Genomic DNA, 127,093 nt, shown 5'->3' on the forward strand with positions numbered 1-127,093 from the left:
TCAAGTGTTTTGAATCTGCATTTCATCTTCAATGAAAATGCTGCAATTTTTAACTCCCATGTTGATATGGGATATGTTCAGCCTTATTTTCAGATATTCCATTTTTTAAGAACCAAAGTTCTTTATGTCAAAGTGCATCTAGTTGATTATATATTAGTCGATGTATCAAGAATTCTATCAGATAAACCACTTTTAATCTTTGTTTTGCTGCTCATGATATGGAGGTCTGCCCAAATTGACATAGGGAAAATCAGTTCTAAGGTTACTTTTAGTTCCACTTTTACATAACAACACAGTAGGGTAAGGTGTGTGGATTGAAAGTGAGGTCAAAAAAGCTTATTATAGGTAGGTTCCTCAGAATGAAGAAGGCGAGTAAATTCATGCATAAATGTAGAAACATATATGAATTTAAATAGGGAGAAAATGTTTTAATAAATTAAGAAGTTAATTTTGGAACCACGTTGGTAATTCTAGTCGCCAGTGCTGGGTACTAAATATTGTAAAGCATTCAGACTTGATTTGTTAGGTGTTTTTCATGCTTCTTGAGCCCCCTGGCCAGCAAGAAGCAATGGAAATATTGGAGTAAAGGATTAGAAAAATACAGAATCATGAGTGGATTTCTTCAGTCATCAGAAATATCCACTTCAACATGCATATGAGAAATTGTCAACAGTAGCAATTTTTGATGAATCAAAATGATTACAGTTTTAATTTTTTTTTTTTGCAAATGAACATGCTAAGTTTTTAAATATGGTGTCAAAATTTTATTCTGCCAAATTTGATTGCTATAGCAAGCAATCTAGTTACAGTTATTTCTCAAAGGTAAGATCAGTGCATGGCCTAAGAGTGAATACTTTGTGAAGCAGTATTAATGAGATTATATTTTTCCACTGTCAGTGGACATACTACATTTGAATTATTGAGATATGCAGAAACTACATTTCTCTATTTTTTGATCAACTAAAACAGCTTAAGTTTCACAGTAAGCATTTTATTAAGGTAATAAGTCCATTGATCTTCTGTATTAGGCACTAGTGAAGTTTTCATTTGTATACAGTCTTTAGAAAATCTTCCAAAACTAAGGAATGGTTGTGGAAACCAGAACTGCCAGGGATGCAGTACAGTAACAATGAAATATTTCTAGGAATTATTTCAAAGTATAATATGGATCAGGAATATAACCATCACTTTTGAGTGCCTTTTTGCTTTTATAATAAGGACTTCTTAAATAGAGCTTTAAAACAGATCATCCTACAGTACTAGTCAAAGTTATATATACATACTTTGTAATTCACAGGAATATATTGACCCATCAGTTTTCAGTTTTAAAATTATGTCAGCTGGTTAACTTTCAAATAGGTGCTAAAAAAAAAAAGAAGAAAAAAGCGTCATGTTTTATTGAACTTTGGACCCCATGAGTAATGTGAATATTTATATCCACGTGTCACTCTTAGTGAGTTTTCCTTTTATCCATTCTTTATTTGCATTAAGCTTCAGAAGTGTCATTATATTTTCATGCTTTTCATTATGAAGCAATGATTATTTTGTAGATCTCCTACATTAGAGATGAGTTTCAGAAGATTTTATTTCTTGATGTAAAGAATTTTGTAACAGTGCTGTGTACAGTGTAAATTCAAAAAAAATTTTTTTTGCACATAGTTTCAGTTGCCCTAGATTGATTTATTTTTACCAAATGTTTTTGTTGTTGTTTACTACAGTCCAGAGCACACAAGGCTCCCGTTGAAATCCCTTCTTTATTTGTAAATCATTTTTATTTTACAACACTAAATTCATTTTGAACATCTGTTGTGTTTAAACTGACATTGATGGAAAAGATTTTTGCTTCTTCATCAAAGTGGGTGTTTCTTCTATCCTTCATGCTTATATTAGCAGCTATCTCTGCCTCAAACTTTAAACTGCATCATAAAGCAATCAGATATCATTTAAAATATTTTAAATACTATATTAGGATAATGACTCTACCAAGTGCTGAGAGTTTTGTTTTGTCTCTAGGTGTAATTAGTTTAATTGGTGTAATATTATCTTCTCCAAACTTACTTTTAAAAGGTTTATCATTTCCATTGTATTTATTAAAGAGTGTTTTAGCATTGATATTCTTTGTATTTTCACCTAGCTGTTACATGAGCTTTATCAATAACATCTGTATAAATGGTTTAAATTTTTTTTAAACTCTGTATGTGCCCATGCAGTAATAAATTGTATGCTGTTTGCACCATCACAGCATTAGTGGTTAAAAAGGAACATTGTGGGTTTTCAGTGCATTGAAGCTTTTAAAGAAGCTCTGTCCTAATTTCATAATATAACTTCCATGTACAAATCCAAACATATGACCCATAAAGTAAAGGTCAGAAAGAGAATGCAAATGCTTTTTTTTATTTTTAAGTATTTCTCAGAATTTTTACATATTTTATGAAGTCTTGTTAACTTGTATGCCAATAATAATGAATAGTATTTTCCATAGATTAAATGAAGTTCCAGTTGATCTTTGAACCATACTTGGTACAACCATTCTATAGGGTCACATTCCCTGGAAATCTATTTTAGGGAACTTTGGAATTATCTTATTTTTGAATTATTTTATGAAAGATAACATCCACTTCAGCTGCCTGAACTAACATAAAACTCTTGACAATTTTAATGGGACAATTAAAGTAAAACACATTGAACTTGATTCAGTGTTCAAAGCACTTGTTTATCTGGATTCATTCACAAGATTATATAGATTTTATTTTTGTACTGAAGTATTTGAAATATGTGGCCCATTGATTTTAGGATTTTCCCTCTTTTTAATTAAGAAAATGTAGTTGTAATGGTATTTTCATAATAATATTAGAGCTGAAGCTCATGCAAATAGAAAATGATGAAAACAATGGTAGCCAAGATTTTAAAGTTGTAATGTTTTTTCTAGGTAAAAAGGAAACTGCTTAGATAAGAGATTCATATTGTTTTGTGTTCTTTTTTTTTTTTAAGCCCATTTAATTAATTAATTAATTTAGAGTTTTTCCATGTTTACATGAATCATGTTCTTTCCTTCCTCTCCTTCTACCCCACTCCTGTAGCCAACGAGCAATTCCACTGGGTTTTACATGTGTCATTGATCAAAACCTATTTCCATACTATTACTATTTACACTAGTGTGATCATTTAGAGTTTATATTCCCAATCATATCCCTGTCAAACCATGTGATCAAGCAGTTGTTTTTTTTCTGTGTTTCTACCCCCACAGTTCTTTCTCTGGATGTGGATAGTGTTCTTTCTCATAAGTCTCTCAGAATTGTCCTGAATCATTGCGTTGCTGCTAATAGAGAAATCTATTATATTTGATGTTTGCGTTCTTTTCAGAAGTGTATATCCTCTCATTTATGTTCTCCCCAAGGTTTGTCACATAGGATCTTCGCAGTGATACTGAATTTGTAATTTTGTGTAACAAGAAAGATCATGGTATCGTTGGCAGGAATAGGGAAATTTGGGAAGTTTGGGAAGCTTTAAGGAAAGATGAGTTCTGTTTTAAATTTACTGAATTTGAGTTGCTTATGGGGCATGCAGTTTGAGATTGTTGTACCCAAGTTTTGATACCCAGATTCGATCGTGGCAGGAAGAATCACACTGACACTGCAATGTGCAAGAAGAGGCCCATATATTTTGCTAGCAGAGAAGTGGCAGAGAGGAAGGCTGGCCAGTCTGACCCCGAGGCATCTCCAGCCAAGGGTTTATATAGAAAGGTTTGGGGAAGGGGGCTGGTGCATATATAATTATCAAGGTAGTGTCAGGGATAGGTGGTCAGGAAGCATATGGGGAGGGGGTTTCAGGGTCAGGGGTCAGGAAGCATTTGGGGGGTGGGTTTCAGGATTAGGGGACAGGAAGCACTTGATCAAACATTCATAAAAAGGGGTAAATATGCATCAGGTAAATAAAACATTCCCATGGAGGTAGATCAGGGTAATAAACATTCCTAGGAAGGGTAGTAAACATTTCTCAAGGAGGTGTTAAGATAGCTTTAGCTGGGAAACGTTTTTTTAGGTTTGTCATGGGGGGAGGTGAGGGAACAGAAAATATTTGGGGCTGGAGTTTTGATTTTTAGGCTTATCATTATGTCTGAAAGATCTAGTGATCTTAGGAGATGTTGGTTGGAACATTATAGATCCATCTGCAAAAATGAATATGGAATTGAATAAAAGAATGGAATTTGATGAAATCACTAATTAGAGAGCAGAAAAAGTGTTTAAAATAGACTGTTGGAAGGACGCCTATGGTTAATGTAGGTAATATGTATTGAAGCACCAGCAAAGGAGACCAAGAAACAGTAATTTAGATATGTCCCGAGAGTATCACAGAACCCCAAAAAGGAGCGTACCCAGAAAAGGGTGATCAACGGTATCAGAGAAGTCAATAAGGATGAAAACTGAGAAAAGATCATTAGATTTTGCAGTTGAGATGGTTGATAACTTTGGAGAGAACAGTTCTAGTTGAATGCTGAATCAATCCAAATTGCAGAATGTTTAGAAGAGAGAGAAGAGGAAGTCAAGTCACTAGTGAAGTCTATTTTCTCAAGGAGTTAAGCAGAAAAGAGAATGATAGGACCAAATGAGGGACTTTTAAAAATGGAGGAGACGTGATTATGTTTGAAGGCAACATTGAAAATGAGAGAGGGAGAACATTGTACACAGAGACTGATATACTGTGGTAAAATCAAATGTAATGGGCTCCTGTACAAGCAGCAATGCAATGACACAAGACAGCTCTGAGGGATTTATGGTAAAGATGCTACCCACATTCAGAGGAAGGACTGCAGGAGAGGAAACATAAGATAAACAATTGCTTGAATGCATGGACTGAGGCAGACATGAATGGGAAATAGACCCTGAACAAGGACACTTGTTACAACCAGTGGAAATGTGCGTTGGCCATGGGAGGGGGGAAGAGGGGGGGGTTAAGGGGAAAGTAGGGGCATAAAGTATGTAAACAGATTTAAAACGAATATTAATAAATGTCTAAAACAAAAAGAAAAAAAAGAAAAAAAAAGAAAAAGAAAATGAGAGAGGGAATGATAGTGAAAATCCGCTAGAGAAGATTGGACGGGATTAGTGGTGAATAAATGTAGAAGGATTGGTCTTGCCATGGAAAAAGGCCACTTCATCATCAAGAGACTGGCATGAAGAAGGCAAATGCAGAAGATGTCTCATTGATATGATCTGACAAGAGCAGGGAGTAAGGGGAGCCTTTGGTGAAGTATGATGGGAGATCTTCAGCTAAGAATGTGAGATTTAAGGAGAGATTATTTGGAACCTACTCCATTCAGGGTTAGTGAGAAGGATTTCCTTACTGTGGTAAAAATCCCGTTTCAGATTAGATTATTCAGTGATGGGAAAACTTTTTAAAGAGAGGTCCAAAGGAAAGGAAATGCTCATTTGTCAGTCTTTTTCTAAGGCAATTTTTTCCAAAGTTTCATAGTATTGTATCCTACTCACTGTATTGGTCAGATTAGGAATAATGCCGAAGGGCCAGATAGAACATTTCAGGGGGCTGCATCTGGCACTTGGCCCATCACTGAATTATATGCATTTATAGTGGACCAAGTCAGATTGACTTTATGATTTCACTTTTTTTTTTAAAACCCTTCCCTTACAGTTTAGAATCAATACTGGCAGAAGAGCAGTAAGGGCTAGGTAAAGGGGGTTAAGTTAAGTAACTTGCACAGGGGTCATATAGCTAGGAAGTGTCTGGGGTCAGATTTGAACCTAGGACATCCTGTCTCTCAATCCACTGAGCTACCCAGCTGCCCCCTGGCTTCATGATTTCTTTCTGCTGAATAATACTTTTCCGATATGTTTCTTTATCCTCAACTTTTTTTCCACATTTGTGGTGAAATTACCACATATCTGTGTATGTTGATTTTATTTGGACAGTTATCATTTGAGAATTTCTGTGTTACTTTGTCCCCAAGTAACTGATATGGTTGTGTAAGATGTAGTTCTTTTCATGATAGTCTTTTACCAAATATTTAATCATTGGGATTTCAGTGTGTCAATGTGGAATCCAGAAAACCCCAAATTTGTAGCCTAGTGAGATCTGATGACCGGCCCCTTCCCCCAGTTTAGTGAAGACCTCAAGTTTGACCTTGGCACTGGAGTTTCCCCCTGAGGGAAAAACCCAACTTCTTGAGTCTATGATTAACAATAGACCTTCTTAAAGGAATTTTAAGTAGTGAGGGCATCAGATGTTAAGTATCTCTTTTTGTCCCACTAGTTTCTCCCCTTAGGCCTAAATCCTTTACTAAGGTAGCCTTGCCCTTGGCTGGATTTTACTCTTTTTCCCCATAAAAGGTAAATAAGTTCCCCAAATTCTTTTGTTCCTCTTAGTTATCTCATTTTTTGGCCCTCCCAAGAGTTCCCTGTCCTTGGAGCTGTTGGAGTCTGGAGACTGGGTTAATAGCACACAGCTCTGCAAGGAAGCCTAATTTAGCACTGAACTCTTCTCCATAATTAAAGAGTGGTTTTTCTGACTATTTAATAGTTCTGTGTTGTTTTTTCAGTTTAACAAATGTATGATGATTAAATGCTTTGTGAAATAATGGGGGGAGGTATTTTTTGAGCATTAGGGGAAAAAAGTCACACTTCCAACTCCTTTCTTTGCAGCTTCAAAGGCATACCTGTGAGCTCTCCTTCCATTTAACTTCAACTTCCTTTCATTTAAAGCAAGAATATTAAGGTTGCTGATTCAGCTTTACTAAAATAAGTCCATCCAGAAAAGAGCCACCCAGAACTTAAAAAAAAGGAATTTGTTTCGGTTTTCCATGGCCAGAAAATGTTTCACCCCATAGCCAGCCTGTTCCTTTGTGATTAGTTAGGATGGTTCTAGGAAAAGCAGTTTTGGTCCATGCCTGATAAAAGTGCCAAATTTTTGTGTTACAGTAGTGTACACTTTTTAAACCACAATGAGGCATCAGAGTAGGAATTTTATGGATGTGTGTGGTTATATCAAAGTGATCATCTTAAAATGCCTGAGACAAAAATTCTTAACTGCCCTAAAAAATATACTAGAAAAGATCCAAATTTAGCATCTCATAGATTTTTCTATGGTTATAGGTTTATTAATAATTATGGCTAACTTGCCCCAGAGCAGACCATACTTTATTTATATCCATCCCATCCAGCTACTCTGCTGGCCATCTACACTGTTCTTGGCTAGTTTCTCCCCACCAGCAACAGCCCTTAACTAAACTGCTTGAAAAATGCCTTCTTAACCTTGGGCTAAGCTATTTTGATTGGTGAATGACAGAGTTCTAATTTAACTAGCCCCCTTTAGCCCTGATCTGGGTTAGGTTACCAGCCTTTCACAGATTCTCCTATCCAGGCCTCCCTCCCCAATCTTTAGGGATTAGCTTTTCCTAAAAGGCAATCAAATGGGATTTGATGGCCCCAACTTCCTAGTAACTTAAAAAGCATAAAAAAATCCCAGCCAATCATGAGTAGTCTGGTCCTTTCAGACTTGGATTTCTGAAAACCACCTGAGTCCTGGACAAAAGTAAGGGAGGAGGTGTCTAGAGCAAGGGCCACTCCTTGTATCCTAGTTACTTATCCTTCTTGTCTTGTGTTGGGGCAAAGTTCGAATTGTTAGGGTTCAAAATGGGTGGCCTCCAGAGGAACACACTAGACAATGCAATCAAAGCAGGAGAAAGCTTTATTGCCAGTACACACTGGGGAAACTCAGCAAAGAGAGTCCCGAGGGGGCATTCAGAATAAGGAATATATATATATATATATGTTTCTGGGATATAGGTGCCTTTGTCTTAGGGTTAGCTAATAGCTAGACAGAGGGAGTAGGGATGCTTCCAGGTGCCACAGGATATGATTCTTAATCTTCAAGGCTGTTCTGTCTAGGAATCTTCAAGGCTGTTTCATCTAGGGGCCCTGGGGCTTCCAGCCAGGAGTTGTCCCTGGGACTGTGAGTCAGAGAGATAACTGCCCTGCTTGAGTCCGGCATGACTTATCCAAAAAATCCCCTGCTTAATTGCTAAGTTTAGCTTTTTGGCTATAATATTCTTATAAGCTATAATATTTCTATAAGCTTTTTTGGCTATAACAGTATTTGGGAGTGACATTAGGGCCACCTCCAACCATTTGGTGTAGTGACCCAAGTTAGGATGAAAGGATCATTTGGGGTTGAGGGAAGAGGCCCTAAAATTAGGGAGGAAAGGAAGGGAATGATCCTGGATGAGTGTGAATGGACAATCCTGCCTATGGTGACATGGGCATTGTGCAGAGATGGCAGGGACCCTGTACCCCTTAACTCAGGTGGGCTGTGAACAGGGAAATTCCCTTACCCCTTCCTGCCCCTGTGACTCCCTGAGGCAAAGACCATTATCCTTGGGTGTCCTTTAAGTTGAGATAGACAAAAGAGATACACCTCCGGGCCACACCTTGATTGCCTAAGCCCGGAGGATCTCAGACAGACCCCTACCCACCCACCGGATTCCTGAGTGCAAGAAGTCACATTCACACTTTTTAAAAAGGATACAAAAACCCCTCAACTGGGGCATCCAGGGAGCAACTTCCTATAGTTGCTCTGTTGGACCCAGATTCTGGAGTCCTTCCCAGGTTCGGTCGGGGCAGGAAGCACACTGACAATGCAATAAGCAAAAAGAGGCCCGTTTATTTGCTAGCCACAGCTAGGTTCAGTAAGCAGAAAGCCTTCCACAGTTACTGTCCCCGTGGTTTCTTCAGGCAAGGGTTTATATAGGAATATTGGGGAGGGGGTTTGGAACAGACGTCATCAAGGAAAGGTATTAGGAAACACCTGGAAATCAAAAAGGGGTTCAGGGATAGGGAATCAGGAAGTATCTGGTTGCCATCCATCAAGGGGGGACAGGGTCAGGGGGTCAGGAGCCATTCATCAAGGGGGTACAGGGTCAGGGGTCAGGAAGCATCTGGCAACCATCCATTCAAGGGGAGTCAGGGTCAGGGGTCAGGAAACATCTGGCAACCATCCATCAAGGGGAGATAAGACAGTTATGTTTTGGGAACTATTTGGCCTGGAGGTTAATTTTAGGCCTGTCGGGGGAAGGTAAGAAAGACAATGTGCTGGGAAACATTTGAGGCTGGGGGTTTCAGGAGACTGAACAAGGTGGGGGGCCAGGAAGCAGCTTACCGAACAGGCTAGAAATAGTTCAGTAGGTTGATTTTTAAATCCAACAGCTCCACTTGTGCTGCCATGCTATATCGTGGAGGGCAACTCCCCAGGGTTGTTCCACTCATGCTGTTTTGCTGGCCATTAATTCTATGTTACTAATAATATTTCTTTTTACTTTTAAGCTAAGGTTGGAGTCCTCTCATTCTTGAGAAAGGTTTCCTTCCTGAACCCAGGGGTTCACCATTTTGTACCCCTATAACAATGGGACTGGGAAGAATACTCTCGGTGAATGCCCGGAATAGCCTACCCAGGAGAAAAACCACCACACAGAGCAGGTGTTGCACTGCAGGCATAAGTGTTAGGCCTGGGAAGCCAACTGAATAGAAGAGCTGATAAAAACAGCAACACCTAATGAATGGTAGGAAAACCCCCAACTGGTTACATCCATTAAATGTCAGGAAGACCCCTGACCAGTAACATCTGTTGAATGGATGATAGGAGCATGTGTTAACATCCAGCCCCCAAGTTCCTGCTCAAACTATATAAGCTAACTGAGCCTCTCATTCAAACATTCCATTTGTCTTGGAAGCTGTGGGACCCAAGCTTGAGCTTGCAATAAAGCAGTACCTCTTGCTTTTACATTATCTGGTGTGCCTCCTAATTTGGGAAATCGGAACCAGGTCAAACATAAGGAACCTGAGAGGAAACTGCCAGCATTATTCAGCTTGGAACAAGAGCCAGAACTTTGAAGAGCTGTGCAGTGAAATTTCAGTTTTCACTTGTGTCTGACTCTGACCCCATTTGGGGTTTTCTTAGCAGAGATACTGAGGTAGTTTGCCATTTCTTTACCTCATTTTACAGATGAGGAACAGAGGAAGAGTGAAGCAACTTTATCAGGGTCACATAGCTTAAGTGAGGTCTTGAGGTTCACTTCAGACTTCAGGCCTGGTTCTCTAAACACCAAACCACCTGGCTGCCTTCTTTTGAAAGACACAGGGCAGCTAAACCACAAAAGAACCAATTGGCTTCTAGAGAAAAGGGAACTGAGGGGGCTTCTGGCCAGCAGCCTTCCCAGTAGTCTCACCCAGAAATTCCATTTCCTAAATTCAGAGCCCAGAGAGTGGAGGACTGGTTAGGCTAAACAAGGCAAAATCAGGAAATTCCCATAAGTCATTAAAAAGAGCCTTGGCCTTCTCCCCGCTCCCAGGAGAGTGACCTCTGGCTGGGCCCTTCAAGGGAGGGGTGGCCTAGAATGCAGGTGTCACTGTGCAGTTATATCCTGAGGCAAAGTAGTGCTGGAGCCAATGCAAAAATGATTGGCACAGGCTGAGGGAGCTTTCTGGGAAGGTACTTTTTCCTCAGTCAACTAAATTAGGAGATCCTGGTCCTCCTAAAGATGAAATCACCTGGCCTCTACTTCCTTGATGGATCTGCAACAGACGCATTGGATTGGATCCCTCTGAGACCCCACCCATGCCCTAACCCAGGATGCTGCTCTGGTAGGATAGGACCAGGATAGAATTCCAACAGTACTATCACTTCCTTATTCCCAAATGCCAAGCATGAGAGAAAATTTGTAAACTGGCTAGACTCTACCTGGGGTGACTCTCCTAAGATAATTAGATATTTAAGGTGCCAAAGTACTATCATATTGTTTCTTAATTTGGAAAATGCCTTTTTCTCCCATCCAAACTGCACTCATTTTACAAGACTCTCCCATTAGGCTATCTTTTTCAGATATTAATGACCTCTTAATTCATTATAAAGGAAGGAGTGCTGAATCCTAGCTCTGCCTCTTACTAGGGATGTGACCATTAAAACAAGGGTCTTAACTTTTTCTGCATCACAGACTGCATTGGCAGTCTACTGAAACAAACAAACCTTCTCAGAAGTAAATAATTGAAGAAAATGTTAGGTTTAGGATCAGTGAAAACAAAGATGTAATTTTTTTCCTCATCCGAGGTTACAAACCCCCTAAATGGTGAATACATGGAAAAACTCCTGTTCTAGCTCTTTAAACTCTTGCAAAATTTGCTGTTTTTTACTCTTTATTTTCAATGAGAATTTCAAGTTTCTCAAGAGCAGGGGTCACATTTTAAAATGATAGGAATAGGATTTATCGTCAATGGTATAGGATACTTCCTCTGTGTAAGATTAAAATTAATATCCAATAACTCCAAGTATTATATTTTATAAGATTTATTAATAATCACTTGAAGTAGGAAAAATACAAGAACAAAAGTAAAAGCCTGAATAAAGACATCTGAGAAAAATTCTCCTGCCTGGAACTTACCCCGCTTCCATAAACCGTGATCAGGGGAAAAGAGAACGCCAGGGTGGATCTACACAAAACTTATACTTCCTCTCTACATTAGCATATAACATGAGAAGGAACATGGGAAGCTGGGATTTAGTCCTGGGGAGCAGATTCTAATTATACATTTGTCAATGGAGAGAGCTTGGTGCTTTCTATGTCATTTGTAGTTTTAGGGAGCTGCCTTGTATGCTGGTATTTTAAGTGACTTGCCCAGAGTCACTCTGTGTGGCCCTGGAAGGATTGATCCCAGGTCTTCTAGGCTCCCAAAGTGGCTCTCTATTTTTAACTTCTGTCAGTCTGCTTCTTGAGTGTTTATCTCTCAGACCTAATAATATAGGTGTCAAGTAAAACTGATGGGATCACAGCAATCTGTATTGAAGCAAAGCACAGTCAGCTCTTTTTCATATAAACTTATTGCTGCAGGTAGGAGGAAAGAAGTAGAATAAAAAGAGCATTAAAATTTTTTTTATTAGAAGTTCTTAAATCATAGTTACATTCAATGTTTTAATTGAGGTTGTTTAAAAGTAGATAATTCCCTAAGAAATTGTTATCTTTATTTCAATCATCTTGTCATTTATCATGCTCAGGCTTAACACACACACACGTAAAATAAAAACCTGCTTTATAGTTGGCTCTTAAATTTCAAAAAACATGGCTCTTGCTGTACTGAAATGAAGCCATTTGAAGCCGAGCTTTAAGGCGTTCAGCTTCCACTTCTCGAAAGAAGAGGTCATCATCATGTTTAATTATCATGTTTTGCAACTGCTGAATTTCTTGCTCCATCTTGAATCTCAATTCCCTTTTCATTTTATGTAATGTCTGAAAGAGAATTCAAATCATCAAGTTTATTCAGTCTTTTGGGAATGTCTGCTCTTAACTAAACCTTCTGGGTCGGTCATTAGATACATAGGCCAAGTAAGGAAAAGAATGTGAAGATGCCCAATGATTTGCTGATCTTTGCTAAGAGTAAGAATAGGGGTAGAGTTAAAATGACTTAAAATGAGTGAATGGGATATGTGAATTTGGAGTATTTCCTCCATTCCCCTATATCATCAATAATGGCATTTTCACTCCTTTTACAGGAAACTGTATAAATTATTGCACTAATCACCTTTGTTTGGGCTTCCTCTCTCATTTTGATTTCTTGCCGTTCCTGTGATACAACTTCTGCTAGCATTGCAAACTGTTTAGAAGGAAGAAACAGACTTTAATCATTTTTTATTTGAGATTTATTAGTTATTGTTTTAGAAAGAACTAGGGCATGGAATTAGGCATTATGAGTTTCAAGTTGTAGTTGAGGATTGGAATCAATAGTGTAGTTTGTGGCCTACTTTTAGCTCAAGCCAATTTCTGGTTTGCAGAAAGGTTAGTAAGTTATACTATTTGCAATGTACTTAACAGAGATCATACCTGATCTTTATAATAGTTCTCCAATGACTGCAGTTCATTCTCATGCAGTTTCTTTTGTTCTTCCCGCTTATCTTTAGCATAGTTTCTCAGTTCTTGCAATCTTAGCTTTTGAATTTCTAAACCTTCTTTGAAGAGGTTCTTAAATATCTGCCAAAGATAATTTTATTAAGAAAAGGACTTTAATTTGGAAATAACTACTAAGAGCTAACATTAATATAGCCCATTACATATCCTATCCTCATTTGATCCATACAACAAATCTGTGAGTAGGTGCTATTACTATCCCCTTTTACAGGTAATGAAAGGTTAAATGACATCAAGGTATCCTAATTATTAAGTTTCTAAGTCAGAATGTGAACTTGAATCTTCCTAACTCACCAAGCTATCTCACTCTCCTGCCTTGCACTATTCCCATATTCCTACTATTACCATCTTTTTGCAAATATTTTCTTGCAGGGAAAGAACTTTTAAACTGTGGCTCAGAAAGAATGCCAATTTCATTGTAAGAATACTTGGGAATATTAGCTCAGTTAGTAGGCTATTGTGAAGGATAAATTATTTGACAAATGCTTATGCATATGCTCACTCATTTCCCATCTGGCAGTGTGAACTATGGTTTTTAATATTATCTAAAGATCAGCATCCTTCTGCTTAGGAATAACTCTTACCTGGCTGGCAGATTATGAAATCTCCAAACTGCATTTAAAGGTAAAGGTGTAACACTTTTTGGGATAGCAAAGAGTTCACAAAGTCATTGTCCCTGGATTGAGAAATGGCTAAACAAACTGGCACATGAATGTCACGGCATATCATGGGCTACAAAATGATAAATGTGATGAATACAGGAGCATGGAAAGAACTAAATACACTGATGCAGGTGAAGAGTCAAGAAAACAACATACACAGTAACTACAACAATGCAAACAGAAAAGAACAACCACATGTACATGGACATACATAAATCAGAAATGAGTGAAGAACAAGCAAGAATGGCTTAAGACAGTGATTCCCAAAGTGGGTGCTACTGGCCCCTGGTGGGTGGTGATGGCCACAGGTGCATTTATCTTTCCTACTAATTGCTATTAAAATTAAAAAAAAAAATTAATTTCCAGGGGTGCTAAGTAATATTTTTTTCTGGAAAGGGGGTGGTAGGCCAAAAATGTTTGTGAACCACTGGCTTAAGAGAAAAGATGTGAGTAGATATTCCAACTTTACAGAGGTGGGAGGTCCACAAACATTTCACACTCCACATATTTTCAAACTTTTCCAATTGATTTCTTCTTTTTTTTGGGGGGGGGAGAGGAAGCATTAAAAAATACTATGTGATATAGGGGATGGCTCTTTGGGAGGGAGAGGGGGAAGGAATACTGTGTGAAATTACGGTGATATTAAAAAAAAAAACAAAATGCATGAATAAGAACTTATTTAAAAAAAAAAAAAGACAAAACTAACAAAGCCAGGAGCTAAGTAAAGTTTATAGAGCTGACTCTTATCTACTTAGAGAATTAGATAAGACCTAGTACCAATTCAAATAAGAAGATATGTAGGGGACAGCTAGGGGGCACAATGGATAGAACTCTATGCTTGGAGTCAGAAGGACCAGGGTTCAAATATAGTTCCAGACACCTAGCTGTGTGACCCTGGGCAAGTCACTTAACCCCATTTGCCTAGCCCCAGTCTTTCTGTCTTAAAGGTTTTTTAACTTAGACAGAAAGTAAGGGTTAAAAAAGAAATACATTGACATAGAACTTTAATATTTATAAAAGCCTTCACACAGTCTTATTTGATCTTTACAACTTGTGAGGGAGGGGCTGTTATTATTCTCATTTTACAGATGAGAAGGCTGTTGTTTAGTAGTTTTTCAGTAGTATCTGACCCCATTTGGGGTTTTCTTGATAACAATACTGAAGTGAAATCGAGGCAAACAGGGCTAAATGACTTGTCCAGGGTCAGACAGTTAGCAAATGTCTGAGGCTAAATTTGAAATCAGGTCTTCCTGACTCCAGGCCTAGTGCCCCATCCACTGTGCCACCTTGTGAGAGGAGGCTGAGAGAATGTTAAATGCCACAGCTACAAAGTGTCTGAGGTAGAATTCAAACTTGTCTTTCCTGACTCCAAGCCAGTGCTATATCCACTACTTTTATGTTTGAAAACTACCACTCTGCCACTTATAACTAAGACTGTTGTCCACAGCAATTAAGGAGTACAGGATCTCACCAGAGCTTCGTAAAATATCTTAGTGTACCTGTCTTGACAATACAGGTGATTTTCTCTCTCCATCATGTAGTTTGTGTAGATTTTATCATATAGGAAAACTCAACTAAAGCATTTAGAACATCAGAGGATTTAGAGCTAGAAATAATATTTACAGATGAGGAAAGAGAGGACCAGATAGGTAATATAACTGAAATCTCTTGTTATCACTTAAGAAATAAAAAGCTGGGATTTTAACCCAGGTTTTCTAACTCTAAATCCAGTGTTGTTCACCACACTGCTAGCCTCATTCGAGGATGGCTAAACATCCTCAAATTCTAAAGACATGGCTCTTGCTATTTTTAATTGCTAGCTGTTACAATAAGCTTTGAAATTCTTGGACAGTCATAATGAACCATTTCTAAACAAAGTCAAATTAAAATCTCAAGGATGGAAGAAAAAAAATCAAGGGAAGTAGGTCTTTGAATAGAGCTGGGCAATGAAATAGCCTGATCTTCATTAAACTTTAAGAGATATATTTGAGTTTTAAGGTATACCAAGTACTTCAGGTATACCTTGAGAGTAGTTTCTATGAATGGAGGGTAAAAATGATTTACTTCCTATGTTATATATATCAGTGAACACAAAAAGATTGTTTTTCAAAAGAATGAGTCAAGCAGTAACCTTCTTTCAACTAACACATTACAGATTAGGAATTCTGGGGAGACTTAGGGGTGAGAAGGGGATTAAAATAGCATTTATTTACCGCTTCTTCACGCGTCCGTGCTCGCATCATTTTTGCAAGTAATTGAATTCTATAATCCTCGTAGTATTTTTTGGCTTGAATAATTTGCTGTCGTCTCTCTTTTATCTTCATCTGAATTGACTTCTGTTTAGACACACGTTCCTTAAAATCTTGCTAAGGAAAAAAAAGTGTTTTAAGTCTAGGGTTGCTTTTTGGGGGTAGTTCCAAAATTTTTAACTTGTCTTTCACTTTCTACTTTCTTCCTATTACACTGCACTGTATCTATATGTTTACACTGGAAAATCATTTCAGACACCATTTCACTAAAGCTTAAGAGTATGGCTAAATGATTTCTAGAGTTCCTTCCAACTTTTCACCCAATGCAGAGAGTACTTTTAATGAAGAGATTATTCATGACCACACTTTTTTGTTTTTTGGTCTATTCTAATTGATTAAATTCTTTCATATGCTGAACTGAAACTTGTCTACCTATAACTTTTACCCTTTGGAATAATACAACCTAAGTTTACTTTATGATAGCAGGGAGCCCTCACACCTTATCTTCTCTGGGCTAACCAACTCAAATGCCTTTTATTTTTAGCTCTTATGAAATGATTTCCAGGCCCTTTATCATTTTAGCTGCCTTCTTCTGAACATGTCACTCAAGGTGTTGATATACTTTTAAGAAATGAAACACTGAGAAATGAATGCAATATTCCATCTGATCAGCATAAGATGACTATGATTTCCCATTTTCCAACCATTATATTTTACCATAACATTATTTCCACAACTCAATAGCAGGTTTAGCTCAAATTTCACAATCTTATCCAAATTCTTTTCTGAAATTAGGACACATACCAACTTTGACTTGGCATTTCAAACATTATTTTTTAAAAAAGTGTTTAATTTGCACTGAATTTTTTTAGTGAATACATCACTCTTAGTACTATATTCCTTTTAAAAATGTTTAAACATCTAATAATCTAGATTTTTTATTTTTTAAATTTATCCTTCTAATGTAGTAACCTAGCTTTTTGCTGGGCTTATTGGTCCTAGCTTTTTGCTGGGCTTATTGGTCTGTAATTTTGAAAACCCACCATTTTCTTTTCTGCAAATAAGCACAATTTTCTGCCTCTCTCCTATTTTCTGGCAATTCCCCTGGCTGGCTTCATTTCTCATTAATGGCCATGATCACAGTTGCTATTTTCCAGTTCTATCAATATCCTAGAAATAATATGTGCCTGGAACTACGAGTTCCCTTTTAAGCAAATAAATGCTTTCATATTATTTCTATACTTATTTCAGGTTTGAGCTCCCTTTCTACCAGGATTACCCTACCATTTTCAGTATGAAGATTTTTCTCCTTTCTAAAAAGGATGGAAGCAAAATTGAAGTTGAAGAACTCTGCCTTCTGCCTCTTATAACATCTAGTAATAATAACCAGAATTTAAATAGCATGTTAAGGTTTGCAGAGTGTTGTAAATATGCTATTTCATTTGATCCTTGCAACCTTACAAGGTAGGTACTGTTATTATTCCCATTTTATGAGGAAATGGGCACACAGAGGTTAATGGCTTGTCCCACAGCCAGTAAGTATCTGAGGCAGGATTCAAACTCTGGTCTTCCTGAATTCGAGCTCAGCACTCTTACCACCGTGACATCTAATTTGATTATCCACTCCAAACTGTGACTAATCTTTTCTCTATATGTGAACAGGACTTATGAACTATTTCTCTCTCTCTCTCTCTCTCTCTCTCTCTCTCTCTCTCTCTCAGGGCTAGGCAATAGGGGTTAAGTGACTTGCCCAGGGTCACACAGCTAGGAGTGTCTGAGGCCAGATTTGAACCTAGGACCTCCCATCTCTAGGCCTGGCTCTCAAGCCACTGAGCCACCTAGCTGCCCCCTGCTATGTCTGTTTTTACCAAGAGAGAAGGTTTATTCTGTTTTTCTTTAGCCTCTCTCTTCTACCAAGAAAGGGGGAAGGGCGAGATCAAAGTGAGGGAATGGGAAGAATACTGTATTCCCATGCAATAGCTCCACAAATTATGACAATATATCTGTATCCTTGTATAGTAGACAAGGATAAACAAGTCATTTAGAGCATTCTTTTAAAAATAAACTTTTGGCCATAGAATATTTTCCCTATAACTTACCAGTCTCTTATTGTGCTCATGTTCTTTCTTAACAATTTCAGCAAGGAGATCGTGTTTTCTTAATGCTTCTTCAACCTGGAAATTAAATGGAAGCAAAGAAATGGGTACATATTCTGGCTAATCTTTTGTAGAACTATTGCTGCACCATTTGGATTTTTAGTTTAAAAAGAAAAACCTTTGATAGAAACTCACTTTAAATTGGAATTTCTTTTTCGATTGTTCCACTCCAGATGTCATCTTCCTTAGTTGTTCAGTTTGAAAGAGCTGTTGTTTCCACAGTTTTGCGAGTGTTTGGCTAGAAATTTGGAGGTATGGAAACTCTTCCAGGAGCACGGACAAAAGATTGTCATCCTTTATTTTTACTGAGGTATGAACACAGATGTAACGAGAGCGTGAGGTCTGGCAAAATGAATGACAAAGTTTTCTAACAGCTGTAATTCTTAGTTCTATTTTAGTGCTGTCTGGTGGGTTAAGGCACATCATTTCACTACTATGTGCTTCATCCTCTTATATGTTACCTTGTCCCTGTCAGTGATAGCTGAGGTGTTGTGGCACAGGCTGTTTTTAGTTCATTTATCTTTCTTGGAGATACACAAAGGAAACAAGTAGTCTAATTAAGGATTCCTAAGTCTGCCTTATTTGTTGTTGTTCAATCATTTTTCAGTCATGTCTGACTCTTTGTGACTATTTGGGGTTTTCCTAGCAAAGATACCATAGTGTTTTGCCATTTCCTTCTCTAGCTCATTTTACAGATGAGGAAACCAAAGCAAAGTGAAGTGACTTGCCCAGGGCCACATGATTAGTGTTCTGAGACCAGATTTGAACTCAGGAAGATGAGTCTTCCTGACCACTTAGCCATCCAGCTGCCCTATCCTATTTGTAGCGGTAGGATATAAAACCAGGGCCTTTACTCTTTGGGACAAAGAACGTTATTCTGTGGCAGGAATTATTTTCTTTATAATTGCAAAGTGAGGCAGAAACCTAAGCTCCCAGTGGAATCTGGGCCAGGGAAATGGGAATATTACTTTGGAGGTTTCCTTCTTATTTCACTAATTTTCTAGGACCTAAGATGAGAAGGGAAAAGAAAGGTGTCTGAGCCCAAACTCGGAGCAATGATGAAGCAGCAATTAATTATGAACTTTAATTTGGTCCTAGGTTATCACAATCCCTGCTCAAGTTCACTATTGTTATTATTATTTTAAACCCTTACTTTCTGTCCTAGTAACAAATCTAAGACAGAAGGGGAAGGATCAGGCAAAAACAGCAGTTCAGTGACTTGCCCCAAGTCACCCAGCAAAGAAATATATGAGATAAGAGCTGAACCCAGGTCCTCTTATCCACTATGTTACCTATCTGCTCCATTAGTTTACTATTTAAGAATATTCCCTCCCACTCTGAAAATCAGCATATGCATTGATATAAATGGGGGAAGAAGATCCTCAACTAATTGGAATGTTAGTTTTACTCTTGAACTTATGGAATTTCCTGTATACTTTCAAATGATGCTAGTTTTTCACCAAATACAATTTTACTGTCCTTACATGGAACTGCTTTCTTTGCCTTTGTGATGCTCCCTTTAGAAGGAATCCACTGGCTGCGTTTGAGATTCCAAGGAATGTTTTTTTTTGAATAAACTCTCACTGGCTGATGAGTTTTTGGAGGTCTCTTATGGATATTTTCTTTGTATTCTTGTTCCTTAAAAACAAATGGAAAAGAGTTATGGGGGTAATTTTTTTGTAAGGTTCTAGAATTATAACTTGATAATTTGCTAACTAAAGATACTGACATATACATACATTAGACATAAAGATTACTTTCTATCTTAGAATATTTATTAGTCCCAAGGCAGGAGTAGTAAGGGCTAGGCAATGGGGGTTAAGTGACTTGCCCAGGGTCACACAGCTAAGGAAGTATCTGAGCCTAAATTTGAACCCAGGACCTCCCATCTCTAGGCCTGGCTCTCAAGCCACTGAGTCACCTAGCTACCCTTGGTCACTGAAATTTTAATACTGTTCACAATTATAAATGATTTTTGGGCAGCTCTTAGAAATTTAAATGGCACTGAAATTTAATGAGTTTCTAAAAATAGATTAAATATAGTTCTCTTTTCTCATAATATCTAGCCCTACCAACCAGCCCATATAAAATGGGCTTCTTTCAGATAATAGGAGGTCTAAAATTCTTGGTGAGGCTATTATAACAGAAATAATGATATTTACATAGCATTTTAACATTTACAAAATACCTTCTCCATGATAACACTGTAGCATAGGTTCTGCAAGTTATCTTCCCATGGACTCATGGTAAGAGTAAAGTCTTTTAATTGGAAAGATTCATGAAGAATATGGGCTGCTCTAACCTTCTATCCATGCCTTAGTATTTTAGGCAGGACAGGTGAATTAGAAGAAAACTTTTCCCCTAAGGAGCTAATAATTAAGCTAACCTTTGAAGTGTTTTTTTTAAGTGTTCTTTAGTGTTAATTCACATGTAAATATTTTGTGCCTTACAGAGTGCTTTCTCTACTAGACAACTCTGTTGTCTAAGTTGTGCTTGAGACTTAGAAAGGTTAAGTGACTTGCCAAGGATTGCTTGACTAATAAATGGAAGAGCTAGAACCTAAACTCAGGTCTTCTAAGACTAGCTATAGTTCTTTTTTCATTGCACCATATTGCCTGGTCCAATGTATACTTATGTCATGTTCAAATGCTTTCATCCCAACTGAAAATCTTAGCCTACTCTTCTTTTCTGGTCTGTAGTCAGCACTGAAAGTCCAGGTCCTTCTTGAATTTCACTTCTATGCAACTGCTTTTCAAATAAGTCTGCTATCACCTAGAGAAAAAAAAATGTTCCCAAGATGTCAGACATCCTAGTCAAACTAATAAATACAAGGAGTTGGGAAGGCTATGCAAACAAGTAGCTCTCTGTGCTCTCAATATGCATCCCTCCAGAAGACAGCCGAATACTGTATTTAACCCTTTGGCAGAATATCGTAACTGAAGAAATATGAAATGAAAGTGATTATAGATTCTGGAGGAGAGGGGTAGAATATATGTGTGAAATGTGTATATGTGTATTGGGAAAGAGGTAATCAGAGAGCTTCAGGGAAGAAATAGCATTTGAATTACATTTTAAGGGATGGCTTGGAATTTAACAGGGGGAGGGAGAAGAGAAGAGTCCAGGAAAAGGCAATAGACTTTTTTCTAAATTTCCATCCTTCTTGACTTCTCAGCAGCTATTTGACATACTACTCATCTTTTCAGGTTTTTTATGTAAAAGAGTATTAGACATATCCATCTAGTGCTAGTCTCTCTCATGAATTACAGTCTACCCCATATCACCAACAGTCTACTGGACATCTCCAATTCACATTCAAAACAATCCAATATCCTTCCCCCCAAGTCCTATCTCTTCCCAACTTCCCTATTTCTTTTACCAGAAGCATAATCCTTCAAGTTAACCAGGCTTCAAGTCATCTTCAATTCACTTTCTTTCACTCCGCATATCCAAACTGTTGTGGAACCTAATCAAATTCACCTCTACTATATTTATTTTACTTTTCCCCTCTTTGCTGATGAAACTGGACAGTTGTTTTCAATTCAGAAGATCACCAAGTCTACCTGAGACTAGTGAGATTTTTCTTTTCTAAAGGTCACTCTCTACCAATATTCCAGATCCTAGCCTTCCCTTAATAAAAAGAGATATTCTTTTCACCAAGTTATTTTCAGGCTCTTCCTCTTGAGTTAGTGGTTTCTTCTCTTCATCTTTCAAAACAAAGATCGGCCAGTCTTATATTTTCCTGTTAGTTTCTATTTCCTTTTAGAAATTCTTTCCTTAATACTCTGAAATCAGGCTTCTGATCAGATTATTGGCTCAAACTGACTCAACTTCTCTTTCCATGACCTCTCTGTTGTACCTGACACCTCACAAATGGCCTTTGTTTCCAGGGTTTTTCCCAACTATGCTAACATATACCCAATTTATCTCTTGATATTTATGATGTATTCTTTACCCTTTTCCATTTTCCTTCACTGGCTCTTCTTCCTTTTCCCACTTCTTAACTGGAAGCAAATTCAAAGTTCACTTTGGGTTTTTTTCCTCTTCTTCTGAGAAGTGTTTACTTATGTCCAACTTTTCACACACCTAAATTCACTGCCCTCTTCTAAGTTCTTGTTTCTGTTCGTATTACCCCAACTTTCCTAATTATCCATAGTAGAAACCTTGGAATCATTTTTGGATGGTGGAATTAAAGAAGTGATGAATCAATTCTATCAATTTTTCCTTCTACACTAGAAGTCTCCCTTCCTTCCTTTCTGTTAACCTAGTCCAGACCCTATAGTCATCTCTGAAGCATATCTGTCCAACTTGTATTTAATAGATCTTAGAACATATTTTATATACATAGTCAGAATACTGATCTTTCCCTTTTACTATGTCCGTTGTCTCAAGAACTGATGACAGCATGGTATTTTAACCTTCTTCTCCAATAGCCCCATCCTTCATAGCCCCAATTCAATATCCTCTCTTTAACTCCTCACACTACTTGTTTAATTTTATTTTCAAATGCAAACGTACTAGGTTCAGTCAAACTATTCCTTTGTACATTTATCAATGTGTGCTGTCTTATAGATGGAATGGGATAAGCAATTTTTGAAAAATTATTCCAACACAACTCATAACCCCAAACTTATCCTTAATTTTCTATCTTTGCTGATTCTGTTAATTTCCAATCTCTGCCATTAGGTTTTCCTCACTCTAAAATGGCCTCAATTCATTCTTTGTTAGACTACAGAACCTACCTTTATTTTGTATCTCACCCAAGCCCTCATACAGTATGCTAAACAAAGACATTTAATAAAATGTATGGTGAATTAAACAGAAATTAAAGACCCAGTGTAAGCTATACTTCATAAGTTTTTCTGACATTTTAATCCACCATGATCTTTCTGATCTTCCATTGTAGATAGTATTGTATGGGTACCACACATTTATAATCAATGATATTATGTCATGTATTATTCTTTAATTGTTTCATATGTATAAATATTAGGTTTCCAAAGTATTATTAAGTTCCACGAATACCAGATTTGTGTGAAACTTATTTTTTGTAGGAATGCCATAAACATTAACTAAATTGTATACCTTTGAGTAGAAAGAAGTATGGCATAAGAGGCATAAAAGTAAAGAGTACCAATTGGAACTTTTCTAATACCAGACAAATTACATGGCCATCATATACCTTTGCTCGGAATCGTAGCAGATCTGATTCATTCTGTATTTGTCTTCGTAGTTTCCCCACTTGGAACTGTCTGCTTCTCTTAGGTGGCCCTGTAAGTGATAAAGAAATATGCCCTAATCCTCTTCTTAAAGGATAAAGGGAGTAACTGGGTTGTGTAAGATTGCCTTCTATGACCAAAGGTTGTGATTATCAGATATGTACAATAAATTCTTAAAACCAGAAACGTCATTAGAATGCCTAGTCATCTGATTCAAGGTGAAAACTGGATTAATAAATGGAACTCTACTTTTTTATGTAATCAGTTTGTACTTGTTTACAATAGTTCCTAATGTGAAGAACCTTGACCTTAGTTTAGGAGGCAAGAGAAAAATAAAAAAATAAGGACTAGGCTTTCCAGAAGTTTCTTGTCTAGTTAGAGAGGAAAAACATCCCAGGTAGAGTTTCAATATGTGTAAAATAACATTTATATTATTCCCTTATGCCAGTTTCCTATCAGTTGCTTTTCAAAGTTTTTACCTCTGCTCCTTTTACTTTTATCTCTTCACTAGCATGCCACCTTGTGGTGAAAAGTGTGGAGCAGCAAACTATTTTTAAAAAAAGAATCCCCCAAATCTAAATACATGGACACTAGGTCACAAGAATGATTTTTGAAGCACAGTACATGGAAATTTGAAGAAAACATCTAGTTTATTCTTCCCTTGACAGTTTCCCTTAGAAGAGATTTAGAAGATCATCTCCCAAAGTCTAGGAAGGCAAGAAATAATGGCAATTTGATATATATTATAGTGATTTTATTATATCTTACATATAATATATGCATATTTTAGATCCACTGTGATCCCATGTAACATCAATGTGTACTTCTGTACATATTTTATACAACTTGGACCATAATTTTATTATTTTAAGTTATTACAAGGTTTTCCTCTCTTGTTTTCTCTGCTTTTACAACAACCTCTATGGATAATATATATATAAATATCTTTGAAGTCTATCCTTAAGCAGGGAATTTGGTTCCTAATTACTATTCGTACTTTTAGTGAAGTTTCTGATACTGGAATGCCAGTATACATGTAACTGAAGAATATAGTATAAAGAAGTGATGAGAATAAGTTACATCAGGAAGACTTCTTGAAGTCTAAGTTGAACCAACTTTTAAAAATGAAAGGCAGGAATTAGCAAAGGGGAGGAAAGGCGGCATCCTAGGCAAGGAAAAGAATAGACTTTTTGTGAAATCAAGAATAAACAAGCAGATTTGTTGATATGACTGATTTTACACTACTTTCATTTGAAATGAGTAGAAGGGACAGCTAGGTAGCAAAGCTGATAAGAGTACCAGGCCTGGAATTCAGAGGCCCTGGGTTCAAATTTGACCTCAGATACGTCCTATCTGTATGACCCTGAGAAAGTCACTTGACCCCAATTGCCTAGCCCTTGCCACACTTCTGTCTTGGAATTGATACCAAGATAGAAGGTAAGTGTGAAGGGAAAAAACAAATATTCAAAAGCGAATAGCACAGAACCATTTCAAAACTGATAAAAGAGCATAGGAAATTGGCCAATACTATCATTCTAGAACTTCTTTGGCAAGATTCATTACCTGGGTGAGACTTCTTTGACTGTTCATTATCAATGATGGCATTATCACTGTCCTGTAAAGATGCATCACCATCTCTAATCTCTTCTTTTTCTTTAGTCTCTGAATGCAGGGCATTTCTTAACATCTAATGAGAAAAACAATTTTAGTACCTTTAATTCATCACATTAAAATAGAACTGAAAAAACTGGAAAACTGAAATAAATCTTTATATAGATTTTAGTAAATGATATAGACATCCAGGAAATAAAAACATGTCTAAAATATTCCGAAGTTCAATTAATCAATGTCCACTTACTACATGCTTACTATTTGATAGTAAATATCTGGGCACTAAGGATACAAAAATAAAAATGAAGCAGTCTTTGTGCTTAAGGAGCTTACATTTTAGGTGGGGAAAGACAAGACGCACATATGCATATAGATGCAAAATAGGGATGTGGAAGACAAGGGGACCAGAAGATCTTCTGCAAAAGATGGCACTAAAATTGAGTCATGAGCTTCCAAAAGGAAGTAATGAGGAGGAAAGTGCATTCCAGGGTATTATATACATGACAAACACAAGAAAACCAATTTGGCCATACTATAAAGAGCAGAGAGGAAAGTATTTAGAGCTGGAAAGATAGGGTTGGGTTAGGATTTAAAGAGTTTTTAAATGCCAAACAGAAAAATTTATATTTGATCCCAGTGGTAATAGGAAGCAACTGGAATTCTTTCAGTAGGATGTTGACAGAGTCAGATTTATTATGCTTTAGGAAAATCAATTTGATGGCTATGAGGAAGATGATGAACTGAAAAGGAGAAAGGCCTTGAGACTAGAAAACCAGTTAGGAGGCTCTTATAGTTCAAGCAAGAGAGGATGAGAGTCCAAACTAGGATTGTGTTTGTGTGGGTAGAGAGGGAATATGAAAGAAATGCTGTAGAAGTAGGAACTATGAGATTTGTTAGGTGACTGGCTTCAAGGAGTTAATAAAAATAATCAAGAATGACACCAAAGTTATGAGCCTGGTTGACTGGAAATTTCGGTGGTGCCCTTGATAAAAACAGAGATGATTATGGAAGAGGAATAGATTTTGGGGTAGTCCTATTTTGGACAAGTTTTTAAGATGCCTATGGGATTTCCATTTGAAAATAACCAATAGGCAGTTGGTGAGTCAAAACTGTAGGATACAGAGACCCAGGAGTCAGTGGGATAGATTATTAAACACAGGAGGGCCAATCAGATCACCAAATGAGACAAAGATGGAGAAAAATTGAAATGGGCCTAGGACAAAAGTTTGGTGTATCCTCATAGTTAAGGGTGTTACATAGATAATGATCCGCTGAAGCAGACTGAGAAAAACCTGGCCAAACGGCTCATTATTATTTAGTTTTTAAATTGTCTTAAATTATGAGTAATTGGAAAAGTAATTTAACATCTTCTTTCAATTGGACTATTGTATAAATGTATGAGACTATGCTGTTTTAGTACTTTGTTTAGGTTTGAGGGGAACTGAGAGGGCAATCATAGGGGTCTATTTGAAGATACTATAGTTTTAACTGAATTGTTTTACTGCTAGTCATTTGTTATCTATATAGAGAACATTTACTATGCTACAGAAGAGAATAGATGAATTTCTAGATATGTGTGTGTTATATTCTTTTTAACAGTTGAGCTTATGAGAATTGATGAATTAGTGAGAAGGCCATAAGGCCATTGATATTTAGGCAATTGCTAATTAGAACAAAATTTGTTTTATTAAAGTCTTAGCTTCTAGCCTAAAGCCTTCATTTGTAACAAAACTGAACTGCTCGTTTAAATGGCAATCTGTCAGAGGAAATAGCAGGGGGGGAAAAAGACTTACTAAATTTAGTTCACTGAGTCGATGAGAGAGTTTCTCTGAAGCTGAGCGCAATTCTTGCCTACTCAACCTATGACATGGTCCCTGGTGCAGGGACAGCTTATCAGTGAGTAGATCACAGCTTTCTATTCTCCTATAAAATATAATAAAAAAAGGTTAGGTGATCTTATTTAAATAAAACACCTACAGTCCTTCAACAGGTAATTTTAACTGACTATATTAGATATTTTAAAAAATCATACATTGTTTTACAAGTAACATTTCCCTAATTCTTCAAGTCCATAGGCCCCTCCTTTAATAAATGTACAAACAGAATACTAAAATACTTACCTCATTAGTTTGAGAAACTTTTGTTTTCTAGGGCTATATAAGTGAGACTGTGACTCTGAGGGCTTAGTTTCTTTAGCCACGTGAGGAGCTGGGGAAACCATATCAATGCTATTGAGGCACTAAATAGAAGCAAAAATCGTTAATTTGAAACATTGCAGATACACAGAGTTATGATGCTATTCCTAAGAATTTCAAAATGTTATCATTTATAGTAGATATTCTCTTTAGTGAGATGTAAAGAATCATACATAGCAAACCAAATATCTTCATGTTCTAATACCGTAAGGGTTTTTTTTTAAAGCCTAATTTAGCAAAATGTATAGAAATTAACCACATTTCCAAACAGCACTACCTTTATACTGCAGCTTTGATCCTGTGTACTCATTTCAGATGCCAGTGTATCTCCAACTGAACATAAAACGACAAAAATTATGTAAGATTTATGATTACCAACTGTGAGGTCAAACTGATAGTATTTAATCACATTTTTTGATTAAATGAGGCTTATATTTACAAGGCTTTGAGAATTAAAAGTTAGCATAGACAAACATGTAGATCAGAATTGCATTTCCCCACTCCCATCTATCACATAGTAAAATAACTTTAAACTTCACATTTCCATGTTATAACTGTTTAGGAAAGGTAGCTAAATGAAATAAGGAAAAAATATTTTTTGAAGTTGCAAAACTTTTTATAAAAATGCAACAACCAAAAGGGCCTGTCCTTTTGTCTTCTTTCTTCTATCTCTATAATCTTGCTTTGCAATCTTATTTCCATGGCCTCAATTATTACCTTTATGTAGATGATCCTCAAAACTTTTATCTTTAGCCCTGAATTATTCTATGAATAGATTCCCATATTTTCAGGTAATTATCTCCATTGGGGATGTTTTGCCAATAACTCAAAGCTGGCATGTCCTAAACTAAATTCACTAAAGCTATCATCATTATCATCTTCTTTCCAACTCCCTACATCTATTTTTTTAAGCCCTTATCTTCTGTCTTAGAAGCAATTCTAAGTATTAGCTCCAAGGCAAAAGTGCAGTAAGGGTTAGGCAATTAGGGTTAAGTGACTTGCCCAGGATCACATAGCTAAGAAGTATTTGAAGTCACATTTGAATACAAGACCTTCTGTCTCCAGGCCTGCTCTTTATCCAGTCACCTAGCTGCCCTCTCCCTACATCAACATCACCTCAGCACCAAAGCTCAAAACCTCAGTATTGTCTTTGATGACTACTTCCTTTTTCCACATTCCAATTAGCAGTCAAGTCCTACCTTTATAATGTCTCTCAAATCTGTTCAAGGCCCCTATTTATTAAAATCACCTGAGTCATTTCTTTCTTCACTGTTCTCCAATCCTATCCTAATATATAGTTCTTACTACTTATCACTGTGATCTTTTAGTGGCTCCCCACTGCTTATGGGATAATAAAGCAAAACTTAACAGTCCTAAAAAAAACATCTGGTTCCAACCTACCTTTCTGGCTTATTAAACTCTATTCTCTTTCATGCATTCTAAATTCCAGCTAAAATGAACTACTAGCTATTTCCTGAACTTTTGATCTGCCATTTCTGCCTCCATTTTGTTGTAGGCCGTCCTTCCTCCATACCTAGAACTTATTTCTTCCATATCTTTGTGCAATGAAATCTTTTTTTTCCTTTAAGGTTTATCTCAGATACTATATCTTCCAATGAAACCTTCCTTTTCTTCCTTGTGAAATTTGCTTTTTTTTGTCTCAAATTTTCTTAAAGCATTTGCACATACCACTCCTATCATGTTTTATCCTACATAATATTTACAAACATCTTATTCCTTATTTTTTAAGCACTTTGAGGGCAGTACATATTGGGTTTTCTACCTATGTAAATATGACTCCAAAGAGTGATTTAGTTTTTAAACTTTTGGCTGAAATGAATGAAGGAAAACCCCAAAGTCATAATCAATTTTTTAATGAAAAAGGAATTTTGAAATCTCTGGTTCTTACCAGATGTGAGGTAGGACTCTGAACCCTGAATCCTTTCTGAAAATGAATCGAATGACCCTGAAAACTGAAGAAATGAAGACCAACGTCAATATTTCAAATTCAAGAACAGATGTATTTTCTGATTTACATTGTTACTTTCTTTAACCAGCAGAAAAAGATCAGTGTAGCTTCAATTTAACTAACTATATATTTAATTCGTCAATTAAAAAAAAAAAAAGCAACTTTTCCACTTACCACAGGTCTTTTATGATTCTCATCATCATTCAAGTCTGAGGGATAGTGACTTGTATGATAAAATTCTTTTCCTATAGGATAGGGTGCCCGAGGCTCAAGAGGATGGTATGGTGGCTGCAAAGGAATAGCTGAACGAATGGGCTCTCCCAATTTTTTAGCATTTGGAGTCAGAATCTTGGAAGAAATTTCTGTAGACTCAGCAGATGCAGCTAATTCTTAAGAAAAATATTGAGAAATGGTTCATCTATAGAATCTATTTGACTAAAAGCATAAATAATCTTTTTTAAGCTTGAAGGAAGGAGGGAACAGTATATATGTACAAAAGAATATATATTCTATGTAAATCTGACTTTACAAAATGATGTGAAAAGTGATTTTAACATAATAATATGTGACATGTCAACACAATATGCACTGTTTGGTTAGTGAGTAGGAATATTTTTCAAGTAATTGTACTTAAATTTAAAAACCATTTGAAAACTACCACTGGAAATAGCATCAAATTAGAAGAAAAAAATGATGTCCTAGGGAGAAGCTTGCCTTACAACTGTTAGAGGACAGTTCTATATAATATATGATACCATACCATGTAAAAAAACCTATAAAGGGAGGTCTGAAGTTGAAATTAGAACTAAAATTAAGAGCAAGTATTTATAAGCAGTACTTAGTATGTGAAACCAAGAGAAAAAAGTCAGATTAAAACTTTTAGAAAAACTTTGTATAGCTAAGTTAGGAAGGTAATCAGTTATCAGAGTTTGAGCTTAAGGACTACTTACTATTACCTGTTAGGTAATTAGGATAACTTGAGGTAGAGTTCACAAAATCTTCCTGAGTCTTGGTCACTTGGAAGGTTGAATCTTTTTTATCCTGTGCAACTCCTAGAAAAATAAGTCATAAATAAATACATTGCTAATTAAAAAAAAAAAACCCTCTAGAAACCAAGAGTTTCTTTCTCTATGAGGGGGAAAGAGCCCTTTAAAAGGAAGCACATTTTCAGGAGGATGTCTGTCACCTTGGTCTAGTAACTTTGACAATATGGCAAAATAAGTTTTAAAGGCTAGCTTTACCCACTCCCAGATCATCAAGGCAGTATGATATAATTCAGAAAGCTAGGACTAACACATAAATGCCACACCTAAAAAAAGATAGTCTTACACAAAGAAAAGTAAAAAACTGAATGACTTTCACACATTTTGTTAACCTTCATTAAAGCATTTTAATGAGACAATATGGACTTGTAGAAAGTTACTAATGTGTATAATTATCCTTATCTCTGGTCACAATCATATTGTTAATCTCTGATAGTTACTGAGGTCTAAAAAAGTATTGCCCTGTCAAAATTATGTTCCTTTGAATCTGGGTACTAGTTACCTGAGTTTTCAATTAGTTACTGAAACATCGGCCACATCGTAAGGTTATCTATCACACTGAATCTTAACAGGTCAGCCTGACTTTTTAAGACTTTCACTAACAGCCAGAATGTTCTCTTCTTTTTCTATATCTTATCACTTTCTAATAGACTTTCATTTCTATTGCTTGTCCCTTAAACCTGACCTCGAAATGAAATGTCTTTATGATTATGCTTTTATACATAACAACTCATGTAAAAAATCTTAATCTAAATCTCACCTTGAGAAAAACAAACTTTTTCTAGGGAGTCCCATATGATTTGCAACTCTCTGCAATTTTATGCATTATAATTGTTTTGGAGGGGTTAAATAATTTCTTTGTGTGTGTATATTTACAATATAATACAAAATGAAATTTAAATTCCAGTGACTTGAATTCATGGAAATTTTATATCTAGACACTAAGACCCACTGTTCAAACCCAGTGATAGCGAGCCTTTTAGAGACTGTGTGCCATGCTGCCCCCTCTCCCCCCGCCCCCAAAAGGCTGGTAAGTTTGCCAGGATCTCTTATATGAAAGGATTTCATTCATCTCAGTAGGCAACATATAAATTTGCTGGATTATTAGTGACTATACTAATCCTGGTTACTTAGTGAGCAATTTGTTAAATGTTGTTTCTCTCATGGAAATACATTTTCAGATAGAAATTTCAACCATTATGACTTGCTTCATTTGTATTTCAATATACATCTTAGATCTATGTTTTCAACAGTGGGAATACTCTAATGTCTAATGAAGTTCCTAATCCTATTACACATTAACAGACAGTCTTTATGGGCTATTGTGGATAAAACAATTCATTACCTAATGGCCAATCTCCTGTTGACTTCCTATGAACTTGATTAGGCAAATCCTCAAGACGACAGCTATGTGATCTGTAGTTGGACCTCAAGTTGAATCCTTTCCATTTTTTTTAGAATCTACTAGAATTTGTGTTCCACTGGCAGCTTTTAAGAATCTAAAGTTTACTCCATGTCATGATGTGGTATAAGAATAGCATTTTTTATCATATCAAAAATTCACTGAGGTATAGATATTAGAGGTGTTAGCTACCCTATATTACAGAGGAGGAAACTGAGGCTCAGAGAGGTATAGTCAATTGCCTATGATCAGACAATTGGTATATTAATCCTGGTATTCAACACTGTCTACTATGCCATGTTAACTCTGAAATAAAATAAAGTATACTTTGAAATCTTTTTATCCTTAAGAGACTAAATCTCCAACTTCATTCTGCTTTTTTTCAATTTTACAGAGCTTACTTAGGGTCTCCCATAAAAATTCACTATATATTTATTTTGCATAGTATTCATACATGCTAAATTCTTCTAAAGAACATATATTCTTAGAGGGTAGCGATAGTTTCATTTTTTTGTCCTTGAAGCTCTATAGTCCAGCACAATGGTTGGCACATAGCAGAAACTTAAACGCTTGCTAACTGACTAACACATTCATTTTACTTTGCACATTTTAGGAAATGATGTATAGAAAAATGTGTTTAAAAATTGAACCATTTAAAATCACCTTGGAAGATGGGAAATTAAATCTTATTTTAGACTGTTAAAATAAAAATATCTCATTTAACTAGTACTTTACTGTTACATAGTTCTTTATATAAATTCTTTGATTTAGTGATTAGCTCAAAATAATGACAAACTCCGGTTTCTTGAATCTATTTCTCTCTCCACTACTTCCCGTTTCACTTCTTAGTCCATCTTAAACATATTAAATTACTTTAGTAAATGATTTTTTTCAAGATTAAATGAAAAAGGATTAGTGGACTTCCGGTTAAGATGGCGGCAGAGTAAGGAGCAGCTGCTCAATCTCTCCTAACCGAAGCATACAGGACTCCTCAAGGGGACATAAAAACGAATCCAGACGAACGAAGGAACCTCACAACGGGGCACAGCATTGAAGGTACGCGGAACCAGGGCATTTCCACGCTGTGAAGGGGTGAAACAGCTCTCACTAAAACGCAAGAGGAAGAAGCCCCTCCAGCACCCCCCGCACCACGCACAGCGCCAAGGCCAATGCACAAGAGTGAAAGAGGGATTGGGGCAACCAGTGAGCCACTGGCAGCTCCAGGGCTTGTACCTGAGAGCTGCAGGACATAGGACCCCAAGTGGCTAAAGAACACAGACGGACTTTCCTGAGTGTCTGCGCGGGTGGGGACATAGCCCTAGGCGCGGACAAAGATCTCGAGCTCAAGGACTTTCCCGAGTGTCTGCGCCGGTGAAGACATTGCCCTAGGCGTGGACAAAGATCTCGAGCCCAGGCTTGGACCTCGAGTGGGGACCCGGTGCAGACGGGAGCACAGTTGTGGAAGCAGCCCTTGAGACTGCTGAAAGAGCCTCGGGCAGAGGGGCAGACCGGGGACGACCAGGAGGCTTGACCCCGAGGACAAGGAGACTGGAGCCCTCGGGAGCTTAGAAAGTGCAGGCAGACCCTGAGTGTGAAGACAAAGCTGAAAAGGGGCGGGGGCTAACAATGGCAAGCTGAGAACCCCAGAAGAAAAAGATTATCAAGAAAAACTCTGGAACACTTGACAACTTTTATACAGAGAAAATCCAGACAACAGAGGAGGACAAACAAGTATCTAAACCTTCCCAAAACAATGAAAACTGGTCACAAGCTATTGAAGAGTTCAAAAATGAGATGTTGAGGAAGATGGAAGAGATCTGGAAAGAAAATAACACTTTAAAAGGCAGAATTTCACAATTGGAAAGTGAGACAAGTCAACTGAAGACCAGAAATGACCAGATTGAATTGAGCAACTAGAAGCCAATGATCTCTCAAGACAACAAGAACAAATAAAACAAAGTCAAAAGACTGATAAAATAGAAGGAAACATGAAATATCTCAATGAGAAAGTGACAGATCAAGAAAACCGATCTAGAAGAGACAATTTGAGAATCATTGGTCTTCCAGAAAAAGCAGAAATTAATAGAAACTTGGACTCCATACTTAAAGAAATTATTCAGCAAAATTGCCCTGAAGTCCTACAACAAGAAGGCAATATAGACATTGAAAAGATCCATAGATCACCCTCTACACTGGACCCAGAAAAGTCAACACCCAGGAATATAAAAGCCAAATTCAAGAGCTTTCAAGTAAAAGAAAAAATCTTACAAGAAGCCAGAAAGAGACAATTGAAATATCAAGGAGCACCAATAAGGATCACACAGGATCTGGCAGCCTCCACGCTAAAAGACCGCAAGGCTTGGAATACGATATTCAGAAAGGCAAGAGAGCTGGGCCTTCAGCCACGGATCAACTACCCATCGAAACTGACTATACACTTCCAGGAGAAAGTATGGGCATTCAACAAAATTGAAGATTTCCAAGTTTTTGCACAAAAGAGACCAGGACTAAATGGAAAGTTTGATATCCAACCACAAAAATCAAGAGAAACATGAAAAGGTAAATAAGAAACAGAGGGAAAAGAAAGAAAACTCATAATTTTTTAAATTTGACTCTTTAAGGGCTTAAATAAGATCTAATTATCTGTATTCCTATGTGGAGAAATGCTATGTATAATTCTCTGTAGTGAACTCTATTCACTATTAGAGTATTCACTATTATAGCAACCAGAAGAATAATTCATAGGGAGAGGACCGGATACTAAATAGTCTAAGATGATATGGAGGGGTGGGAAAGAGGGAGGTGAATAGTAGGGGACACCAAGAGAAACTTGAGTGAATAAGAAAAATAGGATATTCTATTACACACAAAGAGGGCATGGGAAGGGGAGGGGATAAATACTATTTTAAGAAGGAGAGGAAGAGAGAATTAAGAGGTAATAATCAAATCTTACTCTCAGTGTAATTAACCTGGAGAGGGAAGAGTAGCTTTATTATCCATTGGGATAAAAAACTATCTAACCCTACTGAGAAAGTCAAAAGGGGTAAACCAAAGGAAGCAGGGGAGTGGGGAGGTCAAAAAAGGGAGGGGAGAAGAAGGGGGAGGGAATTCAATAGGCCTTTAAAAACAAAAAGAGGGGAATAACAAGGGAGGGGGTAGAAAGGGAAGTTAATCAAGGGAGGGGATAAGGGATATGGGCTCAAAGCTAACCACTGGTTTAAAAGAAAATAGTATAAGAAGAAGGGGTGGGTCTAGGGGAGGATACAAAAATGTCAGTGAATGCACAACTGATAATTATAACTCTGAATGTGAATGGGATGAACTCATTCATAAAATGGAAGCAAATAGCAGAGTGGATCAGAAACCAAAATCCTACCATATGTTGTCTACAAGAAACATATGAGGCGGGTAGACATACACAAGTTTAAGGTTAAGGGCTTGAGCAAAATCTTTTGGGCATCAAATGAGAAAAAGAAGGCAGGAGTGGCTATTATGATTTCTGACAAAGCCAAAGTAAAAATAGATGATTAAAAAAGACAGGGAAGGACATTACATCCAGATTAAAGGCAGTATAAACAATGAGGAAATAACACTGCTCAATATATATGCACCAAGTGGTATAGCATCCAAATTCATAAAGGAAAAACTGGCAGAGCTCAAGAAGGAAATAGATAGTAAAACCATACTAGTGGGAGATCTAAATATTCCTCTTTCAGATCTAGATAAATCAAACCAAAAAATAAATAAGAAAGAGGTAAGAGAGGTGAATGAAGTCCTAGAAAAATTAGATTTAATTGATATGTGGAGAAAAATAAATAGGGACAAAAAGGAATACACCTTCTTTTCAGCTGCACATGGTACATTCACAAAGATTGACCATGTAATAGGGCATAGAATCATTGCAAACAAATGCAAAAGAGCAGATATAATAAATGTAACCTTTTCAGATCATAATACAATAAAAATAATAATTAGTAAGGGCACCTGGACAGGCAAATCAAAAACCAATTGGAAATTAAACAATATGATTCTCCAAAACCAATTTGTCAAAGAAGAAATCATAGAAACAATCAACAACTTCATTGAAGAGAATGACAATGATAAAACATCCTACCAAACTCTGTAGGATGCAGCTAAGGCAGTACTCAGGAGGAAATTTATAGCCTTGAGTGCATATATTAACAAATTAAGGAGGGCAGAGATTAATGAATTGGGTATGCAACTCAAAAAATTAGAAAGGGAGCAAATTAAAAAACCCCAGATGAAAACTAAATTAGAAATACTAAAAACTAAGGGAGAAATTAATAAAATCAAAAGTAAAAGAACTATTGAATTAATAAATAAGACTAGAAGCTGGTATTTTGAAAAAACAGATAAAATAGACAACGTACTGGTCAAATACATAAAAGGAAAGAAGAAAACCAAATTGACAGTATTAAAGATGAAAAGGGAGACCTCACCTCTAATGAAGGGGATATTAAGGCAATCATTAAAAACTATTTCGCCCAATTGTATGGCAACAAATATAACAATTTAGGAGATATGGATGAATATTTACAAAAATATGTAATTGTATTCCTAAAAGTAATCAAGTCAATTAACCTTTAAATTTAGATCACAAAGTAATTCTTATCACTTTACAACTTGGCTCTAGTGTGTAATGTGATTATCATTTAACATTTCAATTACTTACCATCTTTCCTTAAAGAAAATGTGTGAGCCGTATCCCCAAGTCTTATCAATTCACCAGTGGACTCTGATCCATCTACATCCCAAGATGGAAGAAAAAGCTCAGAAGATTGAGAAGACCTGAAAAAGTTTCTTAATCAGTCACATTGAGTCACTGCCTATCAAAACCACAAGAGGATTTTCCAAGTTAGGATTCCTATATCAGCTGGTTATAAAGCATGACAATAATAGGATAGGTAGCCCCAATTTTTGCCATCATGTATTTCATTCTTTTGTTCATTCTGCCCTTTATAATAAACTTATTACCTTTATTCTCTGGCTAACATTTTCAAACAAAGGCAATAGTACAAGTATAATCACAGAATTAGAATTTTCAAATTACCTTGCACTTAGTATTTATTGAACTGAATTTAAAAAGGAAGGAACCATAAGGATCATTCAGTCCAAGCTTCTCAATATATAGAGATGTAAACTGAAGCCCAAAGCAATAAAATCACTTGCTCAAGGTAATATTATATAACAAATATGGATTTACTTTATGGACATAGCTTTTAAGTATGGTTCCCAGAAATATCTATGTCTAAAAATTAGAACTCTCTGTACTTAAAGCATGAGGAACTGTGAAGCATATGAAGATCAAAAGGTATGACAAAAAATTAGTATTTAAAAATGTTTATATAAATCAAGATTAATAAAGTCCCTTGGGAAGATTTAAAATTACTTATAAAAGATATTACAAAATTCTGAACCATGGTAAATAAAATACATCCAGTTTAAGTTAATTATTGTCATTCTGGCATATGGTGTAAAGCATTAGTACTAAGTAAAAGGAAAAGTGAAACTTGTTTTAAGTAAACAAATACAAAGCCTACCTCCCAAATGATGCCATTGTCTGCACTGGTTTGGTCTGTCTAATCTTTTCGTCTGATTCATCTGCAAGTTTATCTTGAATTGATTCTTTGGCTACTTGGTCAATTTCAACTATTTAAAATACAAAAAAAAAAAAAAAAGGTTAGAGTTCCAGGTTAAGATGGGGGCAGAGTAAAAAGCAGCTACTTGGCCTCTCCTAACCCACATATATAGGACTCCTCAAGAAGACATAAAAACAAATCCAGACCAACAAAGGTCTGGACAACAAAAACACAACAGGGCACAGCATTGGAGGTACATGGAAGCAGGGCATTTCCATGCTATAAGGGGGTGAAACAGCTCTCACTAAAACGTGAGCTGAGCAATCCCCTCCCCACGCACACCACCTACAGTGCCAAAGCCAGCGCACAAGAGCTGGAGCAAGTTTGGGGCACCCATTAAGTCACTGGCAGTTACCTGGGACCACTAGGACTTACTCCTGAGACCAGGAAGTCTTAAGACCCCAAGGGGCTAAAGAATATGTGGACTTTGAACAAAGACCCTGAGTGCAGGCTTGGACCTTGAGAAGGGTGCACAACTGTGGAAGCAGTGCCCTGAGACTGTTAAAGGAGCTTCAGGCAGAAGAACAAGCAAGGGGACCACCAGGAGGATTGACCCTGAGAACAACTAGACCTGAGACCTCAGGAGGCTAAAGAGAGCAGACAGACTCTGGGCATGAGGATAAAGCTGAGAGGGAGCTGGGATAAAAATGGCAAGCCAGACTCAGGAACCCCAGAAGAGAAAGATCAAGAAGAAATCTTTAACACTTGACAACTTTTACACAGAAAAAATCCAGACAACAGAGCAAACAGCAGAGGAGAACAAACAAGTAACCATATCCAAACCTTCAAAAAAAAAAAAAAGAAAAGAAAACGGGTCACAAAGTCTTGAAGAGTTCAAATCTGAGATTATGAGAAAGATGGAAGGGATCTGGCAAGAAAATAACAGTTTAAAAGGCAGAATTTCACAATTGGAAAGTGAGGCAAATGAATTGAAGACCACAAATGAACAGATTGAAAAGGAAAACCAGTCTCTAAAGGCTATTCGAAAAAGATGCCCCCAAATCAAAAGAACTGATAAGCTAATTGGAGACCAAAATTAAACAGCTGGAAAACAGAATAGACTAAATCAAAAAGGAAAATCAAAAGATTATAGCAGAAAACCAGTCTCTAAAGACAAGAATTGGGCAAGTAGAAGCCAATGATCTCTCAAGACAGCATGAACAAATAAAACAAAGTCAAAAGACTGATAAAATAGAAGGGGGGGGCAGCTGGGTAGCTCAGTGGATTGAGAGTCAGGCCTAGAGATGGGAGGTACTAGGTTCAAATCTAGCCGCAGGCATTTCCCAGCTGTGTGACCCTGGGCAAGTCACTTGACGCCCACTGCCTACCTTTACTACTCTTCCACCCATGAGCCAATGCACAGAAGTTAAGGGATTAAAAAAAAATAGAAGGAAACATGAAATATCTCAATGAGAAATTGACGGATCAAGAAAACAGCTCTAGAAGAGACAATTTGAGAATCATTGGTCTTCCTGAAAAAAGCAGAAATTAATAGAAATTTAGATTCCATACTAAAAGAAATTATTCAGCAAAACTGCCCTGAAGTTCTACACGAGGGCAATATAGACATTGAAAGGATCCATAGATCATCTTCTACATTAGACCCTGAAAACACAACCCGCAGGAATACAACAGCCAAATTCAAGAGCTTCGAAGTAAACAAATTTTACAAGAAGCTAGAAAGAGATAATTCAGATATCAAGGAGGACCAATCAGGATCACACAGGATCTGGCAGCCTCCACACTAAAAGACCTCAAGGCTTGGAATATGATATTCAGAAAGGCAAGAGAACTGGGTCTATGAGCAAAGATCACCTACCCATCAAAACTGACTATATACTTCCAGGGGAAAGCTTGGGCATTCAACAAGATAGGAGATTTCCAAGTATTTGCACAGAAAATACCAGGACTAATGGAAAGGTCGATATCCAACCAGAAAAATCAAGAGAAACATGAAAAACTAAATAAGAAAACTCTTATTTTTTAAATTTGCCTCTTTAAGGGCTTCAATAAGATCTAATTATTTGTATTCCTATATGGAGAAATGTTATGTGTAATTCTCTGTAGTGGACTCTATTCACTATTAGAGTATTGACTATCAGAGTAATTAGAAGAATTATTCATAGGGAGAGGTTGGAATACTAAATGGTCTAAGATGATTTGGGGGGTGGGAAAGAGGGGGGTGAATAGTAGAGGACACTAAGAGAAACTTGATTGAATAAGAAAAATAGGATATTCTATTACACACAAAGAAGGCATGGGAAGGGGAAGGGATGAATAATCTTATAAGAAGGAGAGGAAGAGAGCATTAAGAGGTAATATTTAAACCTTACTCTCAGTGTAATTAACCCTGAGAGGGAAGAGTAGTTTTATCCATTGGGATATAAAACTCTATCTAACCCTACTGAGAAAGTCAGAAGGGATAAACCAAGGGGAGCAGGGGAGTGGGGAGGTCAAAAAAGGGAGGGGAGAAGAAGGAGGGAATTCATTAGGTCTTAAAAATAAAAAGAAGGGAATAATAAGGGAGGGGGTAGAAAGGGAAGTAAATCAAGGGAGGGGACAAGGGTTACTGGCTTAAAGCAAACCACTGTTTTAAAAGGAAATATTGTAAGAAGAAGGGGTAGAACTAGGAGAGGATACCAAAATGTTGGCAAACACACAACTGATAATCTTAACTCTGAATGTGAATGGGATAAACTCACCCATAAAATGGAAGCAAATAGCAGAGGGGATTAGAAACCAAAATCCGACCATATGTTGTCTACAAGAAACACATGAGGTGGGTAGACCTACACAAGTTTAAGGTAAAGGGCTTGAGCAAAATCTTTTGGGCTTCAAATCAGAAAAAGAAGGCAGGAGTGGCTATTATGATTTCTGACAAAACCAAAGTAAAAATAGATGTGATTGAAAAGGACAGGGAAGGTAATTACATCCTGATAAAAGGCAGTATAGACAAGGAGGAAATAACAGTGCTCAATATGTATGCACCAAATGGCATAGCATCCAAATTCCTAAAGGAGAAACTGGCAGAGCTCAAGAAGGAAACAGATAGTAAAACCATACTAGTGGGAGATCTAAATATTCCTCTTTCAGATTTAGATAAATCAAACCAAAAAATAAATAAGAAAAGATATAAGAGAGGTGAATGAAGTCCTAGAAAAATTAGATTTAATAGATTTCTGGAGAAAAATAAATAGGGACAAATAGAATACAGCTTCTTTTCAGCTGCACATAGTACATTCACAAAGATTGACCATGTAATAGGGCACAGAAACATTGCAAACAAATGCAAAAGAGCAGAAATAATAAATGTAACCTTCTCAGATCATAATGCAATAAAAATAATAATTAGTAAGGGCAACTGAACAGGCAAATCAAAAACTAATTGGAAATTAAATAAAATGATTCTCCAAAACCAGTTAGTCAAAGAAGAAATCATTGAAACAATCAACAATTTCATTGAAGAGAATGACAATGATGAGACATCCTACCAAACTCTGTGGGATGCAGCTAAGGCAGGACTCAGGAGGAAATTTATAGCCTTGAGTGCATATATTAACAAATTAAGGAGGGCAGAGATTAATGAATTGGGTATGCAACTCAAAAAATTAGAAAGGGAGCAAATTAAAAACCCCCAGATGAAAACTAAATTAGAAATACTAAAAACTAAGGGAGAAATTAATAAAATCAAAAGTAAAAGAACTATTGAATTAATAAATAAGACTAGAAGCTGGTATTTTGAAAAAAAACAGATAAAATAGACAAAGTACTGGTCAATCTAATACATAAAAGGAAAGAAGAAAACCAAATTGACAGTATCAAAGATGAAAAGGGAGACCTCACCTCTAATGAAGGGGAAATTAAGGCAATCATTAAAAACTATTTTGCCCAATTATATAGCAATAAATACAGCAATCTAGGAGTTATGGATGAATATTTACAAAAACATAAATTGCCTAGATTAACAGCAGAAGAAATAGATTACCTAAATAATCCCATATCAGAAAAAGAAATTGAACAAGACATCAAAAAACTTCCCAAGAAAAAATCGCCAGGGCCTGATGGATTCACAAGTGAATTCTATCAGACATTCAAAGAGCAACTAATCCCAATACTATACAAATTATTTGATATGATAAGCAAAAAAGGAGTCCTACCAAATTCCTTTTATGACACAAATATGGTACTGATTCCAAAGCCAGGGAGATCAAAAACAGAGAAAAAACTACAGACCAATCTCCCTAATGAACACAGAATCAACAATCTTAACTAGAATACTAGGAAAGAGACTCCAGCAAGTGACCAAGAGGATCATCCACCATGACCAGGTGGGATTTATACCAGGAATGCAAGGATGGTTAAACATTAGGAAAACCATCCACATAATTGACCATATCAACAATCTAACAAACAAAAATCACATGATTATTTCAATAGATACTGAAAAACCCTTTGACAAAATACAGCACCCATTCCTATTGAAAACACTGGAAAGTATAGGAATAGAAGGATCTTTCCTAAAAATAATAAACAGTATATCCCTAAAACCATCAACAAGCATCATATGCAATGGGGATAAATTATAAGCCTTCCCAATAAGATCAGGAGTGAAATAAGGATGCCCATTATCACCTCTATTATTTAACATTGAACATTACATAGAAACACTAGCAGTAGCAATTAGAGAAGAAAAAGAAATTGAAGGTACCAAAATAGGCAATGAGGAGATTAAGCTATCACTCTTTGCAGATAATATGATGGTCTACTTAAAAAATCCTAGAGAATCAACTAAGAAGCTTGTAGAAATAATCAACAACTTTAGCAAAGTTGCAGGATACAAAGTAAATGTACATAAATCATCAGCATTTCTATATATTTCCAACACATCACAACAGCAAGAGGTAGAAAGAGAAACACCATTTAAAATCACCCTAGACAATATAAAATAATTAGGAATCTATCTACCAAAACAAACACAGGAATTATACAAAAAGAATTACAAAATACTTTCCAAAAAATTAAAACTTGATCTAAACAATTGGGAAAACATTGATTGCTTATGGGTAGGATGAGCTAACATAATAAAAATGACCATTCTACCCAAATTAATTTACCTATTTAGCACCTTACCTATCAAAGTACCAAAAAACTTTTTTACTGAATTAGAAAAAACTATAACAAAGTTCATTTGGAATAACAAAAGATCAAGAATGTCAAGGGAAATAATGAAAAAAAAAATGTGAAGGAAGGGGGCCTAGCAGTACCAGGTATTAAACTATACTATAAAGCAGCGGTCATAAAAACAGTACTGGCCAAGAGACACAAGGGAGGATCAGTGGAATAGACTTGGGGTAAGTGATGTCAGCAAGACAGTGTATGATAAACGCAAAGAACCCAAGTTTTGGGACAAAAATCCACTATTTGACAAACATTGCTGGGAAATTTGTAAAACAATATGAGAGAGATTGGGTTTAGATCAACATCTCACTCCCTACACCAAGATAAATTCAGAATGGGTGAATGACTTGAATATAAAGAGGGAAACTATAAATAAGTGAACACAGAATAATATACTTGTCAGATCTCTGGGAAAGGAAAGATTTTAAAACCAAACAAGAATTAGAGAAAATTACAAAATGTAAAATAAATGATTTTGATTATATCAAACTAAAAAGCTTTTATACAAACAAAAACAATGCAGCCAAAATCAGAAGGGAAACAACAAATTGGGAAAAAAATCTTCATAACAAAAAACTCTTGACAGGGGTCTAATTACTCAAATATACAAGGAGTTAAATCAATTGTATAAAAATCAAGCCATCCCCCAATTGATAAATGGGCAAGAGACATTAATAGGTAATTTTCAGGTAAAGATATCAAAAGTATCAATAAGCACATGAGAAAGTGTTCTAAATCTCTAATAATTAGAGAAATGCAAATCAAAACAACTCTGAGATATCACCTCACACCTAGTAGATTGGCTAAAATGATAGAAGGGAAGAGTAAAGAATGTTGGAGGGGATGTGGCAAAATTGGGACATTAATGCATTGCTGGTGGAGTTGTAACTGATCCAACCATTCTGTAAGGTAATTTGGAACTATGCTCAAAGGCAGGGGTAGGCAACGTATGGCTTTCGAACCATATCTGGCTCTTTTGAGGGCCAGATATGGCTCTTTCTGCAGGAGCCATTAAGTCAGTTCTTTTTCAGGTGCTGTTACAGGAGCGCACTCTGTGAGCACTGTACGGGTCTCACGAAATTAAATTTTAAAAAATGTGGTGTTTATGGCTCTCATGGCCAAAAAGGTTGCCGACCCCTGGTCAAAGGGCTATAAAAGAATGCCTGCCCTTTGATCCAGCCATTCCATTGTTGGGTTTGTACCCCAAAGAGTTCATAGATAAACAGACTTGTACAAAAATATATTTATAGCCGAGCTTTTTGTGGTGGCAAAAAACTGGAAAATGAGGGTATGCCCTCTAATTGGGGAATGGCTGAACAAATTGTGGTATATGCTGGTGATGGAATACTATTATGCTCAAAGGAATAATAAACTGGATGAATTCAATGTGAACTGGAAAGACCTCCAGGAATTGATGCAGAGTGAAAGGAGCAGAGCCAGAAGAACATTGTACACAGAGACCAATACACTGTGGTAAAATAGAATGTAATGGACTTCTCTACTAGTAGCAATGCAATAACCAAGGACAATTCTGAGGGAACACTACCCACATTCAGAGGAAGAACTACAGGAGAGAAAACACAGAAGAAAAGCAACTGCTTGAACACATGGGTTGAGGCAGACATGATTGGGGATGTAGACTCGAAACTACTACACCAATGCAACTATCAACAATTTGGAAATAGGTCTTGATCAATGACACATGTTAAAACCAGTGGAAATGCGCATCTGTCAGGGGGTGAAGGGGAAAGTAAGAGCATAAATCATGTAACCATGTTAACTTTTCTAAAAAATAAATATTATTAAATGTAAAAAAAAATTGCATTAAATCCAAAAAAAAAAAAAAGTTTAAGTGTACATCAGATTTGGTACACTGTAGAAAGATATAAATTATGAGACTATGTATTATACCACTGGTGTATACATTCCCTCCCTCCATTGATGTACACCACAATCCCTCCTGTGGCTCAATACATGGTTTAATGAATTGCTATGGCTAGAAGACAAACTGTCTTGTGGCCAAAAACCCTCTGGTAAGATCTTCTCCTAAACTGCTAGACTTATCTCTGGACAATAGCTATCAGACACATATATCCATCTATGCGACTAGATCTGAAGCATTTCCAGGTTGGTTAAGTCTTGCCAAAGTTGGTCCTGGCACCTGTAGGTAACAAAGCTGGCACAAAAAGGCACTGGTATAGAATGGTAAATAGAGAATGGTGACAGTATGAGTTAGGCAACAAAATTCAACTTCAAGTTAACTCCTAGGTTTTTCTTTAGGGATAGTGGATTCTTTTTATTTCAAAATTTAACCTGATGACAATCAACAATAGATATATCTTACCAAATATGGAAAAAATATAATTGCTATCTCATAATTTAATATTGTAGATTACAAAAATTGAAGGGAAAGAATATAAATGAATCTTTTTCCCCAATTAAAAAAAATTATATAAAACAATTAATGTTGCATTTGTACTCATGAGAAATGGAAATTGGAAAATGTCTTCATTCAACATAATCAGAATTTATTTTTAGCCAAGGGTTGCTATTATTAACTTAATTAAGCTAGTTTTTATTAGTAAGTTAAGAGAGAGTTTGATTTCCCCACTTTTGTGAGCCTAAGTGCTCCCCCTCCATTGCTTTTTTTTTTTTTTTTTTTAAACCTTGTACTTCGGTGTATTGTCTCAGAGGTGGAAGATTGGTAAGGGTGGGCAATGGGGGTCAAGTGACTTGCCCAGGGTCACACAGCTGGGAAGTAGCTGAGGCCGGGTTTGAACCTAGGACCTCCCATCTCTAGGCCTGACTCTCACTCCACTGAGCTACCCAGCTGCCCCCCATTGCTTTTTAAAAATAAAACCCTTACTTTCCATCTTGGAGCCAAAGCAGAAGAAAGGTAAGGGTTAGGCAATGGAGGATAGGTGACTTGCCCAGGGTCACAAAGCTAGGAAGTATGTCAGGCCAGATTTGAACCTAAGACCTCCCATCTCTAGGTCTAGCTCTCAATCCACTGAGCCACCCAGCTGCCCTAAGTCCCTTGTTTTGTAAAACTGTGTGTTAAAAGTTCTGCTTTCTGTATATGAGTTAATTCCTCATTTAGACTCATGAAAATTTGCAAAACATTTCATGATGCTCTCATAGTATATTGCAGTTGCTTCATTAATCAGACACCTGAACTAATGAGGAAGCTAAGCTTTGAGCTAATTAAAATCAAATGGAGTTGGGAAGGCCCACAGCCTTAATTTTATAAATCAACCTACTTATTTCTGCAAATTCTGTGAATAGTAATATCATAAATATGTATTATGGATTAGTTTCTCTTTTTACACTATTAAGAGTGCTCTTGGGGGCAGCTAGGTGGCTCAGTGGATTGACATCCAGGCTTATAGACAGGAAGTCATAAGTTCAAATCTGGGCTCATGCTTCCTAGCTGTGTGATCCTGGGCAAGTCACTTAACCCCTATTGCCTAGTCCTTACTGTTCTTCTGCCCTGGAACCAATACATAGTATTGATTCCAAGACGAAAGATAAGGGTTTAAAAAAAGTGTTCTGGATTCTATCATGAATATCTTTTGCTGAGGAGCCACTGATTCAATCTACTGGCTTTCCTAATAAATGAAACACCGTAAATTTTTGCCTCAGTTTCTCTTGATGACAAACTTCTATTGAGACACTAGTGTGGTAGGCTTCAATTTCCACATTGCTAGTGACTGATAGGGAGTTGCATATGAGAACCTATAGCATGGTTATGTCAATTGTTAAAGACTCCAAGTGGTAAGGAGTATATTCGAAGTAGACAAAAAGCAAGCAGATTTAAAGGCAGTAGCACAGATATGGAAGAGGCAAAGAGAAACACATTGTTATCTATGTATTTATATAATGAACTTGGACCATGAGGACTCCATAGGTGAGGCAAGAGGTTTCAAGTAATCTCTAGCATAATCAGGAATCCCAAGAAGCCTAATGAAAAGAATGAGAAGCAAATGAAAAGAAATTAAATATAAGGTAATTTGGGAAAGAGAATACTAACAATTGTAGATGTGGGAGGGAAAGAGGATCAAGAAAGGTTTTATGTAGGATACATTTAAGTTATGTCTTGAAGGAAGAGAAAAGATTCTATGAGCTAGAGATAGGGAGGGACTTGCATGCCAGATATGGGGGCAGTTAATACAAAGACACAGAAACAGAAAAAGCATCACATATGAAGGCAGGAAGATGTCAGTATGGCAGGAGTGCAGTTTCGAAAGAGAAATAATGAATGTAAGAATGCAGAAAAAAGTTTGGAACAAGCTATATAGGACTTTTAAAAACTAATCATCATATTTCCTAGAGACAACCAGGAGACACTGAAGTTTTCTGAATAGGGAATGATGTGGTGAGCTCTGCACTGGCAGCAATATGGGGGATGGACAAGAATGGGGAAGAGGGAGGAAGATAACATTAAGAAGCTGTTGCCACAGTCCAGGGTAAAGTGAGGTTGTGCAAGAAAAGGAGGGAGATGTGAAAGACACTGTGGATGTAAAAAAGGACATTTGGCAACTGATTGGATATGCAGGGGAGGGAGAATGAGTAGTATAAGAAAATATCAAGGTTACAAACCTGGGAGACCAGAAGAATGGTCGTTACTTAAGGCAGAAAAAGGGAAATTCGGAAGAGGGTCTGGGAGTGTTGTTGGGGGCTATGTGGAGATAATGAGTTCTATTTTGAACATGTTGATTTTATCTGTCTTTGGGATATCTGAGGCTCAGGGAGAGATTGGGGGTTAGATATATGGACTGGTGAGTTATCTGCATAAAGATAATCAATCTATAGGAGTTAAAAGATTAAAAGAAGTTAGGGTGGAAATGGAAGTGTAGATTACCTTTTGCAAACAGGTTCAGGAAATATAAATTCCCTCCTTTTTAATACTTCCATACTCAAATGAACAGAGGGAGCAGGACAGGACAATAAGACACTGCATGTGTGCATGTGGGGAGAAGAGGGGGTGAAAGTATAGCATCTAGCTGGGGCCAGTTCTGACCATCCAAAAGGCAGTTGGGAAAGAAATCAAGGCTGGTAAACTATGAATTTCTTGGCTGAGTTACTTTGAGATCCAGTTCCCAGTCAGACCACAAAAAGAGGGGATGGAGTCAGAGAGTGAGTGAGAGGGAAAATAAGAAAAAAATTAAAATATTTAGGAAGGAAGAAAACTCAAAAGACTTTGAACACAAACAAATAACAAGAGGACAAACAGTAACAAACAGAAGGAAATATAGCCTACACATCTAGTAGATGAATTTAGATATCTATGAATAAATATTGTAAAACAAAGGAAAATCATCCAATGCTTGATGAGAAATAGAAAAATAAGGAACTACCACAAACTATTCCTGAATAGTTCAAAAGAGAAATGAGAATTATGAAAGCAAAACTTATTCATTGCACAGTTGCACAAATAATGACCTGAAGAGAATCTGTAATGGGAAGCCTCACCATACAAACAAAAAAGAGAATTGAAAATGTTAATACACAAAAGCAGAGGACAATTCTAGAAAAAAGCATTAAAGTATGCTCAACTATTTAAGCAAAATCTATTTATCTCAAAGAGATGATGAGTAGAGAACATAAGTCTCATAGGTCTCCCAGAAGAACATGATAGGACAAAAAAACTTAATACCATAATGGAAAAAAGAACTGCCCAGAATTTCTGAACATAGAAAATGAAATTCACACTTCAAGATTTCATAGATCATCTACAGAAAAAACCCAGGGCTGCAAAATCCAAGACACATAGTGATTAAATTTCTTGGCTGAGTCACTTTGAGATCCAGTTCCCAGGCAGACCACAAATAGAGGGGATGGAGTCAGAGAATGAGTGAGAGGGAAAAAAAAAAAATTAAAATAATTAGGAAGGAAGAAAACCCAAAAGACTTTGAACACAAACAAATAACAAGAGGACAAACAATTCTAATTCATAATAAAAATTGAATATAGTGGAATCTTATGTTCTTTTTTAAATTGAATTTTATTTTTAAAAATTACATGTTGAAACATTTTTTGACAATTGTTTACTGACATTTTGCAGGAATCAACATATTTTTGGCATTTTTCAGTCAGTTGTGAAATGGTAAAATTGGGATTGTCAAATTATTGCAAAAGAGTGTTTGTTCCCTACTACTACTCTCATCAAACAGAGATGTCTTTAGTTGAAGTATAGATGATAGTACTTAAGTCATCAGTTCTCTCTCCCTCTCTCTTAATTAAAAACCCTTACCTTCCATCTTAGAATTAATGTGTATTAGTTCCAAGGAAGAAGAGTGGCAAGGGATAGGTCCATGATGGTGAATCTACGGCATACTTGCCAAAGATGGCACGCAGAGACCTCTTTGTGGGCACACACACATTGCTACCCGCCAGGTTAAGTTACTAGAAAGGCAAATGGACTTGGGCGGAGCTGCTCCCTTACCCCTCTCCACTATGCTTCCCTGCCCCTCTGCCCAGCAGTCCAATGGAACCCCTGAGCAGAGTGCCTGGTCCACTCACCTCTCTTTCTCCCTCCTCTGTCTGGAGGTAAGGGGCAGGGCAAGGAACACAGTCTGGGGGAGGGAAGGGGAAGCGGCATGGCATGCAACCTCTAAAAGGTTTGCCATCCCTGGGATTGGCAATGGGGGTTAAGTAATTTGCCCAGGGTCATATAGCTAGGAAGTGCCTGAGATCAGTTTTGAATCCAGGATCTCCCATCTCTAAGCCTGGCTCTCTTCACTGAGCCACCTACCTGCCCCCGTCAATGTTCTCTAGGTAACTCTTTTGGTTATTAACTATTATGGTCTAGGATTTTGGTATCCTCTCCACCTTTAGCTTTCTTGTAAATAGATCCTTCAATGCCCTCACAATTATATTCCCTTGAGCACAAATCTCTTATATAATTGATTTAATCCAATTGCTTTTCACCTTGTTTCATGTCTTATTTCTAGCATGGTATATCAATGATAAATCAGATGGGGGTTCAAGCTGCAAAGTATTTAAATCATTACTCCCCAAAAACCTATATATAAATTAACAAGAAATCCATAATAATACAATTGTTTCCTGTTAATGTCCTTTAAGCAAGTTTAGTAGTTTGTCCCCAAAGCTCATTCTAAGTATGAAATACTTGGTTGATTTTATAACAAATCAATGTGATAAGGAAAACCAATATATGTTTATTAATGACTTGTTTGAAGTTATTCAAATCTACGTCCAAGTCAAACAGACTTTTCATCATTCTAGTTGGACATAGTCCTATCATTTGCGGAAATAAAGTCAATGTAATAATATAAGGTGGTTTTTCTTTACCAAGTTGCTGTACCATAATTCTTATAAAATGCAAATTTTCACTTTTTATGAATTTTTCTTTTGAAAATAAGAGTGACAAGTAGATACTTGATGCTTATTTGCATATCTATATGAATTTCCTTCATTTTTTTTTAAACCCTTAACTTCTGTGTATTAGTTCCTTGGTGGAAGATTGGTAAGGGTAGGCAATGGGGGTCAAGTGACTTGCCCAGGGTCACACAGCTGGGAAGTGTCTGAGGCCGGATTTGAACCTAGGACCTCCCATCTCTAGGCCTGGCTCTCACTCCACTGAGCTACCCAGCTGCCCCTCCTTCATATTTTTAAAATAATTAAAGGTTCTAACCCAGGGAAAATAGTCTTAAACTCTCTGGAATAAATCAAGGACTTTGGCTGTTTCTGATCGACTTAATAAAAATTAAATTTATTCAATCCATGAAAATCTGCTATCTCCCTCTCTCACCACATGCTTTACCTTCATTAAGAAAAACAAAACCTCTATTCCATACTATAGTAAAGCAAAACAAATCCCTGTTTTGGCCCGGACCAGTTCAATTCATGTAATAGCACATTACTGTAACTTTCCCCATAGCCCTTCCCACATTTTGTTATTTTCCTCTTTTGCCGACTATGCCAATTTTATGGATGTGAGTGAAATCTCAGATTTATCTTTAATTCGCATTTTTGTACTTATTAGTGATGCAGCACATTTATTGATAGCTTGGATTTCTTCCTCTGAAAACTTTATATATTTTTTTTTTAATCCTTACCTTCCGTCTTAAGAGTCAATACTATGTATTGACTCCAAGGCAGAAGAGTGGTAAGGGTAGGCAATGGGGGTCAAGTGACTTGCCCAGGGTCACATGGCTAGGAAGTGTCTGAGGCCAGATTTGAACCTAGGACCTCCCGTCTCTAGGCTTGGCTCTCAAGCCACTGAGCTATCCAGCTGCCCCCTATTTTTTGAACATTAATTGGGGAATGGCTCAATCTAATAAATTAAAATTCTTTATATCTTGGAATTTTAGCTACATTGTTTTGTTTGTGCAATTTAAAAAAATCAAGTAATTTAAGTTGTCCATTTTATCTCCTATAAACTCCTGTCCTAGCCATAGATCTGACAGGCAATATCTTCCTTTTATTCTAATTTGATCGTCACCTTTTGTGTCTATGTCCTGGACAAGTTTAAAGCTTATCTTGGTCTGTAGTCTAAGAAATTAATTTATACTTGTTTTCTGCCAGACTATTTTTCCAGTTTTCCAAATAGTTTTTTGTTGAATAGTGAATTCTTACCCTCATGGCTGGGATCTTTGGGTTTTTCAAATACAAGGCTACTGTGCTCATGTACTTCTATATATATTGATCAAATTATTTCTTAAATAGTACCAAACTGTTTTTGATGACTATTTTATAATATAATTAAAATCTGGTATTGCTATGCCTATTTCTTTTCCAATTTTTTCCCCCCATCATTTCTCTTAAGATTCTTAACCTATTGTTGTTACAGAATAATTTTTCCAATTTTTCCTAGCATTATAAAGTAATCCTTTGGTAATCTGATTCATATGGCACGGCTTAAGTTAATTAATTTAGACAGCATTACCAATTTTATTATATCAGCTTAATCTTTGGTTGTTCAGTCATTTCAGTCATGTCCAACTTTTCATGGCCCTATCTGGGGTTTTCTTGACAAGAGATACTGGGATGGTTTGCCATTTCCTTCTCTAGCTCATTTTATAGATGAAGAACTGAGGCAAGAAGAGTAAAGTGACTCATCCTGCGTCACAGAGTTAGTGTCTAAGACCAAATATGAACTCAAGTCTTTCTGATTCTGGGACTTGCAACTCTTATCTATTGCACCCAGCTGCCTACCCCATGAACAATGAATTATTTCTCCATTTATTTAGACCTTTTAATTCGGTAAAAAAGTATTTTGTAGTTGTATTGTATGGTGCTTGTGTATATCTTGACAAGTAGGCTCCCAAGTATTTTATATTTAAAATGGATTTTTTTCTCTCTTCCTTATGCATTTTGTTGGCAGAATATAGAAATGCTGATGATTTATGGTTTATTTTATTCTGATTGACTTTTTTTCCCATTTAAAAATTTTAAACCCTTACTTTCTGTCTTCGAATTGCTACTAAGTAGGTTTCAAGGCAGAAGAGTGGTAAGGGCTAGGCAATGGGGGTAAGTAAGTGACTTGCCCAGGGTCACACAGCTAAGAAGTATCTGAGGCCAGATTTGAACCTAGGACCTCTTCCCATCTCTAGGTCTGGTCTCAATACACTGAGCTACACTGCTGCCTACTGTGAAAATGTCTCTTGTTAGACATTTGACAACCCTTGAAACCTGGTTTAGCAAATATGTTTGAAGCAGGAAGTCAGTTTTAGGCATCATCTTAAATTAGAGTATTGAGCCAAATGTTCACTATTGACAGAAAAGGAAACATAGACATAGGAAATTCACTTTAAACTAATTTCCTAGATCTATTTTAAGCTGAAATACTAAAAGATCCCAAGCAGCAAATAAAATTTGCTTAATAAGGTGACTAGAAACATGTTTTCTATTTCTTATTTTTGGGAAGTCATTTAAGAAATCTTATAAGGAATCAGGATTCAAATGTCAATTATGACACGGATAGACTAGAGGTGTTCCAAGTATTCAGGACAAATTTGAAATAGCACCATCTAGTTAGAAAATCAAAGAAGGAATATTATAGATTAATTAGTCCAAATTCCTTTCTTTATACCCACAGCAGACATCCAATTAAGTAAGATAAAACCAAACATTCAATTTAAAAACTTACCTCTTTCTTGAGGGGATGCCTCACTACATTCTGTAAGATACTCCAGCAATCCATCAAATATTTCTAAGAGATTTTTAATAGATTCCTTATTTCCTTTTACAATATTTTCTCCTAAATACAAAATAGAATATTTTAAAATAACTTGAGTAATATAAAATACATCCATTCTTGAAATGAGCACGCTAGCATAAAAGTACAGGGGATCCATTTCATTCCTAAACTAATGTAGGAGAAACTTGGGTATTAGAGTGTTAATATATAGCAGTGGTTCCCAAACTTTTTTGGCCTACCGCCCCCTTTCCAGAAAAAATATCACTTAGTCCCCTGGAAATTAATTTTTAATAGCAACTAATAGGAAAGATAAATGCACCTGTAGCCATCACCACCTCCCTGGATCGTTGCAGCGCCCACTTTGGGAATCACTGATATATAGGGAAAACCCCTAAACTCTGTCAAGAAATCATCTAGCTCCCTAAGAGTAGAGGTGATTTTTTTGCCTTTCTTTATAGTCTCAGTGATTAATAGTACCTAGAACACAGTAACTGTTATAAAAATGCTTGTTGACTGATATTTATTATCATGTCATTTAAAAAATCATGTTCAAACAACTTTATTTCTTAATGTTCCCCTCGGACCTCCCTCTCTGAGATCTGCCATTTATAACAAAGAGGAAAAAACCCAACAGTTTAGTAAAACTAAGTATAACCAAGTCTGACATTATATGCAGTCTTCCATATGCTTAGGTCCTCACCTTGACAAAGAAGAGGAAAGTGCATTTATATCTTGGTCATTATAATTTCACAGAATTCAACAATTTGTGTTGCCTTTTTTTTTTAAACATTGTCACTGTTTTAATCATTATGTATATAGCTTTCTGATTCTGCTTACTTTGCAGTTCATATACATTTTCTCATGTTTCTGTTTTCTTCATGTTCATCTTTTTTTATTACACAATAACATTCCAATACATTTATGTACATTCTTTTAGTCAACATTCCTTTTATTTTTAAGAAAATAGCAAGTTGTAATGGCGCATCCTCTAGTCAGATTTTTAAACAAGACAAAAGCATTTAAGCAGTTTTATATTAGGGGGAGAAAATCTATTTGAATTTATAGGTCCCTACCTGCATGCAAAAGCTACTTTGTTCAGAAGAAATTTGTTGGGCTAGAGCCTGGTGTAAGTTGATTGACTGTTGCATTTAAATAAGGAAGACCAAGTACCATTCTGATACTAACTGTATGAACATGGGAAATAGCACTTAACCTCTCTAAACCTCAGTTTTCTCATCTGTAAAATGGGGATAACAATACCTGTAATACCCATCTCACAGGGATGTGATATGGATCACATGAATTAATGTAATGTAAAACACCATGCAAATATTTACTATGTAAATATTCACACGAAAGATAAGATTTAATATGTCTTTTTCTTCATGAATATTTAATTGTCTACACTTTTTGCTAAACCAGTGGGCAGAAACATGCAAGGAAAATTGGAGGGGAACTCTTTTAAGAGATATCAAAATTAGTTCTCACAGACTCAAAACAGTACCAGCAATGCAACTCACAAATTGAACTTAAGATTCTATGAAAAACATAAACTTTATCTGTAAAGATTTCATTTTATTTCAATATATGCAGTAGTACAAAACAACATGGAGAAACAATGGTGAAAACTTTAGTTTTGAGAGAATTCACTCATTTACTCATAATTAAAATGAATAATAAAGCTCCATCTATTAGCACTCATATAGGCCATAAAGAAGGCCTTTTGTTTTAAACAACATCAGATGATGGTTATCATTATTAACACATCTGGAGCAAAAATTTGATGCTTAGAAGCATTCCTGAGATCAAAGCTTAAAAAATGGGGAGTAAAAAAGCTTAACAAACTCTTAAGTAACTCTAGGGTGTCTCTGGTTTCTCAGATGAGAACAATTTAGCTGCCTAGCTTCCCATATTGCCAACTCTAATTCTACTCTGAATTTAGTTCTCTTAAATTTTTGGTTCTAGTTTCCTCCTCTGAAAGATAGATGCTAGCCTTAACTACATCTAACAGAATTGTGACATTAGAATTCTGTCAGGGCAACAAGGTGGCTCAGTGGATAAGAAAGCGAGGTCTGGAGTTGAGGACTCAAGTTCAAATCTAACTCAGACATTTCCTCCCTGTGTGACCCTGGGCAAATGACTTAATCCCAACTACCTACCCCATACCACTCTTTTGCCTTGGAACTGATAGTTAACATCACTTCTAAGAAAGAAAATAAGGCTTTTAAAAAACAAACCAAAAAAATCCCAACTCTATGTCATATTAACATATTCTGTTTACAGTCTGATCTCCCCTATCTGGCATTCATGGTTCTCCATTCTACCTTTCCAGGCTTATTCCCTCCCCTAATTGCATTATTAAGAACCATTATCCTTTGACTCTCACATAGACTTTGTTCTATACCTCCCAGATGCACTTATATGCATTATAGTTACCTGCCTTAGTGTCTCATCTCCTTGCAAGTCCATTAAGATACAACAGGGCAGAAGGTATGTCTTTATAATACTATCTCTGATTTATTAAAAGGTGTAAAGCACCAGGTGCTTAATATTTGAATTAATATATTCCTTCACAATGGAGGGAAAAAATGAATAAAATTAATTATAGAGCCATTCCCTCATTTTATCAGAAGGAAAAAAGCCCAGAGAAGTTAAGTGACTTAATGAGAAAAATTTGACCAAAAGACAAGATTCACTTGAGCAAAGCTACATGGGAAAGAATGCGGTTAAAGTATTAACCATGGATTCAGAAGAGACATAGGTTCAAAGTCACCTGTCATGTTTTACTATGTATGCTCAAGGGCAAAAAGTCACTTCCACTCTCTAAGTCTCAGTTTTTTCATCTTTATAATGATGGTCAAAATATTTAGATTACTTTTACTGGGTTGTTGAGAGGATCAAATGAGAATGTATGCAAAGCACTTTGTAATATATGAATGTCACCTAACCAGCACTTAGCTTATTGAATGACATAAAGCAGGCATTTGATAAATATTTGTTGAGACTACTTGAAGGATATTATTATATCCCTTTTAATTAAATAATACTCTTCAACTCAGGAAACCTAGGTGTTTTGACTGTAAGTTCAATGTTCTTTCCTCTTTAGCACTTAAGCAATTTTTATCTATTCTACTACTAAATGATGCCTAGGGTCAAAAGAAACAAAATAATTCCCTGAGGAAAAATATAATTGCTTGAATTCAGTTTGAGATGGGTTACTAACCTGTTATGTGGGACAAGCTGACCTGCAAGTAATCCAAGGCCAGTGAATCAATAATTGCTTGTATATTGTGTGCATGATCTTCTTGATTCTTAGGGACAGTTATGAGGTCTGTGTAGGCAAGAAAAATAACATTATTTTATAACTGCAAAATACCAAATTCAAAGAATGTTGATTAATCCCAGTTTGGGATGATCAAGGGGCTTGTCTAGGAGTATGGCAGCAGAAACAAAGGAGAGGAAGAGGCCTATAGAATCTTGAGCATTATACGTGTGCAGTTAAGTTATGTTGAAAATAACTGAGGAAGCAATGGAAAAAGCACACTGACACTGAGATAGGGAACTCAAATTTTGAAAAACAATTAGATTTCAAAGGAAAAACAAAAGACAATTCCCTTAGTAAAATGTGCTTCTGTTCTCTGAAATTCAAATTAAATTCAAACCTTTAACTGTTGACTGGCTCTTATATAATTTCAGTGCTCTTCATCCTTAGAGCAAGAATATAATGTTTCAGTTGAAAAAGGAAGTAGCACTCTTTTTTTGTAATTGCAAAAAGATGAACCTAAAAGCAGTGAAAACAGTTAAGAAAATAGAGAAAAGAAACTGTCTTACCTGGTACAACTTCTCCCAAGATAGAATGATAAAGAGTAATAAACATATTCGAATCACATTCTGAAAGAGATTGTATCCTCAGGCAAATGTGACATTTCAAAAGAAGGTTATTAGCTATTGCTACCCACTCTGGAAAAAAGGATTTTAAGAAATGTTAGAAACCTAGGGAAAAAAAAACGGGTACTGAATTTTGTTTACTTAGGAACATAAGAAATCAAACAAAAAGTTGTCTTTAAACTAAAAATATTTACCACATAGAGAAAAATCATATTATAAATGTTATTCTGCAAATAACAGATCTGACTGCAAATTCCTAAAAGACCTGACCTTATTTTATGAGTATCTTATGTAAATACAAATTTCTCTATTTCTGATACTGCTTTTATTACTAGGATAGAAACAACAATTTAAAAAATTAGTATTTTATATAGATATCATATATATATCCACACAGCTAGGAAGCATCTGAAGTCAAATTTGAACTCAAGATCTGGGTCTGGCTCTCAATCCACTCACTGAGCTAGCTACCTAGCTGCCTTCCCAACATTATATTTTTAAGATTACTTCATTATAACAGTACTTTACTACAGTAAGCTATAATAAAATCATGGAACACCATAAACTTTGAGATGGTGAGGTTTGGAATGTCTAAATAGTTTTCAGCTTTTTGGTGGAATCATAAGATATTATTCCACTAGTGTCTCCATTAACACTCCCTTCTACAAAATAGGTCCTTACTGTTCGTTCCCAAGAAGCTGCTGGTGTCCTGAAATAAAAAATTACCTTGTATTTCTTTTGTACATACTTATCATGTACATGTTATGTAACCTCCTTGAGGGCAGGGATTATTTCATTTTTGTGTTTCTTTCCCCACAGTTTAGTGTGTTAAGAGGCGCTTACTATTTGATTTTGGCAAAATTTACAACTATCAGAGGATAATTATCATTCTGTTGCCATTAGAGACATAAAAAAGCACTCACTTCTCCTGGTCTAGCTTCCTAAACTATTACAATCTAGGATTTTATTAGCATAATGAACTGTTGAACACAAAGTCTCTATCTGCCTTGGGGAAGCAACAACTCAACAAGCGCACAAAAGCTGGTCACTCTAGGGAAGGGGCATTGATTGAATTTTTAAATACTTTTTTCTTTATCCAATTTATCTTGTATATATATCTCTTTTACACTTAGCTGTCTGTATGGTCTTCTTTTTAGGCTGTTAGCTCCTTCAGGGCATGGGGGTTGTATTTGCCTTTGTATTCTCGGGGCTTAGATGTTTGTCAACATAGCAGGCTCCAAATAAATGCTTGTTGACTTGAACTTGACAAAGCTCAACAAGAACATGTCCTCAAAATGATACAGAAAAAGGTTTGTAAAAAGCACCATAAATATATTACATGGTACTTTAAAATAAAGAGTATAGACCAAGATCTCCTCCCCCCTCGCCAACCCAAAGAAGCCTGTCGAACACCCCAAGTTCTCTCCCTTTTCGGAGTGACTAGTCGCTTCTTTCGGGAAAGGAGAACCCCCAATCCGAAGACATCACATAACGCCATCTGCGTAATACGCCTCCCAGAGAGGCCGAGGTTCCCCAGAACGACTTCTGGAGCTCGAGTTGGAGCGAGAAGTCAAGACCAAAAGTGCTGAAATGATTGTAAAGCTCTTTACAAAAATCTGTGGCCATCCGCCAGCCCCGTAAGCCAGCAGTGGGGAAGGGGAGGGGCGGGGGCCCCGCGCATTCGCAGCGTGCACACCCCCCAACCCCCCCCCCCCCTCCAAACGGGTGTCGGCTTCAGCCAGGAGACTCACCAGCCTCCTCCCGGGCCTCCATGTCCGCGAGAGCTGTACACCGGCGGGGCTCGCGGGGAACGGTGTCTTGGAGGGGCCGTTGAGGGAAAGGACTGTGGCAAGGGAGGAAGACGCAGGGCGCGGGGGGGAGGGTGAGAAGAAAACTAGAGGTAACAGGGGGAGGCGATGGAGGGACGTTAAAACGGCCTCTCGCCGCTGATTGGCCATCTGGCCGTACTTCCTGCCGCAGCACGCGGCCAGGCAGCGGTTTAGGAGCTACAACTTCAGCTCCCCGCGGGATCGTTCCCGTTTCGGGCTTCTCAGGTCTGTCGGTCGGTTTGACAGACCCAGTGGCCGACCTAGTATAACCGGTCGACCTGGGGACCTAGCTCAGGACTTCCGGTGAGCTCCACATTTTTGTGTCCCTCCGCTTGAGTCGAGAAATAGTGCGGTTGTCGGACCGGAGAGTTGGTGGGGTTTACGCTCACGTGGTAGAGGAGCCTCCGCTTCCTTCTTTCCCGTGACGGTGTACTGAGGCCTTTAGAGTCGCAAACGTCTAACCAAGGGTGTAGTGCGGTTAATGCTTTACGGCTCGCCCTAGTGTAGGAAGACATTGGAGTCGAGTGAATTATTCCTGAATTGGTGAAATATTAGGGCGTTCTGTGGGAAAAGGAGAGAAACAAAGGCTCCGCTAATAGGAACTCTCCCGCGGGTGGGCCACTAAGAGGATCATTACAAGTTAATGTGGGGGAGGGGTGCTGGGATGGCAACCGGAGGCGAGAATATGGCGGCACTCGGAACGCCTGCGGGTGTTGTTTCCTTGGCGTCTTCCCCCTCCCCCTCCTCGAAGGGGGTGGGGCGATGAGGTCATAGAGCGGTTCCCATCGCGCTTTGCGGCGGAGGAGGCGGTCCAGGTATAAAACCGGCTGCCGGGAGCCCTCTGGCTCCTCATTCATTTCCACCGGCTTGGGTTCCTCTTGTTTCAGCTGCAACCTCCGTGTCAGCCACCGCCCCCGCACGGCCTCGCGACCGCCGAAGCCGCCTTTTCCCCCCTTCCCCTGAGACTTCCCGCTTCTCCTCGGTTGCTTCCCTCTAACCGCAACCATTGACGCCATGTCTGGATATTCGAGTGACCGAGACCGCGGCCGGGATCGAGGGTGAGTACGGACATTTGTCCGACGCGGCCGGGATGAGGGGGATGGGGGGTGCAGAGGAAGCTGGCAGGAGCTCTGTCGGCGACAGGAGGCCTCGGGCGCCATCAGCCAGCGTTTTGTGGTGCTTTTTCTCAATGCCCGAGAGATGTAAGCGTTTATTTTGATACTACTTATTTTCACATCTAGGTCGTGGTTGGGCAGGAGGGGGGGGCAGACCAGAGGGGAGGCTAGGGTAGCGCGGCGTCGCCGAGCCGGTGGGGCCTGGTGGCGGATGGTTTACGGCATTTCGGGAGCCCCCGAAGGGCCCCATAGTTATACTGAGTTGAGGGGGATCTGAAGTCGTTTAGGAGACCGACCAGGGACCGGAGGGCGGGAGGCAGTCAGTCTCTCCCATGTGGGGGAGCAGCCGAGACAAAATGCCGGCTCCGGACATGGCGGCGGCGCCTTTGTTACCCCACCCGGCGGAGGAGCTCAAAATGGCAGCTTTGAGAAAATGTGGCGCAGAGTGAAATGCTAGACAAAGGGGGAAGCGCCGCCCAAGCGGGAACGCGGCCCGGCGGACTCCGCCCGGGGCCGCGACTCCTCCCCTGGTACCCGGCGCAGCCCCTCCCTCCTTCCTCAGCCTTATGTAACCGCGATTACCTTCGTCTTGAGCCCACCCACTGGGGTGCATAATAAGGTTCCCGGGGGACCTCCCCTTGTTTTGTAGCGAGCTGTCAGAGCTCTGGGCCGTTCTGTTATCTGCCGGAAGCCCGGGAACGTTTGCTCTCAGGAAAAGCCTTGTTTAAATTGAATTGTTTTATCTTTTATCTACCCTTTTGAAGCCGGGGCCCGTTTCCTATCCTAGTTATTGCTATCTCTTTTGAAAAAAATGATTGTTAATGGTTATTTTGTGATAAGGGATTTTGGCAGAATCAATTCCCGACAAGACGGATAGCTCTCAGGTTAGACTGCTAACCTTTACAGATGGAGACAAGTGAAATTATAGACTCATGCTCATGGAGAAAATTGTATAATTGAAATTGTTATGCTTACCTTGGAATAGTGAAAAAAAGTCAGTTCAAGTCTCTTGACTTTAGGAAATACGATAGCATAAGTATTTGTTGAATCTTTATGCTTTAAGTTAAATAGGTGTGATTTTGAGCCTTAGATTATCTTTTCTTCTAGGTTTGGGGCCCCTAGGTTTGGAGGAAGTAGAGGAGGACCTCTATCTGGAAAGAAATTTGGAAATCCTGGGGAGAAACTCATTAAAAAGAAATGGAATCTCGAGGAACTGCCCAAATTTGAGAAGAATTTTTATCAGGAACATCCTGATTTGGCGAGGCGCACAGCAGTATGTAATTTATATACTTATGCATTTTTTTGGAGTTAGAATTATTTCTCTAAGAGGGATTACTTTGATTAAATCACTACATTTATTAAAGTTATATACTGTAAAAATGTTCTTGGTCTAGATGATAGCAAGATGGTTTTTGTTGTTTTTTTACCTGTGAGCAGCAGGCTTGAACTGTTCATTAGATATCAGTGAAAGCTGTTATTGGATTTAACCTAGTTTCTGCTTGGTTTATAGAATAAGTATTAGCTTATGTCTAAAAGGAGGGTGGAGAAGAGGGCATCATGATTTTTTTAAATGAGTTTCTAGACTGACTAAAATTTTATTTGGGAATTTTAACCTAGTTTAAGGAATTTGCCAGCCCAAGCTGTAAGTTATTAGGAAGTAATATTGTGAACACATTTTTTAGATGACTGTTTTACATTGCAGCAAGAGGTTGAGACATATCGAAGAAGCAAAGAAATTACAGTACGAGGTCACAACTGCCCAAAACCAATTCTAAATTTCTATGAAGCAAATTTTCCTGGTAGGTATTCATTTGGTCACATTTCCTGGAATCACTTTGTAGTTATCAATTTTCCTAACCTATTTGATATTTTGATTATAGCAAATGTCATGGATGTAATTGCAAGACAGAACTTTACTGAACCTACTGCTATCCAAGCCCAAGGGTGGCCTGTTGCTCTAAGTGGGCTGGATATGGTTGGAGTAGCACAGACTGGATCAGGGAAAACGCTGTCTGTAAGTCTGGGGGATTTTTGAGTGCTGTATAAAAGACATAGAAATTTCAAACATGATACATTACATGAATCTTGTTTGGTTTGTAGGAAAAATAATATACTAGTAAGGTTAGAGTTATTAAAATTAAATTAATTTCATTTAGGCTATAATGCAACTTTTTCTTTTCCAATTAGTATTTGCTGCCTGCCATTGTCCACATAAATCATCAGCCATTCCTAGAGAGAGGTGATGGGCCTATTGTAAGTATATTTCTGTTTACTTCTACATTTGGTATTATATAAATGATCCATTTAAATTCTTTAAATTTAAATTAAATTAGATTAAATTCTGAGAAACTCAATCTCCTGAAATTTTTCTTATGAAGTCAATAAACCATTCTTTCAAGGTTATATATATAAGGCTATATGTGTTAACAGCTGTTCTTCTTTCTTAGTGTTTGGTGCTGGCGCCAACTCGTGAACTGGCCCAACAGGTACAACAAGTAGCTGCTGAATACAGTAGAGCATGTCGTCTAAAATCCACTTGCATCTATGGTGGTGCTCCAAAGGGACCACAAATACGGGACTTGGAAAGAGGTTTGTTACCAGCCTTTTTCTCTACCACAAAAAGTTTTCTATGTCATTTGTATTTGTTGGTACCTTAATTCTTCTTCCCATTCCCTTTATTTTGATCAGGTGTAGAAATTTGCATTGCAACACCTGGAAGACTGATAGACTTTTTAGAGTGTGGAAAAACTAATTTGAGAAGAACTACTTACCTTGTACTTGATGAAGCAGACAGAATGCTTGATATGGGCTTTGAGCCTCAAATCAGGAAGATTGTTGATCAGATAAGAGTAAGTTACTTAAATTTGTTGTTCCATCCCAAATTTTAAATTATTTTGGGTAAATTTTTTTCAGACTTGATAGACAAATGTATTTGTTTTTATATTTTAGCCTGATAGACAAACCCTAATGTGGAGTGCAACATGGCCAAAAGAAGTGAGGCAGCTTGCTGAAGACTTTTTGAAAGATTATATTCATATCAACATTGGTGCTCTGGAACTGAGTGCAAACCACAATATTCTTCAGATTGTGGATGTATGTCATGATGTAGAAAAGGATGAGAAGTAAGTTTTCACAAAATGATTTTTTGGACAAGATATTACTCAGAAAAAACTAGGTACTTCCTCTGTTCAAATGGCAGTTTTGTGCTAATGTAAAATGTGTTAAGTAGCTTTCAAAAGTTGATCTAATGACTAAAATGTAAAATTGTTTTTCGTAATTTGTTTTCTCTAGACTTATTCGATTGATGGAGGAGATCATGAGCGAAAAGGAAAATAAGACTATTGTTTTTGTGGAAACCAAAAGAAGATGTGATGAACTTACCAGAAAAATGAGGAGAGATGGGTAAGTGTTGAGTCATGATGGTAACTTTTTTTACCTTGTCAATAGTTTGTGTTAATGCTTCAAAAACAGGGAAAATTTGGGTTGGGGTGGGGATAAATAGGAATTTATTCTAGAGAGATGGAAATTTGATTGAACTTGAATGACCTTAATTTGCACAAAACTTAAAAGTAACCTAAATAGAAGCAAAAAGAACAAGTTAACTTATGGAAATCTTAGTGATTATTATCATAATTTATTTGAAGTAGTTGAGGTTTAATGTATTGTAACACTTGGCCTATCCTATCCTAATTTCTCCTTCCCATTTTTATCAGTCACTAACTAATTTTGTAGGCTATAACTGCTTCCTAAGCAAATTGAAGATTAGCTCTTAAAAGCGTATTCTTGAAATAGTAGTAATAGAGGTTGAAATCTTGAGATTTCTTTTATGAATTCATATACTTTAGAGTTTATAAAGCTTTGAGCAGTGTTAACCAGCTTTATTATAGGACTGACTTCATCCAAAAACATGCCTTTGTTTTTAAATTAGGTGGCCTGCAATGGGTATCCATGGTGACAAGAGTCAACAGGAGCGAGACTGGGTTCTAAATGGTATGTATATAATAAAATTTTGCAGCTTTTTCAAAGTTAAACTTGTTGCCAGTTTTGTTCAGTGACCCAGATTTGTTCAATTCTTTTGATAGAATTCAAACATGGAAAAGCTCCTATCCTGATTGCCACAGATGTTGCATCTAGAGGGCTAGGTTAGTAGAAACACTTCATGGCTTGGTTCTCCAGAAACAAAAAAACAACAACCATTATTTTTTTTTTAAAGAAAGTTAATTGCTTTCTTTAACCTCTGCATTTTTCTAAGTTTTTTTTTCACATAAAGGTGCAGTCTTTGTGGCAAGGCCTAGGCATGACAATCGGAGGACTCGAGGGGGATGGAGGACTAGTGATCGGCTGGCTGCTTCCAGTCGAATAGAGAGGTGATGAAAGCATTGTGTGCCAGTAATCTTCAAAAGGCAGAACATACCACCTTAACTACTACACCATAAACTGTTCTCTCAGGGGGAAAAAATGGAAGTTATTCACAGTTCACTCTGCCGTGGTATTTCTTCTGTCCCATGCTTTGCATGATTGCCATGGTACAGCGCTGTTTTGTACAAACTGTTTACTGTGATCTGTGGGTCTTTGAGTTTCAGTGACTTTGCTGAAATGTTGAAGAAATATTTCCAAACTTCAATGTTCAGTGAAATTTTTGTTCCTTTGAAAAGGAGAGAGCAGCTTTAAAAGGTACTAGCCTTGTACAAATTGGTGAGTACTGGCACATGAGAATCTAGAGAAGGAACAACTTCTCACACTTAGTCAGTGGGAAAGGAAAGCAGTGCTTTGAAAGTTCCTCCCTCACCTACACAGTAGTCGTCATGTCGAGACCTGCCAGAGAGAGACACATTCTCAAGTGAATCCTGGCTTCTTGGAAGCGCTTGCCTAGACGAGACACAGTGCATAAAAACTTGATGGCTTTTGGGGGACAGGTATGTTTTTCTTGCAGCTGCGGTTGTAAGGTCTTGGCAAGACAAGCAGTGAGGCCCGAATTTTGAACTTCTGATGAGTGTGTAATACGAAGGACCATGTACATTTTTGCTTAAAGGTCCTCAAATGAACACATGAAGAGGTTGCTGTGAACTTTAGTGGCCCTACTGCGCAGAAGCATTCAGATGTCACTTGATGATCTGTAAGGGGACTTGCTGAGGTGGGAATGAACTAGTGAATATGAATGCACATTCCTTGTGGTAGGTTATCACTGGGTGGGTGGCAAGATTTAATAGAAATGGAGTGTGCATTTAATTTTTTTTACCTCACTGGTATTCCTGCAGAAGTGGATAATCATTTTAACAATATTCTTTTCAGCCCATACCTTCTTGGGAGTACAATTGTCTAACTTTTTATTTTTGGTCTGGCTGTTGTGGTGTGCAAAACTTCCTATGTTGCTTTTTTGCCACACTGCAACACTTTACAGATGTGGAAGATGTGAAATTTGTCATCAATTATGACTACCCTAACTCTTCAGAGGATTATATCCACCGAATTGGACGAACTGCCCGTAGTACCAAAACAGGCACAGCATATACTTTCTTTACACCTAATAACATAAAACAAGTAAGCGACCTCATCTCTGTGCTTCGGGAGGCTAATCAAGCAATCAATCCCAAATTGCTTCAGTTAATTGAAGACAGAGGTTCAGGTATGTCCGTTTTTTAAAAAATTATCATTTGAATTGTACATCTCAAAACCATTTCTTATCATTTGCCTTCTAAACATTAAATGCTGGAGATTTTTGAGAAATAAAAGGGCATTTGACTGGGTGGTGTAATTGGAGGGTGAGGTGGAAAAGGGGAGAAGAGTAACTTGAATCTAAAGTATTAAATTTTTGACTGGCAATGAGATAAGATTGGAGATGAACTGTGAATTCTCTGCCTGCTTCCTGTATTAGTATTGATTTGTAATACGAGTCTCCAAGAGACTGATTTTGACAAGTTTTTTTCCCCTTCCCAAACAGGTCGTTCCAGGGGTAGAGGAGGCATGAAGGATGATCGACGTGACAGATACTCTGCGGGCAAAAGGGGTGGATTTAATACCTTTAGGGACAGGGAAAATTATGACAGAGGTTATTCTAGTCTGCTTAAGAGAGATTTTGGGGCAAAAACTCAGAATGGTGTCTACAGTGCTGCAAGCTACACCAATGGGAGCTTTGGAAGTAATTTTGTGTCTGCTGGTATACAGACTAGTTTTAGGACTGGTAATCCAACAGGGACTTACCAGAATGGTTATGACAGTACACAGCAATATGGAAATAATGTCCCAAATATGCACAATGGCATGAACCAACAGGCATATGCATATCCTGCTACTGCAGCTGCACCTATGATAGGTTATCCAATGCCAACAGGATATTCTCAATAAGACTTTAGAAGTATATGTAAATGTCTCAAGTTTTTCATAATTGCTCTTTATATTGTGTGTTATCAGACAGGCTAGTTATTTAAGAAACATGGGAGATGCAGAAATGACTGCAGTGCAGCAGTAATTATGGTGCACTTTTTCGCTATTTAAGTTGGATATTTCTCTACATTCCTGAAACAATTTTTAGGTTTTTTTTTGTACTAGAAAATGCAGGCAGTGTTTTCACTAAAGTAAATGTACAGTGATTTGAAATACAGTAAATGAAGGCAATGCATGGCCTTCCAATAAAGATATTTGAAGACTGATTTTGAAATGGAAATTGTTTACTTTACAGTTGTACAACTTAAGTTAAATGGAAAATGTCATAGATGCTTTTCTGTATCAAATGCTAGTAAAAAGCCTAAACTGGTCTTGCATTTCAACCTGCAGTATTGGTTGTTGGGATTAATTATGCATACGTCAGGTTTACAATCTTCCTTAACCAACCTGCCCTTCCCCCCACCCAATAACCTTCATCCATCCTTCCTGTCTCTCCACTCCCTGTCTTTCCCCATCCCTCCTCATTAAGGCTCACTAATTTTGAAAGAAATGAAATGAGTAGTGGAAAAAGCTTCATTATTAGGTGAGATAATGGACATATTTATATACAGTGCTTTTAAGTTTACAAAAGCACTTTCCTCACAAAATCCAATATATTGTTGGTAGCATTGCTCCTATTTTTTCCCCGAGACGAAGCAAATTCTAAGATCACAGCTAAATCCCAAATCTTTTGATGCAAAAGTGAGACTATGGTTAAAATTATTTTCCTTGTGCTAATAATGCATGTGATGCCTTGTAGCATGTAAAATAAAAAATGCAAATATGTGCTTTTTGGAACAAGAAGTTCTTGTTCTTTGGACTAAATGTTTGGCCTAAGTGTTACCTATACCTAAACATAAACTATACTAGGCCAAACCTTGTAAATGGTTGTCAAGAACCATATTCTTTTTTTTCAAAAAGGGTATATTTGGCTTTTTACTGTCACCTTTTTAACAAGCAGAATTCCCATAGAAGGGCTGCATTTTTATTTACAGTATCCTTACCATAGAGGATTATAGATTTTTTTTTGGTTTATAAATTTTTTTTTATGCTAGGTATATTTGAGGTACAAATCCAACTAGAAGTAGGTTATCAGTGAATCATTGACATTCTGGAATGTATTAATCGCCAATTTGAGGGTTGAAGACAAGAAATACTCAAGTTTCTTGCATGAAACCTTGAGGCAAAAGGAAATTTCCCTTCAAAAGACTCAATCAGGAGTACAGTGGGAAAACTAATATTGGACATAGGTGGTATAGTAAAATGTTACGGCGCAGATTGAGCTATAAATTTCTTAATTTCCTGGAACAGACACTATTTTCTATCTTGGCCTAAATTCAATAGAAGTTTGTTTATATTGTAAGCTCAAGAAATCCATCAGTAACCTGAAAAAGATTTTTATTACCAATTACTTTTAACTTTCTAGTTTTCCCATTGTTTCAGAGCTACCTCTTACTCATACAACATTTCTATCAAATATTTAACCTGTTACTTCCCACAGACTAATGAAACTTTGTGCTTTCTACTTGTGAAGTGCTTAAATATAAAGGAATAAATGCATTTATTTCCTCCAGAGATAATTTTGTATTTTTATGAGACCTTTTTCGAGGTTGAGTCCTCTGGTTACAAGTGTCTTATGAATCATGGGAGATGGGTCTGTATAATTTTACTCATGTGCATGAGAGGTAGATTCCTAATCGTTTTGATGGGGGTGGGGAATAATTGGGCTCTTAAATTTTTAATACAAAGGCTGAAGGTAGACCTGATATAACCATTTTTTAAAAATGGGATGAAGTTCAGGACTAGTAAATGTTCACTTCAAATTTTCTAACATTTGGAATGGCCTCCAAAATAAAGATGGGCCTTGCCATCTAAAGCTTTCTGCCATAAGAAGATAGGTATATGAGCTAACCAAGGAGGGATTCTTGTAATGACAATTTAAACTAGTTTTGGTAGGAACATAATTTCATGGTACTATTTTACTTTTGGGCCCTCCCCTACCCCTCACTACTATTTTAAGTCAATACTAGTCACTGGTTTTAGGTTAAATTGAGGCTCTTCTAGATTTATGATCTAGAAGTAAGATCTAGGAGTAAGCCCAGCTGAAGGTGTGCTTTCATGTTTAATTTTTCTGATGGGTTTTTCAGTCATCTGACCTTTGAGACTAAATCCCCATTTGGGGTTTTCTTGGCCAAGATACTGGGGTAGTTTTACTTCAACTCATTTTACAGATAAGAAAATTGAGACAAATGGGTAATCGACATGTTCAGGGTCACCCAGCTAAATATACGAGACCAGATTTGATTTAAGTTCCCAACTCAAGCCTGGCACCCTTCAGCACCTAGCTGCTTTTCTTGACTACCCAGGAAAATTGGTTAACTTTAAAAAGTCATTCCTATGAGATTAAAAACCTGCTTCATAATGTGGGTATGGGCTGCCCTTTGATTTTAATATCCTACACATTAAAAGTATGCAGGGGTTTTAATTTTTTCCAAATCTCTTCCTTGGTGCCCCATTTGCCTTTACCATACATTGAACTCTGCTTAAAAACTCACTCTGTAGCCACTTTGTTTTTAAAGCCTTCCATAATTGTGGTCCATTCTATTTTTTTCTCCATATGTAATTTCCCAATATGTATTCTCATTTTAGTTTTAGACCTCAAAGCTAATTCTGTTAACATGATAATTCTTAAATTGCTATAGCTTTCCCTCCTAGCCAAATTTCACTGAATCTTATTTAAGGACTACCTCAATCTCCATTTTCTTTTTTATAAAGGGATTCCCCTTACTACTCAAGCTCTCATTCCTCCTTCAGAATCCCTGCACGCACCTATTTTGTTCCCTAAAGATTGTAAATTCTGGAAGGTGAGCATAACATTTGTATCACTTCCTAAAGAAAATATTCCAGAAGCCCAAATGAAAAACTTCCACCATATTTTAAGTGGTCACTCCATGGAGGAGTCATTATTTCCTCTACATAGAACTAAGGTTGCATTTTGCTTATCCAGTCACTTATGTGTGTGCCTGTTTTCCTTACATTGTAAATTCCTCGAGGACAAAAGGATCAAATTTTGTAAGATACAATACTGTATCTTACTTAAAGCCTTGTGCAAAAAAATAAAAGCTGAAAGCTGATAAATTTTTGATGGTAAAAATTTAGGAACAGCCATTGAGACTATAGGAGCCCTGCGGTCTATTATGTTGAGAAGGATCAATACCTTCCTTTTAGAGCCTTTGATCCCATTTTAAAAAACATCTGTGTATATCAGATCTAGGTTAAAAAAAAAAACTGAATTGCTTATACTATCGTGGTTTTTAATCTAATGCAGCTTAAAGTTACCTGGGAGATAGGTTGCCAAGAAGTAGCATGACCTGCAAATTAGCCCCGCAGGAGAGCTCACATTCATTATCCATTAAGATCCCTGTGGCTCGGCCTTGGCAGCTCATGGCGTCTTACACGCATAAGATTTTCCAGGGTGACTTTTAAGAATATTTTTAAAGATGACTACATTTCTATGCCTAATATTTTCGAGATAGGTTGCCAAGAAGTAGCATGAGCTGCAAATTAGCCCCCCAGGAGAGCTCACATTCATTATCCATTAAGATCCCTGTGGCTCGGCCTTAGCAGCTCATAGCGTCTTACACGCATAAGATTTTCCAGGGTGACTTTTAAGAATATTTTTAAAGATGACTACATTTCTATATCTAATATTTTCGTGCATTTACTTAATATTTGAAAATTAAGTTTGCATTTTAGTTTTTTGAAAAATATAAATTTTTTAATCGAAGCCATTTCCGGGACTGTAGACGTAATACTTCAGTCTAGGGGCGGAGCTGAAACCGGAACTGCGGAAATGGGTGAAATCTTTGGGAGGGGCGGAAGAGAAGGTAGGAGCTGCCTGAGATTGGAACCATCGAGAACTTAACACTGAGAGGGGATCCGGGGGGATGGACCAGCTGAGGGCGGAGCAGCCAAAGCTGAGACCAGCCAGGGTGGGGCTCCGCCCCAGAGATAATCGCGAGTTTAGAAAGGCAAATATCGCGCTACTTTGGGGTAGGCCGCCAGAAAGCGCAGGTGCAATACGCAAGGATACGTGACCTGACCTCCTTCGTTTGAGATTTAGGGGTTGCTGGTCTCGCACTTCCGGCGCTCCTGCGCACTCATGATTCTTGGGCTGTTGTGGCGGTTTTTTGAGCCTGGGGAATCATAGAGAGAAATGACCACGGCCACTGTGACTGGAGTCTGCAGCTGGATTTTGGGTGGCTTGCAGTCCAGGATCTGGGCTCCCTTGGAAGCGGGTGGATGGGTGAGGCAAAGGAAGTGGAGAGGGAAGCGGAGGACCTATATGAAGCACCCCGAGGGTGGCGATGACCACCCATCTGTCCCCGGGCCCGAGTGGAGTGAGGCCCTTTTGGATATATGTCAGAGGAGGCATTTCCTGGATGGGACCCAGCTGCTCCGGAGGGACTCCCTCCGGAGCGGCTGCCACCCTGCCTTTGGTCCCCTTGGTGTGGGGCTCAGGAAGAACCTGGCCTCGGAGTGGTGGTCCTCGGTGGCGGCATTTCGGGAGCATATCTTGCCGCTGGACGTCCCACACCATGAGCCGGCTCCTACCGGGCTCAGACCCCAGAGACTCTGCTTAATCCCCGCCGACGCTCTCCGGGGAGTCTTGCAAGACAAAGCATTAAGTAAAGAACAGCTAGTTACCTTTATTGAGAACATGCTAAAAACTTCTGGGACACTGCGGGAGAACCTCCTTTACGGTATGCTTGCCGTTTTCATGCTTGGAAGTAGAGCTCTCAGAAAAACACCCAAGGTAGTTTTGCTAGATTTCTTTAAAAAGTTACAATAACTTATTTTTATTCATAAGGAAAAGAAAAGTATTCGATTTGTGGGGCAATGTTTTTGAGCTCTGCTCTTGAGTTCATAGGTTAAATTTTTGGTTTTGTGTCAGATACTAGTGATATCTAAACTACAGGAAGTTGGCCTATGGATACTCTTCTGTTCTCTTACAGTATAAAGGATTTCAATTTTAAAAAAGACTCTTCTATTAATATCTTTTGTTTTTACAAAGTCTTCATTTCTTCCCTCCCAGAGAACATTTCTACTGAGGACTTTAGTTTAAAAGAACCTTTCGGTATGATAATCTGTGCGGTGAACTGTGGTAGATTCAGCTTAGAAATATAGAAAAATTTTGTCATTGCTTTGAATAGTAACAGCCAGATGAGAAAGAGGACAGACTGCAGAGCCTGGAGTAGGAAGGCCTGAGTTCAAATTTTACTTTAGGCTCTTAATAGCTGTGTGACTGGCCAACTCACTGAACTCTTCTTTGCTTCAGTTTCCTCATCTGTAAAATAAACAGAAGGAAATGAGTGGCTACTCCAGGATCTTTGCCAAGAAAACTCCAAATGGGGTTACAAAGAGTGGGACACAACTAAACATCTGCATACCATTATTTTTAGTGTAGGCAAAGTATTACCTCCCTTTAATTAAAAAAAAAAAGATTTTGTCAATCAATCAGTAAACATTTGTTAAGTGCCTGCCATGTGTCAGACACTGTGCCTAAACCCTGGGAATACTGATACAAAAAAAAAACACTTTTTTTCCCTTAAGGAGCTTGCCAGCTAATGGAAGGAGACAATTCATTATAAAAGGAAGCTGAAAAGGGAGAGGGGAGCAGAGAAGGAAACCTAATATAGAGGTCATAGTGGAAAAGTCAGAGAAGTTCTAAAGTAGTGCAGCCAGGTGAGAAACAAGTTATTTTGAGCTGAGTTTACTCTTTAAAAGGAAGTTTTGTAGTTCATGATTCCCCATCTCCAAGGGGTGGAGAATGATGATGAAATGTGGAGTACCAAGATTGATGAGGTTTTCTCAATTAAGAGCTTTCTGGGGGCATAATGGAAATGTCAGAGAAGTCCTAAAGTAAGTGTAACCAGGTGAGAAAAGGGGTGGTAATTTGAATTATACTTCAAAATAAAAGAACATTAAAAAAATTTTTTTAAATGCCAAGCAACACCATTTCCAGATGTCTATGAAATTATTTTTGAGAGTTAGATTAAAATGAGTAGAACCAAGTTTTTAAAAGTGGAATGTTTCTTAGGCACATGGTAGCATTTGCAAGGATTGCAAAGATAGAGCAAATATTTCAGGATCAGTTTCAGTTGGAGGTCAGGAAGCATATATAGTATTAGATTTGAAGTTAGATTTCAAATATTTCACCACAGGCATGTCACAACTTCCCTGAGCCTCAGCTTTCTCATCAGTAAAATGGTGCTATCTATATCTACCCCCAAAATAAGGTTTGGACCTCCTACAAAGTTCAAATGAAATGTGTGTAAAGCAAATATTCTAGTACTATCTAAATGATGGTTTTACTATGACCCAGTTTTAGTAGGATTTGTAGTGCTTAGAAAATCTATAAAGGCTCTGTTTTTATTGAATTTAAATCACTGCTAATTTGACATTAAAGTTAATATTGGGAATATTTTGATGTCTCATCAAAAAAAAAAAAAAGAAAATCAAAAATGTTTAGAGAAGTGAAAAGTATGAATTGGGTCATCAACCTTAAGTAGAATCTTCTAAAATACTGATTTAAAATGTTTCAGTAATTATTAAATAACATGAAGACTACTAATTACAAGAATGCCGAACCAGAATTTTTTCTTAATGATGTTTTTTGTCATCATTGCTACCACTTATACTGTGCTAAAATCAGAATACTAGAAATTTATGTGTAATTAAAATTTGTAAGGAAGGTTAATGATGGAACCTAAATTTATAAAGATAAATGACTTATGTTTTGACAGGTGCTCTGAAGCACTATGTTAATTGCCTGGATCTGGTAAACAAGAGGCTGCCTTATGGTCTTGCTCAGATTGGAGTATGTTTTCAGGATGTTCCTGATATTGGGCCCACATGTGATGGCATCAAAAGGTATAAATTCAGCTAAAATAATGGGTATGCAAGGATAAAGTGCTGCCCTTCTCATCTTTCAAGAAATTTTAACTGTCAGGGAAAAAAGTCATATGCAAAGAAGTCTAATACAAAATAGAATGACACAAGTATGTAAGAAAGATACATATAAAATATTGAGTTTAGAGAGGGGGAGATCAACAAGGAAGACTTCATAAAAGAGAAACCATTTGTTACAGTAGGTGGCTAAAGATAAACAGGATCTCAACGGGTAGTGATTAGCAAAGAGGAAGCCAACTGCTTTTTTTGGGATTGCTTAAATTATTGGGAAGCAGAACAGATGTGTTTCAAGGACTATGAGTAGAGCCCTGATCTGATTAGAGCATAGATTATTTGGAGTTGAGAGTAAATATGGGGTAAAGCTGGAAAAAGTAGGTTGGTACCTAACTATCTGTGAACCAACATTTTGGAATTATTGGGATAGAGTTTTCTAAAATAATTATAGTTTTATTCCCTCATTTTAAGACATTCCTGACCTTTCTGTTTTTAAAGAATAGGTGAAAGGACCATGTCTTCCCTGGTATGGTTTACTGCTGCAAGAACAGCAGGCCAGTGGCTTGATTTCTGGCTGCGACATCGACTTTTGTGGTGGAGAAAGGTATTCTGATAGATATCTTAAATTAAAAAAAAAAATGAACTTTTAAAAAATTAAATAGAGGCAATATCTTTAAAATTTTTTATTTTTATTTCAAATTTTACAAAACAAAATAAAGCAAGCATTTCATATACAAAGAAAAAGATTGTACATAAATGAAATCACAAATTTCTTACATGTTTCGCTTATTTTTCTTCATATCTCTATAAATCCCATCTACAAGTGTCCCAGCTCTTTTTTACTCTCCCCAAATCACAGAATCATCTGGGAGAAAATGAAATCTTTCATGTTTTCACCTTTCAATTCATTTTTTGGAGGTAACATTCACAATTCTTCCATTTATTAATTCTGTTCTGTTAGTTCTACTGATTTCACAGATCATTATCCCCTGTAGTTCTTTCCAAGTTTTTTAGCCTGCTTGTCACTTTTTATGGTGCAATAATTCCATCACAATCATATGCCACAGTTTGTTTATCTATCCCCCAATTGATGGACATCCTCTCTATTACCAGTTCTTTGCCACCACAAAGAAAGATGCTATAAATATTTTGAAACATAAATTATTTTCCTTTTTCCCCTAATCTCTTTTGGAAACAGATCTATTGCTCTCCAAAATGGTTGGACCAGTTCATAGCTCTATCAACAGTGTGTTAGTGTCCTCATTTTTCTACATCCCCTCCAACATTTGTCATTTTGCTCTTCTCTCATTTTAGCCAGTCTGATGGATGTGAGTTAGTATATCAGAATTGTTTTGGTTTGTGTTTCTCTAATCAGTAGTGATTTAGAGCACTTTTTTCATGTACCTATACTGACTGATTACTTCATCCTAAAATTTCTGTTCATATCTTTTGCCCATTCATCAGTTGGGGGATGGCTCTTATTATTTGAGAGAGTTCTCTATATATTTTAGATATGAGTTCTCTATCTGAGAGGCTGTCTATAAAAATTTTCCCCCAATTTTCCGCTTTCCTTCTAATCTTGGTAATATTTGTTTTATTTGTACAAAATCTTTTCAATTTAATGTACTCAAAATTGTCCATTTTATATTTCACAATGTTTTCCATCTCTTGTTGACTTAGAAATTCTTCTCCTACCCATAAATCTGATAGGTAATATGATTCCTGTTTTTCTAATTTACTTATGATATTTCTTGTCTAGATCATGTATCCATTTTTATCTTATCGTAGTAGTGAATGGTGTAAGATATTGGTCTATACTTAGTTTTGAGGCAATACATTGTAATAGAGAGAGAGGTGGGCGTGTGTGTTCAGGAGAGACACAGGTTCAAATTCTTAATCACAGATAACTGTCATATATCCACATGTAAAAAAAACACTTTTGGCAGGTCTAGATTTATGAGATTTAAACAAGAAAATGAACTTATTTGTGTATTCCTTGCAGTTTAATCATTTTTATAAGTAACATTGAATTCAAGAGCTGATATTTCAAGTGATAGTCCATGCAAAAAAAGTCAACTGATTTTTAATCATCTATTTTCTTGTTTATCTATTATTTTATTATTATTTTAATCTATTATTTATTAGATATAATTTATCTATTATTATTATCTATTATTTAATCTTAAAAATTACAGAATTGTTGACTGTAAAGCCTGTTTCAAATGTTGATATCTTTTCTTGAAACATAATGTAGTTACAATAGATACTAATTTCTGTATAAAAGGGTCTTGCTGAATTTGTGCTAGCTTCACCTTACCCAGCAGATTTTCCAGTAAGTTTCCTTTGTTGTGAAGTGCTTGCTAACTAAAATTAATCTTTTCTTTGAATGCATGCTTATTTTTGCTTTTCAGTCATCAATTTGCCCAGCTGCTGAATCCTGCTTATTGTGCCTGTTCTTTGACTCTCTCAGACCACCAGTTAGACAAAAAGTCTATTATCTTCAAGAAATGAGGATGGCTATTTGTTTGGGATACTGCCAGAGAGAAACACTGAGTGGAGGAATAAAAGCATTTATTAAGTGCACATATGTGCAAAGCACTTTGTAAAAGTAGTAGAAGTGGCAGATAGCAGGGCCTATTCTTCATTTTTACCATTCCTACTCATTTGGTTTCCACCATCTTTTCCCAGCTGTTCTTCCCCAAACCCCTCTAGTACCTGCACTAGCTTTGGGAGCTAGTCTTGATGATGTGAAGCATTGCTTTGCAACTGGGGTCTCTCCTTTAATCTCTCTTCCTTCTAATATTTCATTCTTTCTTTGCTGTATTTTTAATCAACTTTCAATTATTTTTTTGGTCTCTTCTCTCTTCCTTCTGGTTTCCTATCCTTCACATTCCTCCCTACTCCTCTGCAGCTCCCACTTTTCTGTGGTCTTAGATCTGACCTTATTCATGGGTCTCAACTTCTGTAATGGGTTTTCCCTGACAGTACCAGCTTTTAACCCCAAAAGTTAGATGAGTAAAATAACAGCTTTCACAAGGGTTGTATGGCCATTCTACTTCAATATGAAGATATTATGGGAGTGCCTAGAAAAATAGGCTAGTGAGTTGATCTTTTTCTGTAAGAATTACCTCCTTTAGTGGGGTTTCTGAAAAAAATTTTTTTTATTTATTTAGTATGGTAGTGGGAAGCCATCCTATATAGAAAACTTAGTATTTCTTCATCTTCCTAGAATTATTCTAAATTATTTCTAAAATTGGAACTCAACATTAAACTTAATGAAATAGCAAAATATGAACATTTGAACTTTTCTTTTTTAGTTTGCAGTAAGTCCATCCAACTTTAGCAGCAGTGACTGCCAAGATGAAAAGGGACGGAAAGGAAGCAAGCTCTTCTACAGTTTTCCCTGGGGAAAGGAGCCAATAGAAACACTCTGGAATCTTGGAGACCATGAACTTTTACAGTTGTATCCTGGAAACAAATCTAAATTGCATGTAGGATGATTTACTTTGTCTTAAGTATACATTTTCTTCATAATAATCTGAGTGTTGAGGGTTTTAAATTATGATGACTTATTTTCATGGTTGGGATAAACAGGAAAGAGAGGTAAAGGGATTTGAGGAACTGAGAACAAGGGTTTTCAAAGTTGTACCTATTTTTTGGTAGACAGTGTGCTGGGAATTATAGAAGACTAGGAGTCTGATACTGAACTTACTGGAAAGGAGGGAGAGTGCCCCAAGAGTTTTAGAAGGCAGCAGCAAAGATCCAGACAGGATAGAGTGAACTTTAAGAGAAGAAAATGACCTAACTGTGTGACCCTGAGCAAGGCACTTAACCCTAGTTGCCTAGCTCTTACCTTGGAATTCTGCCTTGGAACTCTTACTAGAAATAAATTCTAAGACAGAAGGTAGGGATTTTTTAAAAAAGAGGAAAAGTGACTCCAAAGTGATAGTAGAGTGAAAGTCCAAAAGGGCCATTGAGCAGTGAGTGTGGCACTTCTTTTTCTTGGCCATGTTCTAGGGAGAGAAGGGGCAGCCAGTTTCAGAATAGGTGCCAAGAGATACAATGTCTTCAGGAGAAAAATAGGTTTCCATGAATCCCAAAAAGTGGAAGGAATGTAAAAGGAAGAGATTTAGGATGAAGAAAGATTATGAATCTAATAGGAAGAGTAGGGCTGAATTATATTGAGATGTGGGTTTGGGAAGAAGTAGTAGTGGAAAGGAGTTTCTGCCTAGACAGAAGGTGGTTCTGAGGTACAAGGATTAGAGAAACAGGAATTTGTTCATATCTTTCCTGGACTTCAGTTTTGCATCACCAACTAGACTTATTGGACATTTCTAACTCAGCGTCTTATAGGGATCTCAAGCTTAACATGTCTAAAACTGAAATCTCTTTATCCCTCTCCCTCAAAGCCACCCCTTACTATTTTTTTTTGAGAACCCCACCATGTTTCCAGGCACCCAGACTGCTGTGATTACTCACTCTTCACCTAATCAGTTGCCAAATCTGGTTTGGTCTGTCTCCCAATGGCTCTTGAATCTGTTCCTTACTCTTCATACTTGCATTGCTAGCCTGGTTCAAACCCTCATTGCCTTTCCATTGGATTATTGAAATAGCCTAGTAGCTCCCTTTTCTTACCCATCTTCCACATAGCTTCCAAAGTGCTAAAGCATAGGTTTGACCTGGTTGTGCTGGTGGTTCCTTGTTATATTTTAGATCTTTAAAGCTCTTTATAACTTGATTCCAATCTGTCTTTCCAGCTTTGTGTTGTATATTATTACTCTTTCACTTCTGGATGTTCTTTATTCACAACACTCCATCTCTGATCTTTGTGATTTTATAAAAGCCATTTACCTATATCTGGAATGCACTGTCATCTCACTCACCTAGTTTCCTTTAAACCTTAATTCAAACATCACTTCCTGAAGTCCTTTCTGATTCTTATCTTCTGTACCTTACTGTCTTCCAACAAAGCTACCTCATGTTATGATTAAAATTCTTGAGATTGTATGTTAATTTATAATGATTTATTAGTAAAAGTTGGAGAGAATCACATAATCACCTGGCTGAGCCTAACTAATCTAGTTTTGTCATGCTTGTCTCCTTTTGCAACCCAGCAAGAATCTCCAGCCCAAGAGAGCCAAGAGCCAAAAAGTCCTTTCTACTTTCTCAGTCCTCTCAAAAGCCATTGCCTTCACTCCTTCTGGGCCTCTCTGGTTGGACAGACTTGACTTCAGTCCAGGTCTGAGCCCAGTCTTCTGGATGCTAGGAATTACTAAGGACTAGAGGCTGGCTTCTTCTGGGACACCCAGGAGCCATGAGACTTCCTGTAGTACACATGCTCATCCAGTCAAAGTGTGGGGCTGTGTGTGTCACCCTGCCTCAAATGTGTTTCTTATAAACAATATATAGTAGGATTCTGGTTTTTAATCCTCTCTGTTATCCACTTGGGTGAGTTCATCCCATTCACATTAAGTGTTATGATTACTAACTGTGTGTTGCCCTCCATCGTATTATCCCTTTTAAATCCTGCTCTATTCCCTTTCACTCTATTCCTTCTTACCAGTATTTTGCTTTTTGTTGCCCGTCCCCCACCCCCTCCCTTCAATTACCCCCAGCTTCCGTTGTCTTATTCCCTTTCTACTTCTCTGTAGGGTAAAAGAGAATTCTATGCCCCAGTGAGTATACTCGTTTTTCCCTCTCTGAGCCAGTTACAAATAGAGTAAAGTTTAAGTATTGCCCATTACCACCTTTATCCTTCTCTCTCTGTATTGATTTTTCTCACCTCTTTATGTTATATAATTTACCCCATTCTTTCTCTCCCTTCCCTTTTCTCTTAGTGCAACCCTCTCTTTCAGGCCTTGATTGATTTTTTTTTACATGTCATTCATATGCATACATATTATATCATACATATATATTGTTCTGTATCATCACATTTACATATTCATCATATCATGTATCATCATATACATCATATTACCATAATCAGCTTACTTTTCCACCCTCTTTTTGAGTAAATTCCTTATACTCTACTACCGGGAGTAATTTTTGAGAATTATAGAAATCCACTTTCCATGTAGACATATAAACATTTTACCTTAACGAGTCCCTTAAGTTTTCTCTTTCTTATTTACCTTTCTGGGCTTCTCTTGTGTCTCATATTTGGCTTTCACATTTTTTGTTTAGATCTGGCTTATTCCTCAGGAATATTTGGAAATCTATCTTATTGAATGACCATTTTTTCCCCCTGAAAGAGTATACTCAGTTTTGCTGGATAGGTGACTCTGGGTTGTAAACCCAAATCTTTTGCCTTTCTGAATATCATATTCCATGCCTTCTGATCTTTAATGTAGAAGCCGCTAGGTCCTGAGAGATCCTGACTATAGCTCCATGGTATTTGAATGGTTTCTTTCTGGCTGATTGAAATATTTTTTCCTTGGCTTGGTGGCTCTTGAATTTGGCTATTATATTCCTGGAAGTTGTCAATTGAAGATTTCTTTCTGGAGGTGATCTGTGAATTCTTTCAATTTTAATTTTATTTTCTTGTTCAAGGACCTCTGGGCAGTTATCTTTGATATTTTCTTGTAATATGATACCCAAGGTTTTTTCTTCATCATGGTTTTCAGAGAATCCAATAATTTGAGGCAGGGTGGCACAGATTCAAGGTAAAAGGTTAGAGCAGAATATATTATGCATCATTTAAAAGTTAAAGCAGGAGTAGCAATCATGATACCAGACAAAGCCAAAGTAGAAATTGATTAGATTAAAAGAGATAAGGAAGGAAATTACATTTTGCTAAAAGGTACTATAAACAATGAACTAAACATTTATGCAAAATGGTATAGCATCTAGATTTCTAAAGGAAAAATTGAAGGAGCTCCAGGAGGAAATAGATAGTAAGACCATACTAGTGGAGGATTTTAACCTTCCCCTTTCAGAACTAGATAAATCAAACCAAAAAATAAGAAGTAAGGGAAATAAATGAAATGCTAAAAAAATTAGAGTTAATAGATATCTGGAGAAAATTGAACAGGGATAAAAAGGAATATGCCTTCTTCTCAGCAGTACATGGTAAATATACAAAGATCAACCATTACTAGGGCATAGAAATATTGCAAACAAATGCAGAAAAGCAGAAATAATAAATGCCATTTTTTCAGATAATAATGTGGTAAAAATTATAATTAACAAAGGTCTATGGAAAGGCAAATTTAAAGTTAATTGGAAACTAATTCTTCGCAACAGGTAGGTCAAAGAAGAAATCATAGAAACAATTACAGACTTCATTAAAGAATGACAATGAGGATCCTATGGGATACAGCTAAAGCAGTACTCAGGGGAAAATTCCTATCTCTGAGTACCTATACCAACAAAATAGAGAGGGCAGAGATCAATGAATTGAGCCTACAACTTAAAAAATTAGAAAAAGAACAAATTAAAAATCCCCAGTTAAAAATAAAATTGGAAATCCTATAAATTAAAGGAAAAATGAATCACATTGAAACTAAAAGAACTATTAAACTAATAAATAAGACTAGAAGCTGGTACTTTGAAAAAACAAATAAAATAGATAAAGTACTGGTTAATCTAATAAAAAAGAAAATCAAATTACAGTATCAAAGATGAAAGGGGCAATCTCACCTCTAATGAGGAAATTAAGGCAATTATTAAGAACTATTTTGCTCAATTATATGGCAATAAATAAGACAATCAAGTTAAAATGGGTGAATATTTACAAAAATATAAATTGCCTAGATTAAGAAAAGAGGAAATAGAGTTCTTCAACAATCCCATCTCAGAAAAAAGAAATTGAGCAAGCCATCAAAGAACTTCCTAAGAAAAAATTCCAAGGGCCAGATGGATTCACAAGTGAATGCCATCAAACATTTAAAGAACAACTAATCCCAATACTTTACAAATTATATGACAAAATAAGCAAAAGAAGAAGTTTTACCAAATTCCTTTTATGACACAAATACGGTACTGATTCCAAAGCCAGGCAGACCAAAAACCGAGAAAGAAAACTACAATCTCCTTAATGAATATAGATGCAAAAATCTTAACTAGAATACTAGCAAAAAGACTATAGCAAGTGATCACAGGGATTATTCACTATGATTAGATGTGATTTATACCAGGAATGCAAGGATGGTTCAAGGAAAACCATTCACATAATTGACCATATCAATAATCAAACCAACAGAAATCACATGATTATCTCAACAGATAGAGAAAAAGCCTTTGGCAAAATACAACTCCTATTCCTATTGAAAACATTAGAAAGTATAGGATTAGAAGAGCTATTCCTCAAAATAATAAACAGTATATATTTAAACCATTAGCAAGTATCATCTGCAATATGGACAAGTTAGAAGCCTTCCCATTAAGATCAGGAGTGAAGCAAGGATGCCTATTATCACCTCTTTTATTCAATATTGTACTAGAAATGCTAGCAGTAGCAATTAGAGAAGAAAAAGAAATTGAAGGGTTTGAAGTAGGCAGTGAGGAGACTAAACTCTCACTCTTTGCAGTTAATATGATGGTACACTTAAAGAACCCCAGAAAATCATCTCAAAGGCTAGTGGAGATAATTACAACTTTTGTAAAGATGCAGGGTACAAAATAAACCCACATAAATCATCAGCATTTCTATATATTTCTAACAGTGTGGGGCTGATACTGACTAAAATGGGTTTTGAGAAGGGGTACAGTTAATATTAAATTCATACACATCTATTTTATGCATATTTTATATGAGACACAGTGTGGTCTGGTGGATAGAGAGCTGGCATCAGAGTCAGGAAAACTCGTTCTAATCCTGCCTCTGACAGATACTGGCTTTGTAACTCTGGACAAATCACTTAACTTCTCAGTGTCCATAGGTTACTCTAAAGATTCTAAGTTGCAAAATGGGTATCAGTCTGCATTAGTAAAGAGTCTTCTTCATTGAGAACTCCCTATGCCAATGAATCACAATTCCTATCCCAGATTTTGAGTGTATTTATATGTTATACATCTTATCTCTCCTGGTAAGATTATAAGTTTGAGGATAGAGACTTGGATCTTTGTCTTTGTGTGCTCATTCCCTAGTACAGTTTCTGGTTCATGGGTCCTCCATATCTAGTATGTAGTCACACCTCACTGGCACTTCTGCAATCCCTAATTCCCTTTAAACACATCACCTACATAATGAGGTCTTTCCTGATAGACATTTCAGAGTAGTGATATAATAAGTACCTGATAAGTTTTATTGATGGATTTATGAAAAGTAACTAGCATAGAGAAGCAAACTGGTTCCAAGGGTCATCCAGGGTGTGCAAGTAACTGTTCAGATCATGACTGTCATGACAATTGTAATGCAGGGTTTTACATTGCAATATTAGCTTAGGCAAAGCTGTCAGTTGCCCTGGATGGAATGTTGACGATGCCATGTGCATGGGCCAGGTGCCAGCTGGCAGTTGGGCTGAGACTATAAAAGCCCCTGCAAACCCAAGCCTGGGTTCTGTTTTCCCCTGACTTCACCCTGTCCACTCATCTACCCCTTCCCCTGGGCCCGGGTGGTTGGAGTAGAAAAGGGTTGAGGGAGGAGGATTGTGGGTAGGAACTTAGGATAGCCTAGATATTAGGACCTTCTTTAAGAGCAACTCAACAATAACTTTTCATTATCAACTAAATTAACCAGAAGATCTGATCAATCTCTTGACCAGAGACATCTTAGCTCTGGCTGAGGGCTCTCTGCCTGCCAAGACCTTCTTAGGACCTTTACCAGCAACACCCAGTGAGACCATAGCATTAGCTTAGTAACACCAAGCCCTCTTACCTTGCCTATTCTTTCCCCAGTTTCAATAAATCACTTAGCCTTAACCTGAGAATCTTGTGGTTATTTCTTTACCACCAAGGCTAAGGAGGATAGGGAAGAAGAAAGAATTCTGAGCAGTTGAGATTCAGTCTACCCCAGTGGTAGGGCAGGAAGTTCAAGCTCCCACTTCCTGCTGGTCTGCCACCATCCAATAAGAAGCAGTTACCTCAGCAGGGAGGGGCTGGCTGCTTGACATCTTAAAGGAGCCTAGCAATTAGCAGTGAAGGTTCACTGGGCACTAGCTTTCAGGGTTTGAATTTGAACCTGAACCAAGTTCATTCCCAGCTGAGTTTACTCATCCTTCATAACAACCAACTCCAATCTCCTGCTAGACTTGTTACCAGCTCAAGGCTCATTAGTGACCCATTTCACTTCCCTCATAACACAATATGACATGACAACTGTTATAATCATTGACAAACTTTGGGTGCTTATTCTCCAGGCCACTGGGCTTGGTGCTAGGGAGCTTAAGGAACAGGACATCAGCCCTGCCCTTTTATTATGGAAGGAACAGAACAAGTGTTGCCTTCCTTATTGATCTGATAATCCTAAAGCGCATTTGTCAGATTTCAGGTGTCCTTCATGGGATTGTTTCCCTGGGTGTCCCAATAGGGGCCAGTCTGAGGGCAACTGTGGACTTTAAAAGAGAGCCATGAGAAAGCAGGATCAGCCAAAGGGTGAGAAGAAGCCTCATTACACCCATGTTAGGATGTAGCATAGAGCCTTGGTTGCCCCAGGTTAGTTCCAATTTTTGAACTTTGTAATAATTAAATTTTATTTTTAAAGGAGATTTGACTGCTTTTAGAACCCAGTATTTTGATTTGAGTACCTATACTTTGTAAAAATGTCCTGGGCTTGGCCCTGGGGATACAAAAACAAATAATGGTCTCTGAATCAAGGATCTTGAAACAAAAGAGAAATTGGAGTACCAAAATAGAAGAAACAAATTAAGTCAATTTATATCACTTGGATTATTGTATAGTGATGACATTTGGTAGAGATTATTCTGCCTTTTCCTATCTATTTTGATACTATTTTGAAGGGCAAAGTGCAACATTTCTGATTTGCTACCCTATTTCTTTGTATCTTTTCAAAAGTTAAAAATGTCCTCCTAGGGAAAAAAAAAGAAAGAATTGGAGAGTATTTTTACATACCAGAATATATTCACTGTATAAATTTTTAAAAAGAAATAAGCAGGTGAAAATAGAAAAAAGTCATTGTCCCACTTCTCCTTACCCCTCTAAGAACTTCATTGATCCATTCTTGTTTTGGGGCTTTCTTAACCCTCACATTGTCAGAGCTACATAACTAGGTATTAAAATTTTAATTACTTACTGTGGCTAGGGAATATCCATCACTAGAATGATTGAGATGTCATTTGACACAAAAATATTATAATCTTATTTTGAATTTAAAGTGATCATCTTTCTATTTTATTTGCCTTAGGAATTTAAAAGCGTACTGTTAACAACCTTGGTCTCCTTTGAGTTATTCTTAAAAATACAGTCCTTCTGCGTTAACAGGCCAAAAAAACCCAAACAAAACACTTTTCATTGTTCTAAGCCTAGGATGGCCTTATGGTGAATATTTACTTACTGTCAACTATGCTCCTCCTTGAAATGACTTTTTCTGTTTCTTATAGTTCCAAAATTTCAATACTGGTGATTCATAATTAGTTTGAGATGTGCTACAAAAAATATTGGATACAATTATAGTTAGTAAGCTCTTAGAAAGTTTATACCAATTTAATGATTTTGTATCTGCTTTAATCTAGTTATGTCAGGATTACTTGGAAGAGTAACACCCCAAATATTATAAAGACATCATTTAACAATGTTTTTTGATTAACATCTAAATATGTTTCTGGAAGGATCACTTGTAGAAAATATTGAAAACAGGAATCAGCAGGGTGTGCAGTAAAAATAACAAGGTATAGTAAAATTTCTGTTATAGTGGGGTAGTCTGATTATTCTATTTAATGCAATTTTTACATATTGTGATAATATGCAAAGCAGATTGACAGGTTCTAAATAATTAGAATGCCATCACTAAAACTAGATTTAATTTATTTTTTCTTTGATTCAGAAGAAAGCATAAAATCTTGCAGTACCTTCAAGTCATTATTTTGAAAATGAATTTTAGGACACTGTAGTGTTGCTGTGTGGAAATGTTAGTTTAATAGTGTTCAGGTTGATAGGATGCTAGATAACTGAAAGTTCATGATAGTAACATTGCTAAATATATTTTGAATAATTATAATTATTTTTAGAATATGTTAACAAAATCAATATGAAAATGTATGCATTTGTATGAATGAAGAATTAATTCTAGCATTATAATATAAGTGAGATATAAGTAAATTTTTTTTCAGAGCTTGTGAAACTGCTTCAGTGATTTGGTGCCACAGGGATAGAAATGATGAAGAAAGGGTAGTGGCAAAATTTCTAATATATACATAAAGAAATACTTCAAAGTTAAAAATTTTAACATTTTAGGTGACTGATTTTCCTTCTGAAGTAAAGATAAGTTAGTTACTTGCTAATAAAATAACCTAATCATTTAATGGTACCATAAGGGTACCAAACAAAGGAATTTTGTGAAAGAAATGATTCAGCTTCTGATAAATGTATATTTTTCTTTTCTGTCAAGGGCCGAGACGGAAGAAAAAATGTGGTTCCTCAAGTACTTTCTGTGAGTGGAGATCTGGACCAAGGAGTGTTAGCATATCTCTATGATTCCCTTCAGCTAACAGATAAATCCTTTGTAGGAAAGAAATATCTTCAGAGAAAGGTACTTTGGGAGACATAGGAAGGATATTCATTGGAGATATTGAGGAAATCAAAATTATATATAATTGTTTCATTTTAAAGGTTTGTGGCAGCAATTTTTAACATGAAGAAGTTTAATTTTCTTAGATTTCTTTTGGTGCCAAAGAATTTCAGTGCTTTTCATGATGTATCTCAGGTATAAAGTTAGTTTTCTTTAGTAGTGTAAAAGAAGGCCTCCCAAGTCGTCAGTTAGACAACCTGACTTGTTTACACTGAGATCAGCAACTGCAACAGCCATATGGGTTCCTAGGGATTTCCAAAAAATAGGTTCCACCCATACCGGATCAGTGGACTTCATTGTCATCAACCTAGCATGAGACAGGACTAGCTGGTAGTGTTGACTTCTCTAACAAAGCAAAGGCAGGATAAAGGGAGAAAATTGTTGTGAATTAGCAAGTGACTACAGCTTACCCAAGGAATGGAAACATGAAGACTACTAGAGAAACTTCATCTTTGCCTACTTTAGGCAGTAAAGGCTAAGGATGTAAATTTTTATCAAGAACTTGGAAGTATTCCTCTATTCAGATGTATGCTAATAAGTACCATTTTGTTTTTCTTATTCAGAGGAAAATATATATTCAGACCATATTTGTATTACCTAATTGTATATGCAGATTTTATCTAAAAGTATTAATATATAATTTATATAAATGTATTTTCCCCTATTGTTAAGTGACTTTTTGTAATGTAGAATCCATGGATGAGAATGGATAAGTTAAATAACAAATCACTATATTCTTTTTGGAAAAAAAACCAACCCTTCTGTTTTAGAATTGATATTAGGTATCAGTTCCCAGGCATAGGAGTGGTAGGAGCCAGGTAATTGGTGTTAAGTGACTTACCCAAGGTTTCACATAGGTAGGCAGTTTAAAGATTTAAACCCAAGTCCTTTTATCTCCAGGCTAGGCTCTCTCCTCTAAGCCACCTAGTTGTCTAACTCATTATACTCTTAACAATTTAGATGAATCATTACTTCCTTCCAGCTCTTAGAGATGAACTTTAGCAGAAAGTCCAATCACACTGACTTCACAGATGAGGAAATTGAAATCCTGAGAAAAGTAGTGATTTGCCCATGGTCACTCAGCAAAATAGTAGCAAGACCAGGGTCTGGCTTCTACTTCACTTCTCTTAAAGTATGCTGATCTTCAAAGTATACTATCTTTCACTTTATTTCCTTCATGAATTTTTTTTATATGTATCTTCTATCATGAAATGATGTCCTAATTGGGCCCCTTGTCACCATTTATATCAACAATACCTCATTCCATGAGGAATATGGAAACGTATTGCGTGAAAGTGTTGGTATAACCTGTAATAGGCCATTTATTGCTTCAGAGAGAGGGGAAAGGGAGGAGAGAGGGAGAGAATCTAAATCACAAAATGTCAGGAAACAATTGTCAAAAATTGTTTCTACATGTATTTGAAAAAAAAAAAGTTAAAAGTATGATGATCTTGGATGTCAAATAGGAAGAATGTTTTTTAAATATCCATGCAGAATTATTTCCATTTGAACTAAATATTAATTCTTCTCTCATGTTACATCATGAAGTCTGAAATGGAAATGTTTGTGACAATTGTAAGTTATCCTTTTTCTTGTTCACAATTTTTCATTGTGTTGCAATTTTAAACTAGTTTCCATTATTGATAAAAAATTTAAACTGCTGAGTAATCTCTACATTTGTGAGTATTTCTTATGTTGTATTTAATCAATGTAGACAATCGTGTTTTTTTCTCCATAATTATATAGGTACTTAAACTTCACCCTTGTTTAGCTCCAGTCAAGGTCGCTTTGGATATGGGAAGAGGTCCAACAATGGAGTTGAGACAGGTGTGTTATTAACATGTATTTTAATTTCATGGATACAATTCTATCCATACTTTCAACCAAAAAAAAACAACACCTTTTGTCTGAGCTTTAATTTATATTTATTACTTTAGCGAAGCTTAAATTTTTTTCCTTAGCCTTAAACTTTGCAGTAAGCTAGTAAGTGAAGGTATTACTGGAGCAGGATATTTTAATAAAGGTAAATATAATTTAATTTCATTCAGCAATAATTATTAAGTCTGCTATGCCAAGCACTGTTTAGGCTCTGGAAACACAAAAACAAAAATGACAGTCCCACTCCTTAAATACCTTACATTTTAACTCTTCTACCCTTTCTTCCAATCATGCTTTTAATTAAATTTTAGATGTTTACAAGAATTAGCCTTACTTTATTAACCAAAATAGTTTTGTATATTTAGGAGTGAATTATTTTTCAGTTTCTGGGTAAAGTAGAGATGCCAAATTTGTCTTTTAAATTTGACATTCTCTCTTTCTGGCTAAACTGGTTTAAGAAAAATCAAGGTGGTCCCATCCTAGTTTTCTCCCTATCATCTTAATCTGTTAAAGAAAAAAAGAGAAGAGGAATCTTCCTCATCCTAAATCACTGAGAAAGTGGTATTAAGGTTAGCACTTCCAATAACAGTTTTCCATGGTGATGAAATACCATTGTGCTGTAAGGAATGATGAACAAGATGATTTTAGAAAGAACTGGAAAGACCTAAGTGAACTGATGCAAAGTGAAATAGGCAGAACTAGGAAAACATTGTACACAGTAACAATAATGTTGTGGAATAATCAAATATTTTATATATGTATATATATACTTTGTTACTAAGAGCAATACAGTGATTCAGAACAATTCTGAAAAAAAAAAATGCTAATCACCTCCAGAGAATGAACTGCTGGAGTAGGAATGCAGATGAAAACCAATAACACCATTTTCCAATGGATTCGATTCAGAACAATCAAAGGTCAATCTGTAGTTAAGCTCCTGGTTTATTGAATTTTAGAGTAGAAATGGACCTAGAGATCATAAACACTTGTTACTGAGGCAAAAGAACTAATCTAATCTTCAAAAGGATATCTTCTTCAATTGATCCTTAGGAAAGACCCAATAATAATTTGTTAATAAAATATTTAAATTAAAGATCTGAGCCCAGACAATAGGTAGGGGCTTTGTGGAAGGTTTTTTACTAGATGTTGACATTGAGAGATAACAAAAAGCTTTTGCTCTCATTCATGTCCTACTGCAGAAAAACAGATTTAGATGTCTATAATTCAAAGTTCCCTAAAAACTCTTCCCTTTTTCTTCCTCCAACTAACCAAAGAAATTTTTATAACAGATTTTTTTATAGTGAGGGTTTTTTTGGTTAATTTACCAAAATTATTTCCCAGTTATCATCTAATTACCTAGCAATATAATAAATCAGTCAACAAATATTTATTGAGTTCCTACCAGGCATTGTATTGGGAATATAGAGACAAAGCTTATATCAGGTGATAGGATATGTATATTTTATATAAGTTTATTCAGAACATATATGAGTGTGTATACACATATATATAAACAATATAAAGTAATTAGGGAAGGGATAATTATTTGCCATTTGGGAAACCAGGAAAGGCTTTATTTAGAAAGTGGTGTTAAAATTGTGTTGGAAGGAATAAGGTGATATGAGGGGATGGTGGAAAGGGAGTGAGTGCCTTCTGTGTTGATAAGGGTGAGATATTGATTTAGTTAGACTGTGGTAGGGGAGTAATTATGATGAGACTGGAAAGATAGATTGGGTCAAGTTTTTTTTTCAAACCCTTACCTTTCGTCTTGGAATCAATACTGTGTATTGGTTCCAAGGCAGAAGAGTGTTAAGGGTAGGCAATGGGGGATTAAGTGACTTGCCCAGGGTCACACAGCTGGGAAGTGTCTGAGTCCAGATTTGAACCCAGGACCTCCTATCTCTAGATCTGGCTCTCAGTCCACTGAGTTACCCAGCTACCCCGAGATCGAGTCAAATTGTGAAGGACTTTAAGAATGAAACAAGTATCCTCAAGACAAGGGTACCACTGGAATTAGGGAGTGCCAAGAGTCAGATCTGAGCTTACGGAATATCACTTTGACTAGCTCTGTGGAGGATGGATGGGGAGTGGGGAGAACTCTGAAGCAGGGACACCAATTAGGACACTATTGCATGGTCCAGGGGAAGTGTCATGCACAAAACTATGTATAAATAGGAATTGTTATATAACATTAAATAACACATGGTATGGTACCTTTTATTCAGTAGGTGACAATTTGATAGAGAAGATAAGGCACTTTGAAAAATAATTTCAGCATAAAGTAAGTTTAGCATACTCACCAGAATACTAAATGTCTTAAAATTAGTTCCCTTGGGGCTCAGCAAGAACCTGTGAACATATTTATGCATAAGAAACATGCATAGGCTAGTTTATCTAAAATATTTTTGATAATGAGGATGAAGATAGACACAGCTCTTGCTTATGTACAGCTTTTTGTTGCTTTTGTTATAGGTGATGAAGGTTTTTTCTTCTTGTAAAGCATACTCTTGTTATTTTCCTTTGTCTTATGTCTTTCATTTGAAGTTGATTGATGAAACCTTAATCATAATATTTGTTGCCTTGAAGGTAATGAGAAATTGTTCATACACTGTTATTTACATTGCCTTAATCCCCTTATTACAACATTGAGAAACTATTTATTTATGATATTTGAATACTTTGTGGTTTTTTCTCCCAGATTTGTCAAGGACTGTTTAGTGAATTACTAGAAAGTGGCATTTCTGTGTGGCCTGGGTATTTGGAAACCATGCAGTCTTCGATGGAACAACTTTATTTAAAGTAAGGGAAAAAACTCCCAAATAATTAAAAACTTAAGCATTTATTAAGCATCTACTATATACTTAATATTCTGCTAAGTCCTGAAGATAAGAGAGATTAAATAAGGTATACGAACACCCAATCAAGTTGGGGGATAATGATTTGTACATACAAGTAATTTTATACAAAATGATACATGGGAAGTATGAAATAAATATGATGTTCTAGAGCCATGTTGGCCATCCTGTGGCATGTGTGCCAGAGGGGGCTGCTCCCTTCCCCCTGTCTACGTGCACCTGAGAAGGTTTCTCACATGACCCACCTTTGCCCAGCTGAATGGGAGTGCTCTCTTCCTCCCCTGTTTGGGGTAAGGTGTTGAGGGCGGGGGTGGCTCACATTCAGTGTGAGGGTTGCAGTTTGGGCAGTCAATCTCTAACAGATTAGAGTAACCTCAATTATTTAATGATATTCAGTATTATTACAGAATAAAATACTTAGATTCCTATATTGTTGGAACTAAAAGGGACTGTAGAGATCATCTAACTTCTGCACTCTCATTTTATAGATATAAATGTTGTATGGTATTAGTACATAGTGAACTGGTTTCAGACTCAAAAAGACCTAGGTTTAAGTGTTGCTTCTGACACTTAATGATCATGACCCTGAATAAGTCCCCTAACCTCTCAGTGCCCCCAGGCAACCAAGACTATCAGTTAACCAAAAGTTGGCCAATCTGCAGTGATAGAGGTTTCCTCACTGGAAATTCTTTACACTAGTGCAATAGCACACAACATGAGAAGCAGTATCTCTTGTTTTATCTTTTGTTATGATCAGTTTCATTGTGCCTGTCAGATCTCAGGTGGAGAGAACTATATATCCTTGATTTAGATTGCTCATAAATTACCTCATCACTTCAGTTCCACTCACTTATATAAAGGAGGTCCTAATCTTTGTATACTATTCATTTCAGGGCTGGCTTCCCTTGGCAACTTCTTAACACATAGCTTGTAAATGAGATCATGGAAAATAGATTTCTGTACATATTTCCTCGTCTGTAGAATGAGTTGGAACATTTCAGGTCTCTTCTAGCTCAAAAATTCCATGATCTTGTGCATCTGTTTTGTTGTGTAGTCTCAATTTTCTAGGATCTGAACAGGCTAATGTGTCAATTTTGTAGTATGATATAGTAGGGAAAACCCGGGATCTTAGAATAAGTAGAGACCTGGTTTCAAATGCATCTGACACTATTGTAGGACCATGGACAAATTACTTTCTTTCTTTTTAAAAAACCCTTTATCCTTCCACCTTAGAATTAATACTGTGTATTGGTTCCAAGGCAGAACAGTGGTAAGGGCTAGGCAAAGGGGGTTAAGTGACTTACCCAGGGTCACACAGCTCAGAAGTGTCTGAGGCCAGATCTAGGCCTGGCTCTCAATCCACTGAGCTACCTAGCTGCCCCCAACAAGTTACTTTCTGAGTATTTTCTCATTTGGAAAATGGGAATGGGGGGCAGCCAGGTGGCTCAGCAGGTCCTGGGTTCAAATCTGGCCTCAGATACTTCCTAGCTGTTTGACCCTGGGCAAGTCATTTAACCCCCATTGCCTTGCTCTTCTGCATTAGAACCAATATACAGTATTGATTCTAAGAAGTAAGGGTTTAAAAAAAAAAAAGAAAATTGGAATGATAATAATACCTGTAAATATAAAGTGTCACTGTGAAGATTAAGGTAAAAAGGAGAATAGTGTATAATTCTTTAAAATAAATTTTAGCTAAAGTTAGCTAAATTTCAGATAAGCATAATTCCTTCATAAAGATACAAAGTTTTATTATGTAATATAGCTTAAAATATGATTCAACATGTTTTTGGACTTGGACTTCCTCAGAGTTTATTAAGGTGACCTCAGAGCGTCCTTTACCCATTCTCCCTTCCTGATTATTCAGTAATGTCTAAGAATTTATTATTCCTTGGACCAGTTCCCAAACTTTTACTCTTTATTTTTAAAAAAATATCTGTAGGGGCTAGAAGAATCTAAACTAATTGAATAAATAATATTTATGTTCATACTTTGATTTTACCTTTTTTTACAGGTATGATGAAATGAGTATACTCTTTACTCTTTTGATAACTGAAACTACTTTGGAGAATGGATTAATACATCTGAGAAATAGAGACACCACAATGAAGGAGCTAATGCACATATCTAAAGTAAAGGACTTTTTAATCATGTATATTACAGCTGCCAAAAATGTATAGAAATTAGTAGTTTAATAAATATTTTTGTCATTTGAATTGGATAGCTCCTCATATTTTAAATATGTGTCCTGCTTTATGAAAAAATGTTTTATCTGTTATGAAAATGCTTTATTTAGTTCCTTTTTTGTTCCTTACCTCCAATTTTGTGTGATTCTGACTGACTATATACTACTTTGTTGTAATTTTTATCAATTTTGTAACTCAATTTGAAAACAAGATTTCTTAATGATTTTGAAAAGTAATGCTTAATATATGAAATTATATATCTGAACTATTGACAAGCACTTCAAGTTAATATTAGAAAGGCTAAGATTCATTTGAAAGATTTCTTAATAGTTCAAAACAATTTCTAATTCTATAGTCATGAATATGAATATCTTTACTAAAGATTCTCGATTAGAAAAAAGTTTGAGTAAAGGAAGGAACATTTTCCTTTCAAGAAAGTGGGGTGAAAGGATTGAAGAAAGCCAGGCTTCTTGCATACTACTCAAAGAAAAATTCCAGAGAGAAGAGTAGCCCACCAAAACACTTTAAGGATAGAAAATTCAACCAAACTAGATAATGAGTGTGAAAAGTCTTGATATTCAAGATATAAATATCATGAGTGTGTGTGTGTACATATATATGGCAGCTTAGGTGGCATAGTGGATAGAGTGACAGGCTTGCAGATGGGAGGAACTGGATTCAAATCTGGCCCTAGACACTTTCTAGCTGTGTGACCCTGGGCAAGTTAATTAACTCCATTTGCCTAGCCTTTGCCCTTCTGTCTTATAGTTATTACTAAGATGGAAGATAAGAGTTAAAAAAAATCATGGGGTTAGCAAAACTTGGTATTCTATGAAAGGCAAGAAATGAAAGTTTAAGAAGCAGTTAGACTGAAAAGTTTGCGAGAAGGACATGCACTTCAGGAAATCTAAACAGTCAAACCTGCAAGCCCACAAGATAAGTATTTAAAAGAGTTCTTAAACTGTGGTCTGAACTTTTTTTGTTGTTGTTTTTTTTTAAACCCATACTTTCCGTCTTGGAGTCAATACTGTGTATTGGCTCCAAGGCAGAAGAGTGGTAAGGGTAGGCAATGGAGGTTAAGTGACTTGCCCAGGGTCACACAGCTGGGAAGTGAAGTGTCTGAGGCCAGATTTGATCCTAGGACCTCCTGTCTCTAGGCCTGACTCTCAATCCACTGAGCTACCCAGCTGCCCCCTGAACTTGTTTTTAAAAATATTTTGATATTCTGGGCAGTGTAGTTTCCTTTGTAATCCTATTGCTTTTATGCAGTTTAAAACATTCAGGGGAGTCCATAGATCTCATTTTACTGCCCAAAGGATCTAACACAAGATGATTAAGAACTCTTTTATTTAAAGCAGTACATACCTTTCAGGTATTGTATTGGCTAAATATTTCAAAACAGACATTTCATAGAAATGGTGAAAGGTATCACCATTAGCAAGCTAATCCCAAACTAAGTACTAGCCCCACGAACAGGGAAAATAGATACACAATTATATATTAAAGAGTGAATGAGTGAGGGGGTTGGGGGGGGTTATATAGCTGGGTGTGTAAAGGGGAAAAAGGGGTTTTGGGGTAAATATATTTGAGATTGGTTGCCAGAGGATTGAACAGTTATCAATCCTCAATTAAGAATAATCTCAAGTCAAAATTGACTTTTGTGGAAGTTCATTTACAATTGAGAAGAGAGAGAGAAAATAAGGAAATAAGAATCTAACACAGTAGGTAAATTACTACGATCCTCTAACCCAGGTAGATCTAATTAACCCTCAGCCGAGAGTCAGAGGGCCAGAGGCCTGGAGGTGTTGCTTCATTCGCAGAATCTATTAAAGGAAGTTCCTTAAGAGAAGTTCTGGAAGATTCAGTCAGTCTTTAACTCACCACGTGGACTTGTAAAGAACATATTGAAAGCAGTCTCACTAAGGTCTCGGCTTTCCAGCCAGCACTCCTCCATGAACCAGAAGAGCTCCTTCATCAGCCGCCCTCTTCACCAGAAGACTATCTCCAGCAGAAGACCTTCTCCTTTTAAAGGGTCACTTATGCATCACTTCCTGTGCCTCTTCTCCTAGTTTGCATGTCCAATCACAACAGACACTTCTCTTAGGACTGCCTAGGGGGCAGTCAGTTGATTCTGATTCATCACCCACTCTAGCACATGTGGGTTATGGACCTCCCAAAATTGGAGGTGCTCTCACCTTTGGTGATTAAATCTAAAGATGGACACTGTAGACCTAATCCAATTATCATAGGTGTAAGATTTAAAATTAGGTTTGACTAAATATGAGAGTTATAAAAGTAAGATTGTGGTCACTTTTTATAAAATATTAACCCTTACATCAGAAAAACTGTTAGCTTTTATTTATCACAAGGTAAAGTGGGAAATATAGGAAGGAGATAGAGAATTGTTTGGCCTACCAGCCTAAGTAGTGATCTGGTGAAGTCCAACTCAACTTCTGGTAAGGATAAGGGCAAAGGCTCCCTCAAGTCCTGATTGACTGCCTCCAAGAGTCTCCCTTCAGCCCAGCTCAGTGAATCAGTCCTTGGGCTTGGCCTTTTAATCCCCCCTTTTCCATGTGACTTCCTGTCTTTCCCCCTCTTCACAGGAACCAATTGCAGTCTCCCAATTTGCCTAGCACTGCCCAAGCAGTGCTTGTGGCCTTTGTGGATGTGAACTAGTAAGAGACTTGTGAGCTACTTTTAATAAAGTAGGGGTTCTTGATTTGGTTAAATTAAAGGTTGCTGACTGATTACATTGAAAATAAACTAAGAGTTCAATTCTCTCTTCAAAGGTGGCTCAGTCAATTGAGAGCCAGGCCTAGAGACAGGGAGTCCTAGGTTCAAATCTGGTCTCAGACACTTCCTAGCTGTGTAACCCTGGGAAAGTCCCTTAAATCCCCATTGCCTAGCCCTTACTGCTCTTCTGCCTTAGAACCAATACACAGTATTGATTTTAAGATGGAAAGTAAGGGTTTAAAAAAATATATATATGTATATGTATATATTGTGGTATATGATTGGAATGAAATACTAATGTGATGACAAAAAGGATGATTTCAGAAGAACCTAGAAAGACTTACATGAACTGATTATAATATAAAGAATTAAGCAGAACCAGGAGAACTTTGTATACAGTAACCAGCAATATCATCATGATCAACTGTGAATGACTTAGCTATTCTCATTAACGCAATGATCCAAAACAATTCCAAAGGACTTATGATGAAAAATGCTATCCATCTCCTGGGAGAGAACTGATCAAATCTGATTACAGATTGAAGCATTTCTTTTGCCTTATTTTCTTGGTGCTTTTTGTTTTTGTTTTTGAAAAGTATCTTCCACAGTATTACCAACATAGAAATACATTTCACAGGATTGTACATGTATAACCTATATAAAGTTGTTTACTGCCTCGGGGGAAGGGGGGGTAGGAGAGGAAAGAAGGAAGGAGAGAATTTGGAACTCCAAATTTTAGACGTTTATTATTTTACATGTAAAAAATATTACATTAAGAAAAGTGAGTGTGTAGCTACAGTTTAACTCATTTTTGAGAAATAGGAAAATTGAATTGTCATTGTGGAGAAGAGAGACCAAGGCTAAAAATTTTGTTGAGAATCTAAATTTAACTTGCAAAAAAGCATGAATTCTTGAAAGATTTGCCATCCTCAGAGACTTGCATAGGAAACTGTTTCCAGAATTAAGGAGAGGTCAGTAGAAGCAATTATGGTTAGAAGTATATAGAAGTCTTTCTCATACCTAATAAATTATAAATATGTCTTTTCTTAATGTTTGTTTCACTGTATAGTAAGCTGATTTTTATTTAAGTCTAGGACATTGGTTGGGGGTTTGACACACAAAGATGAACAAAAACTTATGGGAAAAAGATTTCTCTAGTAATAATCTGGGGGATCAGAGCTAATTGATTAATTAAAGAGGTAATATATCTATTGATTGCTTTGAAACCTGAGGTAAGAAAGCTAATAAGGTGTAATGAGTTAAGTAGCAGGTAAAGAGGGGTAAGGTTTGGTTTGGTTGTTGATTAATATGTGCACCATGTAGCCCACCTCCTCATAGCCCTGTCCTCAACTCTCATGATCTATATCTTCTGTCTCAGACACAGAAGAGGGCTGGTTGCATATAAAACCTATTAAACATAGGTGCTCTGCTATATAATCAGATGCAAATCAAGACAACCTTACTAACTATACCCATGAACATGGCAATAATAAAATTCAGAGTTGATGAGATAATGGAAAGATGAGCACTCTTAACACTATTGGAAAACTCATAGATTGGGACAAACATTTTGAAAAGCAATATGGAGTGGGAGGCAGGTAGGCAACTCAGTGGATTGAGAGCAGGTTCATATATATGGTCTCAGTCACTTCTTAGTGGTGTAACCCTGGACAAATCACTTGACCCCTGATTGCCTAGCCCTTACCACTCTTCTTCCTTGGAACCAACACACAGTATTGATTCAAACATGGAAGGAACATGTTGGAAAAAACAAACTATATAAGGGAGTAACAGGAAGAAGTAAGGGAATCATTCCTCTCATCTCCCTCCAAAAAGCTCCACATGTCTGTAAAACACACCAGATTAAATTCTGATGGGGAAATCCAAGGGGAAAAAAAAATCAGTCATTTTTTCCAGTCCAAGTTGAAATAGGAAAACAGAAGTTGGGATATTGGAGAAGAGGTTTGCTCAGGAGCCATGGCCATGAAGACCACTGCAAGATGGAGAGAGGTGGAGTGGGACAAAAAATCCCAAAGTGATACCCCATATTAAAGTGTGACCTCATGCAGGGTGTGGAGTTCCGGGGGTGGAGTTCCAAGAGATCATAGGTTGCTTGTGTACTAAGCAAAGTTAAGAAGCAAGAGGTGGTAGTGTGGCTTAGACCTCAGAAGTAGAATAGATTCTCAGTTCTGTTACAAATAAAATTAATATAGATGGGTATATTTAAATATATTAGGGTTTTATTAACAGCCATACTGATAATTAAAAAGAACCACGTGCCTGCTAAGATCTAATTCAAATGGCCTGCTATACCTTCCGCATGGCTGCTTCCTAGGAAAGAGAGCGTCCCAATCAAGTACGTAATCATACTTCCTGCCCACCTGTATTACACAAGAGGAATCATGGGAAATGTAGTTTTCAAGTCCCCTAAACAGGAAGTTTATATCAGGGATCTCAACACAAAGCTCAAGGACCCCAAATTTCCAGTATTACAGTTCCAGCTACTAGCCCAATTCAGACTTATAGAGGAAAAACCAGGTCAGGAATCTCAGAACACATGGAAGTTGGAAGTTCTCTCATTGACTCAACAGTTCTGTTGTTTTTATAGTGACTGAATCCAGCAGCATCAAATTGTTGCTCAGATACAAACGAAGATCAGGAACTTGCAGAGTTCAGAAACAGGGGGACATTGTTCAGATTCAGCTTCAGACCACCTTGAGAGAACTAAAGCTTTGCCTAACCTATCCCTGAGAGTTTTGGAATAACATCCCTAGAAAGCAGGAACAGGACTAGCCTAGATCTTCCCTCTAGAAGTGGACCAAGCCTGATCTTAATGTAGAGTGAAAGAATGAACAAACAAAAGTAATCCCAACATAAAGTTATTATGGTGATAGGGACACAAACTTAGAGGAAGAGTTACAACTGGGAGATCTACAAGTAAAACCTGGAAACACAACTTGGGCATGAATTAGAATTCCTGCAACAGATGAAACAATTTTTTAAAGTTTAAAATTTTTAAAAATTTAATTAATTTAGAATATTTTCCCATGGTTACATGATTCATGTTCTTTCTCTCTCCTCCTCCCTCCCATGGTCACAAGCAATTCCAGGGTTTTACATGTGTCATTCATTAAGACCTATTTCCATATTATTAATATTTGCACTAGAGTGATCATTTAGGATCTACATCCCCAATCATATCCCCATCGAACTATATGACCAAGGAAATGTTTTTCTTCTGTGTTTTTACTCCCACAGTTCTTTCTCTGGAAGTGGATAGCGTTCTTTCTCATAAGTCCCTCAGGATTGTCCTCCTGCTGGTAGAGAAGTCCATTAAGTTTGATTGTGCCACAGTGTATCAGTCTCTGTGTACAATGTTCTTCTGCTCCTTTTACTCTGCACTGAGATAACATTTTAAGAAATCATAAAACTGCCCTTACCTTTTAGAACTAGAGGATAAATGATAAGAGAAAAAAATTCACTGGTTATCTCTTGAAAGAAACTCCAGAATGAATTTTCCTGGAAAAAAAAAATCCATTGCTTCTAGATAAGAGAAAAAAATAAACAGCCAGAACAAAATAATTCAAATACCAAAGGTCCTGTCAGGATCACAAATTATTTAGCAGCCATATCTTTAAAGGAATGGATGGAACATGACATTCTAGAAAGCAAAGGATATTGGCTTCCAGTCAAGCATAACATTTGCAGAAAAACTGAATATAATGATAAAGGGGGAAAAAAGACTTTTAATGAAATATAGGACTTTTGAGTATTCCTGATGAAAAGATCAGAGCTACATATAAACTTTGAAGTTCAAACACAGGAGTTAAGAGAAACATAAAAAGGCAAATGTGGTTGGACTATGGTAAGAAACTAAACAAGAATAAACTGCTTAAATTCTAGTAAGAGATGATGCATGTGTTCTCTCTGAACACTAGAGGGAGTCTCACTAAAGGGTCTGTAAATGATTTTGTTAATGTCTTGATTTTAAAAGAATGGAAATTGAGAGGAATAAATTCCACAGGAGAAGAAAAACTAGAAACCTGAAGAATATATTTGTTTCTGCCAAACTAATCAAGTTCTTCTCAAGTCAAATTTCATCTACACAGTTGGATAAAACCTTATCCTTTCTTAGAAAATCATGTTTTTTTCAGTATGTTATTTAATCTAAAACCCCCAAACAGTAGTCAACTTTTATAAAATGCTCACTATGCTAAGCACTTTGTAATAATTTTATTCTCCCCACAACCCTGGGAGAGAGGTACTATTATTGATTATCTCCTTTACATATAAAGAAGACTGATTAAATTCTCTGATATACCATAATTATCATGTATCAAAAAATTTGATAACATGAAATCCAGATTTATGATCCTTAGTGATAATATTTAAATCCAATTTTTTCCAATTAGTTCATGCTTTAATTTTATAACATTAATTGTTTAAATACAGACTTTTTTTTTGAAATCCCTCCTCATCAAAAGGTGATGCTAAGACAACTAAAGGTTAATTGCCGAGATGCAATTAACGAGTAAATATCACATTGGTTCTAATTAAAACAAATGTAAGCTAAGTCACACAAATTTTTTGATGTTTGTAAAAAGAACTGAACAAAGATCTGAGCAAAACTGACTTTACTGTGAGAGCTGGAGATCACAAAAGCCAGGGTTTACAGACACACCCAGTATGGTCTGAGATTCCCCCCCCAGGCTTGGTTTTACAGATTTGATAATGCATAAGCAATGATTTAGAAATGTTCAGAGTGTTCTGAACAGGGGTAATAAACAGGAGTGTTGACCAGGGCAACCTTCCCCTTTTCTTCTTCCTGTTCTCAAGTCATGAAACTGCAGAGCTAGAGGTCCAGTTTCCTCATGTCACAGCCTCCAGAGTGTGTGGCAAGGTAAGAAAAAGAGTATAGGCACTTTCAGCATTGCAGAAGCGTTTAATATTATTCCTATTCCTATTATCACTTATTTTTAACACACCATATTATATTTCTATCTACTCTTATGAGTAATGTATCTTATACACAGTTATTCAAATCAACTACTAACTAGGGCTATCTTTTATTATAAATCAGAGTTATATCTTAACATATTAACAAAAGATTAGAAGCTAGTTAATTAAATTTCTTCTTAGATGTACAAATAAGACGTATCAACTTAGTAGCTCTTTGATAGTAAGGTAGATTTTTTTTTCTTCAAAGTACTGAGATTTTATAGATTTATACTTTGTAAAATGTTAAACTAGACTTCCAAGAGATAAAAATTTGTTTAAAATTCTTAACTTCCTAGTTTCATCCTTTAAAATGTCTATTTGTTTCATTATTGGAGACCCTGAAGTTTTGAGAAATAAGATACTAAAGTGTTCAAAAAGAAAACAAAATTTGAAGTTTTGCTTTCTCAAAACCTCAGTACTTCACACTAATATTCATATTTACTTCTTTTAATTTGATCTCATAATGTGAGCTTCCTCCACATTAGGTGAGTATGTATTCACCTATAATATTATTTTCTTGACTCTAATCTCCATAATTCTTAACTTATTATAAGCCTTAATTATTATTTTATAGAAATACAATTCTGGTTATAACTTCCACTACAATTACAATTAATTATAACTTTCACTAATTTCAGCACAAATTCGTGCTAGATAGAAACTCATGAAATTTCATATAATTTGTCAGCTGAACCTTTTGTCCCTACTACTGGTTTTCAAAATCCTCTCTTAAACACCTAGTGGCAAAGTCTTCCCTAACTCACCAAAAAGAATCTTTCTGCCATTGAAAGATCAATTACTAAGAATTTAGGAGCTATTTCCCTTCAAGGGTCTGCCTCTCTCTCTTGAAAAGGCCTTCCCAATGGGAGGGACTTATTTAACTTTGGAAGGGGCTTTTATCTCCCTTCTGGGAGGCCTTCCCAAGAACTTTTAGTGAAAGATTTTCTCCACCTGAGCTGTGAGAGTCCCCAGTTGGGAGCTCTAAGACAGTTTTCCCAGTATGTTGGGGTTACCACTGTAAGGAATAAAATTTAGGTATTTATAGGTATATATTAAAATATGTGGCCGCCAGGAATCAACAATTTAGGTTGATTCCGTAATTAATCAGACCCAAGTCAGCATCGGGTTGAAGAGTTTATTTACAATCGGTAGGTAAAAGTAGGAATAAAGAGAAAAGTAGAGGCTAGTCCTGCCTGGACTGAGAGAGAAGAAGGTTATAAAGCTTAATAATGAAGCTGTAAGCCACAGGGCCCAACAGCCAGATAGGCAGAGTTTAGAATTGGCCCAGCAAGGCCAAGGAAGCCAGCCTAACTTACCCACGTGACAATACAGAGTGTAAGCTGTCTGTGGTCTCAGGAGATGCTTCTTCTTCCAGTTCCAGATGGCAACTGCCCCCACAGGAAGTTCACTCACTTACTTAAAGAGATCGTGTCTTTCATCACTTCCTGTGGTCCACCTCTAATTCAAATGGACAAATGGCAGTCTCTACATTGATTTGGACTGCCCAAAGGGCAGTCCCTTATTCTTGATTTGTTACTTATTGTCACGTGTGGGTAACTCGTCTCCCCTCCCCACTAAGGGAGGTGGGAGTGACATCATTAGCACGCCTGGGTTGAGTAGATTTTTGACTATTAATGGGATCGAGCTAATTCTATTTACACAATCCCCCCTGATGATCATATTGGGTGCCTAGTCACCCCAAGTGATCATGTTACACAAACATCTTCTACCACAAAGGTCCTTCTAACTACAATAGTTAGAGATAAGAGGGAAGTGGAAAAGAGAGAAAGCAAAACCAATGTTTTGCTAAGTGCGTTGACAAGAAACCAATTGGGGCAGTCCCCAATCGGCATATCATGTACAATTAAAGTAGCTGTTCAAAACCCATCAGTCCATTCATTAGTACCCAAAGTTCATCCTGGATCACTTGATGCAACAAAACCCCGTCAGTTCAATCAATTGCAACCCAAAGTTCATTCTGGATCTCTTGATTAAATGTAGGTTCTTCAGGCATCTCTCTGCAAGCAATTCATTCTCTGGATTAAGGAATCAGCAAGTTTCTTTCCCTGAGAATTTTTCTCAAACAAAACCAAAATTAAATCTTGAATATAATAAAAATACGATTAATCTTGGATTTTATAAAAATACAATCCCCCCTGACGTGGGTATTTAGAAAGAAATACCCAGATCAGCTCAATATATACAGTTGAGTCATGGGGTTGTGTGAGTCAATTCAAAAGAAAAAAAGAAAGAAAAAATATAAAAATCAATAGAAGAAAATTGAAGCTTTTGAAAAAAAAGGCATTAAAATCAAAATCAAATATCAAAAGTTATGTACATAAAAAATTTTTGAAGAAAACAAAATAAATTTATAACAGGCCCTTGTATTAGGGTCTAATCAATTATAATTTCCATCCTACTAGTCTGTAGGATACAATGCAGTAATACTGCACTTACCCATTTGCAGCTAAGACTACAGGAAGTTGCCATTCTATAAGAGAGAAAAAAGGACCAGATTTAAATGCAAGGGAAGCGTCTGTCATTCCCTTTACTCTCAGGAATATATGGGTGAGCCAGATAATAGCCAACCTGCGGTACCTGACTGGCAGTGTAGTTTGGAGAGTCCTACGTCTTAACATATGTTAAGCGTCGCAGCTTCGATTCTTACACTGAGTTCAAGTCCTCAGTGTTGGCGTGGGAGTACCTCAATCCCACCTGTATATGTATGATCTCTTTAACCTTGTGCTCCTTGGCACTGTGCAGATGTTCTCATAAATCCCATTGGATTTGTCGGTCGGTCTTCATGACCTTGTGCTTTCCTTAGCACCATTAATGGCTCATGTGTTCCCTTCTCCTGGAATTAGACAGAAGCATTAATCACAGTCCCATAACATTTAACAATGTATGGCAAGTTCTTGGAGTCTAAACCTTGTGAGTAAGCAGTAATATTACAGCAATTATATATATATATTAAAATTATAGCATTGCAAAAAATAATGAAAAAAAATTAAGTGATTATATGTACTCAAGTACAAGAAATGAGAAAAAAGACAAAAAAAATATCAATTATTCTATTAAAAGATATTGGGAAAATCAATAAGAAAATTAAAATAAAATCAGGGAAAGAATCAAGACAAACCAATGATTCCAAATTAACATCCATGAGTCTATGAACTGTTATCTCCAATGCAGGTAACAGGAAACAGTCAATCAGGTTCAATAGAAGATGCCCTCTTTACATGTGAGCAATGAATCCAAGAGTCCTTTTCTCCGATCTTTATAGCTGTTGGGGTGGTTATTAAAATTTCAAACGGGCCATCCCACGAAGGCTGGGTTGCCCCAGTGCGCTGGAAGTTCTTTATATACACTTTGTCTCCTGGATTCAGGTCGTGAAGTGAAAAGTCTATTGGTCCTGCTTGTACTGCAGTTCCAGATTCATGGAGTTCACGCAGTCTGTGTTGCAATTCCTGTATATAGGAAGCAATAGAAGTATCTCCTCCTAATAGTGATGTATATGCAGGAGAAAAAGGTTTAGCTTGTATAGGAGGATGTCCAAAAAGCATCTCATATGGTGAGATGTGTAGATCTCCCCTAGGTCTGCTTCTAAGATAAAATAGAGCTAGAGGGAGAATTTCAGGCCATTTTAGATGTGTCTCAGTACATAATTTGCCAATCATGGTTTTAAGTTCTCTGTTCATCCGTTCAACTTGGCCTGAGCTCTGGGGGTAATATGGTACATGGAATTTTGGAGTTATCCCCAGGCATGAATATATTTCAGATAAAACTGAATCAGTAAAGTGACTCCCTCTGTCCGAGTCAATACGTGCAGGCAGACCAAAACAAGGAATGATTTCTTTTAAAAGCACCTTGGCAACAAAGGCTGACGTGGCTCGGGCAGTAGGAAATACTTCTGGCCACCTGGTCAGTTGATCCACTATGACCAGACAGAATTTATATTGTCCAGCCTTTGGCATTGTTATGAAATCAATTTGTAGGTGCTCAAAAGGTGTGTAAGCCAATGGATGCCCACCAAAAGCCTTGCCACGAAAGGCGTGTTGGTTATATGCTTGGCAAGTAGGGCAAGCTGAACACACTTTAGAGGCTATAGTGGTTATGCCAGGAGCTATCCATACTCTCTTAACAGAGTCCACGATGCCCTGGGTACCAAAATGACCATTTTTATGAATAGATTGGCAAATTTGGCGATAAAAGTGTCTAGGGAGCAGGGGTTTTCCTTCAGAGGACACCTATACTCCATTTATCTGTTTGGCTTTAAATTTCTGCTTCCATTTTGTTACTTCCTTCTCATCATAGGAAAGTGATAAATTTAAGTCATCAGTGGTTGTTAATGTTAAAATTAATTCAGGCCCTTCTATTGCTGCTAGCTTTGCAGCAATATCTGCCCGATTATTACCCTTAGAGACAGGGTCAGTGCCACCTGTATGAGCAGAGCAGTGAACTACAGCTAGGGCTTTAGGTAGCTGGAGAGCAGAAAGAACTTCATTAATAATTTTTGCATTAGCTATAGATTTCCCAGCTGAGGTTAAAAATCCTCTCTGGAGCCATAACATACCCACTGCATGACATATTCCAAATGCATATCGAGAATCCGTATAAATTGTAGCCTTTTTATCTTTGGCAATTATACATGTATGTTTTAGAGCTATGAGTTCTGCGGCTTGAGCACTTAGATTTTAGGGCAGTGAAGCTGACCAAATAGTGTTAAATTCTGTGACTACAGCAGCTCCAGTGTAGCGTATGCCATCCCTCATAAATGAAGAGCCATCAGTAAATAAAACTAGATCAGGATTCTCTAAAGGAGTGTCCAGGAGATCGTCTCGAGGCTTTTCAGCTACGGACACTAGTGTTTCACAATTATGTAAAGGTTCTTCTGAAACTGGTAAATCTGGAAGTAAGGTGGCTGGGTTAAGGGTTGTACAACGTTTTAAAGTAATATTTTCATTATTTAGCAAGGTTATTTCATACCTTGTGATTCTCTGATCAGAAAATGCCTGTGTTCTATGTCTTAGCAGTAATGCTTCCACTTCATGTGGGCACATAATTGTTAATGGGCATCCCAATACTAGATCAACAGTTTTTGTCACTAACAGAGCTGTGGCAGCTACACCTCTAAGGCATGGTGGTGCACCTGCAGCTATAGGGTCTAGCTGAGCTGAATAATAAGCAATTGGACGCTGGTATGGTCCCAAAGTTTGGGTTAAAACACCTGAAGCTACTCCTCTAAGCTCATGTACATATAAAGTAAATGGTTTGTTATAATCTGGGATGCCTAGAGCAGGAGCAGACAGAATAGCTTGTTTTAAATTCGATAGAGCTAACTTGTGTTCTGGCTCTAATTTAAGTGGTTCAGGGACTGAATCTTTTGTTAATGCTATAAGGGGTTTAGTAATTTCCCCATAGCAAGGGATCCATTGTCTGTAGAAACCTGTTGCTCCTAGGATTGCTCTTAAGTGTTTTTTAGTGGTAGGATTGCTCAATTTTTGAATATTTTCAATGCGCTTAGGGGATATATGTTGTGCACCAGCTGTCGAGATGAACCCCAAATATTCCACTCTAGGAAGACACCACTGCACTTTTTCTTTTGCTATCTTATGTCCTCTTTTATGTAACTCTAAAAGAAGATGTTTACTATCTTCTTGGCATGTTTCAGCATCAGGTGAAGCCAGGAGCAAGTCATCTACATATTTAATCAATTTACTATTTTTAAATATTATATTTTCTGTATCTTGGCTCAAAATCTGTGCAAAAATACACAGGCTCTCACAATATCCTTGGGGAAGACGCCCCCAAGACCACTAAGAATTATTCCAGGTAAAGGCAAATATATGTCTGGAATTCTCATGAATAGGAATTGAGAAAAAAGCTGAGCACAGGTCCACGACCGTAAAGTAAGTGGCTGTGCTGGGAATAGAAGAAATAATTGTGTTTGGGTTTGCAACCACTTGGTGTCTCTTTATAACATGATTGTTTATAGCCCTTAGATCCTGAACAAATCTATATTGGGGTTTTCCATCTGGGCCTAATTTCAGCTTCTTGACAGGTAAAATAGGTGTATTATATTCTGACTTGCACGGGATTATTATTCCTTGCTCAATTAGTGAATTTATCACTGGGGTAATTCCCTCAATGGCTTCTTTTGATATGGGGTACTGAGGAATGGAGGGAGCTGGCCCTCCTTTTGTTCTAATCTGAACAGGTACAGCTAATTTAAGTAGGCCTACATCAGTAGAAGATGTAGCCCATAGAGACTCTGGAATATCATCTGGGATTTCAAAAGTGGGAGGCTCTTTTACTTCCTGCTCTTCTGAAAGAAGTACAGGGAGTAGATTTAAAGAGTCCTCTGGCAATTCCAGTGACATAGAACCTTCTGGATTGCAAATTATTGTGGCTCTAAGTTTACATAATAGATCCCTTCCCAGTAAATTTGTGGGGGATCCAGGCATTAAAACAAAGAAGTGTTCTATTGATAAAGGTCCAAGGCTTACCATACGAGGAGAAAGTTTTTGGGCCTTTTGAGGTGTTCCTGATACCCCTACTACGTTTAGAGAGCCAATAGAATTACAGTTTACATCTGGTTTGCTCACCAGTACTGATCTTGAAGCCCCAGTGTCCAGTAAACAGTCATAACATAAATTACCCACTTTTAGGGTTACATGAGGTTCCTTTCTATTTGGGGGGGAATGTATAGGGATAATAGGCATTAGAACATCCTGGTCGGGAAAGTCAAAGGTTTCCCTTTCTGATTCTAAAGCCGTTCCTCCCCCCACGCACCTTCATAAAGATGCTTGGGCTCCATGGGCACCCCACTGAGGGGCATTAGCACCCTGATTAGTTCGGGGCCGAGCTCCACTTGAGATATACTGTTGTGGGGTCATTTGGTATGAACTATCATCATCCTGAGGTTTATTTTTAGCATTTCTATCATGCCTAAAATTGCTATTCCTGGAATCATTATCATTATTATTGCTATTCCTGTTTCTGTTATTCCTATAGTTATCTGTTGGCTGGGTATTATTTCTGAGTACTCTTAAAAAAGTCCTACAAGTCCCCATTATATGGCCCTTTTTTGCACAAAAGGAACAGATAGCGTGCTGAGTATTGGATTCTTGGAGATTGGCTATAATCTCTCCTTTATTTTTTAGTTTTGCCTTTAGCATTTTATTTTCTGCTTTTAAAATATCTATCGAGTCAGTATCATCTTCCTGTTCTCCTTCTTGGCTTCTAAAAACATAAGATGCTGTCTTCCTTAATTCTTCAAGGCTCATTCTATCCCAACTTGGGCAATTAGTCTTAAAATAGTCTTTGACTACTTTGCAGGAATTTTCTACAAATTGTCTACATACATGTTTTAATTCCCGTTCTATGGTTAAGTCAAGGTCCATATATATCCTTGCAACCTCAATCAGTCTGTCCATAAAATGGGAAGGAGTTTCATCGGCACGCTGTTTAGTTTTTTCGAATTTGTCCCACCTGTCTTCTGTGTCAGCACAAGCTTTTACAGCTGTTAATAATGCTTGCCTGCCATCATGTAATTTTTTAATATCTGTTGGAGAGGTGTAATTCCATTTTGGATTTTTATGGGGCCAGTTAGGTGTGTCTTTACTTTTATTACGATTGGCTCGATTAATGATCCTCTCTTTCTCACCATGTGTCAGAAGTGCTCCTAAAACATTTTCAATGTCCTGCCAAGTAGGGTCATAAGTATCAAATATATTTTCTAATGTTTTTAAAACTAAAAATGGTTCTTTCTCAAAACTAGGCGTATTCTTTTTCAATCCAGCTAAATCATCAGGGCTGAAGGGAGTAAAGTGTTTTACAGATACCAGGTCTCCTTCAGTATTAAAAGTAGGTACTTCTCGTAAAGGAAATAGGGTCGTGCTATCTTGAATGGCAGGGAGTGTATGTCCTGTAGCAATAGCAGTAGCCCTGATTGTCTGTAGGAGGGGCTGAGGGGTGGGTTGGACAGGTTGAGGAGGCGGGAGCAGGACAGGCTGGGGATGGAGTGGTATGGGTTGGGGAGGGGGCGGGATAGGTTGGGGGAAGGTGACGGGTTGAGGAGGGGGCAGTAGGGGTTGGGGACAGGGGATGGGCTGAGGAGAGGGTGTGTCAGGAGCGCTTTCATAGGAGGAATCCTCAAAAGCGGAACTATGGAGGAATAATTCTCTCTTTTGTTGGAACTTCTTTTTAAACTGTTTCCTCCTTCTTAAATGCTTAGCATGATTTTTTATATAAGCCAGCAGTTGCTTATGGCCCTCTTTCATATTTCCCATTTCCTTCTCTATCTTACTAATTCTCTCTGAGTTAGTGTCATCCAGCTTCTCTGGCAGTTTCTTTTTGGAGAAGTAAAGATAAACTATTCCGCCTACTATGAGTATTATCACACTTACTATCACACCTACATACAGTGCATCAAACAGCCCTTGAAAGGTATTTTCTGGTGTTACTCTTCCGAAAAAAAACATCATACCAGCCGTTAATATGGACTGGATCCAGCGTTTTAAAGTCTGAAATCTAATATTTATTTCATCAGTAATGGTTTGAAACCACCACATTCTTACTCTAGTCTATAGATGTCACTAGTGGGTAAGGTCTTCCCTTTACTAAGGGTTGGGCTAGTTTTATTGTTTGGGTCAAGACTTCCTTTTGTTCCTGCCTGGCTGAGGACAAAGGCTATAGCCTGAGGCTGAGTACTAGAGATAAAGCTCTTTGAGGGTAGGCAGGGCTTTTTGCCTGAGGCAAAAAGTTGGGAGTGTCTTTCAAAAGCTAATTTTGGTTCTGGGAGGCTCTATTCGATTGTAAAAGTCTGAAAAATTTCTTTTCTTTAAAGTTATGTGCCTTCTACTGTGGGGGAAAAAAATGGCTTTTTTAAATTCTAGCTGGCCCCACCAGGCTTTTGCTATTTTTAAAGATTTTAAAATTAAAAATACGGTTTGAAATAGAATAGAGTTAAAGCCTATTGTAGCCTAAAAAAAATTACTCTCCCTAATTCTACTAAATAAGTCTAGTGCCTCCTGCTTCTATTTGGCTGCTTTTAAATCTTATTCAAGTGTGCTCCTGGCCTGGCTAGGAGAACTGAGCAGTCCTTCCCAGGTGTGGCCAAGGCCTCCTAATAGGCTTATTTCTTTCCTTAAGACAAAGAGATAACCTAGCTAAATTTTCAGGGTCCCCAGGTTTTTTTTTGATCTCACCAATCTAGCAGCTTTATATCGACCGAAGCTCCACGGCGTGCTGTGAGAAGGCTGACTTAAGAATAGGTATAAAGTAAAGAAGAATTCAAGAAAATTCAGAAAGATTGAGGAAGTTCAATCCCTTCGTGGTCGCCAAAAATGTAAGGAATAAAATTTAGGTATTTATAGGTATATATTAAAATATGTGGCCGCCAGGAATCAACAATTTAGGTTGATTCCGTAATTAATCAGACCCAAGTCAGCATCGGGTTGAAGAGTTTATTTACAATCGGTAGGTAAAAGTAGGAATAAAGAGAAAAGTAGAGGCTAGTCCTGCCTGGACTGAGAGAGAAGAAGGTTATAAAGCTTAATAATGAAGCTGTAAGCCACAGGGCCCAACAGCCAGATAGGCAGAGTTTAGAATTGGCCCAGCAAGGCCAAGGAAGCCAGCCTAACTTACCCACGTGACAATACAGAGTGTAAGCTGTCTGTGGTCTCAGGAGATGCTTCTTCTTCCAGTTCCAGATGGCAACTGCCCCCACAGGAAGTTCACTCACTTACTTAAAGAGATCGTGTCTTTCATCACTTTCTGTGGTCCACCTCTAATTCAAATGGACAAATGGCAGTCTCTACATTGATTTGGACTGCCCAAAGGGCAGTCCCTTATTCTTGATTTGTTACTTATTGTCACGTGTGGGTAACTCGTCTCCCCTCCCCACTAAGGGAGGTGGGAGTGACATCATTAGCACGCCTGGGTTGAGTAGATTTTTGACTATTAATGGGATCGAGCTAATTCTATTTACACACCACTTAGCTTGGAAGAATTTGAGTTGAACTCTAGAGGAAGTCCAAGCTAGTACCCCTTGCTCTGGGGAATTCTCTGAAAGGATACCTTTGGGGTTTGGAGTTCCTTATTTTGTTCTGATAGTCACCAATTGTCTTGATAAAAATCTGGGATAAAGAGAATCTGAGGCACAGAGGCTAGCAATTGCCAATAAAAGGATCCAGATCTCCTCAGTAGTCAAGGATATTCATGGCAGAATACAGAGCATTCCTATAGTCTAAAAAAGGGGAACTATTCAAAATACATATTCATGAAATTAATACATCTTCATGATATTAATGCATTTTCTTTTCTTTCTTTTTTTTTTTTTAAAACCCTTAACTTCTGAGTATTGGCTCCTAGGTGGAAGAGTGGTAAGGGTGGGCAATGGGGGTCAAAGTGACTTGCCCAGGGTCACACAGCTGGGAAGTGTCTGAGGCCCGATTTGAACCTAGGACCTCCCGTCTCTAGGCCTGACTCTCAATCCACTGAGCTACCCAGCTGCCCCCTATTAATGTATTTTCATAGTATTTATAGGAATAGAAGAAGTAGGTTGATTTGTAATAATAAGCTATCTGGCAGGTTGGGGCAGTGACAGTATCAAGCAGTAACACTCTTTCATGTTGATTAGAATATTACAGAAGCTATATAACAAGGGGGATGCTTAACACCATGGAAATTTGTGCCATCCAAAGGAGCTGGTTAGCCCTTAAGAACTCAGTTCTGCAGAATTCGGGACATCCAATGCCTTGCTATATAAGAGCAAATATGCAAAATCAATTGATTAAAAGAAGTAATTGGTTTAAGTTTCATAGTAACTTAGGAAAAGCTAACTTATTTGAGTTGATATTACTGCCAAATGTTTAGTTTTGATGGCGGCTCCATAAATTAACCATACTTTTCCCCATACATAACTAGTTAGATAGGGTCCAAACGTCAGGAGACCCAGAATAACCAAGAACCAGAGTCCTAGGTACTTTCTGTTTCTCCTAAGACCTTCCCTTTCCACTTCCTCCTCTAGTGAAAAATCAAATCGACATTCTCTGTGGCTTGGGGCAAAGCTTATTTGAAAGATTATGACAATCCATTGTTGTAAAACTAGCAGATTTGGTCTTGTTCCTCTCCAAATCCCTGGGATTCAGTCAGGTTGTATAACTTTGCCATCTCCATTCATTTCAACCCTACCCCTCCTAAGTCTCTGTCCCTTTCTGTCTTCCTTTCTATTTAGCCCTCTGAAATAGCATTTATTGTTAGTAAAACTACCTTCATATTAGACCTCTTCCTTTCATAATCCTGCCAACTTGCCCATTCCAGAAACCAGACTCCTTTTCCCTCCTCACCCCATCCCCTTACTTACCCCCTCAAGAAATATTGAGACTTTGACCATTCTCTTCAGTATTTTATGTGCTTACTCTCATGTGTCATAATAATCTGAACCAGAAATGAAAAAATATATATACTATAAACCAACATCTTACATAGCATTCCAAGATAGGGTAAAAATAGATAAATGATTTAATCATAAAAGGTGATACCAGAAGCAAATTAGAGAAGAATGGAACAGTTTACCTGTCAAATCAATGGATAAAGGAAGAATTTATGATGAAACAAGAGATAAAGAACATTACAGGATACAAAATGGATAATTTTGATTACATTAAATTAAAAAGATTTACACAAATAAAACCAATGCAGTCAAGATGAAAAGGAAGGCAGAAAACTGGGAAAGGATTTTTATGGCAAGCTTCGTTGATAGAGTACTCATTTTTCAAATATGTATATAGAAAATGAAATCAAATTTATAAGAATATAAGTCATTTCTCAATTGATAAGTGGTCAAAGGATATGGCAATTTTAAGATGAAATAAAAGCAGTCTATAATCATATGAAAAGATGCTTTAAATCACTATGGATTAGAGAAATTTTAATGAAAACAACTGTGAGGTACCTCCTCACATTTATAAGATTGGAGAATATGACAGAAAAAGAAAATGACAAATGTTGGAAGGAATGTAGGAAAACTGAGACTAATGCACTGTTATGGAGTTGTGAACTTCTTCAACCATATTGGAAAGTATGAGGAACTCTATCCAAAGGACTATAAAACTGTGTAAATCCTTTCACCCAGCAATACTATGACTAGGTCTGTATCCCAAAAAGATTTTAAAAATAAAGGAAAAGGCCCTATATGTACAAAAATATGTATAGAAGCCCTCTTTATGATTGCAAAGAACTGGAAATTGAGGAGATGCCTGTTGATTGGGGAATAACTGAACAAGTTGTGGTATATAATTGTGATAGAATACTATTGTGCTATTAGAAATGACAAAAAAGATGATTTCAGAAAAACTTTGAAAGACTTACATGAACTGATGCAAAGTGATACAAATAATCCCTGGTTGACCCAGATTCTCCCCCTACAGTGGATATTCTAAACATTCCCTCTCAAACCTCCTACACTACCTGTTGTAAAATGACCCATTCTTAAAAGTTTGGATACAAGCATAGACAAGTAGTATGATATCATCATAAACCATGGCTTGGAGAGGTTGATTAAATTATCAGATTCCTCTGTAATTCAGTATGCTCTTCTCATAAGTCTTGATTAATTAAAAATATAATATAAAGAATAAGGGGTGATTATTTGTATCACTAGCTCTTTGAATTAATCTTAAAAAAGATAGTTTGTTGTGATTAAGGAGAAGGAATAGACACTTGCTAATTTGCACTGACCTTGGGGAGGGGGGGAGACAGACTTTCATTTATACTGACCATTCCCTCTTTCTAATCATTCTCTTTATCCACTGGTTCCTTCTATGCTGCCAACAAGCACATTCAGAACTCTAACCTAAAAAATCCCAAACCTCTACTCAACACTATTCATCCCCTCAAACTAACATCTTATATCTCCCCTCCAATCCACTCCTTAACTCCTTGAAAAACCTTCTTTTCCAGGTTACCAATAATCTTGTAATTGCTAAATCTAATGCCCAATCCATTCCATTTTTTTACTTCTTTGCAGTTTTTGAACACAGTTGACTGTGTCCTCTTCTGGGATATTGCCTCCTCTCAGCATTATCATATCACTCTCTTGCTTATTCTCTTACCTGCTTATAACTACTCTTTTGTTGCTTTTGTTAGATCCATTAGCCATTCCCCTCCCTATATCATCCCATATGCCATTTGTGTGAGTGTACCCCAGGGCTCTCTTCTAGGTCCTCATAAGTCCACTTATATTCTTTATGCAACCGATTCTTTTTGGGGGGAATTTTATTCTAATTAATTATTTTAATAACAAATTTCCACATAAGTTTTCTGAAATTATATGATCCAAATGCTCTCCCTTCCTTCTTCCCTCCCTCCTGGAGTTGGCAAGCAGTTCAATCTGGGTTATACACATATTATCACACAAAACATATTTCCATATTCATTTTTGCAAGTGAATAATTTTATAAAACCAAAACCCCCAAACATATGCCCAAATAAACAAGTGAAAAATCATATGCTTTTTATCTGCTTTCTGACTCCAACAGTCCTTTCTCTGGAGGCGGATAGAATTTTTTTTCATAAGTCCTCAGAATTGTCCTGGATCATTCTATTGCTGTTAGTAGCAAAGTCTATCACATTTCATCATTCCATGTATAAGGGTTAAATTAAGGAGTTTGACAAAGTGAGGAGAGCAGTTTAACAGAAGCTTTGTTTAATTTAAGAAAGAAGTACAGATAGAAAGATAGAAAAGAGGAAAGAGAGATTATTAATCTTATACCCTATAAATATATCTAAAATTCCTAATACCACCTAAAATTTTCTAAAACTACCTCTAACTGTCTTCTGAGGACAGTTTCTTCTGCCTGGCATACCAGGCCTATCTAACCTACCCTATCTATAAATTATTTACTAACTACCTAACTCCCTAAAATAATAGACAGTCACCACTCACTCACTCCTTCAATCAGTTTTCTATAGCAATCCAACTATCAGTAGCCAATTGCCAGCAGATCCTTGCCTCAGAGACAGACCTGCTCTCTAGAGATCCCAGAGGCAAAAGCTTTTTCCCTCAGTGGTTGCTTCCTTTATCTCCTCACTGACTAACTGCCCCCCCCCCCCCCACCTCCCAACTTCCTGTCAGAGAGCCAGCTTCTTCCTCTCCTCAGTCCTGGTCTCTCTGGTAATGAAATCTTTAGCTCTGGTTCACTGACTCCTGTCAGTTCTAATCTACTTAGAAATCCTGCTCTCTAACCTCTTAAGGAGGCAGAGGGAGAGATTAAGAAAATCCCTTTAACACATGATATTGCTATTACTGTGTACAATGTTTCCCCCGTTCTTATGCACCTGATTCTTAAATCTTTTTAATTAGTTTAATTAATTTTAATTTTAATGAAAAATAATTACACTCTTATCTGTTTTCTCAGCTCCATTCTCACACTCTCACATCACCAACCCCCTGCTGGACATCTCTGCCTGAATGTCACATAGGTATCTCAGACTCAAAAAATCTTTCCCTTTAGAACCCATTCCTTTCCCTGATTTCCCTATTTCCCTATTTCTGCATATGATATCACCTTCCTTCTGATTGCCTAGATTTGCAATTTAAAGTGTCATCTGCAAATCTTCACTTTTTTCTATTCTTTATAATCCAAATCAATTTCAATGTCTTTATCACCCTCTGCCACTTCTTGTATACTTTTATTCTCTACTCATATGACCATCATCCTAGTTCTAACTTTCATCACATCTTTTCTAGAATATTGCAATAACCTTCTAATTGGTTTCACTGATGCAGGCAGCATAAAGTTGCTTAAAGTTCTTCAATTACTTGCATGAGATACACTGAATAACCTAAGAGAAGAGCTAAAACAAATGCATTCTTTTGTATCCAGAGAAACCATAAGAAGAAATTCTCAACATTTTTGGTGTCATGGATCCTTTTGGCTGTCTGTCAAAGCCTATGGAACTCTTTCAGAATAATGCTTTTAAGCAAATAAAATAAAATACATAGAAGTACAAAGGAAATCAATTATTGAAGTAAAGATGTAATTCCCCCTGCCCCCCAAATTCATAGAACCCTTGAAATCTGTTATGCAGAGAGATCTATGGACTCCAGGTTAAGAACTCCCTGATATAAAGTAATAAATGTTGAAAAGATTCCAAGATTGAATTGGGATTCATGTGTAAACCCAGAGCAAGAATTGAGTACCAAAATGATCTTGAGTATAGAAGGAGCAAGTGGTGAAACTCATGTCAAAAAACCCTAGTCACCATCAAGATGAGATGGCTACAATCCTTGGGATGTCAGGGCTAGGCTCATCCTCTCAATAGAGTTAGTTCCCCTCTGTAGAACTACAGTTGTCATAGTTGCCTGCACTTCTCTGCTTCATCCCATTGTGGGGATGTATATGCTTGGCCAGAAGGCTCTCTCAAGACCTAAGCTAAAGATACTGGCCCTCCCACAACAGTCACTGATCTAGTGACCTTACCCTTTTCATGTGCATTCCTAATATCCTTCAACATTAGTTGTGCAAGAGAACAGAAGGCTTGAGACCCATGGTTAAGGATTAGCTGGATGCAGGAATCAATATTCCCAATATATCCCATTTAACATCCCATTTAGGCCTGTTTTTAAGGTAAGAAAAAGGAATAAATAATGCCTGAGAAAAGATTGTTGTTGTTGTTTTTCAATCATTTTTCAGTTGTGTCTGACTCCTCATGACTCCATTTGGGATTTTCTTGACAAAGATACCAGAGTCGTTTGCCATTTCCTTCTCCATCTCATTTTATAGATGAGTAACTGGATTAAATGTCTTACCCAGGGTCACACAGTGAGTATGTGCCTGAGACTATATTTGAACCTATGAAGATTATTCTCCCTGATTCCAGACCTGGCATTCTATCCACTATGCCCCCAATCTAACTCAGGTAGTGCAACTAATTTGGGCATCCCTGCCATATATAATTAGTTTGGTAGAGGCTATTCAGTCCTTGGGGACCATTAAACTGGCAGAGTGGCAAATGGGCAAAATTGTCCTCAGATGGACCTCAGATTTTGAGCCACCAGATTGGAGTCTAAATCATGTGCGTAGTAGCAACTAGGAATCTCTCCTCCCCGAGGTCAAGGCAAGGTCAGTGCCCTCCAGGCAATGTGTTACATCAGTAATACTGCCACTAGCAAAATCCCACATCCTATCAAAATGCCAAATCCTTTCGCTGCTGGGTCCCCACGGAGCTGGGAGCAGCAAGGGAGTTTGATATCCACAACTCTCCAGAATGCTGGAAATAGCCAGGGAGTATCTATGCCTGCTCTGTACAACTCACACTACACGGATATACCTCGATTTCAAAATGTGCCATCAGGATCACATTTGGGGTCGAGCCAAGCAACTGGCCATAGAAGACTCCACCTATCAGAACAATCAAAAGCAAGCCTCTCCTGCCCATTTACTCACTAGCCGTTACCACAAGACCAGAAGATGGCGCTCGTCCATTGCTAGTTGACCCTACCTTAGCTTTCGCAGCCTCATCCTTGTTTTAGAAGATGGGGTAGAATCTGTCTTTCCTCCCTCCTGCTCTGAGTCAGAAGTTCAGGCTAAGGACCACGGCCATTGGTTCAAGTGGTCTGGTTACTCCTAGTAATACATTTCTTTCTTTCTTTTTTTTTTTTTTTAAACCCTTAACTTCTGTGTATTGGCTCCTTGGTAGAAGAGTGATAAGGGTAGGCAATGAGGGTCAAGTGACTTTCCCAGGGTCACACAGCTGGGAAGTGTGTGAGGCTGGATTTGAACCTAGGACCTCCCATCTCTAGGCCTGGCTCTCAATCCACTGAGCTACCCAGCTGCCCCCTCTAGTAATACATTTCTACGGCACTTTAGTATTAAAAAGATCTATGAAAAACATAGGACAAAGACTATCATCTCCATGTAACTTCAGAGTGCATAGGTGATTTGCCCTGTATCAATTAATCAACCAGCAAATATTTATTAAGCACCTACTCTATCTCAGGCAGCTAACTCTTTGTGAGTTCAAATCTGACCTCAGACACTGATTATCTGGGTGGTTCTGGGCAAGGCACCCCCCCCCCCATTTGCCTCAATTCTTCATCTGTACAAATGAACTGGGGAAGGACATAGCAAATAACTCTAGTATCTTTGCCAAGAAAATCCTAAATGGGGTCATGAAGAATCAGAAATGACTGAACAACAACATATCCCAGGCACTGGGGATGCAAGAACAACAACAACAACAACAACAAAAGAAACAGCCCCTATACATAGGGGGCTTATGTTCTAATGGAAGGAGGAAATGTGTATGTGTGTATACACATGCCTATCCTCTAGAGATGCTGGAAGCCAGAGCAAAGTTCTCGTTTCTCCTAAGCTCTTGCTGTCTCTTCCCTTCACAGAAGCATGGAGCATGGCCAAATTAGAAGCATCTCATGGGGGCAGCTAAATGATTCAGTGATCCAGGCCAGGAGACAGGATGTCCTAGGTTCTAATCTAGCCTCAGATACTTCCTAACTGTGTGACCCTGGGCAAGTCACTTAACCCCACTTTCCTATTCCTTACTGCCTTTTTGCCTTGGAACCAATTCGCAGTATTGATTCTAAGACAGAAGGTAAGGGTGTATATATATATATATATATATATATATATATATATATATATATATTCACACACACACAAATATACATCCCGAACCTACATATAAACATATAATTTCTGTCTCTCTCTCTCTCTCTCTCTCTCTTTCCCTTTCTGGAATCTTCTCCAGTAGCAAAGAAAAATTTGACTGTCTCACAGTACATGCTACATTTTGTACTGACTAGTGTCCTACCTTTCTGGTGGGAGGGGGAAAATATATTTCCTTTCTTCTCTGGGGCCAAGTTTGGCTTGTAATCATTGAATTAAGAAGCATTTCTATGTCATTCTATTGCACTGGTGGCAAATATTTTTGTCTTGATTTTTACTTTTTTTTTTTCTATATGAGTTCATTTCTTACCCCCTCCTCCCAAAGCATGATGATCTCAGAAGAGGTAGAACTAGAAGTGGGAAACCAGTCCCTCAGGACTCGTGACCATGGGAGGCAATAGGAAAATGCAGGGTCTCAGAAAAAAAAAAAGTCCTAGATAAAATGTAGTCAAAGATCAGTGGGCAGCAGCTAGATTTGTCTATATCATCACTTCCTAAAGGGAATAAGGTGTTGGTAAAGGCATGACACGTTATCATGTAGGACAATCAACTTTTAGCGTTGAGTTACTCCAAGTTCCCTGGCTTCATTGGCAAAGCGCCCATTTTGTATTCTTGATGAGGAAGACTCTGAATGCTTCAATCTGACCTCTGACTTTCATTAAGGCAGTTATGTATTCAAAGAAAAAAAATTCCTCCTGTGAGGTAGTCACTTTTTTTGTCAGTCCTTAGTACAACTGCTAACATGAAGCATGTGCGTAGTAAATGTTTGTTGAATGACTAACTATAGGAAGAGTACTGAACTAGGAATCAGATACTGAATCTAGTTCCAAGGTCTCCTTTCTAACAACATTGTTCATGTATTCAGTCACGTTCAACTCCTTGTGACCCCATTTGGGGTTTTCTTGGCAAAGATACTGAAAAGGTTTGCTATTTCCTTCTCCAGCTCATCCTACAGATGAAGAAACTGAAGCAAACAGAGTGAAGTGACTTGCCCAGGGTCACACAGTTAGTAAGTGCTAGATTTGAACTCAGGAAGATGAATCTTCCTGATTCCAGGATGAATACTCCACTGCACTACCTAACTTACCACTCTAGCAACATTACCTGGGGTTAAATTATCTATCTGAACCTCAGTTTCTTCATCTGCCAAATGGAGGTAATAAATAATACTGGCTCCACCTGACTCATAGGGTTATTGGGAGGGCTAGATGAGATAATGTATAATTTTTGTTTTGTTTTGTAAAATGCCATAAAATATAAGAATTAATAATTATTATTTAGTTCTCCTCATTCCCTTCTATCTAAGAGAATTTAAGCTCCTCTTCTGCTATTTGTGCAATGTGGCTTTAAGAGGAAGAAAAAAAAACACCTTCCTTCCCATGCTATCAATAGCGAGAGTTTATCAATTTTTGTTTTCCATCTGGCTAGTGACCTCCATCTCTCTTCCTCTACCTATGGCTCTGGAGACTCAGTTGGAGAGGGGCCAAACATAATAACTCATTTGTTACAAATATGTTTGAAAAGAGCCAAATGCAGTGAAGGAAAAATCCTACTACTGGCTGATGATATTCTCTCTGTCTCTCTGTCTCTCTCTCTCTGTCTCTCTCTCTCTGTCTCTCTCTCTCTGTCTCTCTCTCTCTCTCTCTCTCTCTCTCTCTTTCTCTCTCTTCCCTTCTCCCCCTTTCTGTGAAGGAGCCTCTATTCATCCATTCTTCTCCTTCCTGATTATTCATTGCCTTGGTTACAGAGCTCTTTTTCTTCTCAGACAGTGGGTTGGGTGCTAACATTGTTGATGCCATCACTACACAGATCAGAAGTTCCTTCCTTTTTCCTGTTGTAGAAATGCCACAGTGATGTATGTTGTGTCCAAGAAAACCAGCTTACAGCTGTGGAATTCAAGCTTGGGAAAAACAATCTTCTTTGATCCCCTAAGGAACACGGATAGCCTTCTGAGTAAGCAGTGCTGAATGAGAGAACTGAACTGTGTGTCTCTGCTTTGCTCCTTTAAACTCTTGAACTGGATTTAAAAATGGAATTAAAGACAATAATGCTAATGATAACTAGAATTTAGGTGGTGCCTTTAAGTCTCCTAAGTGGTTGAAATACATAGCACATAGTCAAGGTTACTCTCCTAATTTGTACTCACTCTTGAGGGTGGAGTCTTTAGAGGTGGCAATGTTTCTACCTTTTTTTTTTTTTAATTTAGAATATTTTCCCATGGTTACATGATTTATAATCTGCCCCCCCCTTTCTTCCCCTGTCCTGAAGCCAACAAGCAGTTCCACTGGGTTATACATGCATCATTGTTCAAAATCTATTTCCATGTTATTTATATTTGCAGTAGAGTGATCTTTTAACCTCAAAACCTAATCATATCCCCATCAAAGTACATGATTGATCTTATGTTTTTCTTCTGTGTTTCTCCTCCCACAGTTCTTTCTCTGGATGTGGATAGCATTCTTTCTCAAAAGTTCCTCTGGATTGTCCTTGGATCATTGCATTGTTGCTATTACATTTGATTGTGCCACAATGATATTAGTCTCTGTGTACAATGTTCTCCTGGTTCTGCTCCTTTCCTTCTGCATCAATTCCTGGAGGTCATTCCAGTTCACATGGAATTCCTCTAGTTCATCATTCCTTTTTGGGCTTCTATTGTGTCTTGTGTTTGGACTTCAAAATTTTTGTTTAGGTCTGGCTTATTCCTCAGGAATGCTTGGAAATCTTCCATCTTATTGAATGCCCATTTTCCCCCCTGAAAGAATATACTCAGTTTTGCTGGATAGGTGACTGGGTTGTAAACCCAAATCTTTTGCCTTCCTGAATATCACATTCCATGCCTTTTGAACCTTTAATGTAGAAGCCACTAGGTCTTATGTGATCCTGATTATAGTTCCATTGCATTTGAATGGTTTCCTTTCTGGCTACTTGAAGTATTTTTTCCTTGGCTTGGTGGCTCTTGAATTTAGCTATTATATTCCTGGAAGTTGCCATTTGAAGATTTCTTTCTGGAAGTGATCTATGAATCCTTTTAATTTCAATTTCACTTTTTTGTTTGAAGATCTCTGGGCAGTTATCTTTGATAATTTCTTATTATATGATGTCCAATGTTTTTTCTTGATCATGGCTTTCAGGTAGTCCAATAATTCTCAAATTGTCTCTCCTAGATCTATTTTTTACATTAGTTGTTTTATCAACAAGATATTTCATGTTTTCCTCTGTTTTTTATTCCTTTGACTCTACTTTATTGTTTCTTAATTTCTCATGGTATCATTAGTTTCTAGATGATTAATTCTGATTTTTACGACCTGATTTTCCCCTGTCAGTTTTTGGTTCTCCTTTTTCAACTGGCCCATTTCTTCTTATATCACTTTCATTTCTCTTTCCCATTTTTCCTCTGCCTCTCTTAATTGTTTTTTTTAACCCTTAACTTCTGTGTATTGGCTCCCAGGTGGAAGAGTGGTAAGGGTGGGCAATGGGGGTCAAGTGACTTTCCCAGGGTCACATGGCTGGGAAGTGTCTGAGGCTGGATTTGAACCTAGGACCTCCCGTATCTAGGCCTGACTCTCAATCCACTGAGCTACCCAGCTGTCCCTCTTAATTGGTTTTTGAAGTGTTTTTTGAGTTCTTCCTGAATCTGTGTCCAATCCATATTTTTCTTTTGCATTTTGGGTGTTTTTCCTTTGTTTTCCCTGTCCTCTTCTGTGTCTGTACCTTGCTCTTTCTCTCCATAAAAATTCTTTAAGGAAAGGTGCATTTTTTTGTTATTGCTCATTTTTCCTATCAAATTATAGGTAGGTTTGGGGGGATGATGTGATAGTCTGAGGGCTGAGAGCTCTAAGAGCCCCCTCTCCCTGCTGATTTTAAATTGACCCTTGAGATGCTGATAGCTTAAAAACTTGCCTCAGGCTTAGGTGTAAGCTTTTGATCTCACTCTGATTTTGACCAGGTAAGGGGCTGTGAACTTGATCCAATCAGGCACATCCTTGATTGTCTTATCTTAGAGCTCTACCCTGAGCTTTAGGCAAAAAGATCAGTACTTAGTACTATGAACCACTAAGTCCTTATCTCAAGCTCAGACTAGACTTCTCTGAGCTGGGACTCCAGACTTTGCCACAGGCTTGAAATGTCAAGGGGTATGGGTTGGCTTGTACCACTATTTGCCCAGGCAGGATCTCAGGATCTGGATGTTGGTTTGGACATAGGTTCCAAACCTTGGACAGCAGATGTGGGATTGGGGTATGTGACTCTCTTCTCACCCCAGTGCCCTAGGTGTTCTTTGTATATCTTTTGGGTTTTTCTTTTCTTTTCTTAAAATTTTTTTTTTCTAAACCCTTACCTTCTGTCTTGGAGCCAATACTGTGTATTGGCTCCAAGGCAGAAGAGTGGTAAGGACTGGGCAATGGGGGTTAAGTGACTTGCCCAGAGTCACACAGCTGGGAAGTGTCTGAGGCCAGATTTGAACTTAAGACCTCCCCTCTCTAGGCCTGGCTCTCAATCCACTGAGCTACCCAGATGCCCCCTGGGCTTTCCTTTTCTTGAAAGTTGTTTCACTCTGGTTCTTGTTGGTTCTTTCACTCCTGTATTCATTTTGTGGTGATATTTTAATCTTGGTCAGAGAGGATTCTCATGGTGGCATGGAGCTGCTCTGGATTACTCAGCCATCTTGGCTCTACCCACGGAACTCTGTACATATCTTTTGACCCTTTTTAGTAACTCTTCTTCAGAGCTATATAGCCATTAAAGATGGGGAAAAGAAAGAAATGTCCTACTTCCACTATAAAGAAATCCTTCACAGATAAGTCTCAGTTTGCGGTCTTCACTACTCTCCAACTTGGTGGCAATGATTCTAATTCTTGGTAATTTGTGGGTACCTACTTCTAAGCTATATAGCTCAGAGTCTTCACTGGTGTGCTTACCATTAATAATCAGTCAGGAGACACAATTAGTTCTTTAAAAAAAACTTTTTTACCTTCCATCTTAGGATCAATACTATGTATTGTAAGCAGAAGAGCAGTAAGAGCTAGGCATTGGAGGTTGTGACTTTCTGAGGGTCACATAGCTAGGAAGTGTCTGAGGTCAGATTTAAAACTTGGATCTCCCATATTTAGGCCTGGCTCTCTAGCCACTGAACCATCTAGCTGCCCCTAAGCAAGGCATTTACTATGATGTCATAATAAAAATAATAGCCATAAAGTATTTACCCTATAAACCTGGGGCACATTTCCACACAACACCCATAGGAAATGGGCTCAAACTTAATGAGTATAGTGGTAAAACATCACACATACAGAATACATATGATGCAAAGGCAACTCATAGGTTCTTGTATAATACAACCGAAAAGTCTTTCGTTTCTTATGAGAGTCCTCATGAAGTTCCCCTTTATTCTCGGTATAGTGTCTCTGCTGGGTGGATTCCTCATTTGGTTTTCTAGGCTCTTGGTTCCTCAAAGCTGTTTCCTTCCTCAAGTCTTTCTATATTTATATCTGTCCGGAGTATGTGTCTCTATTCCTATTTTATATGTAATGTTTCCTTTTAGTTAATTAATTCCCTTTCAAACCTAGGGGGCCAGAGAGGTGCAGGGAAGAGGAAAGATGGAGAATCACCCCTCTCCTTTCTGCTCCACAAAACACAGAACTGAATTCTGTTCCTAGGATTTAGTTATTTGAACCTGAAAATAAAAAATTTCAAATAAAAAATTTTTAATTTAAATTTTAAAATCTTGTCAAAATAAAAATGTTTACACATCCTAAAGAGATTAGGGAGCAGTAGCATCTTTATACTTAGTCCAAGACTTTATTTATAGGTTATGATTAGGTTCTGAGCTTTCTGGGCTGAGAGGTTCATAAAAATGGACTCTTTTATAATAATCCTCTAAGGTAGTTTGTATGGTTTTCATTTTATCGATCATGAAACTGAGGCTCAGATGGCTTAAATGACTTGTTCATGGTCACACAGCTAGATGGGATTTGAACTCAGAGCAAGTTCCTTCCAAATTCAGCCTTCTATCCACTTTTCAACAATGTTTCTCAGTTAGGATAGGGGATCAGCTTTAGGAAAGCTTTAAAATGAATTAATTGAAGCTGCTAACAATATGTTCAGATAAGGGGGAGGTTTACAGATTATTGACTCTGGCTCTGTCTCAGTCTTCTTGTTTAATTATAAACTGGAAGTTGTTTCTTTTCCAAGACACTTGCAAGGCCTCTTTTCTTTTTATATAGTTTCATTATTTCCCTTAATATTTTTGACATATTTCCTCTAGATGAATTTTGTTATTTTGTCTAATTCTGTAAAATATCCCTTTGGGAGTTAGATTAGGTAGTATTATAATTTTTATTTTATTAGAATAATAATATTAGCACAAAATATAAAAATCAATATCTCCAAGTATTAAATATTTATTTCTGTAAAGAATGTTTTGTGTTTGTTGTGAGAGGTTGATTTCTAGATATGTGGCTAGTTATTTTTCACATCATCAGTAAAACAGAGGTTCTCTATGTAAGAATTAAATTTTAATGGTTTGACTAAAATGTATGAAAATTATAAATAATAATTGTGGTCACCAGTTCAAAGTATTATTGCTCAAAGTCGAAATGACCTTTAATAACTTTTATTTACAAAAGAAGTGGAAAGAGTGAAAGTAGAGAAATACAAACAAGTAGAGAAGACATTAGCCTATCTAACTAAATATTGCTCCCATGCTCGACTCAGCCAGGGCTTGTTAATCTTCAATCAGAATTAAACTCTCTCTAGAAGACAGGAAGGGAAAGCCAGCTATCCACTCACCTAAGTTCCCTCCAAGAGGCAGGTCAGGACAATGAGTTGAGCTGAAGGTGACTCCTGAGGCCAACTTTCTTCCTTGAGCCATCCTTCTTCTTGAAGCTGACTTCCTTCTTGAAGTTGACTTCCCTAGCCCCAGAAATTCTGGGCCTCTTATAGTGGCTTTTTGTTTCATCCACTCTTCACAAGGGCCAATCACAGCTTCCAAATTGTCCAGCATTGCCCAGGGGGCAGTGTTTGTGGGAACCACTTCTCATCTTTTGGAGAAGTAAATACTCATCAAAAGGGTTCACAAATTCTTGACTGATTGAGGTGTGAATTCTCATTTCCTGGATGATTGAGTTGAAAGGGTGGAGAGCTCCTCTACCTAGTGCTAAGTAGGGTGTTCAAGCTTTTGTTGATTCAATTCAAAAGTGGACAAAGGAGAGTTAATCCTGTCTTCTCATTCTGGTGAGGTACTAAGTAGGGGTACTTAAATTATTGTTAACCAAAGTGTTAACTCCAACTAGGCAAAGAGAATAAAGAATTCCCTTAAACTCAGAATAGACAAAGAGAAACAAGAATTTCCTTTCATGTCCATCAGCCAGCACCACACCATGCATACATGGGACCATTGGTTACAGCAAATGGAGAAATTTTGGATGCTGTGGGTAAGTTCACTTACCTTGGTAGTATACTTTATAGGCACTGAAGTCTTTTCTCAACTTTTCTCAACTGCTAAGCATTTACTCTACTAGAGAGAGTACAACTCTGATAGTCTGGCCATATTGTTGGAAGGCCAAATATATGTTTGCCTAAAATAATATTTTGTAGAGAACTCACACAGGGCAAGAGCTCACACAGAAGTTAGAGAAGCAATAAAAAATTCAGGGCTTTTGGAAAGTGGGGTGGTGGACACCGAAAGAAAGAAAATGAGAACAATCCAGTACCAACAAGTCAACTCAGACTGTTCTACCAGCCCTTGAGCTATGTTTTAATTTTATATTTTTTCTTCAAGACTACAATGTGTTTCTTCCCTCCACAATGCTGGCATGAAAAAAAACACACATTATGATTCAAGTCTAATCAGTCTAGATTCAAGGTTACATGGGAACTTTGGAAGGATATACATTTTTTCATGTAGATTACATTTTAGTGTAAACAGCATTAAAAGGTTACCAAGACCTAATTTTACCCAAAATAATGTTCATCACAGTTTTTTATTTTTCAACATATTCAAAAAGTAGGATAAAATGTGAACTTTTAAAATTAAATTAATTTTAAAATTAAAAAAATTAAAAAAATTAAATTAAAAAAATTAAGTTTGGTGTGGGAATTACAGTATTTTTATTTTCCATCCTGTGTCCTTCAGATTTCTGAGACATCTAAAGATCAGAGCAAAAGAGCAACTTCTATCATTTTGGATGCTGCTTTGCTGAGAGCATGAAACATTAACTCATTAATTGCTGGTTTACTATAAGGTGATTAGAAGATTTGTTTAAGGGGATTTCTGTATCTAGATTACAAAACTTGGGACTTTCCTAGAGAAATTGACTACAACAAATCCAATAATAAAAAGTGTTGGTCAGAAGGGAGTCACACAAGGGGTTCTGATTGGGGTTTCTATTCTTCCTGTGGCCTATTTTTCAGGTCAGAGGATCCAATGCATAACTTTGTCATCTGCATGGATTCAATGGGCCCCTGTCCCCTCTGTGGCTCTCAGCATCTCCACCTCAAGTGTTCGTAGGAGCTATTTTTGCCCAACCTGTGGTATAGCCTTCTGACTTCATATGGGTCTAATCAGCTACAGAAACAGTGTACGCCAACATAGTGATGACATTTTTTGGTCCTCTTTGAGTACAAAGGACAAAAACCAAACAACAAATCAACATCACCAGAATTTTCCCTTGTATACTCTCCTCTTCCAAGAGTCATTCTAGCTAATAATATTTTTAAAGACAAAAAAAAAGAAGAGAAAAATGAATACTACATCAAAAAAAATGAAAATATGTATAATGCACCACATCTATGAACCTCCTACTTCTGAAAAGGGGCAGGGTGAGGATATCTTCTCATGACTTTTCTTTGGAGCCATACTTTTTCCTTTTTTTTTTGCTGTTATTCAGTTGTTTTTAATTGTGCTGATTGTTTAAATTTTTTTAAATTTAATTCCCCCCAAATTACATATAAAAACAGTTTCCAACATTTTTCTAAGAATATTGAATCTCAAATTCTTTCTCTCCCTCACCCAACCATCCTTTCCTCTTGAAATGGTAAGCAATCTCATATAGATTTTACATGTGCGATCATGTAAAATTTTTTTCCATATTAATCCTTTTGTAGAAGGAAACTCAAATAGAAAAAAGCTCAATGAAGTAAAAAATGTTTGCTTTGGTTTGGATTTAGACTCAGTTCTTTTTTTCTGAAGTAGATGGCAATTTTTATCATGAGTTCTTTGGGATAATTTTGGATTACTGTATTACTGAGAATGGCTGTTATTCATAGTTATTCATTATAACATATTCCTGTACTATACAGTGTTTTCTTGGTTCTGCTTACACTCTGTTTCAGTTCATGTAAGTCATTTCAGATTTTTCAGAGCTCTTCCTGTTTGTTCT

The 127,093-nt window shown here is 37.2% G+C and overlaps 3 protein-coding genes across 3 annotated transcripts; 2 read left to right on the plus strand and 1 right to left on the minus strand.

Annotated features, from left to right (window-relative positions):
* Nucleotides 1-11,918: 11,918 nt before the first annotated feature.
* Nucleotides 11,919-58,307, minus strand: CEP95 (centrosomal protein 95). The gene is made up of 22 exons (XM_044674302.1): nucleotides 58,107-58,307; nucleotides 56,299-56,427; nucleotides 55,691-55,798; nucleotides 52,417-52,527; nucleotides 37,026-37,134; nucleotides 36,158-36,273; nucleotides 29,976-30,071; nucleotides 29,194-29,408; nucleotides 28,960-29,023; nucleotides 27,328-27,383; nucleotides 26,976-27,094; nucleotides 26,649-26,778; nucleotides 24,808-24,931; nucleotides 23,208-23,296; nucleotides 20,708-20,800; nucleotides 19,513-19,666; nucleotides 18,164-18,333; nucleotides 17,972-18,046; nucleotides 15,837-15,989; nucleotides 12,878-13,024; nucleotides 12,579-12,650; nucleotides 11,919-12,286 (listed from the first exon to the last, which is right to left on the minus strand). The coding sequence occupies exons 1-22, from the start codon at nucleotides 58,126-58,128 to the stop codon at nucleotides 12,110-12,112; spliced, it is 2,529 nt and encodes an 842-aa protein (XP_044530237.1). The 5' UTR covers nucleotides 58,129-58,307; the 3' UTR covers nucleotides 11,919-12,109.
* Nucleotides 58,308-59,161: 854 nt separating this feature from the next.
* DDX5 (DEAD-box helicase 5) lies at nucleotides 59,162-65,949 on the plus strand. Its single transcript, XM_044674304.1, has 13 exons — nucleotides 59,162-59,242; nucleotides 60,407-60,572; nucleotides 61,002-61,098; nucleotides 61,180-61,313; nucleotides 61,487-61,552; nucleotides 61,747-61,888; nucleotides 61,988-62,148; nucleotides 62,249-62,421; nucleotides 62,591-62,701; nucleotides 63,228-63,289; nucleotides 63,382-63,441; nucleotides 64,701-64,925; nucleotides 65,241-65,949. The coding sequence occupies exons 1-13, from the start codon at nucleotides 59,199-59,201 to the stop codon at nucleotides 65,642-65,644; spliced, it is 1,845 nt and encodes a 614-aa protein (XP_044530239.1). The 5' UTR covers nucleotides 59,162-59,198; the 3' UTR covers nucleotides 65,645-65,949.
* Nucleotides 65,950-69,864: 3,915 nt separating this feature from the next.
* Nucleotides 69,865-92,438, plus strand: POLG2 (DNA polymerase gamma 2, accessory subunit). The gene is made up of 8 exons (XM_044677182.1): nucleotides 69,865-70,485; nucleotides 72,529-72,655; nucleotides 73,187-73,292; nucleotides 76,006-76,179; nucleotides 85,197-85,337; nucleotides 87,123-87,203; nucleotides 89,953-90,053; nucleotides 92,121-92,438. The coding sequence occupies exons 1-8, from the start codon at nucleotides 69,939-69,941 to the stop codon at nucleotides 92,284-92,286; spliced, it is 1,443 nt and encodes a 480-aa protein (XP_044533117.1). The 5' UTR covers nucleotides 69,865-69,938; the 3' UTR covers nucleotides 92,287-92,438.
* Nucleotides 92,439-127,093: the final 34,655 nt, after the last annotated feature.

The sequence above is a fragment of the Gracilinanus agilis genome, chromosome 4 (genome assembly GCF_016433145.1).
Source record: "Gracilinanus agilis isolate LMUSP501 chromosome 4, AgileGrace, whole genome shotgun sequence".
NCBI lineage: Eukaryota > Metazoa > Chordata > Mammalia > Didelphimorphia > Didelphidae > Gracilinanus > Gracilinanus agilis.

Bases quoted from the DNA above. Each gene is read 5' to 3' on its own strand.
- CEP95 (XM_044674302.1), bottom strand. From the start codon at position 58,128: ATGGAGGCCCGGGAGGAGGCTG. The intron at 27,095-27,327 runs GTAGTGCTGTTT...GCTTCTATTTAG, and splicing joins ATCAAAGCTGCAGTATAAAG to TGCCTCAATAGCATTGATAT. The intron at 13,025-15,836 runs GTAAATAAATGC...TATCTTTGGCAG, and splicing joins CACGGACGCGTGAAGAAGCG to ATATTTAAGAACCTCTTCAA.
- DDX5 (XM_044674304.1), top strand. From the start codon at position 59,199: ATGTCTGGATATTCGAGTGACCGAGACCGCGGCCGGGATCGAGG. The intron at 60,573-61,001 runs GTATGTAATTTA...TTTACATTGCAG, and splicing joins ATTTGGCGAGGCGCACAGCA to CAAGAGGTTGAGACATATCG. The intron at 61,889-61,987 runs GTTTGTTACCAG...TATTTTGATCAG, and splicing joins AATACGGGACTTGGAAAGAG to GTGTAGAAATTTGCATTGCA.
- POLG2 (XM_044677182.1), top strand. From the start codon at position 69,939: ATGACCACGGCCACTGTGACTGGAGTCTGCAGCTGGATTTTGGGTGGC. The intron at 72,656-73,186 runs GTATAAATTCAG...CTGTTTTTAAAG, and splicing joins ACATGTGATGGCATCAAAAG to AATAGGTGAAAGGACCATGT. The intron at 73,293-76,005 runs GTATTCTGATAG...TTTCTTTTTTAG, and splicing joins GACTTTTGTGGTGGAGAAAG to TTTGCAGTAAGTCCATCCAA.